At 41.4% G+C, this 144,179-nt stretch overlaps 2 protein-coding genes across 4 annotated transcripts; both read right to left on the minus strand.

Moving 5' to 3' along the window:
- Positions 1-1,446: 1,446 nt before the first annotated feature.
- TDRD7 (tudor domain containing 7) lies at positions 1,447-89,503 on the minus strand. 2 transcript variants are annotated; one of them, XM_087419443.1, is made up of 17 exons: positions 89,364-89,503; positions 72,697-72,909; positions 70,043-70,184; positions 68,854-69,067; positions 58,072-58,145; positions 55,554-55,771; positions 34,549-35,135; positions 30,961-31,147; positions 25,801-25,912; positions 23,210-23,412; positions 22,068-22,202; positions 20,498-20,584; positions 14,264-14,398; positions 11,252-11,362; positions 8,889-9,391; positions 4,706-4,866; positions 1,447-1,912 (listed from the first exon to the last, which is right to left on the minus strand). In XM_087419443.1, the coding sequence occupies exons 2-17, from the start codon at positions 72,901-72,903 to the stop codon at positions 1,692-1,694; spliced, it is 3,297 nt and encodes a 1,098-aa protein (XP_087275569.1). In that variant the 5' UTR covers positions 72,904-72,909; positions 89,364-89,503; the 3' UTR covers positions 1,447-1,691. The 2 variants fall into 2 exon arrangements, with proteins under 2 accessions (XP_087275569.1, XP_087275570.1); XM_087419444.1 differs by lacking the exons at positions 68,854-69,067; positions 72,697-72,909; positions 89,364-89,503 and having other exon boundaries at positions 70,043-70,099.
- Positions 89,504-115,901: 26,398 nt separating this feature from the next.
- On the minus strand, positions 115,902-122,045 carry LOC147913259 (coiled-coil domain-containing protein 180-like). 2 transcript variants are annotated; one of them, XM_087419448.1, is made up of 4 exons: positions 120,838-122,045; positions 118,179-118,284; positions 117,248-117,383; positions 115,902-116,054 (listed from the first exon to the last, which is right to left on the minus strand). In XM_087419448.1, the coding sequence occupies exons 2-4, from the start codon at positions 118,280-118,282 to the stop codon at positions 115,923-115,925; spliced, it is 372 nt and encodes a 123-aa protein (XP_087275574.1). In that variant the 5' UTR covers positions 118,283-118,284; positions 120,838-122,045; the 3' UTR covers positions 115,902-115,922. The 2 variants fall into 2 exon arrangements, with proteins under 2 accessions (XP_087275574.1, XP_087275575.1); XM_087419449.1 differs by lacking the exon at positions 120,838-122,045 and adding an exon at positions 118,566-119,010.
- Positions 122,046-144,179: the final 22,134 nt, after the last annotated feature.

The following is a 144,179-nucleotide window of genomic DNA, read 5'->3' on the forward strand; positions in this document are numbered from 1 at the left end:
GAAAAAATTAAAACATCTTGTCTTTACCTTCTTTCTGTTCTCACTTTTCCTATATTTTCTCAAATAAAAATAATGACTTTAAGAATTTTTATCTCTAGCCTAGTCTTCTCCCCTGAAATCCACTCCATATTTCCAATAGTTTATGCGTATCTTCACACAGAGGTCTATTAGTTTAAACTCAGTATGTTCAAAATTTTAAGCTTCCCAGTCAAAACCTGAGTAAGGGTCATCATCCTAAGGCCCTCTCAGACCTTAAGACTTGGCTTCACTCCTCGACACCTCCTTTTCCCTATCTTCTGTATCTAAGATGTCAGCTCTAATAATTCTAATTAAAAACTTCAAAAAGCCTTTAATGTTTTTCCTCATTCCCATTGCTCCACTCTTCGTCCAGGGCCTCCCGCCTCATCTTTGGATCCCTGCTAATGCCTCCAACCCATCCTGCTGTCGCTCCAGCCTGCCCATCAATTAGCAAGCACATAATGGGTGCCTGACTTGTGCAAGAAATCATTCTGTGTATTGGGGAGGATACAGAGGGTGGCGTTGGAGTCCATTGTACAGGCTCACAAGAGCCGCTTGGGTGCCTCTCTTCCCAACTCCACAGAGATGTCACATTGTTGGAACTCAACAATAGTGGGAGTATTTACAAATTGGGAATCGTCAGACGCTACAAATCAAGGTTCACTCCCCCACCACACCCACCAGACCCAGTTGTCAAACATCCACCAGTACCTCACTGGCTAGAGAGATGACTAAGACCTCTTCCTCCCTCAAGGAGCTCACAATCTAGTTGGGGTGGTTGGTGCAGAGGCAACCAGTTATATACTAGAAAGCTCAGTGAGATCTGGGCACCAAGAGAGGCATACTTAAAGTACAGTGGAGTAGGACAGACACCAGGAAGGCTTCATGGCCAGTCCAGGAGGTCAGCGAGGATGCTGACAAACAAAAGTGGATGGGGGAGAAAGATTTGCAGGTTGAGGGAATAGAACAAGCATAGTTTGGAGCGGAGCAAGGCTTGCTTTAGAATATCAGTTGTCCTGGGTGAACATGCCTGGGGCTCAGGGACCAGGTAAGGGTCCAGTGTAGCTGGTGCAGGGAGTGGTGGACATTGAAGTTGGATAAGGAGACGGGGGAAGGCTGGGTCTTTGGTCTGGACTCTCTGGGCGATGAGAAGCCACTCAAGATTTGGGGTGAGGGGCATGCTGGTTTGCCTGGGCTGCTCCTCTAGCAGCACCATTAGCAATGCTCATGTGTTCAAGACTCAGGATAGTCTTCATATGGTTTGGGGACCACTTGCTCTGGGACACACCACTACACCAGAGTAGAGTTAAGTCATGAAATTCTCGATTTAACTGGAGAAGAACCCAGCACTGGAAGGAAGACAACATGAATAGAGACGGAAACTCTTCATCTTAAGATCATAAAGCCTAAAAATTATAAGGTAGTCAGTTTTTATATTGATAAACATTTTAATTCTAATATTATAGTAATAATTCAAGTGCAATTTTCTTTGAAAAGTCAACTCTGTTAAAATAAAACTTGTTAAATATCTTTCATCAAACATAAGCATATTCTTTTCAATCCCTCACAGCAGTCAGAGCCATGTAGCAGAGATAAGATTTTTTTTTAAAGCCTACTACATTTTGTTATTGCTAAAAAATCTGAATTAGTTGTCAAGGTCTCAGAAGCAGTGATTAATTAACTTTTGAAAGCTCTACCAGATATTCTGACATAAAATCATGAATCCAGATATCTGTGTCTGGCAGCGATGTGTCCACTAAATAGACCACCACTTTCCGGTCCCAAGGGTTAGCATTTTCTATAACTGTCTGCACCAATGCCACCAGAGGTTTCTTCTCCACATGATTTCGAAACACCATCGAAGCCTCCTCAGACCACTGGTTGCACTTCACTCCTATGAGAAAGACAAGGAGTAGTGAGGGGTCAAATGAGCTTTTCTTTGATCCATTATAATGGAAAACTATTTAGTCAATTCCAAAGTAGCTTAAACATAGCAGATTAGACTTGCCTAACTGAAAAACAGTTGCTGAATAATCTTACAGCAGTCCAGCTTATAGTTTTTTCTATTCTGAACAGGGATACTTCTGTAAGCCTTTACCTATAGACACAAGTTTCATTTGAGATTTAATGCTGTGTTATAAAATGAAGTTATAATAACTACTGCCCATTCCCCTACATAAAGTATACGCAGATTTAAACTGATAATGGAGATAACTAGGGGGAATAAAATATCACTATATCAATAACACTTCTTTTACAGATTTTTTTTCCTGATGAACCAGGTATAGTAAAAAAAAAAAAATTGATATACTTCCAGTATACTAATTTTTCAAAATTATATACAACATCATGGTAAAGCACTATACTGAAAGTCTGGAGACTCAGTTACTATTCCCTGCTCTTCCTCTATCAAGTGGTGTGATCTTGGGCAAATCAGTTGATCTCTCAGGCCTCGGTTTAATTATCGTTTATTTTAAGTCCCATGCATTTCTAAATCCCCATGACTTTTCAACTTAAGAGCTCAAGTTAAAGAATTTAGATTTTAAAACAAAATTGAGACGAAAATATGTATTCTTCAAGAAATACTACTAAACTAACATAAATTAAGTCCACATACACTAGATCAGATACACTAAATTATGCCCCATAGTGATGAAGGTCTGAGAGTTTCACATATAATTTAAAAGACCTATTATCTATATAGTGAGTGGGCTAAGTTCTTCCATTATTAAGAATTTCCCACAAGAGAGGCCTAGAATAGTCTCTAAGCCGCTGTTTCCTGATCTGTATGACAGCGACAGCCTAAACCTCCTCGTGTGGGGTGGTCGATCCCTCACACACAGTAAGCACCAGTGACTGTCAGCCATGATGCTGGTGCCAGACACCCATTCCTCACAGAGACTCCTTCTCTGGGGTGTTTGATGGTCATGTTTAACAAAATGTGTTGTTAGCAAAACCGGAATATTAAAAAGAAAAAAGGTAACCATTAAATCTGAAGAAACCATTTAGAGGTTTGAGTTCAAAGCAGATCAATGGCAGCCATGCCATGTGCAAAATGCCATTTTTGGTTCATATTCAAGTATCAAGGGAGTTTGCTTTGAATTCTAGTAGGAGACACAAAGAAACTGGCAAATGCTTCAAAAAAAGGCAATAAATCTTTCTCCAATAAAAGCTGGTCAATAATTAAAAGGAGAATCTATATACACAGTTTCCTTCATTTCTGAGATCAATCACTCTGCCACTGTGCTACTTGTACGGAGTGAGCGAGGGTGAGCAATCAGGGTCGCACCACGTGGTCACAACTCCCCATATCCCAGCGTGGAGGCACGCAAAGAGTGTGGGTGACTGGAGCTGCCTGCACCCTCAGCCCCTTTGGCCTCCACACCCTCTGCTGATGCTGACAGGCCTCTGGGTGGAGCTTCATCTAACTGCTCATGCTCCCTGCTAGTAGAGTGCACACAGAGGAGCCACCAACGTTTGCACTGCTTTCACAAATGACAAAACAGAAATCTCAATAGACCAGGCTATGAAGAAGTACCACTGCACATCTATTAACTTAGCTCCTCTAATTGTAATGACTGTCAACAGGCTGGTGTGAACGCGGTGACAACACACTTGCATGCTATTCGTTGCAATGCAACTGGAAACTTGGCCATGAAAATGGTCACATTCTTTTTTTTTTTTAATTGTGGTAACAGTGGTTTATAACATTACACAAATTTCAGGGGAATATCATTATATTTCAATTTCTGTGTAGATTACACCATGTTCACCACTCAAAGACTAATTACAATTGATCACCATACACACGTGCCTAATCACCCCTTTTGCCCTCCTTCTTCCCACTTCCCCTCTGGTAACCACCAATCCAATCTCTGTCTCTATGTGTTTGTTTGCTGTTGTTTACCTTCTTTTTATGAGTGAGATCATATGGTATTTTACTTTCTCCCTCTGACTTATTTTGCTTAGCATAGTACTCTCAACGTCCATCCATGTTGTCACAAATGGCAAAATTTAATCCTTTTTTATGGCTGAGTAGTATTCCATTGGGTATATATAGAAAATGGTTATAGTCTATGACCTAGGAATGTTTTACAGTCATGAAAATCTATTATGTAGATGTATTATAATTTACGCAACAAATTATGAAATATTAATTGTGCAATGTTCTCTTGTTGGTTATTTAGGTTGTTTCATTGTTTGTTTGTTTGTTTTGGCTAGTATACATAGCTGCAGGTTTTTTCCTTAATACCACAATAAAAGTGTAAACAACCTAAAAGTTCAATAGGGAAAATGATTGAACAGCATATTTTGCAGCTATTAAAAATCACTATCAAAACCATCAAACAACCACCCAAAAACTAACTAGAAAAAAAAATGCTTAATGAAGAAAGCAAAATGCAATATTGTACCTGCACTAAGATTACAGCTTTAGAAATATACTCATACCTGAAACCAGAGAGAGAAAGGAATACAGAAAAATAGAAACAGCAGGTATAGTGCGAGGGCATGACTATGAGAGATCATTAAAATTATTTCCATTAGGCTTGGGAAGTTTGTGCCAAAAAACAAAACAAAACAGAAAAGTGAACTCAATAGGCCAATGACTCAGTACTCCCTAAGTACCCAGGACAAAAGGACAATATAAACTATGTTGAGGCATGAGTTCAGATTCCACGGAAGTTACCTGCTAGCTGAGCTGTGACTGCCTGGAATGGCAGCTTCCGGAACATGTCCACTAGAGGCTGCACTTTTCTTATGTTGACTAACTCGTGCTTGCCATAGTCCAGCTCATACACGGATACCAATCCATTGGTCAGGATTCCTTTTAAAAGCACCCTGTGCCACCTAGATGTGCATTGGATTAGAAAGGAAGAAAAAACACACAAAGTTAACACCTGCTTTCATGGTAACATTTTATGATAAAAAGAAAAATTAATACGAATGATGTTCATCAAAATATAAAACTATACTGTCATAGTAGTTTCTTAAAGAGATTGCTTCTTCTTTTTCCAAGTGTTATGATCCTCTGCTTTGCCACCGGCTCATTTGACGGAATTTGTTCACTCAATACCCTTTTACGGGCCTTATGGAGCCAGTAAAGGAGAATGACACAAAATCTACCAACCATCACTAAGCAGAATAAAACCAATGCCATAGAGGATAATCAGGACAAGGCTAGTGGATCCCTTCAGTCTGATGGGGAGACAGCAGATGGCTACATGTTTGGGACGAGGTATACATGAGGAAGATGGAAAGAGGGAGGCAAGAAGGACCAGGCCAGACGGAAGACACGCATGAGAAGAAAAGCAGAGAAGACTCGACAGGGCATGGTGGTTTGGAGCAGAACAAACACTTCTATGTAGCTAGAAGGTGGAATGTGTGGAGGAATGGAAGAGAAAGTCAGACTAGGAAGGTAGGTTAGGAAAAGATGACAAAAAGTTTTGAATGCAAAGTTGATAATTTTAATTATGCCAAATGAGATTAAAAAACAAAATAAAACAAAACACAAAATCCAATCCACCACCTAAAATAAAGAACCTGGAAAGGGTAGGAAAATATGGGGAAGAAGAATAGCATGGTTTCAGATGTCTAGTTCAAGGTGTGAGAAAGAAATTCACATGAATATACTCCCCCTTCTGAGCCTACATCATCATCATTAAAATGAGGAAAACCTAGACTTCCAAGTTCAGGTATGAAGGACCATTTTCAAGTCCTATGGTCTTGAGTACATGACTAAAGAGTCTTATTACACTAAGGAAAGGAAGATTGGTCATAATACCTAACAGGAAAGTGTTTCTGCTCCTGAGTGGGGTGAGTCGGGCTCTGCCACAGACGGCAGACCCAGCCCCACTCCAAGCAGGCCTATGAGCCACGAGCCCAGTGGAACAGCAGGCCCTCCACTGCGACGCACTGCTGGGCTGAGGCTGGGGTGGCCTGCCTGGCTCATTCTCCAGCCAAGACACGCCAACGGAGAATGGGCGCAGAAAACCCACACAGCTGCCATAGGGTGAACTACAGTAAGAAATCTTCAAAAAGGCCAACTTCAACACTGTCTGTGAGTGGGGCTCCTGGGCGAACTCCAGAAGCCTTCAGATAAGCCCAAAGTGCAGCAGGCCATAATCCATGAGTGACAGAGACGACGGGGACACAGAAAGGTAGCATAAGCACGTGAGCTCCGTGGGCCGAACAGACGCGAGCTGGAGTCCCACTTGGGCCGCTTTTCAGTTGCGTCACCCTGTGCTCTTTCTTTCATTTCTCTGAGCCTCAGTTATCTCATGTGTCAGATTTAATTTTAACTTACTTGCAGAAATAATACATACACAGTCATGCGTCGCTTAATGATGGGGATACATTCTGAGAAATGCGCCATTAGGTGATTTCATTGTTGTGTGAACATCACAGAGTGCGCTTACACAAACCTAGACAGTATAGCCGACTGCACACCTCGGTTCTATGGTACCAATCTTACGGGACCACTGTTGAATATGTGGTCCCTCGTTGACCAACACCTCATTATGCGGGGCATGACTGTAAAGTGCCTAGCACATTACTTTGGCATATAACAGGCACTTGGCAAATGATCGCCATCATCATTATCGTAATTATTAAAATGAAGATAAGCTATGTAAATAAGAACTTCAGATCAAACTGAAGAGAAATTTTCATATGTGGAAATGCCAGTTTGGTGCAGGTTGCTAATTTGTGTAAGTGCAAAAGGAGATGAAAACATTTGGTTTAGGAAATAGTCCTGGGTTGTAAGCAAGATAGAAGCTCTAAACACTTTACACTGATTCAGTTCATAAAGTTTAAAAAAAATCAGATAATCTGTTCTTATACATAAGACATCCCTTGATTATCTGGGGACAAATAAACTGGTTAAAGCCCAAGAGTCCTGGGGCAAAACTGTTTGACCCATTGTGGGGGTGGAGTCTGAAGTCCCAGACTACAGGTCTCCAGTTTATGGGTTCTTCGCCCCCACACAACCCCTGCCTCCAAGTAGGACCTCTCCACCACTAATCATCATTAATCTGCCCCTCAGATAATAGTTAATATTAGTTTGGTTTTAACTGTAATTAAATTATCCTGCAAAGAGTTCTGATGAGGCAAATTTACACAAATAACGTTCCCATGCTGAATTAAACCCATTTATGCTTACAGTTGTAAATAACATGACTGTAAAAATGTTTGTTTGAAGATGAAAAGCTTGCGACTTTTAGGTTGAATCCTTTCCAGAATGAGAGCTACTTTTCACTTTTAAGAGTTGAAAATTGGGGTTTTTTCCTCCCATGAAAGTAACAAAATTTTATAAATGCCTATGCTTGCTATCTTAAGAAAGAATGAAAGCATTTTATAGAAAAAATAAGCAGTTTGACCCTTTAAACTGAGTTTTGTGTGTGTCTGTGTCTGTGTCTGTGTGCGCGCGTGCGCATGCACGCGCGCACTTGCGCAGGGGGAAGGGAGACAGTTCTTTCGTGTTCAGCATCATCAGATCAACTTGTTCATCTCCCCTAAGAAAGCTGGAAAAGGGGACAGGCCGGGGCAGCTGCGCCATTCTCCGGGGCTTCTGTGGAACGAGGGCAGAGGGGAGCATGTAGTGCTTCGGCTTCACGGGGTTGGAACCAGCACATACTGGGGGCTTCAGGAAAGGAGGGTGTGGATCCAAATGTGAAAACATGAGAAAACAGACTGAAGTGCTAAACAAGTGTAGGGAATCATGGTTCTCACTGTCCAAAGGCCAAAGAGCAGTGCAATATATGCACTCCTGCACCTTATAAAAGGTGGCAGCAGCTCTCTAGGAAGCAACTGACAACGTATATCAAGAATCTTTTAATCTTTAAACAAGTTATTTCTCCTCTAGGAATCTATCCCATAAATAAATAATCAGAGATGCAAACAAAGATTTATGCTCAATAGTATTTATAATAGTGAAAAATCTAGGAGCAAAAAACCTACATGACAAGGGAGAATGATAAGTAAACTATGATCTCTCTATATGATGGACTATTCAGCCATTAAAAATGTTTCTGAAGAAATTTTAGGGTTGGCCCCGTGGCTTAGCGGTTAAGTGCATGCACTCCGCTACTGGCGGCCCAGGTTCAGATCCTAGGCGCGCACTGACACACCGCTTCTTCTGCCATGCTGAGGCTGCATCCCACATACAGCAACTAGAAGGATGTGCAACTATGACATACAGCTATCTACTGGGGCTTTGGGGGAAAAAGAAGGAGGAGGATTGGCAATAGATGTTAGCTCAGAGCCGGTCTTCCTCAGCAAAAAGAGGAGGATTAGCACAGATGTTAGCTCAGGGCTGATCTTCCTCACAAAAAAAAAGACAAAAAAAAAAAAGAAATTTCATCACATGGAAAACTGTTCACAGGATTATGTTAGGTGAAAAAAGTAGGCACAAAATTATATATAACAGTAATATATCAATTGTATAAATATGTATAGAAAAAAACTAGAAGAAATACATAAGTAGTTTAACAAGGGTTATGTTGGTGGGCTGATTTTAATTTCTTATACTTTTTGTATTTTATAAATTTTCTACAATAAAAATTTTATTTTTAAAATTAAAAGGTCATTAAACATTATTTTCTGAATAAAATAATTTTTTTCTAATAGAAAAATGCAAAACACATCTAAACCTTCACTTTAGATATAATTAGGTTTTAACAGGAATACAGTCACTAGATTTTTAGATAAATGACATCATTTTAAATATTAGAAAAGTGCACATTCATTAGTCTCAATTCACATTCAAAATTCCCATTCGTGCAGTTCAGTGTCCCCCCCACAGGGACTAAGGACTCTGGGTATCTACACATTTTTCTTAGGAGTAGAATAAAATGCTTTATACAAGGACCTACTTATTTTCCACTTTTGCAGCATACACTTGGTCTTTTTCCACCGCTATGTGGCGCTCCTCAGACACACTGTAATACAGAATCATCTCTTCCATCAGAACTTCCAACTTATGTATCTCTTGCCATGGCTGTATGACAAAGTAGCCAGGGTGACAGGCCACAGGCACGTACACATCCATATGTTCCCCTGGCTTTGACAAGTGGATAGGAGGTGGCAATTCCTCCATGGAGAAAGATCTGGTGTGGTCCACCACAGACTTTCTGAAGACATCTGTGAGGCTCTTTCTGAAATTCTCTCCAGTGTTGCCCAAAATGGGGGTGTTACCACTTTTGCTGTTGGGAGAGCTAGCTCCAACAGATATGGCACTCAAAAACACATCCTTCTGATGCTTCCACAAGTCTGCATTTGTAATCTGGCGGTTAATACTGCGATGAGGATCAGGGAAGTTCTTAGGAGTAAATAAATAAACATGTGCGATCCCTCTGGTTTCATCCACTTTTGTAACCTTTGGAAAACACAAAAAAACAATTCAAGAAATCCAAGTTCACACTGAATTCTGAGAGGCAGTTATAACATTAGCCTTACACAGTATTTTACAAAAAAACCCAACTTGCTAACATGCATTTTATTTAAGGTGAGATGAATTATCTATCACAGCTATAGCAATGAGTATGCTCTTAAGTCAAAATAGTCTAGAAACCAGGAGCAAGCTTACAGAAATGAAAAATTTACTAACTTCTAAAGACTCTTGAGAATAACCTATAACCTGCCGGAGATCATTATCACTGAGAGAAAGGGATTCTATATATCATGATTAAAAATTTTTTTTCATTAATGACATTTTAAAACACTCAAAGTAGAAAGAATAGTATGATGAATCCCCCTGTGTTCATCAGTCAGCTTCGACAATAAGAAATAATCATGACAACGGCAGACTGTCCTCTAGGCATCCTGCTAAGGCTGGTGCACTCTCAGACAGGGAGGGAAGGAAGAAGCTTTGACATTCACCATACCCTTCAGGACCTCTGGTCCAAATTCCTTGTTTGGTCCTAATATGTGCCCTCACCCCTCACCCTCTCCCGGAGTTACATGGGAAGAGAGGGACCTGGGGCAAAAAACAGAAGAAAGCTCCACTGAATAGGTCAAAACTACAGTTTTGCACCTTTTGCCTAGGAGACCTTTGACTACCCAGCTACCTCTGCTGTTTCTGGCAGAGGGGTGAGTGTTTCTACAGGAGTACCACACATTGATAACTGGGACCCCACTGCTGTGTGTCCCAAAGGGCTGGTGACTTAACTCTTCTCATCAGCTCCTCTGGTTTATCTTAGGAATGACAAAAAGAAGACCCATCTGTCTTTTGTCAAACAGGGCTGGGAATGAAAGGCAGGAATGCAGGCATGAAGACAGCACGACACCAGCAAGGCAAGCCTTCTACAGTAATTTACTTTTTAAATTTTTTTCTAGCAAGATGAATCTATATAAATTCATCCTTTAGAGTGCTAATGAAGTACTGATTGCTAATTCATTTCGATACATACTACACAGAAGTACCATTTCAAAAATCAACCATTAAAAAATATTTTTGTTGAGTACCCTGGCTTTAGGCACTTAACAAGTAGCTGAGAAAACAATATTACCATGTGGCAATTGAGGAATATAAAATGGCACATAATTGTGTAACTGTACATTATAAAGCCTACAGGAGTATGAAGATAGGAAAATCAGTGTGAGCCAGAATAATTTAGAGATCTTCATGAAGATCTAACATTCCATTGTTAAATGCTTATATAAATAAAATAATACTATTTGCATCAGTTAAAACAGAAATATCATCTTACATTTATATTCTTGGAAATATGAGCAATGTTTTTGACATGAAGATGCAAAAGTGCAGAAAGAGAAATGAGCTAGTGAAATAAACAAAGCAGTGTAAATAAACTTTAGGAAAAGAGGCAAAAACCAAGATTATAAGCAAACGATTTGTTTATAATCTATTCTACTTCAGATAAAAAAGAAATAGAGGACTTATTTAAATGATCTTCAGAAACATTTATCAAGAGATATACAGTGCCTTTGTTGGGGACTTAATTCCTTACCACGGAGAATTATCTCTGCTACCTTATTAATAATGGAAAAATTACATAAAGTGTTTAAAATAATACTGGAGATATAGGATAAATTCTTAAATAAAAATTAAACCATGAATATCTTATAGCTACACATATAACCAATCTCTTGACTATAAAAATGCATCAGATGTGAAAGCATCAGTTTATAGTAAGAAAAAATTCTCACAAAAACCAAATGAGCCCTTCTGGCTGACAGCTCCCTTTCTAAATATATCAAGACCAATAAGATAACTAACCTTAATGCTACAGTCTGAGCAATTCAAAACAGAATCTCTTAACCAAAGCACAGCATCTGGTGTCCACATGCCAATAGATTGTGGAAGATCTGCTAAACAGCACTTTATAGCCTGAAAAGAAAACACGATGAAAAAACAAACTCACCAACTTAAAATAGGTACTTATGAGTAATATCAGTATTATTTTCCTACGAGTCAGATATTGCCAAGATAGAAAGCAAGCAACAGCAACAGCTAATAATGACAATTACAGCTCTAGGCTAGAGCATCTGCTATGTTCTTGGCTCTATTTATATCACTACTATTGTCTTTACTTCTATTACGAGCCAGGGCTTACACCAGGCACTTCACGTACTTCTCCCCCTACAATACTTCTGCATGACAGGCCAACGTTGTGACCCCATTCTACAGATGGTGAAACAGACTGGGAGAGACTAACTTGTGTAAGATCACAAAGTTGTGAAGACAGGATTGGGACTTATATCTAGGTCTTCCCTCTAAATCCAACTAAAAAGAAATGAAGTGTCATTTGGATGAAATCTGACTCCTGTTGCAAAAATCTTTTTGGAGGCTTAGTGCTTCATTCAGGATTTCCTGAGTACCTCGTGGGCACCAGGCCTTTGCGCTCACCTTTTGAAGGAGGTTGTAATGAGAATTAAGGAGGGCAAGAAAACCTGAAATCCATAGATACCTAAAGGCCTCATTTTCCCTGGTGCTTTTTACCTCCCACCATCACTGCACCAGCTTTTGCATGATGGCTACAGCAGAAGGTAAAAGGTGACCTCAGGGACTCCCTTCAGTCTCCTGGTAGCCTTTGAATTGATGGAGACAATTTTGTGAAGAGGAAAAAAACCTACTTCCAGGATTCCTGGATTCTTTCTTCCCTCTCTGAGCCTCACCCTCCCTGTCATACCCTCCTCCCTCGAGGGCTCCAAGTCTCTCACTGTGCCCCCTGGAGGAGACCTTTTCTTGGGGGAGAGGAGGTCCCTTTTGTTTTTTGTGAGGAACAGCCCTGAGCTAACACCCGATGCCAATCCTCCTCTTTTCTGCTGAAGAAGACTGGCCCTGGGCTAATATCCGTGCCCATCTTCCTCTACTTTATATTGGACGCCGCCACAGCATGGCTTAACAAGCAGTGCATCGGTCTGTGCCTGGGATCTGAACCGGTGAACCCTGGGCTGCTGCAGCGGAGCACGCGCACTTAACCACTGCGCCACCGGGCTGGCCACGAGAGGAGGTCCCTTAGAGCAGAGAGAGCACACTGGAATACCTGCAGGGGCCAGGCAGGCAATGAGGGAGTAAAGCGGGCCAGATGGGGCCAGCGCACTGGAGAGCACGGCCCTACAGAGGAGAATGCCACTTTCCAAGCTCCCACAGAGCACTGTCCCACTAAGGAGAGTGCTCAACATAGTCAGATTTTCTAGTTTGTCAAGAGCAGCTAGAAGTAGGGATTTGTTGTGTGAAATTATCTGATTTTTAAATCTTGGCAGCCAATTCACATTTTTAAACGCTGTAAGAGCCAAGAGCCCAAACCCAATATGCATAGGTCAGCTTTGGCTGACAGGCCATCCGTTTGCTACTCTGACTTAGACCTCTTGGAGAGATGCTGTTAGCCAGAGGCTGGGCCTAGCTAGCTTTCAAGGTTCCCACAACTTCACGTCTACGAAATAATGAATCTAGATAAGATTAATAGAAAAAATTTGTAGTGGCTATTAATTCTGTAGCACAAAGAAGGTACTATTGTGTAACTTTCAGACAGTGAAGGTCAGTGGGGTGGATCCCCCCTTCCCCTCCAGTCCAGGGAACCTTTTCTGGGTAAGGCTGGCCCCGGATAGATGTTCTAGCAGAGGGTACAGAGGCCAGAGGCGTTATCAAGTGAAAGTACCACTTAAAGGTCTAATAATTTTCAATATTATGGCTGCGAACAATAAAAGTGATTTTGAAAATTGGCTTGAATACAAGTTAAACAGCTTCTCTGTAGTAGTCATTTTGGAAAAGGCAATGATGACCGGAGTGAGAGAAATTATAAAAGTCATGCTAATCATGGTCAAGTACTTTTTATTCACTGAGTTTTGATGGCATAAGATACCATCTGGCAAATATGAAGCAAGTGGCCTTTTGAAATCACAGAATGTTGAACAATTTTATTTTCAAAAAAACGACTGATTTCTGTATAAAATCCTCTACTTCTCCTAATGGTAGGAAATAGTTCTTAATTTTAATTAAGTCAAAATAATTAAAAATTCTTATCATCTGAATTTTTACCAATAGAGAAAGGAGAGACTGAAGTTAATCTTTTTACTAAAATCTATGGGGAAAAGGTCATATAAGAAAATGATTAAATATAAACAGATTTCTGAAGAGAATAGTTACCTAATTAAACTAAGAACCCTGGAAGTAAATATTTACATACAATATCCTAAAACTGTGTAGAAGTAGCCAATGACATCTAATTATTAAAATGGAACCTCTGGGGCCGGCCCTGTGGCTTGGTGGTTAAGTGCGCGCGCTGCGATGCTGGCGGCCCGGGTTCGGATCCCGGGTGCGCATCGAGGCACCACTTGTCCGTTCATCCTGAGGCCGAGTCCCACATACAGCAACTAGAAGGATGTGCAGCTACGACACACAACTATCCACTGGGGCTTTGGTGGGAAAAAATAAAATAAATAAAATCTTTAAAAAAAATAAAATAAATAAATAAAATTCTAAATTAAAAAAAAAAAAAAAAAAATGGAACCTCTGACTGGACAACATAGCCTAATGACCATACATACTTAATTACACACATTTATCAAACAATATTCTCTAAGTTGGACTCATCTTCTTGTCTATGTCAGCCAGATTTTACCTCTGAAAACCAGTGAACAACCACATTTGGACCATTTCCAATTTTGTTACAAACTTGGACTTCGGTCATTATTAAGGTAAAAACTGAGAGAGCATCTCACAACATGATTACGAATGCATCCAAATCTCTTCCAGAAAATCACTCAGGCCTGTAATGTACAGTACCTGAGGTGGTATCACGATCATCTCTTGTAGAAACCGAGGGGGAATTTCCCTGAGCTCGGACACCTTTACCGATGCCACAGTGCCGGAATCCAGGAATTGAACATCAAGAGCCCGGCTGCTGTGAACGTTCGCGATCTGCAACGAGACAAGTGTTAGGCTAATTTATTAGCATATCCAAAAGGCCCAAACGCTTCTGTGCAATTACATTTGTACATCTCTAAATTGCATATAAAAGGCAATAAAGACTATCAGTGTTAATTTTCTCTCTCTTTTTTTTTTCCTGAGGAAGATCGGCCCTGAGCTAACATCTGCCAATCCTCTTTTTGCTGAGGAAGACTAGCCCTGGGCTAACATCCATGCCCATCCTCCTTCACTTTATATGGGACAATGCCACAGCATGGCTTGACAAGTGGTGCCTCGGTGCGCGCCCAGGATCCAAACCGGCGAACCCCGGGCGGCCGCAGCGGAGCGTGCGTACTTAACTGCTTGCGCCACGGGCCAGCCCCCAATTTTCTCTTATTTTAAAATGTACTTATTTACCAAATAAGTATTCTTTTAGAGTAGAACTGATTTTAACATCTAGTTGTTAATTCATTTAATCAGTAATAATCACTAAACTAATAATCAGGAAAATTAATAAATATAGTAATATTTACTATGTTCTCAATTCTAGGACACTACTGATTATAAAACAATTTGATACATTATTATATATTGCTGATTATAAGATGCAGTCTGTTCTCCAAAATATTAAAATGTGAGAAAAAAAACTACTGTGTCTTAGCAGTGAGGAAATAGAAAATAGAGTGAACTTAGAGACAGAATTTTTCTGGTAGTAGGTAAATACTATGTATTTCTAAATCATAACATATTTTGGTTTTCTATAGCTTCATCAGAAAACCCAATGATAATTTTTATCATTTGCCCTATAACTAAAAAATCGAAACTCAGCAAGTCATAGAGAGGTAAAATAAGCTCAAATTAATAATTCAAAAATTGGGAAATTACACACTGAGTAAAGCAATAATTACCTATCTGTGATCAAATGGCAACATTAAAACATGAGATTCTGGGTGCACCTCTAAATGCCCATAACTTCTCTTACTAAGCCATTATATCTGCCATCATTGAATATAGTTACACTGGCCAAATACAGCCCCGTTGGGATGGTTATCTGGGCAGGAACTTCATGCCTACAACTGCACTAACTGCCACCTTAAGAATGATTGGTGGTGCTTTCAATATGCTGACTGTCAAGAACTGGACCACTCTTGGCAGAGAAGTCTGATATACCAAAGGATGCTTTATTAAATTTTATAAATTTTTTAATCTCTTAAGACATGATAAACACAAACAGTACTACAGGGCAATATTTTAAAATGCATTTATTTATTCAAATATATATGCTGAACATATATATTGGTATGGATGGTATATTTTGTTTTTTTTGTTTTTTTTTTTTTTTATAATTTTATTTATTTATTTATTCCCCCAAAGCCCCAGTAGACAGTTGTATGTCATAGCTGCACATCCTTCTAGTTGCTGTATGTGGGACGCGGCCTCAGCATGGTGGGAGAAGCAGTGCGTCGGTGCGCGCCCGGGATCCGAACCCGGGCCGCCAGCAGCGGAGTGCGCGCACTTAACCTCCAAGCCACGGGGCCGGCCCTGGATGGTATATTTTGAATGCTTATTATATCCAAGTATAACTGGGCCACAGAGACATACTTCCCCATCTCAAAGAACTCCTGGTCTCATAAGAGATGACACAAATATATAATCATAATACAATGTAGCAAGGGCAATAATAAAGTTACGCATGGGGTACTATGAGAACATAGAGGATGGATACCAACCTAGCCAGGAAGTAGATGTTAGGGCAAGCTTTCAGGAGGAGGGAATGCCTACAATAGGTACTTTTCTTTAAAATTTACTTTTTTTCTTATTTTAGTAAAATGCCTCCATAGTAGAAAATTTAGATACTTAAAAGAATGATATAAACATCAATTGTAATCTACTATAGATTACAATTATCCTTCTAGTCTTTTATCCATGCATTTACAAAAAATTAGATTTACAAAAATTAGAACGTTTGTATATACTATAATCTGTTTGTATACACTATAACCTAATTGACTACTTTTCACTCAACGTCTCATAAAACTATTTCATCTTATTAACCTCTTACATCATTTTAATGTTACAGAAGTCTATCATATGGCTATACTGTGACTTATCTAACAAACCCTTTGGCTGGATCATTTAAACTGTGTAAATTTTTGTTTCTTTAAGAAATAATCATATTTATTGGATATTTGTATTTCTTTTTTCACAAATTGCAATTTCATAAATTTCACAAATTTATCTCCTTTCAGAGCTGGATTATAAATGATGAATGGGAGTAAAGCAGGTTGGTAGGAGTCTAGTTAGGGTCTAATCTGAACACTTCAAACAGAGAGGAGAGGATGAGCAAAGACATGTATTTCTTACATGTGGAGTCTACAAGCATTTCGGTTGTGTTGAAGCATTTGGTTGGCTGGAGGGGCAGGGCAAGGCAAGAGATGAGGCCAGGAGATGGGCAAAGGCAAGGATTTGGACAGCCAGAGAGTATGTCTTAAAGAAGCTGGACAGAACCTGTAGATGAGAAGAGGCCAATGTCAAGTCTTCAGCAGAAGAATGAGATGAGAGGCCATGTATTGTTGGTGGTAAGACTGGGTGAGGGTTTTGGAATCAGATAGATTTGCTTTCAAACCTCAGCTCTCCTACTTTCTAGCTGAAAAACTTTCCTCATCAATAAGATTGGGGATAATAGGATTTTATAAAGATTAAATAAGAGCAATCATGTTTTAAAAAAAACAACATTTAGTGTCTAGGAAACTAAGTCTCATTAAAAGTTGGATGTATTATTATTTGCATTTTGGGTTGCTCACTCTAGTGATAGGGAGCTCGACTGGAGGAAGACAAGTGCAAAGGCAGAGGAACCAGCTGGCATGGTATTGCAATGATCTAGGCAAGAAATGACAAAGACATAAAACAGGCAGAGTTTGGTGACTGGCTGCACCGGGGACTGAGGAAGATGTGGGAGTCAAAGATAACTCTTAAGGAACAGCTTCAATGGCTGCATGAATGGAGGCACCATCAAAATATAGAGGAAGAAGACAAGAATAGGGAAAGATGATTTTGGTTTTAGACATGTAGAGCTTGAGTGGTTTGTGAGATGGACACCTAGCCTGTCTTTTTGCTCAAATCTGAAGCTCACCACGTGCTGGGAAACAAATTAGGGAGCTATTAGAAGCGAGATAACTGAAACTATGAGGTGGGATTGCCTGGAAGGATGCAGAAGCTGAGAAGAGTGGTAAGCAGGGATAGAACTTGGGGACACTGACACTGGCACTTCAGAGGTGGGGTAGGGTTGAGGTTTGAGGCAGAAGAAATCATTAGAACATCATGAGGAAAATTAGGAGGATTTGATAACATGGTAGCCTAATAAGAGAATTTCAAGCTTTGACACTGTTGGATGCAGCAAAGAGGTCTGTAAGATAAGACCTGGAAGATACTAATTGAATTGTGCAATTAAGGTTCTGTTGCAAGAACAGGCTCTCTGATGGAGTGTGGGTAGAAGTCAACCGGCAGTGGCTGAGGACTGACTGGGAAGGTGGTGTAGAAAGTGAACACAGACCACTCAGGATGTGTTTGGAGGAAACAGGGAGAGTGATGGCCACTGAGTAGAGTTGGCTGGATGTACAGAATAAGTTCAGAATATATTCGCAGTAAATAAAGCTTAGACAAGTTACAATGTCAAGAACAAATATATCATTTTTCCTTCCCTAATTTTCTACACATCACTAAGAGAATGAACACTTTTGCTACCTCAAAGGTAGACAGTACACAATTTGATAGTAATAAAAATAATACTATACATTTATCTAAAGTATTTCAGCATATAATGAAAAGGTATTTTTGCCCAAGAGGCATAACCTGATCTACAGGTGAAGAAACTCAAGTTGAGAGATAATCTACAAAATACTGCTGCTCTTCAAAAGGCCATGAACAACACAGAAAGACAGAGCAACTGCCAGGTTCGAGGAAACTAAGAAGACATGACAACTAAATACAACTTGGGATCCTAGACTAAAAAAAGAACATTTGTGGGACAATCTGGGAAACGTCAGTAAGTTCTGCAGATTGGTTAACAGTATTGTATCAGTGTAAATTTCTTGATTTTGATCATTGTTATGCAAGATGTTAACAACTGGAGATGGTGGGTAAAGAGCATATGGGAACTCTGTGAACTATTTTTGCAACTTTCTAAAAGTCTGAAATTATTTCAAAACTTAAGGGTTAAAAAAACTAGGTATTTGTGCATTTGGATATTACACACTAAACAGCATAGAACTTTAAAATTTGAATAATGCTGTGTTCCTTTTCAATGAGTCATGTTTTTGAAGTTTACAGTTATGCACACAACTCTTGGTCATATAACTCCAAATCTCAGCCTTCTGGCCCACATTCACATTAATGACAATAATTACTCCAAAATTGCTGCTTTCATTAAAGTAGATGACCAAATTTTACATAAATAAAGGAAAATCAATATAATTAAGTTATTGAAATGTTGCTATGCAGTATTTAAAAATCAATAAAGCAATGGTTCTTACTTTGTTAGGGTTGTTTCCTTTGAGAATCTCATGAAAATTATGGATACTTCCACCCCAAAAATATAATACACACATGCAAACAATATTTGCATATAATTCCAGGGGATTCAAGAACTCCCCTGAAAGTAGAGGTCCCTGAATCTAGATTAAGAACCTCTGTAACAAAGGAAAAACAGAAAAAAAAAAAAAAAAAAAGCCCAAATTTGCAATTTTAGCAATTGGGCAAACTAGATATCACAAAAAGGAGGAAAGAAAAACGAAAGAAACAGGAACCACAAAAATCCAAAATCTGTCTTTGAAAAACATACAGAAATATATGATAAAATATAACAAACCTCCTTTCAAATTCATAATCAAGCTGGCAAGAAAATAAGACAAATGTTAGAGAGTGGAAATAGAGGAGTATGTGAACACTGAAGCCAAAGCCATCCTGGGCAGGAGGAAAGGAGGATCTGAGGCTCCCCCAAGAAGCCAGAACTCTCACAGGGCCACACCCTCAACAGAAGGGTGACTCTGGAGAGCACTTAGGAATATCTACTGAAGTTGAGGATACACATTCCCTATACCCAGAAATTCCACTCCTACATATGTACCCTGGGAAATGTGCACAGGAAGGTTCATGGTAGCGTTGTTCATGACAAAAAATTAGAGGCAATCTAAATATCCATCATCAGGAGAACCAAGTGATAATGTTGGCACAGTCATACACTGTAACATCACACAGCAGTGAAAACAAACAAACAAGAGCCTCACGATGAAATCCAGCCATTTGTGACAACATGGATGGACATTGAGGGTATTATGCAAAGCGAAATAAGTCAGAGGGAGAAGGTCAAATACCGTATGATTTCCTTCATTAAGTAGTAGATAATAACAAGAATAAACAAACACATAGAGACAGAGATTGGATTGGTGGTTACCAGAGGGGAAGAGGGGAGGGGGGAGGGCGAAAGGGATAATTCGGCACATGTGAGTGGTGATGGGTTGTCATTAGTATTTTAGTGGTGAACATGATGTAATCTATGCAGAAATAGAAGTACAATGATGTACACCTGAAATTTATACAATGTTATAAACCAATGTTACTGCAATAAATAAAAAACTTAAAAAAAAAAAAGAGCCGCACACATCAACAGGATGAATCTCACAAACACGAAGAATGAAAAAGCATGTTTCAGAAGAATCAACACATTTTACTATATACACAAATTTTAAAAACATTTGTCCATTTAGTTATACTTTATTCATTTATTTTTTATTATAAATATTCTATATACATATGCATTTCTATATTTCCACTACCTATATATCAAAATATATAGATAGCAAAAGTGTGTGTGTATAGACACAAATATAGTGAAAGTATAAGGAAATGAATAGGAATAAGAAACACCAAATTCGGGGGGGGCAGGAGAAGAGAGGGGATGCAGACAGGGAGAGTCAATCAGACTGGTTGTGTTTTATTTCTCAAACTGGTGATGGGCACGTGGGTGCTTATTCCATTTTTAAAAAAACTTGTTTGTAATATCTGAAATGTTTCATAATAAGTTTAAAAAAAAGGTCAAGTGACTGATATTACCTCTACTCGGTGCCATTTTCCTTTGCAATGGAAGAGGCAGATTTTCCCACAGAAGGGTAATGAGACGAAGTACTCGGAGGTCATGTGCTACAAAACAGAAATGCATGATACTTTTATTACTTTTAGCAAAGAACACATTGCCACACCATTAGCAAAACATCACTGGGGCACTGGCTGACTGTTCCACCGTCTGTAACCTCAGACTTGCCGAGAATGCGCTGCAGTGGATGCAGCACATGTACAGGGTGTCGTAGACCTTCTGCCTTGTTTCTCACACATTTGTTGATGGCAGTCATCTACTCTCCTTCCCTGTACATGGCTCATAAATCAGCCTGGTTAAAATGCCTAAAAACGTTAGCGTGGAGGTCAGCATGATTCATCCAGGCTCTGGCACCATCAGTTAAACACGAAGAGGGAGGATGAATCTGACAAAGAGGAGAACAGCCTGGATGAAAGTGAGGAAGTTGGCCTTGCTGTCCATACGGCCCCTTCCTTTCATCTTTTAAAATTTAGATTCAAAGATAAGATTTTAATTCCAAAACAAATGTTATCAACACAAATATGGGTATCAGTGTCAGTGATACTGCTGTAGCTTGAAGCTGGAGACCTGCCACGGTCTCTCTCATTCGGGGTGAATGTTTGTACTCTCCCCACAGGCAATGTCTCCACTCGGGTACCAGAGCACTAGGGACTACCAAGAGTGCTTTCCACCACCACAGGTTATAAGCACATGCATGCAAATGATCACTCTGATGAATTAAGTACTTACCAGGACCTGGTAAGGCTTGGTCTCTGCCCTCCAGAAGCCTACCCTCTAGCAAGGCAAACAAATACCCAAATAGCTACCATACAACACTGCCTAGGAATGCCATGAGGAGCTAGGTGTGATTTGTAGGTTAGAGGGAAGGGTTCACTTACAGGGGCAGGGGGTCAGGGCTGAAGTGGCATTAGGGTTTGGTCACTTGAAAACCACAGCCTATTCTGGATTATGATTATCATGTCCTAATGAAGGTAAGGAAATCACCTCAGAACCTTAAAAAATAAAACCTCTACATGTCCTGATTCAGAAAAGAATACTAGAATTAAAGGGCAAAGAGCTTACTAATAAATTTAAACTGCAGAACTACATTTACCGAGGTGGTAGGTTCTCAGGGACCACAAGGAGCTCAGGGAGTGATGCCTAGAAGTTTATTCCTCCTAAATTCCCTGGTTTCATCTTCGCCCAAGGCAGAGGAGCCAGCTGGCTCTGGCAGACAGTCACAGGTAGCTGCCCTGCAGGATCATCAAGTGCACCTTGTAAATAACAAACCTACCAGGTGTTGAGACTTACCATGTGCCAGGCACTGTGCTCAGCAGTCTTGCGACTAGTCCTCATGACAATCCTATGAGTACACTATTATTATCCTCATTTTACAATGCAGAAACCTGTGTGTGTTTTTTTTTAAAATTCTGAGTCTGGGGCTCTGACCAACTATTCTAGAGATCTTATCTCACATTTACACAATTTAGTGACCACTCTTGTTTGCAACTTTAGGACTAATTTTAGAGGTGGATGATGCTGTTGCCATACCTTGCAATGGAAGTAGTCCTCTATCTTACGCAGAAGGTCGTTAAGCTTGTTCAGACCCTTACACGGCACCTGGCAGTAGAGTGTGCCATCAGAGCAAATATTAGTCACTCTGACATTTGTGTACATGGCATCAACCTGGAACAAAGGACACAACAAGGATGCTTGAGAACAGAGCACAGCTCTGCTCTACCTCAGGAGGAGCTACCCAAACATCTCATTAAGTCTTTGCATTTTAAAATCTTCTAAGTAAGCTGGAGGATAGAACAGAATGAGATTCATAACTTAAACGTGAAAAACTAATTTGGATACCTCACTTTCCAAAAGGAATACCTGATATCATTTGTGTTGGGTACCATGTAGACATTTTGCATACATTAACTTATTACCACTTTCCATTGTCCATCTTTAACTTTGGTTTATTTTCTTTCAATTAATTTAGAAAAAGAATTATTAAATAAAACATATTTTTTCAACATTAACAGAAATGAAAATAAAAACTCTCACAAAATCAATCCCATTACCAACCTACTTTCTAATCTATGTCCATGGGCCACATAAATTTTAGTAATGTTTAAAAATTATAATCACAGTAAAGGTTTAATTTTAGCCATTTTAGTCAAATCATAAAATAAAGACAATTCACTGTTGTTTTATTAAATATTTTCCCAGTGTTGCTATGAAGGCTTTAAAATGATCATTTTTAACATCTCATCCTATTCTTTAGAGTGACTGTTCTATAATTTAAAGGTTTCCTTCTTTGCAGACAGTCTAAATGCAGAACATTTAAAATGTTCTTCACATTTTAGCATTTAAAAAATGCTAAAACTAATAATTTAATAAACACATTCAGTGATACAACTTTCCCTTCTTTTGTATTATCCTCCCCTATTATCTTTGCAAAATAATTTCATAAAAAATTAACACACGCTCATTGTAGAAACTGGAATATAAAACAAAAGTCTACTTCCTAATAATTACTATTTATGTTCTGGCATTTTTCCCCCTTCCACTTCCCTTTCTTTTTTTCTCAATACATATGTAATATGTCTCTATCCAGTGTTAGCCTAAAATTTATAACATTCTTTTCTAACTCTCTTCTCTATGATATGTGTAACAGACGACGACAGTGGTCACAGTGGTACCTGAAGGTGAACCTCGAGTGACTTATCACATATGGCCTTTAAGCAGGTGGCATTGATATTGATATCATCTTCTCCTGAGGTATCGTACAGGACAACAAGTGGAATATCAGCTTTTTCAAGTATTTCCACTGCAAAGATCTTTCCACAAGTCAAAGATTCAACCACTTTCACTAACCCAGGATCATCACTTAGAACCTCCAACCCTGAAAAATATTGAATATTTTAATTTCTAGTTAATTAGCATAATCATTTTAAGATGGATAAAGTTTGTTTTGGCTACTTATTACAATTATGAATCTATTACAAAATTCTTAAATTTTATAGGAAAGCTTTGCTTTAAAATCTTCTTTACATTATCTACCCTTAAGTTTTAAAACATATATCATAATGTGAATGCCCTTTTGAATGATTACACTAAGGCAGGCAATCTTAAAACAAGACGAAAACTTGATGAGCAATCAGAATTTCTACCTTAGGAGAAAGAGCCTTCACTTATACACAAACACACATTTAAAACAAAAAGACTAATACGGTAGTCCCCCCTTATCTGAGGGGGATACATTCCAAGACCCCCAGTGGATGCCTGAAACCCTGAATAATACTGAACCCTGTATATACTACATTTTTTCCTATATGTACATACCTATGATAAAGTTTAAATTATAAATTAGGCACAGTAAGAGATTAGCAACAATAATAATAAAATAGAATAATTATAACAATATACTGTAATAAAAATTACTGTAGATCTTAGCAACTTTGGTATTGATTTCTTTTCTTTCCTTATTAAGCTGAGAACTTTCACCTTTTCACTTAAAGGAAGCACTTGATGGCTTCTCTTTGGCATACCTGATTTGCCAGCATCACTACTCTTGCACCTTGGGGCCACTATTAAGTAAAATAAGGCTTACTTGAACACAAGCACTGCGATACCGCGACAGTCAATCTGATAATCACGACGGCTACTAAGTGACTAATGGATGGGTAGTGTATACAGAGTGGATCCGCTGGACAAAGAGATGATTCACATCTCGGGTGGAACGGAGAGGGATGATGCAAGATTTCATCACACTACTCAGAACAGCATGCAATTTAAAACTTAAGAATTGTTTACTTCTGGAATTTTTCATTTAATATATTCTGACTGTGGTTGACTTCAGATAACTGAAACTGTGGAAAGTGAAACTGCAGATAAGGGGACTACTGTACACATAAGAAGCTATCAATTAATTATGTCCGCCAATCATGTATTTGTAATGTTCTTCCTAAAAATGTATCCTTGACTTTTTTCATTTCCTAATTAAATATACACAATTATTTTTCTTATAAGATGAACACACATTTATTGGAAATTTAGACAACCACTTTTTCTGTCTTTCCCTCTTTTTAAGTACACCATGATGACCCAGAGAGTACCAAAGAGCTTTCTGATTTATCAAAGAAAGATTAAATAGTGTTTAACATAAAATGGGTATTAGGTGAATTTTATTGTAGTCTAATTACTCTTTAAATTCTTTGAAAGTTGTAATTCTGTGTATCATATATATGACAACTCTAAGTTAATCTATTAAACTAATTAAAACTAGCTCATCATTTCCCCAATGGTACTATAATGTCTATTCTATATTTTTCCCCTTTAAATGCATGAGCAAAAGTTCATAGACTCCCTCTGAGCAACTTTTCTCTTGTTCTTAATCTGTTCTCAAGACACACAACTTCATAGCTTTTATCAAATCTTTCATTTCAGCAACCTAAATCTTGTCCTGTGCTCTTGTTCTTTTCAAGACTAACTCCCACAGGTTTTGCTTTTAAAATTACTTGAGATTTATCTCACAGATAGAGCCAAACCCAGCTCCTCTGACATAAACACTTATCCTTGCAGGGAAGGAGGTATTTCTTTGCAGGGCTAATTTTCATGACAGAATTTTGATCATTTTCTGAATTTAGCTCAGGCTCTCTTGGCATGATGCAGGCATATTTCAATGTCTTTCCTCATCACTAACATGGCCACTGTATCCTCCATACTTTCAGGTTACCCCTACAGTGTCACTCTCACACTGTGCATTCCTCTGTGCTTCCTTGAAGAAGAAAGAAAAGAACCGTGATACAGCGACCATGCCAGAGACTGCATATGACCTACATCCGAACGCGTGCTTGGGCACACGAGGGTGTGTTACTTGGTGATGAGCAGCAACCACCGAGTCCAACTTAGTGGGAAAGAGGCTGAGAGTCACTTCCCAACAGGTGGAACAACATGATTTACACTGATCAAATCCCGTGATACAGGGCCTCTAGCAGTTGTTACTAGAGCAGTTAGAACAACAATAAAAACCCTTTAAAACAGCCAATAGACATTTCTGTAATAAAATATATGTTATATATAACTAAAATATAATAAAAACATCATAACATTTTCATAATGATCACATCTTACAAAGACCACATTAAACATGAATTTATTTACACCTTTCAAGATATAACACATTACAACATCTTGAGATACTAAGTACATTTTAGGATTTAACCACTCAAAAGTACAATGGTAATAATGCATCAAGATGGAGAGAGCTGCAAAAAAAGTTTCCTCTTACCTGCTAGCTTACACTTTGTAGCTTGGAATGAGAGTGAACAGAACTTTGGGTTCAATTTGTATGCTTTGCTTTTTTCAACATTTTCACTAAAACCATAGTCAACATAGCATACCTAATGATAAAAACAACAATTTTAAGTTCAAATAAAATTCTTTATCCTTACATCTTAAAAAGTCACTTGATGCATTTCTGGCCTCCATTTTATTCCATATCAGCATGTTAAGTGGCACCACACTGCCTGGAAAACGCCAAGGGAGGTACCCCTGACTTAGCCAAGAAGAGAAAGCCTCAGGCTGAGACCAGGGAAGCCAGGGGTCCCGACTTCCAGGCCCCACTCCTCTGCTGCGCCTTTGCCAACGGGGAGAACAAGGGAAGACTGCTGACCTCTGATGCCTGGCTTTTGCCAGCTTCTCAGCAGCATGGCTATCTGGTTCCGCCAGCCTTGACTGTCCCCGCCCTTTCATTAGTATCATAATGCCTGCATCACCTTATTCTTTCTTGATTTACACACTTCCACTAAGGATTTGCATCCTTAGGCAGCAGTACTTGTTTCCAGAGAGGGAATCACTCTGGTGGTATTTATCAGATTCTAAATCCCCAAACAGCTTCTTTGAGGCCCACTCCCAGCTATTGTGCTCTCAGGGACCAAGATGCTTTCTGTCAATGACCACAATGATGTCATGGATAACATGGAATTGTACACTGTAAAAATTGATACTTCTGTTTTTTTTCAGGGGTGTGAAGCTGAGTTAGGCCTTCATCCAGCTCAGCCAAAGACCCCAAATCTGCGAGACAGAGTTTTGTGTTTGCAGAAACCTGCCCGACGCTTCCTTACCATTAGCACAGATCATTAAGAGTCTGGATATTATTTTTAGAATATTAATAAAGCCTTCAGTTGAAAATGACTATATAAGAAAAGCCTTTTTTTGGAGAAAAATAAAATCTAGAAACATTAGGCTGTGGTTTAGAATGATAACTAGGAATCTGAGGGAGAGTGCTGAAAATCTAGTATGCTTCTCTAATTAAAGCAGATGATGGTTATTACAGAAACAAAATAAAACCACCACAAAACCCAGGGCAAAGAAATACCAAGTAATACAGAGTTTTTACTTTCTGCAGAAAAATAAAGTCCACAACTTCTTGGTACCTACATTATGGTACTAAACATACAAAACAAAAGTTCTCCCCAGTGGTCTTTCCCTGACCACCTGATAACAGGGTCTGTGGGGCCTGTTTATCCCATACCACAAAGGACCATCTCTCAGAGTTCGTATCTTGACCCTATGCTTCCCTAGGCCTAGATCACCAGCAGGGTCTCCACATCAGGCAGGCAGCCAGCCATTTAAGTGTACAGGTTCATTTCTCCAATCCTAAATTAGCACCTGTTCTTCCTTCTCATAGGCCTCAGGATTCAGGCAGTTTTTGTTTCCTTTAATATCTATCACTATCTACAACTTGGATTCTGCTCTTCTGAAAACATGACATAATATATGAAATCATGATTCCTGGGAAACTCGGAATGTATTCCTAGTGCCAACAGACTAAAGCATAACTGCTCTAAAATCTTCAAAGACTTTCTGTAATATTTGTAGCTTGTTTTCTTTCCTTTCTTTCTTTTTTTGAATCATGATACCATGTATTTGTATGGCAGCTGCAGTTTACAGAACATTCGCCCATGGAGTACCCAGTGTGACTCTCACCACACTCTGCCCTATGTCCTTTGCGCTGTGAGGGCTGAGTAAAATTTCCCTCTCTGATGCCCTGGGATCAGCACAAGCAGGCTCATAATCCTGGCATCAGGCCCCAGTCCATTCCTGGTTCTCTGGCACCATCAAGTGGCCACAGGTCTCACAGAGCCACCTGAGTGTCCACCAGCAGACACCCCTGGGATGTGGGTCTGGGTCAGGCCAAACTGGCACCAACGTCTGGGGGTGACCACATGTTCCTGCTTCTCATACTCACCAAGGTCTGTGGAAAACAAGAAGGGATTTAGCACTCGCTGTCAGGCAAAGCACAGTTCAAGAAAAACAAGACTTGTAAGTAGCTGGGGTTTCTCCAGATAAAGAGAAAAATTCATCTCTGTCTGGTTCATGGAGATGTGGAAAAGAAGATCAGGTGAGAATCACTACAACTACTGCTATCTTAAGAGCTTACTACTGTACAGTATACCAAGCGACCCTTTTCATTCCTCATACCAGCCCACAGCTCTCAGCAGCAACAAACACAGCTGGTTGCTCCATCCTTTACGATCACTTTCTTGATCTGGCTTCCACCACACTGCCCTCTTGGTTTCCTTCTTCTTTGGCCACCCTTACTGTCTTCTTTGCTCCTCTTATGCCCACCATCTGAATGCTGAAGTGTTTCAGAGCCTGGTTCTGGGTCTCTTCCCTTCTCTGTGGGTGTCCTTTCTCTAGGTGATCTTACCTAGTCCCAAGACTTCAAGGAGCACCACTACCCACCCAGTTGCTGAAGTCCCAAACCCAGCAGCCATCCTGAATCTTCTCTTTTCTAACCTTCCACATCCAATGAATTAGTGTCCTGTCAGTTCTGCTTCCAAATATATCCCAAATCTGTCCTATTACCTCTGTCTCCACTATTGCCACCCTAATTTAGGTTACACGTTGCTGGCTATTGCAATAGCCAACTAACCGGTCTTACTTTCTTCTTTGCCCCACTACAATCCATTCCCACAGTGGAACAATCTTTGGTACCAGAACAACCTTTGAAGCAAATAAACCAGATCACATCTCCCTGCTTATCCCTTCCTTCACAGTAATTTTCTATCCCAGCACCCTCGTTATTTCCTTCACTGCACTTAAACTGTCTTGTTTATTTATTGTATACTTTTTCATTATTGGTCTTTTTTCACTAGAATATAAGCTTTTTGAGAACAAGGACTTGTAGTCTTGTCCCCTGCCGTAGGACAGTGAAAAAAATGAATGAAAAGCCTATCAAGCAGATACTAGCATGATGATAGTATCTGGTTTTACAGGTAAGGAATCAGAGAAGTTAAATAACTTTCCCAAGGCCACACAGCTGGACATGGCAGAGCTGGGACTCAAACTAAGGTCTAATTGACTTGAGAGCTTAAACTCCTAAAGCAGAGGTCAGGAAGGAAGGAAGACCCACATGATTTTTGCCCTACAGATTTCAGACTGAGAGATATCCTTGTGGAGTATGTGCATTATTTATTGTAAACACTGTTGCACTGTTGATGTGTCACTAGGGTTTGTGTATGGTTCTTCTCTTCATAACCTACCTCTACGCCTTCAAATAGCTTAAGTTTTTTTGAACTTCCTAAGGGCAGGGAAATGGTCAGAAGTAAACAGAAGTTTATCTAGGAACGTTGGGGCAGTTATCCCCTATCAACTAGAGGCCACTCAGGCTTCTCACTGAGCAGAAAGCAGTGATGGGGCCACACTGACTGGGGTCGTGATCACTGGGACTTCCCGCCCCCTGCTGTGCTAAAGATTCTGAGATGTGCTAACTCTCCCCACCACCCCCAGCACCATCTCTCCTCCTGGGGTCCTGGCCTGCCACTGAGGGGCGCTCTGACTGTGGTTCTGGTACCCTCTTCCAAGGAGTCACCCCTAAACACACACCTGTGTTAAAAGTTGATCCCTCTGTGGCTTTCTTTCACAGAGGAGGTTCCAGTGAAGACGGGGTCTCCCGATTGGAGTGTTTTCACACATGTGATTACCCCAGGGAAGGCATTCCAGATACAGATAAGTGACAGCTAAGGAGAGACCTTGGGGACCAAGACCTCAGACTCCAAATCATTTAGTCCAATGCCTTCACTCTGCTGGCCCAGGGGAATGGAGGGACTTGACCAAAGGCACACAACCAGTATCAGGCAGAGTCTCGGACTAGTGCCCAGTGCTAATCACACTGCGCTCTCCACCAGTCCAGTTATCAACTTAGTCCTTAGCTTTTTCCAGATGTTTTCAAACTTTATCCAAGTATAATTTACATTGAAGAAAAAATGCCCATTTAAAGTACAGTTTGATGGGTTTTGACAAATGAGGATACCCATGTAATCACCACCATAATCAAGATAACAGACCACATCTGCCGCTCCAAAAAGTTCCTCTTGCCCCTTTGCAATTAAGCTCTCTCCACCTCCTGTCCTAGGCAACCACTGATCTGATTTCTATCACAACAGATGAGTTTTACCTGTTCTTAGACATCATTTACACGGACTCAGTCAGTATAACTCTTTCGTGTCCGGCTTCTTTCACTTGCATGGTAAGTTTTATCCATGTGACTGTGTTTTCAGTAGTTCATTCCTTTTTATTGTTGAATAGTATTCCATTATCTGGATAAACTTGTTTATAATGTATAAATGTATAAATTTGTTTATACATTCACCTGTTGGTGAACATTTGGGTTGTTTCCAGTTTGGGACTATTAATAATAAAGCTGCTACAAACACATGTACAAGCCTTTTTGGGGACTTACATTTTCTCTTGTGTAAATACTTAGGGGTCACATGGTAAATATTTAACTTTTATAAGAAACTGTCAAACTATTTTCCAATTTTCAGATTTTTAAAGTCAGGTCAAATTGCTTAAAAGTTGTGCCTGTAGATTTGGTTAAGGAATCTCCTAAATTTCTCTGTGAATGGCAAAGGGTAGCTGGGTGGTTAGGGTGAACTTACTTCTAGAGAGGGTCAAGGCCTCTCCTATGGAACAAACTGTAAGAAACAGCAAGCATCCCTTTCTGACTCCCTGACATTGTGCTTCAGGGAAGGGGTTCTCCTCAGCTGGCTGCTGCAGAGGAAAAAGGAAGAATGTCATCTCCTATAATCTGTAGTGCTTCCCTGACTCCGATGTACTGAACCTGATAAGAAGCCCACAGAGCTCTGATCAGTATTTAGTATGTATCTCTGGGGAATGGGAATGAAGGGCTTTTCCTGATTACATTACAGGTTATGTAGACTCCCACGCAGAAGAATTTCTTTTTCTTTTTTTTAACTAAAACTCTGAGATAATTACCACTGACTTAAAAACTGACATGGATAATCTCTTACACATATTATCTTCTCAACTTCTGGAGAAAACTAAATACAGTTAGAAAGGACACAAGATTAGAAGCAACATTTTCATTTGAAAAATAATGTGCTTGTCTTCATAATGCTATGACAAAGTAAAGAGCGCTTGCCTTTATTTTGTTCTCTTCTGTTGAGATGATCTGCGCCCGTAACCAAGCGTCCTCCTCAGCATTTACGGCCAGCAGCTGCCCAACATGCACAGCCTGGACTGGTGTGACCTCAGGGTTCTTACTGTAATACTCCTTCATCTCATCTTCCATTAATTCCTGAGCAACAGAATAGTCTTTGCCCACATACCTGAAGTAGTTAATAGAAAAGAACACAAATGAATCAACCCATAGAAGGAAGAGATCTATAGGAATTCATTAATATTACTCTGTTTTTCTATTGCCACCTTTGGTTCCAGTCTCAGACTTGCTTACAACAGGGAGGAGAACATGTATTGAGTAAACCTTTCTATCTTGATAAAGCAAAATATAATATTGTGGAGCTCATGCAAAACAAGACAAAGGTCCAACACGTCACACAACAGAGCAAATGCTTGACAACAATCCAGAGAATCAGAGGATGTAACAGTAAGCAGTCAGGGAGTCTTCGGGGAGGAGGAAACTGAGAAAAGACTCAAGGGAAGGGAAGAGAGGAAGACATGGTGGAAAGTGGAGACACCAATGGAGGCCACATAAGCAAGAGTGGACTTCAGATTTTGACTAAGGCTGCTGGAGATCTTTGTAGATTACTGGGAAGAGAAGCTAGCTGATAGTTTTGCCCTAACTAAGGCTGGGTCTGAACAAGCCTCAAGCTCTGAAAACCAATGAAATTTTACTAGAGAAAAACAAAGCCTTAAACACACTAAACACAACCATGTGACAACACATCCCCCACAACTTACTGAACAAATGTGAACAAATTACAACAAAATGTTGAGTTCTGATACCCTTAAAAGAGATGACATGTTCTAGCTAAATGCCTCTTAAATTGTTTGCTTTCTGAGAAGTATTTTTCTCAGGATATGCTCCTATCCCTTTCTACAATTTTCTGCTGTTGACAACTGCAACAGCAACTGTCCCAGTTCATGTTATCAAAACATACTATTTTCCTTTCTGCCACAAATAGGTTGTTGTTTTCTTGCCCTTTAATCCTCAGAGATAATTCCATCAAAGGCCTCCTTCCAGGATGTAAAACCTGGCAAACCAAGTTTGGCTCCTGTAACATCCTATGTCTCAGCTATAGGACGAAGACTTTTAAGCTAGAAGGCTATGCCATAACAGCACCAGAACCACCTGGCCAGGGAGATGGGAGATATGCTACAACAACATTGTTCTCTGTATTGTTCTAGCTTTCACCCAGGGCCCAAGTGGTCCTATATAGCTTTAAGAAACTATTTCTTTAGGAGTGTTTTCATGTATTCTTGGTAACTATCAGCAGGGCAGAAGACACGATAGTCAACTTTTTTGTTATTAGAGGAAAAGAAGCTTTTAAAAGTCCTACAAAAGATGAAAAGAATGCCTCTTTTGAGGCAATGGCTATTTTAAAGCCAAATATGACATGCCTATTATTCACTCCAGAAACAGCGGCAGAAGCTTTGTCATAGCCTATCACTTAAGTTTATTGAGCTTTACAAATGTTAAGGCGCTGCCTGGAATGCAGTTGCACTCCTGGCTCTGAAGTCTCCTAGGAGATCTGCAACTCTGCCCGTCTCCTGGGACCTGGAGTCTCGTGGGGCCTCCTTGTGTTGCTGCTACAGCCCTGGGAGCTCAACTGGCAGAGGCCTGGGCTGTAGCCCGTTGTTTGGTAGTCTGTGTAGTGCACAGACTCCAGCTAGGAAGGAGGAAAGTGGTGAGAAGCAGCATGAGCCCTGCAGGCAGCTTCTGCTCTCTGCAGAGAAGGATGGCTACCTGGCTTGGGTGGGGTAGGGAGGTGACGTTACAGTTGGTATGACAGTGGGTAGTGGCAAGAATGAAGTCATACATGGTCCCCAAATCACCTGAGCAAGTGGGCACAGAATGATATGTAGACCAATTTAGGTATGACATAAATACAAAGTTTTAGAAAGTTAATTTTTGAGACTAGAGATGACAGATTCCCATACTTGACCTGAGGGTTCTGCCACAGCACCTCTCCAGACCCTTTATGAGTCACAGGCCTAGTTTCCAGAGCCTACTGCCTGCCTGGGTAAAGACATGGGTTTAGAACAGGGTTCAGCCCAGCTGGGATCTGCTAAGTCTTCAGGGAGGTGGGGGGTCACCAATGACCTAGGGTCAACCTAATGGCAGTCTTTACCCATCAGGCTTGCTGGTCACCAGCCACCCTGCTGAACATGTAGAATCCTGACTCCAGGATTCAAATTTATTTTACTTTTACTGGAAACAGTGATCCAAATAATCTGAGGAGCCTGAACCTAATCATCCTGGAATAGATCAGAAGCCTCCTACTAAAGTCCTGGAACACAGCCAGATTCCTGCCAACTCTTGGTAGGAACATCAGAAATCACACGATTGATCCAGCCCAGTGCTGGGTGACTGGTCTCTAACAATGGCACCAATGACTACTGGTAACAGATATCAAAGGATTCAGCCAAGGAGGCAAATTTAGATTTTCTTTATAATGTCAAATGGTATAAGTTAGCAATGTGCTCCTCAAGATCGTTCCTTAATCTCAATGTATGACAGAACCATAGTGGGACTCCTAACTCTTGGCAACCTATTTATATCTTCAGGCCACACCACATTTTAGAATAAAAGCTTTATCAATTTACTACCCCTATATAAAACAAGACCTCTCCAAAGCTCCTGTATGTTCCTCCAGTTTAAACATCCCAAGATACTTGATTCTCACTTCATTATCCACTCAGACTTAGTTTGCTCAAATGGAAGAGCTTTGATATTTTTGATCTATTCTTTCATTAAAGGACTTTGATTATGTTTTTGTGGTCTTTCTTCGGGCCTTCCCAGCTCAGCTATGATTCTCTGGAGGAATAACAGCCCAAACCATAGGAACATTTGGGTTCCAGGAGCCTGGCTTCTGTTCTGCTTCAGCCTCTTTCCATTCTGTCCAGCCACAGCCACACCCTGGGTTGGTGCCTCCCAAGATCCAGCTACATCGGTTCCCATTCTTTTATCTTGAGTCAGAAACTGCAAATTATAGTCTTTCAATACTTTCTATATGTTCTCCAAAAGTCCATTTCAAGTGCTTGGAGCTGGACTGTTTTTTGTAACCCACTTATCATTAGCCACTTAGGCAATGACTCTTCCTCCCAGGTAATGCTATCAAAAGGCTCAAGTAACCAGAGGGCTAATCTGATGCATTATACTAGGAAGGTGGTGCTTAGCTATTCTGACTTTTAGGAAATGCTACATATTCGCAGATTAAATAGTATTACCTATGTAGTGGGCAACTTCCTTTTCTGTGGACTAAGTATTGCTTTTGACATATACAGTTACCATTATGCTTTCAACACAGGTTTTTTTCACGTTCAGACAATATCATTTTAATTTTTAAAGCTGTTAGTAATCTTTTCTCACAAGAATAGTTGTATATTTTTAACATTTAACAAATATTAAGAACTTATTACTATACTTCATTATAACTCTATAGAACCAAGAATATATTATTCTTCCTCAACCCCCAGCATCCCTATGAAGAATAGCCAAACAACAACACTACCCCAAGATCCTAAATAATTAGAAAATAAAACTTGCCTGATGACCACTTCATTTGTGTTGCTCAGTTCAACCACCAACACAGATGGGGATGCCTCAGTCGGAATGACTAATGGAGGAACTGTTACATTCTCAATATAGGTATCAACAATTTTGGCAATGTTTTCTTCTATCTGCAAATATTCTTGTTCAATCATAGACTTGATATCGTAATCGCCATGTGCTTGCCCTGCATCCTTTTGGATTTTTTCAGTGGGCAATGGAAGTTTAGCATAGAGAATGGCCTTCTGGGGATTTCCAGAAATGTAGTCTACGGTGCATACATCAGAAAGCGAGGCAAGATTTTTTAAGGCATCCTCAGGGAATTTCACTTTGTACGTGTCCTCAAATGCTTTTGGGAGTGCACTGGCCCAGAGACCACTTGAGTATTTCACCAGCAGCTCCGCAACTTTCTCTTTAAAGTCTCCTGGCATAACTGCTGGACATCCTTTTAATAGTGGTATTTGTTTTGGAGCAGGCAGTGGAGATGGAGGCACTTTTTCAGCATTCAGTTCACTTCTCAAAAGCTGCTTTCTCTTAGCTGGATAAAGAAGTAAATCTTGACCACCACTGCAAGGTTTTTCCACCTGAAATTTTTAAATAAAGCAAATGATAGATATTTCAATGGCTATAAACAACCTGAAAACACATTAATGCATTTTAAATTTGAGAGCAATACTGTTTTCAAATTAATCAAGAGAACACAAAAGTGTACATTTTACTTTTCTTGATTACTAAGACTTTAATGCATTGCCTTCACCTGCAAATAACATCATAAGCCACATTCCAGAAATAAACAGGGAAATAAAATAGCATTAGTTTCCCTTGTGAAGCACCTGACCTCCAACCACCCTAGGAAATCATGAGTGTTTCTGCCCTGTACACCACACATCTCATTTAGTTCTCTCTGCCTGTAAGAGAGATTAATTCTGTAAGCAAGAGCTTACAAAACTGACTGAATACAAGGTAGAATGAAACTGTGAAAAGGTATGAGAACTGTCAGGAACAAACCACTGGGAAAAAAACTAGGAAATATTTAGATAAGACTAAAATGCTGTCTCTCTTCTTCCTGCAATAGCCTGAGAAAACCCTCAGCTTTTCATTATTTAGAAAAAGACACTCCAAAGGTAAAGTCCAGTTTTTACAACCACCACAGCTGAAAGTGTTGCCCCACCAATGAACAAGAGTTAAAAATGCCTGGCATTTGTAAATCCTCCAATCTCTAATTTTATTTGCATAACAATCCTGAGAGGCAGGGCTTGATGGCATCTCTTTATATAAAAGACACTGATGGTATGGCACCATTTTTTCCAAATTCTAAGCCTATCTACTACTAGACCATCCACTAAACCAGAGGTTGCAAACTACAGGCTGTAGCCCAATGCAGCTCACCACCTGTTTTTGCATGAGTTAAGAATGATTTTCATATTTTTAAATGGTTGAAAAAAAATTAAAAGAACTACTTCCTGACATGAAAATCATATGGAATTCAGTGTACATGAAGTTGCAGTGAATCACAGCCATGTTCATTTGCTTATGTATTGTGTGCAGCTGCTTTTGCACTACAATGGCAGAGTCGAGTAGCTGTGCCAGACTGTGGGTCATAGTCACACAGCTCTTGGCCTGCAAAGCCTAAAATATTTACTATCTGGCCCTTTACAAAAAAAGTTTCTCAATCTTTAATTATTCAGAAATTGTATTCATAGCCCTTTGAAGTGTTTCTATTTTGTCAGATTCCTATTCAGCTACTTCTTAGCTGAAATTTAAGCCCTTAGGAGGGTATTCTAGACCACTAAGGTGATAATACAAGCTTACAAGAAGTACCTCTTCCCCCAAGAAAAATAGAATAGTAAAGTATGCTGGGTGGGTGGCTTGTTAGTAAAGAACATTGACTTCATTTACCTCATTTTCTATATAATGCTTAGGAAGAAAGAACATAAATATGTATACATAAAGAAGGTATTGTCTTCTTACCACAGAAGAGCTTTAATAAGTCAAAAAATATAGTCAATTTAACATTAAAATAGATTCCTTTTAGTCTGACTATATATTCCAGATGATACATAAGAGGAGAATGAATATTAACACAGGTATAAAATGTAAAGTTTTCCTCCTCATAGTTTTCTGCCAATGTGTGCTTAAGTTTTGAGGTGTGGGGAAAAATTACATGCCTGAAACACCTAAAACATCAGTGAAAGTAGAGGCAATTTAGTCCATGTGTAGCTTCTGCAGGCATTCCCTGTATCATTGGTGGGCTCGTGTTGACACCTTGTGACACTCTGGATGGTATGTTATATGACATTCAAAATTTGTGTCCCTAATTTTAAGCCTTAGGGACACAAGTATTTGGAACACTCCTCATTCTGCTCTCAACAGTTAGTCCACCTCTCTAGAGACTCATGTTTTTAAACATGGAATCTTAGAATGCCAATTTTCACCGTGCTTTAAGATACTTAATAAGATACAAGAATACAGATTGGGTATCCAGAGGTTCAAGAAATAGACTTTTTTGAGCAAATGGAAAAATAAAAAAGAATTCTATTTATATGTGAGTTGTTCACTTGTCATATAGAATCTCAATTAGTGTAATTTTAAGTTTAGACAGTCTTCCACATCCAAAGCCAGCTGAGCCTTCTGGGCACATCTTAAAACTCTTCTTCAGTCTTCACCTAATAACATCTTTTCAACTCTTTGCAACACCTTTTCTGAGGTGGATGGTAGAGGCTAATTTCAGTGGAATATAGTCTGTCTCATTTATCTAAAATAATTCTCACAAGCCCCTAACTGTCCACATGGCTTCTTCTAACCCAAAAAAGGATAAGAAGGGATCTCCAGCTTTATGATCCTCTTCTTTCCAATGAGTGAACTGGGAATATGGGATACTTCAATGTTTGCTGAATAGTCTCCCCCATTCCCAGTCCTAAAGCTTCCATTCCCATCTGTGCTTTAGATGCAATCAGGACCAATTACCTAACAATGCACTTGATCAAACACTTAAACATGACCTCTGAACATAACTAGCACATTGAGTTTCTCTAACTAGGGATTACTATCTTAACAGAAGTTATGAACATTAGGTCCACTTAATGTGAATTTGTTTAGGGCAAGAGCAGAATTCCCATTTTTCTGGCCTTCATTCTAGGATAATGCTTAAAGATCATGTGGAAGTAGTAAGCTTCCAGGGCTGTGTCTGCAGTATTTAAGTGAAGCTTTGCCAGTCAGTCTATAAAGCAGATTTTTGACCAATAAGCCTGAGTTTATCAAAAGTCCAAACAATGGCCAAATAATCACCTGGTCTAGGAAACAGATTTGTTTCCTCAGCAGCTTTATTTTAGTTTTATTGTCAAAGTAGCTAACCCCCTCCCCCCCAATCCCCAAATGATTAGTTCCTTGAATTGTAGGCACTTTCCAATTTTCACTGGATTCTTCTTGATCCCAAGAGGTTTGGTTACGTGCCTAAATTCCACTTTGTTCTTTAGTGATTTGGCCTCTTTAAATTCAAATTAGCATTTACTAAGGTTAAACATAGGCCTGACTTTAGGAACTGAACCTGACACTAACTGGACTTGCTTCAGATGTCATTCAATATGTTAGACAAATATTCATGGATAAATTTAGTGATATGGAAAATATACCTGGTCCACACACTTTATTAACCAATCTTTGGAGAATGGTTGAAGGGTTACTCAATTCAAAGGGAAAATCATGAAACTCATATTGTTTAGAGTTAAAAAAATATAATTTAAAAGAAATGTAATTTTTTTCAACTTAAACTGTTTTAAAATTTTCATATGAGTGAAAATCTGCTTTTCCCTGGCATTCTAATGTGATCACCATCTGTCCTCCACAAAGTGAGTCTTGTCTTTTTTTAACTTTCTGCTAAATGGGCTTAGCAAAGAGACCTACTTCTATATCTATCCCTAGCCTATGAGAATCTCCCCAAAAGTAAAGAACTGCTATAATTTGGGTTACAGCTTGGTGTCCGTTATTCACTGTGCTCTGGTGCATCTGACCAGATTTACATGTTGATCTCCTGTAGAACAGCTGTTTTCTGGCTTTCACAAATGACCAAGGTAAGTCAATAGCTCCTTGAAACATGGTTTTTATTATTTCCTTAGTGTAATCAGCTGCTAGTCATTTCAGTTGGATCTGTCAAGAGGGTGCTTTTATAGTTTCTAGTTCCTTTACTCTACCTGATTCAGGTACATGCCTGACGAAGGGGTCAAAAGGCTTCCGGTTCAGTAGGAGAAGACTCAGGATCATAATCCTGCCCCTTTTCTCCATGTTTTCTTTGTTCTGTGGCTCTACATTTTTTCTTTGGTTTGGGATATCCACCCAAAAAATCACCAGTCCAATGATTTGGAACTGGCATAACCTGGAACCCACATATTTGTGTATGGCCCCTCACCTACACCTCCCAACAGGAGAGACAGGTAGGTAACATAAAAGATTAACTCCCTACACCACGGAGTTCAAGCTGTCTCCTTCGGTGATCGTCAGAAGATTCTGGTACCTAATATGTCTTAAACTTTCTAACCCCACAAGTTCATTATGTTTAGCTTGATTTCTGCCTTATTTGGAATCACAACTTGAATGAGAGACTTCTTTTACCCACTCTGGGGTTCTGTAAGTTTGCAGCAGACACATTAGGTTTGGTAGATGTGAGACCCAAGGACTTAAAACACCAACTTCTTCAGGACCCGTGTATGTCCGCACAAATAAAAGTCTTCATTCTATATGCCTAGAAACTTTCTTCTCCTTAATTCTAGGAGGTCTTTACTTCTTCCTTTCTAACTTACCTGTGCTATAAACTTAAAGTTCTTGAAGCCAAACTCCTCTGAGTCTATGAAGGCTCACCTGCTAACTCTGCAGCATGGGTTACTAAGGTAAACTTGCTGTCTCTTACAGAATTAGAATTTTCTTTGGGATTCTATAACAGAATTGGTATTGTCCAATTAAATCAAAAATCTTTCCATAGCAGTTTTATGGGTCTCAGCCAGCCATTTAAAAAAATTTTTTTATTGATGTCTTAATAGTTTATAACATTGTGGAATTTTAGTTATACATTATTATTTGTCCATTGCCATATAAATGCCTCCCTTCACCCCTTGTGCCCCAGCCCCCAATCCCCCTGCTCCTGGTAACCACCAAACAGTTCTGTCTGTGTGTTGGTTTCTATTCCACATGAGTGAAATCATGTGGTATTCGTCTTTCTCTCTGCCTTATTTCGCTTAATACCCTCCAGGTCCATCCATGTTGTTGCAAATGTGACAATTTTGTCTTTTTTTATGGCTGAGTAGTATTCCATTGTGTATATATACCACATCTTCTGTATCCAATCATCAGTCGAGGAACATTTGGGTTGCTTCCACTTCTTAGCTATAGCGAATAATGCTGTGAAGAACATAGTGGTGCATAAGCCTCTTTGGATTATTGATTTCAAGTTCTTTGGATAAATACCCAGAAGTGGGATAACTGGATCATAAGGTATTTCTATTTTTAATTTTTTGAGGAATCTCCATACTGTTTTCCATAGAGGCTGCACCAGTGTGCGTTCCCACCAGCTGTGTATGAGGATTCCTATTTCTCCACAACCTCTCCAACATTTGTTGCTTTTTGTCTTGGTGATTATAGCCATTCTAACGGTTGTAAGGTGATATCTTAGTGTAGTTTTGATTTGCATTTCCCTGGTGATTACTGATGTTGACCATCTTTTCATGTGCCTATTGGCCATCTGTATATCTTCCTTGGGAAAGTACCTGTTCATATCCTCTGCCCATTTTTTGATCGGGTTGTTTTTTTGTTGTTCAGTTGTGTGAGTTCTTTATATATTATGGAGATTAACCCCTTGACAGATATATGATTTGCAAGTATTTTCTCCCAGCTGGTGGGTTGTTTATTCATTTTGATCCTGGTTTCATTTGCCTTCTAGAAGCTCTTTAATCTGAGGAAGTCCCACTTGGGACTTATTTTTTCTTTTGTTTATTTCTTTCGTTTCTTTTGTTTCCCTTGTCTGAGTAGACATGGAATCCGAAAAGATCCCTTTATGACCGATGTCAAATAGTGTACTGCCTATATTTTCTTCCAGGAGTTTTATCGTTTGAGGTCTCACCTTCAGGTCTTTGATCCATTTTGAGTTAATTTTTGTGTATGGTGAAAGCAGATGGTCCGTTTTTATTCTTTTCCATGTGGCTGTCCAGTCTTCTTGGCACCATTTATTGACGAGACTTTCCTTTCTCCACTGTATGTTCTTAGCTCCTTTGTCAAAGATTAGTTGTCCGCAGATGTGTGGTTTTATTTCTGGGCTTTCAATTCTGTTCCATTGATCTGTGTATCTGTTTTTGTACCAGTACCATGCTGTTTTAATTACTATCACTTTGCAGTTTATTTTGAAGTCAGGGATTGTGATGCCTCCCACTTTGTTCTTTTTTCTCAGGACTGCTTTAGCAATTTGGGGTCTTTTGTTGCCCCACATAAATTTTAGGATTCTTTGTACTATTTCCGTGAAGAATGTCATTGGGATTCTGATTGGGATTGCATTGAATCTGTAGATTGATTTAGGTAATACGGACATTTTAACTATGCTTATTCTTCTAATCCATGTGCATGGGATATTTTTCCATCTCTTCATGTCATCATGGATTTCTTTCAATAATGTCTTATAATTTTCATTGTATAGGTCTTTCACTTCCTTGGTTAAATATACTCCTAGATATTTTATTCTCTTTGTTGTGACTGTAGATGGGATTATCTTTTTGAGTTTTCTTTCTGTTAGTTCGTTATTAGCATATAGAAATGCAACTGATTTTTGTAAGCTGATTTTGTACCCTGCAACTTTGCCGTAGTTGATTATTTCCAATAGTTTTCCAATGGATTCTTTAGGGTTTTCTATATATAAAATCATGTCACCTGCAAATAGTGCGAGTTTCATTTCCTCATTGCCTATCTGGATTCCCTTTATTTCTTTTTCTTGCCTGACTGCTCTGGCAATCAAAACCTCCAGTACTACGTTGAATAAGAGTGGGAGGAGTGGGCACCCTTGTCTTGTTCCTGTTCTCAGAGGACTGGATTTCAGTTTTTCCCCATTGAGTATGATGTTGTCAGCCAGCCACAGTTTTGTTTCCACTCAGTAGTGGTTCTTTCTGTTGAAGCTTTAAATTAACTTCTAAATTTCATTTTATATGGTCACCATATAAACCAATCACCCAATACAAACCTTAGACAGTACAATAAAACCACATTTACCTGAAGACCTGCTTTCTAGGACTCTAAGCATTAACAAAGGTTTTGAACTCAAAAACAAACCAATTTAGACAGAGGATGTCAGCATCATGGCGAAGTCATTCTCTTTGTCTCTTCCCTCTAAGTTACAACCAGTGGGACATGGAGTGACCAATAAAGGACTCCCTGCACAGCACATCAGAATGCTTGAAAGGTCCATGCATCTGTACATCTGAAGGTGGGTGGACTGGACCTCTAGGAGGCAGTGGAACTAGGGGAGTAGTCCCCTCCCTCTTCCCTGGCAGCAGCGATACAAAATGCAGATCCTGATGCTGGGGTGCCAACCAGCGACACAGGCTGTAAGGGCAAACACAGCTCTTGCAACTTGGCCCCTGCCCACCCCCAAGTGGTGGTGGGTGGTGCACACATCCTGAGGCTCCAGGACACGGTGGAGTTGGCGACCCAGCTGTCTCACCATCCCCCGGCAGTGGCTGGTCTTTCCAGCAGTGAGGACCACATCCAAGGTGTGAATTTCCCTGGCAGGGGTGGGGTACCCTAATCCGAGGTGGACTACCAACATGCACGCACCAGCGCTGCTGAAGAGAGGCTGTGGCCCCTGCCCCTCTCACTGGTGGCAGGTGGCGCATATGTCCTGAAGCTTTAGAACACAGGGCAGTGCCAGTGACCTAGCCCCCTCCTTCTCCCCTGGGAGTGGTGCTGGTCTCTCCAGCAGTGGGGACAGCAACCAAAACACGGATTTCACTGGCAGGAGCAGGATGCCCTGACCTGGGGTCTCAAAAAAGCACACCACCAGGCACCAGTGACCAGAGACTGCAGGGCCAGCAACAACACTTGCGGCTTAGCCCCTACTCCTCCCTCAGCAGTGACAGGTGGCACTCGTGACCTGAGGCTGCAGGAACCAGCAGAACCTGGGATGCAGCCTCCAGTGGCGACACTCCTGACACTGGCTCTACCAGCAGCAGGAGCTTCATACAAGAACCTGGGCCCCCAACAGCAACAGACACCTGTGAATCCAGCATCCCTGGCAGCAGTACTGCCAGCACCCCCAGATAACCCAGGAGGAGCTGCACAGGTGGTACACGGGGAAGCCCATGGAGAGCCCACAGAGAGAAAATGGGGGAACATGAGATCTGGAGGAACATGAGACCCAGATGATCCCAGAAGCAGCAGAAGTGCTCACAGCCTGGTGACAACACCTGAATCTGCAGTGACATTGAAAGCAGCAAGTCACCAGCAACCTTAGAGGCACAGGCACCACAAAGAGGGCACTGAAGACGTCTCTGGCAAAGGCAGTGGAAGGTGGAAAGTGCAGGCTCTCGAATACAACCAGACGCAGCTCAGAACCAAAGTAACCAAAGCCGTACCCAAATAAAAAGGTGATTACTACCACAAATGCACTGGCAGAGGATCAATTCATCCAACACCATGAAGAACTACAGTAACATGGCAGAACATAAGGAAAATGACAGCTCTCCAAAAACCAAATTTGAAGTCACAGAAGATTACAATCTGACTGACAGAGAATTCAAAATAGCTGTCAGAAAGAAACTCAACGAATTACAAGGAAACTCAGAAAGACAGTTCAATGAGATCAGGAATAAAATCAATGAACAGAAGAAATACTTTACCAAAAAGATTGAAGCTCTAAAAAAAAAAACCCAACAGAAATTCTGGATATGAAGAACACAATTAATGAGATAAAGAATAATGTAGAAAACATAAAAATAGAGCAAACCTTATGGAGGAGAAAATCAGTGAGGTCGAAGATAGAAACCTAGAAATGACTCAGGTGGAGGAGGAGAGAGAACACATATTTTAAAAACATGAGGAGATTCTTCAAAAAATATCTGACTCAATCAGGAAAAGTAACATAAGGATTATAGGTATCCCAGAGGGAGAAGGTAGGGAGAAAGAAGCTGAGAGCTTATTCAAAGAAATAATAGCTGAGAACTTCCCAAACCTGGGGAAGGAACTGGACATGCAAGTACATGAAGCTAAGAGAACTCCTAATTATCTCAACACAAAAATATCTTCTCCAAGGCATATAATATTAAAACTATCAACAGTCAATGACAAAGAAAATATATTAAGGGCAGCAAGAGAGAAGAAAATAACCTACAAAGGAACTCCCATCAGGCTTTCAGCAGATTTCTCAGCAGAAACCTTACAGGCTAGGAGAAAGTGGAAGGATATATTCAAAATACTGAAAGACAAAACCTATCAGCCAAAAAAACTCTATCCAGCAAAACTATCCTTCAGATATGACAGAGAAACAAAAGCTTTCCCAGATAAACAAAAGCTAAAGGAGTTCATTGCCACTAGACCTGCCTTACAAGAAATGATGAAGGGAGCCCTCCTACTGGAAACAAAAAGGCAAAGGCTTACAAAGCTTTGAGCAAGGAGATAGACAAAAATCAGAAAATTGCACCTCTATATGAAAATAGGTTAGCAAACACTTAAATATAAAATAAAGGATAAAGGGAAAGAAAAATTCAAAAATAACGATAAACACTTTGATTTGGTCACAAACTCACAACACAAAAAAGAATAATTTGTGACAACAAAAACATAGAAGGGGAAGAGAAAAGGGTTGGAACCTGCATAGGATAATGGAGATAAGAGGCTATCAGAAAACGGACTATCTCATCTATGAGATGCTTTATACAAACCTCATGGTAACCACAAAACAAAAAATCAGAGCAGGTCACACATCATAAATACAGAGAAAACTGACAAAACCATCACAGAAAACCACCTAACTGAAATGTCAGACAGAAACACAAGGGAAAAGAAACAATGGAAATGTAGAACCACTAGAAAACAAAAGATAAAATAGCAGTATTAAGTCCTCATATATCAATAATCACTCTAAAAGTAAATGGATTGAATTCACCAATCAAAAGACACAGAGTGGCTAGATGGATTAAAAGACAAGACCCAACAATATGGTGCCTCCAGAAAACCCATCTCAGCTCTAACGACAAACAGGCTCAGAGTGAAGGGATGCAAGATGATACTCCAGGCAAATGACAAGCAAAAGAAAGCGGGTGTAGCCATACTTATATCAGACAATGCAGACTTCAAGATAAAAAAGATAGACAAAGATGGCCATTATATAATGATAAAGGTGGCATTCTAACAAGAAGACATAACACTTATTAATATATATACACAACACAGGAACACCAGGTACATAAAGCAACTATTAACAGACCTAAAAGGAGAAACTGACAGCAATACAATAATAGTAGGGGAGCTTAACACCTGACTTACATCAATGGATAGACCATCCAGACAGAAAGTCAACAAGGAAACAGTGGCCTTAAATGAAACACTAGACCAGATGGACTTAATAGATATATATAGAACATTCCATACAAAAAGAGCAGAATACACATTCTTCTTAAGCGCACATGGAACATTCTCAAAGACAGGCCATATGGTGCGAAACAAAGCAAGCCTCACTAAATTCAAGAAGATTGAAATCATATCAAGCATCTTTTCCAACCTCAGTGCTATGAAACTAGAAATCAACTACAAGAAAAAAGCTAAGAAAGTTACAAATATGTGAAGACTAGGCAACATGCTACTGAAAAACTACTGGACCAATGAAGAAATCAAAGGAGAAATAAAAAAAATACCTAGAGACAAATGAAAATGAAAACACTACATACCAAAACTTACGAGACGCAGCAAAAGCAGTAATAAGAGGGAAATCTACAGCAATACAGGCCTACTTCAAGAAACAAGAAAAATCTCAAATAAACAAGTTTTCCCTGTATCTAAAATAACTACAAAAAGAAGAACAAACAAAGCCTAAAGTCAGTAGAAGGAAGGAAATAAAAATCAGAGCAGAAATAAACGAAACAGAGACTAAAAAAACAATAGAAAGGATCAATGAAACTAAGAGCTGGTTCTAAACAAAACTGACAAACCCTTAGCCAGACTCACTAAGAAAAAAAGAGAGAAGACTCAAATAAGTAAAATCAGAAATGAAAGAGCAGAAATTACAACAGACACCACAGAAATACAAAGGATTATAGAAGAATACTATGAAAAGCTATATGCCAACAAACTGGATAACCTAGGAGAAATGGATAAATTCTTTGGATCATACAACCTCCGAAAACTGAATCAAGAAGAAATAGAGAATCTGAATAGGCCAACTACAAGCAAAGAGATTGAAAAAGTAATCAAAAACCTCCCAAAAAACAAAAGTCCAGGACCAGATGGATTCTCTGGTGAATTCTACCAAACATTCAAAAAAGATTTAATTCCTATCCTTCTCAAACTAGTCCAAAAAACTGAAGAGGATGGGACACTTTCTAACTCATTCTACAAGGCAAACACTACCCTGATACCAAAATCAGACAAGGACAACATAAAAAAGGTAAATTACAGGCCAATGTTGCTGATAAACATAGATGCAAAAATCCTCAACAAAATATTAGCAAATACATTATTTGCTAATGTAAATATAATATATGCAATATATTGCATATATATTTGCATGTAATAACGCAAATATAACAATACATTAAAAGGATCATACACCACGATCAAGTGGGATTTATTCCAGGAATGCAGGGATGGTTCAACATCCCCAAATCAATCAATGTGATAAACCACATTAAAAAAATGAAGAATAAAAATCACATGATCATGGAGCCAGCCCGGTGGCACAGCAGTTAAGTTCACATGCTCCGCTTCAGCAACCCAGGGTTTGAAGGTTCGGTCCCGGGCGCAGGCCTACGCACTGCTTATCAAGCCATGCTGTGGCAGCATCCCATATAAAGTAAAGGAAGATGGGCACAGATGTTAGCCCAGGGACAATCTTCCTCAGCAAAAAAGAAGACGATTGGCAACAGATGTTAGCTCAGAGCTAATCTTCCTCAAAAAAAAAAAGGTCACATGATCATCTCAATAGATGCAGAGAAAGCATTTGACAAGATCCAACATCCATTTATAATAAAAACTCTCAATAAAATGGGTATAGAAGGAAAGTACCTTAACCAAATAAAGGTCATATATGACAAACCCATAGCCAACAGTATACTCAATGAAGAAAAACTGAAAGCCATCCCTCTAAGAACAGGAACAAGACAAGGACGCCCACTCTCACCACTCTTATTCAACATAGTACTGGAAGTTTTAGGTAGAGCAATCAGGCAAGAAAAAGAAATAAAAGGGATCCAAATTGGAAAGGAAGAAGTGAAACTCTATTCGCAGATGACATGATTCTATATAGAGAAAACCCTAAAGAATCCACCAAAAAATTATTAGAAATAATTAACAAACACAGTCAAGTTGCAGGGTACAATATCAACACACAAAAATCTGTTGCATTTCTACATACTAATAACGAACTAGCAAAAAGAGAAGTCAAGAAAACAATCCCATTTACAATCACAACAAAAAGAATAAAATACTTAGGAATAAATTTAACCAAGGAGATGAAAGACTTATACACTGCAAACTATAAGACACTATTGAAAGAAATCGAATAAGGCATACATAAATGGAAAGACAGTCCATAGTCATGGACTGGAAGAATAAACACAGTTAAAATGTCCATATAACCTAAGGCAATCTACAGATTCAACGCAATCCCAATCAGAATCCCAATGACATTCTTCACAGAAATAGAACAAAGAATCCTAAAATTTATATGGAACAACAAAAGACCCCAAGCAGCCAAAGCAACCCCGAGAAAAAAGAACAAAGTTGGAGGTATCACAATCCCTGAATTCAAATTATATACAAAGCTACAGTAATCAAAACAGCATGGTACTGGCAGAAAAACAGACACACAGATCAATAGAACAGAACTGAAAGGCCAAAAATAAAAACACACATCTACGGACAGCTAATCTTTGACAAAGGAGCCTCCATACAATGGAGAAAGGAAAGTCTCTTCAATAAATGGTGTTGGGAAAACTGGATAGCCACATGCAAAAGAATGAAAGTAGACCACTATCTTACACCATACACAAAAATTAACTCAAAATGGATTAAAGACTTGAATGTAAGACCTGAAACCATAAAACTCTTAGAGGAAAATATAGGCAGTACATTCTTTAACATCAGTCTTAGCAGTATCTTTTTGAATACCATGTCTACTCAGGCAAGGGAAACAAAAGAAAAAATAAATAAATGGGACTACATCAGATTAAAACGCTTCTGCAAAGCAAAGGAAACCATCAACAAAACGAAAAGACAACCCACCAACTGGGAGAAAATACTTGAAAATCATATATCCAACAAGGGGTTAATTCCCAAAATATATAAAGAACTCAAACAACTCAACAACAAAAAAGGAACAACCTGATCAAAAACTGGTCAGAGTACATGAACAGATATTTTTTCCAAAGAAGATATACAGATGGCCAACAGGCACATGAAAAGATGTTCAACATCACCAATTATTAGGGTTTGCCAATCGAAACTACAATGAGATATCATCTCACACCTGTTAGAATGGCTATAATTAACAAGACAAGAAATAACAAGTGTTGGAGAGGATGTGGAGAAACGGGAACCCTCATACACTGCTGGTGGGAATGCAAACTTGTGCAGCCACTATGAAAAACAGTAAGGAGATTTCTCAAAAAACTAAAAATAGAAATACCATAAGATCCAGCTATCCTACTACTGGGTATTTATCCAAAGAATATGAAAGCAAGAATTCAAAAAGATTTATACACTCCTATGTTCATCGCAGCATTACTCACAATAGCCAAGATGTGGAAGCAACCCAAGTGCCCATCAACAGATGAATGGATAAAGAAGATGTGGTATATATACACAATGGAATACTCAGCCACAAAAAAAGAAAAAATCATGCCGTTTGTGACAACATGGATGGACCTTGAGGGTATTATGTTAACCAAAATAAGTCAGACAGACAAAGAAAAATAACATACGATTTCACACATATGTGGAAGATAAACACACAGAGAACAGATTAGTGGTTACCAAAGGAAAAGGGGGTGGAGGGAGGGCAAAAGGGGTAAAGGGGCACATGTGTATGGTGACAGATATGTGTATGGTGGTGAATATGATGCAATCTATACAGAAACTGAGATATAATAACATACATCTGAAATTTACACAACGTTAAAAGCCAATATGACCTTAATAAAATAAAACAAAAAAACAGAAAACAAAAACAGGCAGAGGCAGGGCCGGCCCCGTGGCTTAGCGGTTAAGTGCGCGTGCTCCGCTACTGGCGGCCTGGGTTCGGATCCCGGGCATGCACCGACGCACCGCTTTTCTGGCCATGCTGAGGCTACATCCCACATACAGCAACTAGAAGGATGTACAACTATGACATACGACTATCTACTGGAGCTTTGGGGAAAAAAAGGAGGAGGATTGGCAATAGATGTTAGCTCAGAGCCGGTCTTCCTCAGCAAAAAGAGGAGGATTAGCATCGATGTTAGTTCAGGGCTGATCTTCCTCTCACACACACACAAAAGGACATTTCAGTATTTAATAAAGCTATTAAAAAAAAAAAAAACAGGCAGAGGCGTAGTTTGCCCACTTTGGTATGGAATAAAGAGGAAACTCTTGAACTTGAAATAAAAGCCACTTTTAGGAAAAAAAAATACAGGAAAAAAAACCCAAATCAATTTAAAAACTCAACTTCAGCAGTGAATACAGACCCCTGGGTACCTAGCAACAACGAAAACATCAAAGAACCATTGACCAGAAGCTTGCACATTATGATTAGCCAGTTCACAGAAAAAGACTGCTTGATGACCTCCTTCAGAGCTTAGTCTTTTTGTGCTAAAGCTGAGAAGTGCTGGAAAAGTTAAGACAATTGAGAAAAAGATGAGGAAACGGTCCCCAATGGCATCACTGGGCCTCAATGAAGACAAACTGATAGGTTCAGATCTCAAGCCTGTAAGGGCAGTGGGTGGGGCATATACTGCTCGCACAAAATACACTGAGAGGAGCTAAGCCCATCCAACTCAGAGTTCCATACCACCTACATCCGCCACTTCTCTGCAGCAGTTCATTGATGCTAGTGATGCTAAGCCCAAGATATTCAGAAAGGTTATAATTTTTTGGTCATTTCTGTTTAAGAAAGTACAAGTGTTTGTGGCATATTCCACAGAAATTTAATCAAAGGTAAAGGCAAGAAGTTCCTTGTAGAGGGGAACCCCTGACTGTTCACAAGCCATCTACCCAGAAAGAGAAACTCTTTCTCCACCATCTTAGATGAGTAGTTTATGGACCGTAAATATTTCAAGGCTAATACTCTCTTTCACTCCCTTTTCCTAGTAAGGGCTTTTAATTGATGCTGACTGCAACTATTGATATTATTAGGACAAACTTCAAGTCGTTTTCCTTCAGCGTGGCCCAAGGTATAGGCCCTTACTCACAGGTTCCTTTAGGAAGACAATGGAGTCTGGTCCTGGTTAAATGGGTGCAGGGCTTTTGGGGATATCTTGGCAGACAGCTTTCACTGTGCATCCTAGGCTGGGTAGGTACTGCAGGCACGCTCTCATCACCTTTGGGGGTGTGGGTGGACTGTTCCTCTAAGATGACAGAGACTCACCTCATCTTGGACTTTCAGTTCTTTGACTTCAGTCATCCACTGCTCCTTATTTTTTCTCAATTTAAACCTTATTCTTCCCTCTTTAGTTTTCCTCTGTTTTCACTGAGATGAATTCCTTTGTGGAGCTTGCTGGACATGTCTCTGGTTTACCAGTGGGTTTTAACTGGCTTTCATCTAAGCTGGGCTGCCCCTCAAAAAATAACAGCTGCCTTTTCCTAAACACCTATTATGTTTCTGATACTGTACTGGCAGCAGCTGCTTCTTATAGTTTATGTCATAATTCTAACAACCCTATGAGATGTGGAGAAATCACATTTTAGAGCAAAGTGAGGCCCTGAGAGGATGATCTGTATGCTGAAAATAATACAGCTGAGAAACGGCAAGGCAAAATTCTAACTCCAGAGCCCAAACTCTTTCTACTGCACTACAGGGCCCTACGGGTAGTTTCTGTTTCAGGTTCCAGATGGCAACATCACATTACTCCTTAACTTCTCTATTCTGAGTTCACCAGTGCTATTCTATCTTTCTCCTATTCAGGTGTTAGCTGAAATTAAACTTAAAAACTGTTTCAACATGTTCATTGCATATTTCTTGTTGGTGGAACATCAGAAATGAAACTGGATTCCAATTAGATATCATGGCTATACTTTCAAGTCCTCAGTTTCCTTTTCACTGCTGCTTCTGCTGGCATTGCCATATACAGAGACTGTATCCATACCACTAAGCCTGAGGATACACCACTGCTCTTCATGCTCACCTTCCTAGAAACCCAAGCGGTTTGTTTTTAATTCAGAAACATCCAGGCCTTAAAAAAAGGGAATTCATGTTGCATGGGCTGACAGGTGCTTTCTTATCTTATACAATTAATTACCACAATTAAAGTTAAGACAAATTCCTGAACATCCAAAAATATAAAAACATATCTCTATGTAAGTGGCAGAATTGTTGTCTCTTTTGATATTACAGAAATTGCCATATTGTTGCAATTCAGAACTTAAAAAATTTTTAAAAGTCTGAGGTAATAGTCAACAACTTAAAGCATAGTGATTTCTAATAGGTGGAAAATGACGTAAAATACAGATTAATAGTAAAACCTTCTTGTAAAAGCATGAATAATTAGCTCAATTAGGCATTTTTTCTCCTCCACTACATTTTATGTTCTCATTCACAGAATGTTATGTTCTGTGATTAAGGCCTGGTGTGCCTCCAGCCCAACTCAGCATGTTTCCCCTGCTGTCCTAAAGTTGCCTCCCAATGCTCCTACCCTGGGTCTTCAAGGCTCCTGGCAGAAATTCTTCTCAGCTGAATGCATCTAGTCCTGCCTGGCTATAAAACAAGCCTCCCAGCTCTCTACGCAGCTTCAGGTAAGGCACTAAAGACCATATTCCGGCTCATGTAGGAATGCAGAGGTTTCTCTCTCCACCCATGTTTCAGAGAGTGGAGAATTTCAACAAAACCTCTGGTGTTCAACAATCGTTGTTACAAGACTTGGAATTTTCCTAGAAATCAAAGTCAGCCAGAGGCTCTGGATCCTGGATGACCTCATGGCAGGGACCTGCTAAGTTTCTACCAAATGATGACTCTTCAATGAAGCAACTTGGCCTCTACTTGCCTCTTGAGTTTCTTCTTGAGCCACTCTCTTCTTACTGAATTTCTTTCAGTTTCCTGAAAAAGCCATGTTTTTCTATCTCAAGGCTTTGGCACAAGCTGTTTCTTTTGTCTGAGGTGCCTGTTCCTCTGATCCCTTCCTTTGCCTAACTTACTTCAACTCATCTGTCAGGTTTTAGTGTAACAACCACCTCCTCTGGGCAGCTTTCCTTGACTCATCAGACTCAGTCGGGCCCCCCTATTTACATGTTTCCTTAGCACCGTGCACTTCTTTGTAACAACTGAAGGCTTATCATTATTTGCTCAATGTTTATTTTCCCTATTGTGCAGTAAATTCCACAAAGGCAAGGACCATGTCTGTCTTGTTTACTGTTATCCCTAACACCTAGGTCAGTGGCTGGCTCATAGAAGCATTTTATAAATACTGAACCCAATGGGCATTCTTAGATTCCAGTATCCTTGGTCTACAGGCTTACCATCTTGGGCTCTTTGCCTTTCCAAGACAACTTCTGTACAATTTCCATTTCCCTCACAAGTTGCCTAGGAACACTATGGAACTGGTTCATTGTTGTTAATATGACTTGATATTCTCTTTAGCATTCAAAACTCTCAGTCCACATTTTGTTGTTGAAGAGATCCAAAAGATTAAGAACAGATTCAAAGCATCCTTCTGCCTGCATCAAAATGTCATCCAACATCCTTGTGAAGTGGCCTATAGCAGGCAGCTGATTAGAACCTCCATGGAGGTAAAATTTCAGAGCTGCTATTTGGTCCCTGAAGCTGATGCTGTTCATTCTGATACTCCAATGGAAATCTCTGCAAGTGGTTATCTCTGGGTGATAGTATGATGGGTGATTTTTACAACTTTATTTTTCAATCTTTTTTTTTTATAGAATGTTTTCCATGATTGTGGAAGAAAGCTTTGTGTGTGTGTGTGTGTGTGTGTGTGTGTGTGTGTGTGTGAAGAAGATTAGCCCTGAGCTAACATATGATGCCAATCCTCCTCTTTTTGCTGAGGAAGACTGGCCCTGGGCTAACATCCGTGTCCATCTTCCTCTACTTTATACGAGAGGCCGCCACAGCATAGCTTGACAGGCAGTGCCTCGGTCCACGCCCGGGATCCAAACCTGTGAACCCTAGGCCACCGAAGTGGAGCGTGCAGTTAACCTCTACGCCACCAGGCCAGCCACAGCTTTTTTTTAAAGAAAGAAACACACTGCACTTGGATTTCTTCTTCAGTTACACAACAAGCCATACAGACAGATACACATTACCAAGTCTTTCTTACCCTAAATTTTCTGTACTGTGTTTGAGACTATCTCACCCTGCTTGTAGTAGTATCAGCCCTGGGCACGCTATCAGTGTTTCTGCTTTTCAGCAAGGCAAAAGGCAAGAAGTAAGAAGAAAGGGAAAATAATCATGGTGTAACTGTTAAAAACTGTTTACCAGTAGGCTGTTAAAAAAACATTCAAGAGTTATTAAAAAAATAGTCTTGAAAAATATTAATAGACGTTAATAAGACTGGCAGTTTTTGGCATCCTAGATACAATGTTCACTAAGCAAATTCTCATACCTAATAATTGATAGTGACTGCATCTAAACATTCCTATTCAAAGTTGAGAGACACAGCATATAGATAAGAAAGGTATTATTATATTTTTGTTTCATGTTCCACCTTCACTGCCTGGACAGAAAATAATTATGCAACAAAGATGAATTTGAGCAACCAGAAAATAAAAAGTCAGTTGTTTCAGCACCTGAAATTTAGTAGGAAACCACTCATTTTAGGTAAAGTTTTAACATCAAAGAAAGAGACACTCTCTCACCTACAATCCTAGCAAGAGAAATCTGGGGGCTTTGCAGACACGTAGAGTAGCAAGGATGAAAATTTCTCCCCGCCAAAAGCCATAAACTAAGCTACAAATACTAGTAATTACCATCCTACCATGCTATTTAGTATAAAATACTAAAGTAACCAAAAACATAATACATTAAGAATATGGGAAGTTAATTTTAAAACATTTACTCCAAAGATGACTTATTAAAGTTAACAGTGAGTTATATATAGTGTACCTTGACAATCAAAAAAGGCTCTAAGTTAGTGAAGTTCACTGAAGATATGCTATTAGTTCATGAATGTCTACGATTTAAAAAATAAAAGAACCATATGCATTCCAAGAAGGAGCTCCAGGCCCTGAACCTTCAAACTGAGTGACCTGATGAAACCTCGGAAGTCCCCTCAAGACTAGCGAAGTCTGAAGGGGTCCTCATCGACATCAACACTGCTAAACCTGCATCTAGTGAGAAAATTCTTCCCAGAAAGGAGTAAAAATGGAATGAATTGAATAGCAACCTTAGAATCCCCATTATAAGAACAAACCCCACATTCCACATAAATCAGAGGTAACATTCCTGTGACCATTAAACATTCCTGACTTTATAAGTAGGGAAACAGCCATATTTCCAGAGTTGGATATTTCTTCTTGTTTTCCCACTTCACACTGTATAATCTAACACGTCACATAGCCCTAGATGTTCTTAGCAGCTAAGGCAGTGACTGGTACCTGCAGGTGCATAGTGAATGTTGCATGAATAAGTAGGATGGATGGATGAATGAATGACTCTTATCGGGAAAGTGCACGGGGCTTGAGTGTCAGTGGTCTGGATGAAAAAGTGGTTACAAAAATAGAAGCTGTCTTTGGGCCAGGTGCTCATACAAAGGGAGTGGCCTACGCTTTGCCCAACACGGTTGGGGGCCAAAACATATATTAAGTTAAAGAAATAAAAGCCCTCTACCAAACAATGATCATCATGCACATTTAATTCTACAAGCTTAGAAGCACCAAGAGCTGCTAATGCCACCATTTAAAATAGTTACATTGTTGAATATATTCTACGGAAATAAAAACATTAAGAAACATCTAAAAGTTAGTTAGTTTGGTTGAAGAATCTAGTTGTCTCTATCTCTACCTGAACTAAAATTTCTAATAAACTATTCTGACCCATCATTTTCTTATAATAATAGACTCTCAAGTAGGAACAGATATGGAAATTGATGTCAGCTCACTTTTCAATTTTTTTCTTCCAAAGAAGTTCGTAAAAATTTTAAATCTGAACACTATATTCATTTTAAAACAAAAATCAGGTACTCTATAAATAATTAGCCAAAATAACTAAACTTTGATCAACTGAACGTCTTTAAAAACTCTCAGGAACAAGCACATAAAATTTGAGACTAAAAAAAAGAGTTTCATTACCAGTAAGTTCAAGTCATTAAAATGGCAAAGCTATCACTATCTGTTGGTAGCAGCTTAATACAAAATGGTATATATATCATCACATATTAAATGCATTTAAAAAGTAATTTAAATTATATAAAAACAGCAATTACAACACACACAGCCCTCAACCCTGACATGCTGCTCCTATTAATAAGAACTGGTATCTGTTAATCTTAGAGATAAGATTAATGCAGCAATATTACAGAAAGTGCTTCATGCTCCTTGGATAAAAAGTGATATGACTAATAACTCAAAATCTGAAAGTGGGGCAAGGAGGAGGCAGCAGGAGGGAGGAATAAGGAGAAACGTACCGTGCAAATATGAGGCCAGTGTTCAAACTGCTGTAAAATTCCTTGATTAAGTTCTTCTTTATATAACTCTTTGTAAAGATGTGGAAGCTTAGATATCCAAATGCCATTGTTATGCTTGTTTAGTATTTCTTTTATGCGGTTTTGAACCTCATCCATTTTATAAGTGTAAGAGGCAGGAGGCGTGATATTTGGTTTTTCAACAGTCTGATTTAAATTATCTTTAAATTAAAAAAATGATAGAATTAACCAAAATGCTTAACATTTTAGATTATCCCCATTACCTGGTATTTGTGTCTTTAGGTTTTGTTATACTTCAGGCTTGTGGGGGGTCAAGGGACTTAGAAGGAGCACGATTAGGCAAAGCAGGACCGTGACAGCTTCAGTCTAAGTTTTAACCCTGAAATACCCAGCAGGGTCAACAGCCACAGCAGAGGAAACCTAGCCCCTTTATTTTGCAAGGTGCTTCATAGTTTAATTTAAACATCAGGATGATCTTGCTTCGTAAAGAATAATGCAACTTATTATTTAAACAATCATTGTCTAACTGCTACAAAGAAAGGTTAAATTTTAGACAATAATGGCATATATGCAATGCTGAATTTGAAGCTATATTCCACAGAGCATAAAGAAAATGCCTCAATAGTAAGATCAAAGAACATTTTATACAAAATAAAAAATTGTCCAGGTTTTAAAATATAATCAATTTGCCCTTTATTAATGAGAAAAAATAATTTAACAATATACAGAAATTAAAAAATTGAACCACCTACTACAATCATCCTAGCCTCGGTTTATAAACATAAATAAAAGGTTTGGTGCTCAGAGATTAATGATTTGTTTTTATTTCCCCAATCCAAATCATTTATCTTTCATAAGCGAATATTGATAAAGTTTTGGCTAGCTCTCTTACTCATGTTTATTTTTCATTTAAAACTTAGAATGCCTGAGTTATCCTAAGACAATAAAGAAATGTGAGTGTCCATTATAGATGACAGTTGTTATTTTAAGAACTATGAAATTCATTCCAAATCTCTTCTAAATTTCAATGGGATACGGATCAGAGTACATTAAAAAGTACCATCTACAAGTAATATATGCCCATATTGTAATTAGATGGTATTTCTGCTGGGATTCAACAACTTTATTTTATTTTAAACTGGCTGGTAGAGACACACAGGCTGGTTTGGGGACGCTGGCCTCTGAGGATGCCAGGAAGCCAAAGGGTGAGCTTCCTTGAGGATGGCTGGATGCTGACTCTGCTTTACCCTCCACAGAGAATGAGACCTGGCCTTGCTAAGACTTAGTTTGGCTCAGAGAACAGAAGGGTCCAGGATGTCCATATATATTTCCTATTAAAGGCAACAGCTAATTTATTTAAGTTCTTCCCAAATAATGATATAAAAGGACCAGGCAGAAGGAAAAAACGAGTTTCTCAGAACTGGCCAGACCCCCCCTTAAAGAGCGTGTCAGCAGTAGATGCATAGTCTTTGCAAACACACCTGCTCCATGGGGCCACTGGAGTCACCTAAGCTTCTGTACCTTTTGTTAAACAAACAAAGGAAGTAATCTAGGCTGCCAGCAGGTAGGGGAGGTTGTGTATAAGTGTGTGCATATCAGCCGCCAGGTGAATCGCAATCCTCCCGAAACAAGTCCTCTTGGTTCTGCAGAAAAAGCTTATTCTAATTTAAAAGGATCTATGACCTCTTAAGGGTATACAACTTTACTGAGTAGTCACGTTTCAGAAATAGCGTATGTAAAAGTAATTAATATAAACAAAAATCATATTGTTTAATTTCCATAAGCAATACTGGAGATATGTTCTTACAGAAAAAATGATTTCAACTCAGTAAGAAGCACATTTAAAGCAGCAAATATTTAAAATCACATTTAAATTTCATGCAACATAAGTACTAATTCTGAAAACACTGTATCCCTCAGTGGGTCTATGAGCAGGGGATTTACACTTTGGTTGGAGAGACAAGATGACGAGTGTGTGCATTTCTAATCTTCAGACTCCTTGACTTTATTATGTCTCCCGTTATTTTCTTAACAGCTCTTTGGGATTTTATAACCTGAGGAATCACTTGCATTCACACTTAGATGTTTCGTGGTCACTGCACAGTTTAGGGTCCCAGCTTTTAAATGCAGGAGTATCTGAACCTATTTTATGAGTTGAAGTCCCATATTTATGTACTTTAAATCCTACCCTCTAATGAGTGAGAAGGTGACAAGGGACACAAGTATCTCCGCAAGCGACACATGGAAATAAAACAGAATAGGTTTGGTGTGAGGAAGGCCTCAAGTCAGGATATAATAATGATATCCTTGGAGGTATTATTTTCTCTTTAGTCACTTCAATTCAAAATTTAAAGAAATTAGGAAAGAGAGGAGGAGAGAGATATTCCAAGTAGGAGAAGGTGATAGCAAATATCAAAAGTCACCAGCAGACATTTTTCTTAGGGTTCTGAGGCTCCAGAAGCCAAAATGTTATCATGAAGATAATGTTTAGAAAACATACCACTCATTTCCTTAGTACAGCTTCTTGAGAGATGCATCTGAAAAGGTGGTGGGAGGGACACCTTTGGGCTAAACCTAAGGTACAAAAAAAAAAAACTAAATTAAAATTCAAATAGCATGTGTGGTGATGGATTCTAATTAGTATTTGGGCGGTGAACATGATGCAATCTATGCAGAAAGAGAAGTAGGATGAAGTACACCTGAAATTTATACAATGTTATAAACCAATGTTACTGCAATAAAAAAAGAAATTAAAAAATTTCAAATAGCCAAGTCTATACCAAGTTTTAAACACCATACTTTTCATTTAAAGTCTTGGTGGCATTGAACAACAAAAGAAGTCATTAAAATATTTCAAAATGAGCAAAAATGAAAACGATACCTGGTATTAGCTTTCATGTTTCATATTCACCCAGAGAAAAGTGTATTAAAAGCTAAATTTAAACTAGGACTTTAAACAACTTGGAAGTCAGATTTCCAATTAATCACCTTTAAGGGACTAGCAACACAAAATAAAGAAAAGCATGCAAAGAATAAACAGTTGAACAGAAGGAAATTTTGGAACATAACTAAAAAATGAAGGACTTGCATCACTAGGTATTGAAATGTGTTATAAAGTTACAACATTAAAATAGTTGGACAGATAAGTAAAATGGTAGAGAGCTTAGAAACACTCAATTTACATTATATCTTAGCACATGATAAAAGTGGCATTTCAAATCAGAGGGGATTGCTCAAATAACTACTTAGAAAAGAAGAAACATAGATTCCTCACCTCACCCCCCCCACCAAAATAATTTTCATATGAATTATATTGGTTGTATGTAGGAAGATTTTTCCAATATGAGGACAAAGAAATAAAACACACACACACACACACACACACACACACACACACAAAACCTTTGCGTTCATGCCTGTCTCCCTCACTAGACTCCAAGTATGTTAATTACCTGTGTTCCCAGTGCCTGGTACACGAAGGGAGAGTGAATGTTGTACGAATAAATAGGATGACTGAATGAATAAATGACTACGTCTTGCCTGGCAGTGGGTATGGGACAAGAGTGGGTGATAGTGACACAGTACACACATTTCCCAATTTTTGTATGGTACGGAATACTCTAAAAATTAGATCAATTCTTTAAAATGAAGCACATCTCATAATATTTTAATTCTAAAAGAAATGATTAGATTGTAGGCTACCAATAAAAGCTTACTTAGTGTATGATGCTATGCAATTATAAGGGCATCACATTTGTGTACAATGCATCTGGGAAATAACAGAAGATGCCGAAACATATCAACTCCTGTTTTCACTAAACTGACAGGGAGACAGCACTCCTTTCCCTTGCACCAGAGCCCTAAAACTGTAAACTGAAACCTTCCCCTGCTTTGAGGCAGCTTTGAGGGCTCTAGTAGAAGCAGAGGGTTATGAGCAAAGAGTGAAAGTACAGGGAGACTATGGCAGGGACAGCTATGGTTCAAGCACTGGTAGGTCTAACGGAAAGGAAAGAAAACCACTAACAGAGCAAGAGAAAGATATTCAAGGGAAAGCACAGGGACACAAAAAACAAATGTGATAATATGACAGAGGTCCAACCAATTTTATAACAGTAAGTATAAAAGATTTATTATTTTGTTTCTTAAAAGACAAATACTTAGACTGGTCCAAAAAAACCCCCAAATCTAAACACATGTCATTTATTAGAGACACACTCTTATCCCACAAACATTTATTTAAGGACCTACTATGCGTCAGGCACCGTGTCCAACAGTAATGATCAATGACAAGCTAGAAACATACCCCTACTCTCATGGACTATACATATAGTCGAGAAAACTGACTGTGGTAAGCAGCTATTAGATGGCCCCCAAAGATTCTTGCCTCCTGATAGTCACAGTCTGTGTAATGCTCTCCCCTTGAGTAACTTGCTTCTAACCAACAGAATACTTCAAGGTTGAGGGGATTACAAATAATTAGATTACAAAAGACTCTAATTTCCACTTTTTTAGCATAATCTCTCCCTTGCTGGCTTTGATGAAGCAAGTGGCCATGCTGGGGAGGCCTATGTGGCAAGAAACTGAAGGTGGTCTTTGGCCAACAGCCAGACAGAACTAAGGAACAACTCAAAAGGAAGTGAAGCAGAGGACCTAGCTAGGTGTTGCCTAGATTCCTGACCCACAGAAATCAGGAGATGATAAATATGTGTTGTAAGCGGCGAAATTTATGGTAATCTGTTACACAGCAATAGATAATGAATGCACCCACAAAATCTCTGTGTAAGAACAAAGTCTACCAAGTGCTATGATAGCGGCAGTAGGTGCAATAACAGCACTGACAGAACCAGCAAACCAAACTAGGAAGTAGAGAGAGGAGGAAGGAGAGAGTAGAGAGAGGAGGAAGGAGAGAGTAGAGGTTATCAACACTTATTATAAAGTTCTAATAATCTGAATAGGTTGGCTCTGCAAAAGAACAGACAGGTAATCAACGATTCCCAATGGAAAGCCCAGAAACTGAGTCAAATATTTATAAACAACTTCGTATGGGTAAATACAGCATTTCAAACCAGCAGAGAAAGAAGGATTATGTAATAACTGATATTAGGACATCTGGCTAACAAGAAGATTCCTACTATCACATTGCACGACAAAATAAATTCTGGATGAATTAAAGATTAAATGTAAAAAATGAAACCATAAAAATTCTAAAAGAGAACAGAAGACATATTATATAATATTGAGGTAGAAATGCTTTTCTAAGCATAAGACCTAAAGGCAGAAGCCAGAAAGGAAGAGATTGATAGATGTAACTATATAAAATTTTAAAGCTTTTGTACACCAAAAATACCACAATTAAACTGAGGAAATACTGCCAACATATTATAGACAAAGAGTCAACATCCTTAATTTATAAATCACTTTTACAAATTAGGAAGAAAAAATACAACAGAAAAATTGCGCAAAGGACAAAGACGTAATTTATAAAAGAACTATAAATGGGCTAAAAAACATGACAAAAATATAACTTCCATAAGAATCAAAATGAAAGAAATAGAAATTAAAACACAGGTACATTTTTTCACCTTTTGGAGTACCAAATAAAAAACTGATGCCCAATGTTAGCACAGGTACAAGAAAACGACCACTCTCATATGCTTCTAGAAGATTATAATTGGTATAACCTGTTTAGAGCACAAATTTGTAATAGTCTTAGTGTGTATACCCTTTTACCCAGATATTCTATTTCTACCAATATATTCTAAGGAACTAGTTATCAATATATATAAGGATTGTTCTACAAATACGTTCATTGTAGAATTGCTTACAATAGTGGCAATCATTTATATTCAACAATAGGTGATTGGACAATGGACTACCCTGACATTCAAAATGATAATGTTATTTCTATTTTTAGTTTTTTGAGAAATGTCATACTGTTTTCCATAGTGGCTGCACCAGTTTGCAATCCCACGAGCAGTGTGTGAGGGTTCCCTTTTCTCCACATCTTCTCAATCATTTGTTATTTCTTGTCTTGTTAATTATAGTCATTCTGATGGGTATAAGGTGACATTTCATTGTAGTTTTGATTTGCACTTCCCTAATAATTAGTGATGTTGAATATATTTTCATGTGCCTGTTGGCCATCTATATATCTTCTTTGGAAAAATGTCTGTTCATATCCTCTGCCCAGTTTTTGATCAGGTTGTTCTTTTTTTGTTGTTGAGTTGTATGAGTTCTTTACATATTTTGGAAATTAACCCCTTGTTGGATATATGATTTGCAAATATTTTCTCCCAGTTGGTGGGTTGTCTTTTCATTTTGTTCCTGGTTTCCTTTGCCTTGCAGAAGCTTTTTAGTCTGATGTAGTCCCATTTGTTTATTTTTTCTTTTGTTTCCTTTGCCTGAGTAAACACGGTATTCCATATGATCCAGATATCCCACTACTGGGTATTTATCCAAAGAACATGAAATCAACAATTCAAAGAGATTTATGCATCCCTATGTTCTAGTCACAATGGCCAAGACATGGAAGCAACCCAAGCACCCATCAATAGATGAATGGATAAAAAAGATGTGGTGTATATATATAATGGAATACTATTTAGCCATAAATAAATACAAAATCGTGCCATTTGCAACAACATGGATGGACCTTGAGGGTATTATGCTAAACAAAATAATCCAGACAGAGAAAGACAAAAACCATATGATTTCACTCATATGTGGAAGATAAACATATGGATAAGGAGAACAGATTAGTGTTTACCAGAGGGGGAGGGGGTGAGGGGAGGGTAAAAGGGGTAAAGGGGCACGTGTATGGTGATGGGTAGAAACTAGACTATTAGTGGTGAACACGATCCAGTCTACACAGAAACTGAAATATAATAATGTACACCTGAAATTTACACAATGTTATAAGCCAATATGACTTCAGTAAAATAATTTTTAAAAAAATGATAGAGCCAGCCCTGATGGCCTAGGGGTTAAAGTTCTGCTCGCTCCGCTTCGGCAGCCCAGGTTCAGTTCTTGGGCACAGAATCACACCACTCATCTGTCACTAGCCGTGCTGTGGCAGCAGCTCACATAGAAGAATTAGAAGGACTACAACTAGAATATACAACTATGTACCGGGGCTTTGGGGAGAAAAAAAAAGAGAGAGGAAGATTGGCAACAGATGTCAGCTCAGGGGGAAACTTTCAAAAAAAAAGATAATGTAGAAGTATACTTAATGATATGGAAAACATTCACAATATATCGCCTTTTAAACAGATTATAAAATAGTGACATATAGCATGACCCAATTTGTATTTTAAAAAACTTATATATACATAAATAAAAATAATGGATATTTTAAAATGTTTACATTTATGTCTAGACTAGAGGTGTTTTTCTTTTACTTCCTTTTACTTTTACTTTGCAAATTTTCTATACAGTACAAATAGTACTGTTGTAATCAGAACAAATCAATAAATATATTTTAGAAAGTGCTTCCTACAAATATTTAGTACATGTTTTAATCACATAAAAACTCAGAAATCAACAATAAATTGACATTCATTTACTTATCTTAATACTTCAAAGGTGTCTTTTCAATCATGTGACTGTTGGCTAATGCCAGACAGTCACTCCTATCCAAAGTCCACGATCTTACTCACTACAATGAACATACAGCAATTTCTTCTCTTTTACTAGGCCTAATAGGGGAACCTGGGCCTCCAGCTCCATACTCATCTATATTTTATACATAAATATATTAAATACCTCATTTAGTAATCTTAACACTTTAACAAAATACAATGGTCATGAACTGTATTACTTTAAAGATAAACATTTCCTTCCTTCATACAGACTAGAGAAACCACAAACCAATTACATATCCTCACTCTTGACCCCTCTTTCTATTTTACTGAAGATACATGGTAACTCAGATTGACCTACAATATCAGAGAATATCAGTTATGTTATTTTTCTAGAATCTTCCAGTTTGTTAACTGGTAGCCATGAGCTCTTAACCAGAGTTCTTGAGAACGGGCTTCTGGGGCCCATAAATCTCCTGAATTAGTATATAAAGATGTATGTATATGTGCACACGTTTTCTGGGAAGATCATTTTTAGCTTCTATCCTTCTCAAAAGATTTGGGGACCCCAAAAAGCTTAAGCTCATATTAGCTTCTACTACTTAATATTACTGCTTAATATTTCACAAGTAGAAATAAAATCTTTTGCTATTGTTCTATTTTGATAAGAGTAACTTTTTTTGATTTCATAACTAGAAAGGCTGCCCATAACATCTGTCACCAGGTGGTATTCAGATTTCTCTTAAAAGGTATCTTTCAATTTGTATTATGCTCTTTAAAAAAAGATTTGATGAAGATGTTTTATAATATCTTTAATAGTCTATAATTAAAATAGTCTGGGGGCTAGCCCCATGGCCTAGTGGTTAAGTTCAGCGCGGTCCGCTTCGGCAGCCCAGGTTTGGTTCCTGGGTGTGGACCTACACCATCCGTCGGCGGCCATGCCATGGCGGCAACCCACATACAAAGTAGAGGAACGACTGGTAACAGATGTTAGCCTAGGGCTAATTTTCCTCAAACAAAAAAGAAAAAAAAGAGGAAGACTGGTGACAGATGTTACTCCAGGGCAAATCATCCTCAGCAAAAAAAAAAAAAAAAAAAAAAGCCTATAATATAATCCATATAAAGAAAGAGAGCTAGGTCTGTAGCTCTAGAAATTACACAAGACATTCTACCATATGGAATCCAAAATTCTTGCAGTGAAAGGCAAAAGACAAAAGCATCTATTACACTAATCCTCAAAAATCTTCAAAACTAAAACCATATATAAGGGTTTTGCTACCAATTTTTAATTTTTTTATTTGAAATACTTATAAATTCATCGGAAGTTGCAAAAAATGTACAAAGAGGTCCTATGGCCCCTTCAGCTAGTTTCCCCCAATGGTAACGTCTTGCATAGTACCATATTAAAACCAGGCAACAGACACTGGTACCATCCAGAGCTTATTCAGATTTCACTAGTTTTACATGTACGTGTGTGTGTTTGTGTAGCTCTGTGCCATGTGACCACACATACAAATCCATGTAATCACCACGACAATCAACATCCAGAAGTGTCTCATCACTTCAAGGCTCCCTCTTGCTACCCCTTTATAGCCACACCCATCCCCCTTCCCCCACCCCTAACTCTTGGCAACCACTTATCTGTTCTCCATCTCTATAATTTTGTCATTTCAAGAACATCATATAAACAGAATCGGAGAGTACGTAACTTTTGAGATTGGCTTCTTTCACTCAGCATAATTTCCTTGAGATCCATCAAAGTTGTTGTGTGTATTAGTAGTTCACTCCTTTTTATTGCTGAGAGTATTCTGTGGTAGGATGTATTACAGTTTGTTGAACCATTCACCTACCAAAGGACGTCTGGGTTGTTTCTAGTTTTTGGCTATTATGAATAAAGTTAATATGAACATTTGTGTACAGGTTTTGTGTGAACATAAGTTTTCATTTCTCTGGGATAAATGCCCAGGAGTGCAAATGCTAGGTCATACAGTAGTTGCATGTTTAGCACTTTTTTTTTTTTTAAGAAACTCCCAACCTGTTTTCTCGAGTGGCTATTCAATTTTACATTTCCAACAGCAATGTATGAGTGATTCAGTTTCTGTGCATCCTTGCCAGCACTCAGGATTATCACTATTTTTTATTTTAGCCATTCTGATAGGTATGTTACAGTGATACCTCACTGTAGTTTTAGTCTTCATTTCCCTAATGACTAATGCAGTTGAACATCTTTTCAAGTGTTTTTACATTTAAAGTAACCATTGTTATGTTATGGTTTATGCCTGCCATTTTATTATTTGTTTTCTGTTTGTTTCCTGTTTTTCATTCCCCTATTTCTCTTTTCTTGCATTCTTGTGGGTTACTTAAACTTTTTTGAGAATTCCATTCTGATTTACAGTGTTTTTTAGTATATCACTTTGTACAGTTTTCCTATTGGTTGCTCTACGCATTCAATATCATATATAGTAACATGAATTCTACTGGTATCAGTGTTTTACCACTTCCGGTGAGTGTAGAAACGTTACTTTCACTTAGGTCTCCTTGCCCTCCCCACTTTATAAATATAATTGTCTTAAGTTCTTTCTCTACATACGTTGAACACCCCACAGATGGTGTTATAATTTTTGCTTCAACCAAACATGATTTAACAAACTCGTGAGAAGGATAATCTATTATATTTTCACCTTTTTTTTTCCCATTCTGCTCTTTTCTTTCTGAAGTTGCAAGCCATCTTATATTATTTCTTTTCTGTTGAGAGAACTTCCTTTAGCCACTCTTTAAAAGTAGGTCAGCTAGTGACAAATTCTCTTAGTTTTCCTTCATCTGAGAATGTCTTTATTTCCCTTTCATTCCTGAAATACATTTCTGCTGGATATAGAATTTGTGGTCAATAATTTTCTTCTTCCAGCACTAGAAAAATGTGCCATTTCCTTCCTCCATGGATACTCCATGGTCATGGATGAGAAATCTACTGTCATTAAAACCAGTGTTCCCCTACAGGTGATGTGTCACTTCTCTCTGGCTGTTTTCAAGACTTTTTGTCTTTAGTTTTCAGAAGTTTAATTATGATTTGTCTTGGTGTGGGTTTCTTTAGATTCATCCTCTTTGGGAATCTCTCAGCTTCCTGAATTTGTAGCTTTATGTCCTTAACCAAATTTGAGAACTTTTCAGCCATCATGCCTTCAAATATTCTTTCAGCCTCAATCTTTCTCTTCTCCTTCTGAAATTCTGACAATAGAAATATTAGATCTTTTCATGTTTTCCCCAAAAGTCCCTAAGGCTCTGCTGGTTGCTTTGTTTTGTTTTTCTGAAGTCTATTTACTCTGTTGTTCAGATTGGATTATTTCTATTGGTCTATCTTCAAGTTCAGTGATTCTTTCCTCTGTCATAGTCATTTTGTTATTGAGCCCATCTGGTGCATTTTTTATTTGGTTGTTACATTTTTCAGGACTGTAGTCTCCACTTGGTTCTTTTTTGTATCTTCTATTTCTTTGGTGAATTTTCTATTTTTTAATTTTTTCAAAAAGTATTTGCAATTGCTCATTGCCATTTTTTTTTTTTTTTGGTGAGGAGGACCAGCCATGAGCTAACGTCCAATGCCAATCCTCCTCTTTTTTGCTGAAGAAGACTGGCCCTGGGCTAACATCCGTGCCTATCTTCCTCTACTTTATATGGGATGCCACCACAGCATGGCTTAACAAGCGATGTGTCAGTGCACGCCTGGGATCCGAACCGGCGAACCCCAGGCTGCCGCAGCAGAGCATGCACACTTAACCGCTTGTGCCCCCAGGCCGGCCCCTCATTGTCTTTTTTTTTTGACAGCTGCTTTAAAAATCCTTGTCAGATAATTCCAACATCTGATTCATCTTGGTGTTGGCATCTGTTGATTGTCTGTCTTCATTTAAGTTGTCATCTTCCTGGTGCTTAGTATAACAAGTGATTATTTTTATTGTATCCTGGACATTTGGACATAGTTAGGAGACCCTGGATCCTATATAAATTTCCTATTTTAGCAGGCAGTTACCCTGTTTACGTTTAGCTCGTAGCTTCTGGACCACTTTTGTAGGCTGTGGTTCCAATGATAATTTAGTTTTCAGAGCCCTTACACTGTTATTCTGGTTTGGCACATTCACCTATTGCTGCTGGGGCTACTGCTTGATCTCTGCGGGTGCTGCCCACAGGAGCAGAATGCACTTCCCTGGGCCTGGTGCTGCTTGGTGCGAGGTGGAAACACACTAGGCTCAGGTCAGAGAGCATCACCTTGCACCTGCTCTTTGGGCTACTTGGTGCTGGCAGGGCCCCCGCTCAGTCCCTGTTGGTGCTGCCTGCAGGGATGTTAGGCACTTACCTGGGCCACCCAGTGCTACTAGGTGAGAGGGAGGAGACATCAGACTGCAGGGTGGAGAATGCTCCCCTGGGCCCACAATCCAGGATGGCTGATTTTGCTGTCATTTTATAGATTCAGTTCAAAATGAGATCTTGAAGTTTTGGCACACAATCAGGGAAGATAATGGCACCTCAGTCACATACTGGACCCAACTAGTGCTCTGGGTCAAAATCCAAGTTTTAACTATGTATTTTCTAGACCTTATCAAAATTATAATAACTAACCATAAACCACATTAAATATATACCATCATGAAGAATATTTTAGGGTTACTTTATAAAAAATGTCAAAATATAAAAAATTGGTACTCTTTTACCTAAATTTTTAAAAAAATTAATTCTTTCTAAATATTCTAGTATTGGGAGAAACTATCTTTTACACAAAATGGAATTTTTGAACACTGATTTAAAGGGATATGACATAAGAAAATTTATTGTAAAAGCACAAATAGGATGGAAGAATGTGATACTAGTCTTCTATATCAGGACTCAGCAAATCTTTTTCGTAAAGGGTTCAATAGTACCTTTAGGCTTTACAGGCCATACGGTCTCTGCACAACTACTCAACTCTGCAGTTGTTGTGCAAAAGCAGCCACAGACAACACATAAACAAAGGGGTGTGGCTGTGTTCTAATAAAACTTTATTTACAAAAAACAGGCAATGGGCCAGATTTGGCCCATGGGTCACAGTTTGCTGACAGAAGTTACCTTATAAAACCATAAATTTAGAGCCAGAAAGGAACTTTGAGATCACCTAGTTTAACATTTTCATTGGACAAATGAGGAAACTACAGCCCCAAAAGATTAAATAATTTCACTTATTTCACCGGGCTAGTGAATGGCAGCACCCAAACTAAGACTTTAAGGCTGTGTTATTACTGCGAGTCCAGTATTCTGATGCATGGATGTATCATGCTACTGTATAATTATGAATAAGATCATTGGAGCATAGTGGAATATGCAAATTAATCAGATTTTACTTAAAACTTACAAAATTAATTATAAGAAAGGTTTTCAGAAAAAGTAATGTTATGTTGAAATAGCATCTTACTACAACCTGTGAGAGCTTTTAAAATGAATTTTATAAGGAGAGACTGCTAACAATTCAGAGAAAATATAAAATGGAGATACATTCAGAGAACGCCATCCAGGCACCTAGGAAAAGAGGACTTACTAGTTGCAATGATGCATTTCTCTACTACATGTGAACTTACATTAGACAAAACAGAAAGTACTTCCTTCTTACCCTGAACATGCATTTTTAACATTTATTATCCTAGGTTCACCAAACTTCTCCTTTTAGCCAGACAAAGCCCAAGTACCTGTTGTTGGCAGACATGGTCACATGCCTCGGCACTGGAGCATCTTTGAATACTTCACTTCCAGCAGTTGTGTGTAATGCGTAAGGCGGCATTTCAGCATCAGACTTAACTCCAAGAGAGTTTCCTTTGTCTCTTAACAGTGTTGGATTAGGTTTTTTGCTGATAGAAAAGTCTGAAGAAAATCCTGGTTGTCTGAGGGTTGCTTTTGGTTTTCCTATGAAGTTAGGCATACATAATGGAATCAATTAACCTCCCAAAACCCTAGTTTCACTACGTCACTCCCCTGTCCAGATGTTTTCTGTGGGTCTCTATTCTCAGAACAGTTTCTAAGAACATGAGGAGGCTGCCACTAGAGGGTTGGTCAATAGGGAGAGAGTAGATTGGTGAGTATTTAGCAGATGAGGTTCTTCAAGAGGTGGGCTTCATCTGCCGGACTAGCCAGTTACCTTCCCTCTACTCACCAACTAACACTTCAGTGGCAGCCACCTTCCATTCTTACAAATGCAGCACACACAGCCACATCTCGGTCCTCCCATGTCTTCTCCATCCATTTAAATTCTTCCCATTGTTTGAGTTCTGGGTTCAAGTCTCCCCTTCGCCATAAAGTTCTCCATTGCCATTCTCACTCACAATCATTGCTCCCTTGTCTAAAATGCTCACTGTGGCATTTAGGCACCTGCTCTTATATTATCATTAAACTATTTCTTGAGAATTTAGTTTTAGAACTGATTACAAGCTCCTTGAGATAAGCGTTTAGTAAACACAGGCTGAGTTGTCTATAACAACTTTGTGTACTATATAATTCATGTTTTCCTGAAAATAAAGGATTTATACTAAAAGACATGATTTGCTAAATAAGACATTAAATCATAGCTTTTTGGTTTATCCCACATTCTGGATGAGGCTTTCCCCCAAATAACCTACAAGAATAAATCCACACTTCACCATAATAAGTTTAATTAAAATCCACTCTGAGTTATTTCACACTGTAATTACTTCACTCAGTAAGTCATACTCATCATGTTCACTTAATTTCAAACGGAAATACTAGCTTCAAGATTTCTCCCTGGATAAATGAATGTTAATAAATATAGGTGTTTATGATGAATATAAGCAATATATCCATAATTCCATAAGACGATGTATTCACAGACAGGCTTAAAAACTTCAGCATGTGAAAAGACTTTACCTTCTAGAGAAAATGGCATGGTTTTCTTAACTCTCATCTGACAATTAACTTGCCGCCCAGTTTTCCTTTTAGAACTCCTCTGACGAGCCACAAGCTGAGCAATTCTTGCAGTTTCTGTGCAGGCCACAGCATAGCAGGTAATCTATTCATGAGAGGAAGGTGAGAGGAGAAACACTTCTCAGATTCACCGGTGCCTAGAGGCTGAATTTTATGTTAGAGCAAAATTATATTTTCTACAAGAGAAATCGAGCATAGTGTAGCACACTGAATAATCTTCTTTCCTCAAATTAAAAATTTCATTTACTCCTTGAACAGGTATTTATTAAGCAACTCCAATGTGCTAGGTGCTATGGGATTAACAAATGAACCAAAAGAAACCTGTGATATGCATATATTATCTCACACAATCTGTGAGATACGTTTTATTCCCATTTTATACATGGGAAAACAGAGGTTCAGGAAAGTTAAGCAACCTTCCTAAGTCACACAGCTAGGCTCTCTCTCTGAATCCAAAGTATGTACCTGTAACTGCTACTTGTATTACCTCTCAAAGACCAAGAAATCCTAGTGTTGCTACTGCAACAGATTAGCTGGGTGACTTGGGGCAAATCAGTTTATTCTCAGCTGTAAAACATGGGTGGGCCTAGATCTGAGGTTTTCAAACTTCAATGGAGCCACAGGATTCCACAGAGGTGCCTCGGGGTCCTCACAGTGGCAGGGGTGTCAGGGTGAGGCAGGACAAGCAGAGGCCCTGGACCCTCCAGCACCTGCTTAAAACACAGCAGCTCAGCTTTTTATCTTTTAAAAAATTGGTGTGATATATAGGATATTTGAAAAAAGTATGCAGACTATTGGGACTAGATGATCTCTAAAGCCCCATCTCGAGTTAAAGCCTTTGATTCTAAGTTGAAATCAAGAACAGGAAAGCAATAAGGCTTTACACCACAAGCCAAAACATGTTCCTACTCTTTGGGCCAGTATTTCTATTCCTGAAAATATATTACAAGAATATAATTCAAAGAAGAAAAAGTTACATACCCAAATATTTGCAATAAGGGTTATTTTAATAGTTAAAACCTAGAAACATTAAAAATGTCCAAAAGAGGGGAATAAAGAGTTGAGTAAATTATAGCATAGTAACTCTATGAGGCATTAATTTATCAACTAATTCAGACATTTGATCATTCACACATTCACCACATATTTATTAAGCACCAACTATTAGAGGTGAAAAAACAATCTCTCATCCTCCAGAAACCTATGAAGGAAAAAGAGAGAGGCAAAGAGACTAAATGGAAAACACTGTGTCACGTGTTATGTTAGACGTATTACAAGGTGCCAAGTAGACAGAAAGGAGTGCTTACATCTGTCTGGGAGAATCAAGGATGCTGAAGCAAGTTTTATTATTCATATAATACTTAGTTAATTTACACCTGCTTCTTATAAAATGACCACAGACGAGGTGAGCTTCCCCTCTGACCACTCTTCCAGTCCTGGCTCCTTCTTCCTCCTCCTGCCTCCCCAACCCCCCCGCAAACAGAGGAATGACTATTACAAGTTTCGGTGAGAAATACTCCAGACCTGTTCTATGTATTTACATATGTAGAAATGTACCCAGAAAAACGTGCTGTTGGGGGGTGGGTGCTTTCTTGTCTCTTGGATGGTGGTTTTTCCATCTCTTTCACACTGTACACTGGGCAGATACCAAGAAGAGAAACTGCTGGGTCACAGGGTATGTGCAATAAAAGATTTATTTGCTACCACCAAATTGCCCATGTTATCCATAAAATATTCTTCCAGAGAAATGAACGGATTTAAAAGTGTAGAATAATATGATCACATTGCTGTGAGGGTGGGAACAGGCTAGAGAGAAGGGACTAAAGACAAGGAGGCAGGGAGAGCCCCGTAATAATCAAAAGTGCTGAACGTCAATTAGGGACTGAACCAGGGTCCAGATAGTAGGACTAGACAGGAGTGAGGGCAAACAACGAGAAGTTACCAGTATCTATTAGATTTGGCAATCAGGAGGTCATTAGTGACCCGGGCAAAAACAGCTATAGTAGGTTTTTAATGGACGGGTATGACATTTAGGCAGTTAAGGTCTCCAGTACTGTTACTCTGTTTGGACATGGAGACTGGGTAAACTTTAACTTTAAAATTTTTTATTTAATGTGGTTAAAATCTTATTTTTACAGGGGGCCGGGCCTGTGGCGCAAGCGGTTAAGTGCGCCTGCTCTGCTGCGGCAGCCCAGGGTTCACCAGTTCGGATCCCAGGCATGCACCGACGCACCTCTTGTCAAGCCATGCTGTGGTGGCGTCCCATATAAAGTGGAGGAAGATGGGCATGGAGTTAGCCCAGGACCAGTCTTCCTCAGTAAAAAGAGGAGGATTGGCAGATGTTAGCTCAGGGCCGATCTTCCTCACATACACACAAAAAAATCTTATTTTTACAATGGAAAGAATTTGAGGGATGAAACAAAAGATACTAGACTCTGGGTTGTGCTTTGGATGCTGTTCTCTCCATCACCACCGATCCCAAACCACTTAGTTAATACTCTTCACTTGGACTTCTACCCTGGCTGTGAGACCGGAAGTGCCAGACGGGCAATGAAGAATTGGTCTGACTTCTCCGACACGCACAGTTACCTCCTTACCTCTCCAGATCTACTAGTCTCTATCCTGACAACTCCGGGCACACTTCTCAGATAGGCTTCTAGTGTAGGGGAGCCTAACTGCTTGAAGGGGATCCAGTCTCCAGTCAAGGATCTGTACTCTCCTTGGAGCCGGGGTAATGCTATTCCGTTTTTATGAGACTGTAGAACAGCTCGCAGCATTTTTGAAACCAGATCTGCTTCCAGCATCTTCACCTATAAGAACACAGTAGAAGGTTACTATAATATGATTCATTAGTCTGTGAATTCAAGTAGATTTTCAGAATTTACATTTAGATTATTCATAAATTGTTACGGAAAACGTTCTGTGCTATTACAATAGAGGGAAATAACTGCTGTGGTAGAGAAAAGCACAGAATACTATGAGAACACAGGGGAAGTCAGAAGGGCACAGATGAGCCTGGGGAGGGAAGACATCAGGGGATGTTTCCCAGATGAAGGGAGGCCTGACGGAGAGGGGATGTTTCCCAGATGAAGAGAGGCCTGAACGGAGTCCTGAAGGGCAAGATGGAATCAGCCAGGCAAGGAGGAAAAGGGTGTGTGGCGGGTGGGGATGGGGAGAGGTATCAGCTCCAAGTAAAGGGAACACAGAGTTCACAAGGCATAGAGGTGAGAGAGAAGTACATGGTTGGTTCTGAGAATTCCAGGCAGTTAAGTGGCTGGACCTGACTGAACAGAGACTCCAACCTGAGGACTGAAAGACGAGGATGGGAGAGGTGAGAAGAGGCAGACCCAGAAGAGACACTACATTATGCTAACATGTTTGCATTTTTGCCAAACATAATGTGGGACCTTAGAGGGATTTTAAATAGGGGAATGAAGTGGTCAACTCTGCATTTCAGAGAGATTCCCCACTACTCAGCAGTGGGGAAGATAAATGGGAAGGAGAAAGATTAATACGTTGTAAGAACACCGGGAAATGTGGAGGACCTGAAAACAGGGCCTTGGGAATAAACAAAAAAATCAACTTGAGAGGTAATTAGGAGGTGAATCAATAGGGATTGATTAGCTGGTGTGGATGATGAGGGAGGTTCCCAAGTTTCTAGAAGCACAGTGGATAGTAATGACCCCCACTGAGGTGGGGTAGAGGCAGGTCTGCAAGAGAGGAAGAGCGTGAATTCATCCTGGACATATGGAGGTTGGGATGCTCGTAGGGCAGCCCTGTAGATATATTCACTAGGAACTTAGGTTAGAGGTCTGAGCTGGTTACGGACTTGTTGGTCTTCAGCATATATGTGGTATTTGGTGTCCAGGGAGGCAAAAACAAGGTTAAGGATGGACCTCTGTGGAAAGCTGTCATTTAAGGCATGGGCAGAGAAAGAAGAGCCTTTAAAAGGCTAAGAAAAAGCAACCAGAGAGACAGAAGTAGAAAAGGCAGAGTCAGCATCATATAAACAAAAAGAAGAAAGAACCACGAAGAATGGCCTATTCAAAGGTGTCATACACAGCGGACAGGTCAAGTGAGAGAAAAACTGAAAAATGACTACTGAATATTTGCTACCTAGGAAACCCATGGGGACCCTGGGTAAGGATTTTCATCGGTCAGCAACAGGTATTTTTCAAGATTAACCACTCATATTTTCTTTGGATTAATGGTAAATAGAACAGAGGTACATTCAGAGAATGACATTCAAGCAGCCAGAAAAAGTGGACTTAGCCTTTCATTAAAGGAAGGAAAAAGGCAAGCCTTGTTAATTTTTCCTTCAACAGTGCTATCCAATAGAACCTTCTGTGCTATGGACATATTTTATATCTGCACTGTCCAATACTATAGCCACTAGCCACATGTGGCCACTAAGCACTTGAAAGGTGGCAGCATGACTGAGGACCTGAATTTTTAATTTAATTTAAATTAAAGGGGCCGGCCCCGTGGCTTAGTGGTTAAGTGCGTGCGCTCTGCTGCTGGCAGCCCGAGTTCGGATCCCGGGCGCGCACTGACACACCGCTTCTCTGGCCACGCTGAGGCCGCGTCCCACATACAGCAACTAGAAGAATGTGCAGCTATGACATACAACTATCTACTGGGGATTTGGGGGGAAAAATAAATAAATAAAATCTTTAAAAAAAAAATAATAAATTAAACATGGCTAGTGGATACTATATGGGACAGCATAGAATGCTAGACAGTCTTGTTCTTTCTCTGGTTTAGAAAACAGAAAGGAGGAATAGCATACAATTCTAGCAATTTCCTCATTTGTCCCTTTTAAAAAAGAGACAAAGTATCAGCTCACTTGTGGGTGCTTTTAATTATAAATATGATACTCAAATGACAGCAAGGTTTAAAGGCAAATAACCTAAGTATTCATTATGCACTTCTCTCTACTAAATATTAATTCTTTTCAAATTGTCACCACCAGCACCAACATTTAATTAATACTATTAATTAAATAGTACATAGTCTAGGAAAGTCCTATACTAGGTCCATATTCTCATTCTTCCTATAGATAGATAGATAGATGGATAGACAGACACACACACACATATAATTATATATTAAAATCCTGATTTAGGTATAATTTATATACAATAAAACTCCCTCATCTTCTGTGTAGTGTATACTGAGTTTTGAAAAAATATATACACCCAGATAATGATCATCACAATCAAGATACAGACTTTTCCATCACCAAAAAAGTTCCCTCATGTGGGGTGCATAAGATATGAAAAAGTAAAATGCACAACAAAAACAGCATGAAGAATGAGAGAGAAGAACTGGAAGTACACCATTGGAAGGTTCCTATACTATACACGAAGTAGTATAGCATTATTTGAAAGGGGAATATGATAAAGACATATATTGTAAACCTAATGGCAACCACTATTTTTTTAAAGAGGTACAATAAGCCAGTAGTAAAGACAAAACAGAATAAAAGATTCAATCAAAAGGCAAATAGAAATAAAAAAAAAATTAGGGGGCTGGCCCCATGGCTTAGCGGTTAAGTGCACGTGCTCCGCTACTGGCAGCCAGGGTTCGGATTCCGGGCGCGCACCGACGCACGGCTTCTCCCGCCATGCTGAGGCCGTGTCCCACGTACAGCAAGTAGAAGGATGTGCGACTATGACATACAACTACCTACGGGGGCTTTGGGGGAAAAAAAGGAGGAGGATTGGCAATAGATGTTAGCTCAGAGCTGGTCTTTCTCAGCAAAAAGAGGAGGATTAGCATGGATGTTAGCTCAGGGCTGATCTTCCTCACAAAAAAAAAAAATTAGGCAGGGAAAACAACAACAACAAAGAACAGATAGGGCAAATAGAAAACATCCAGCAAAATGGTAGATTTAGAGCCAACCATACCAAAAATTACATTAAATGTAAATGATGGAAATATCCCAATATTCCATATGGATATAAAAGCAAGACTTACCTATGTACTATCTACAAGAAACTTATTTTAAATATAAATACACAGGTTAAAAGCAAAAAGATATGCCATGCAAATACATGACTATATTAATATCAGAACAAGGAATATTACCAAGGATTAAGAGGGACATTACATAATTAAGGAGTTAATTCATCAGGAAGATATACCAATCCTAAGTGTGACTGCATCTAACATCAGAGCTTTAAAACACATGAAGCAAAACCCAACAGAGCTGAAAGAATAAACAGATTCACAATATGGTTGGAGACTTCAGAATTCCCTTCTCAGTAATTGGTGGAACCAGTGAACAAAAAATCAGTACAGATATAGGAGAGCTGAACAACAATTTCAACCAAACTGATCTAATTGATATTTATAGAACACTTCACCCCAATATAGCAGAATATACATTCTTTTCAAGAGCACATGGGACATTCATCAAGATAGAATATATTCTGGGACTCAAAACAATCCTCAACCAATTTAGAATAACTGAAATCATACAGAGCATTCTGTGACCAGAACAAAATTAAATTAGGTATTAGTAACAGAAATATATGCGAACAATCCCCATGTATTTGCAAATTTAATGACATACTTCTAAATAACCGAGGGTCAAACAAGGCCTCCCCTCCAAAAAATCAGAAAATATTTTAAATAAATGAAAATATAACACACAAAAATTTGCTGGATGCAGTTAAAGCAATATTTAGAGGGAAATTACAACATTATACACGTATGTGGGAAAAGAAAGGTCCCCAATCAGTAATCTAATCTACTACCTTGAGGAAAAAAGAGAGCAAATTATACCAAAAGCAAGTAGAAGGATGGAAGTAATAAAGATGAAAGCAAAATCAATATTCAAATGATGAAATAGATCAGTTATGTAATAGGAAAAAAAGTAGAGAAAAAAATCATGAAATGAAAACTAGTTTTTCAAAAACATCAATAAAATTGATAAATTTCCAGGTAGATTAACCAAGGAAAAAAAGAGAACACACAAAATCTTAATAATGGGATTGAAAAAGGGGCCATCAATACAGATCCTACAGACATTACATAGATGTTATTATGAACAACTTATGCCAATAAATTTGGTAAACCAGATGAAATGGATAAATTCATTGAAAGACACAAATTCCAAAGATTGCTCAAGAATAAACAGATAACCTTAATATCCCTATATCTATTAAGGAAATTGAATTTGTAGTTAAAAACCTTCACACAAGAAAAACTCAAACCCAGAGGGCTTTATTGGCAAATTCTACCAAACACTTAAAGAAGAATTAATACCACTTCTATATAAACTCTTCCAGAACACAGAGGGGAAGGGAACACTTCTGAAGTCATCTTATGAGGCCAGCATTATGCTGATACCAAAACCAGACAAAGACATTACAAGAAAAGAAAAGCACAGACCAATATCCCTCATAAACATAAATGCAAAAATTCCTAATATCAAATCAAATCCAACAATATGTAAGAAGGATAATACATCACAATCAACTATGGCTTACTTTAGGAATGCAAGGTGGGTTCAACATTCCTAAGTCAATCAAGGTAACTGACTGTATCAACAGACTAAATGAGAAAAACCACATGATATCAACAGGTGAAGAAAAGACATTTTAAAAAGTTCAAAACCATTTATGATAAAACCTCGCAGAGAATAAGAACAGAAGGGAACCTCCTTAACCTGATAAAGAGTATCTGTGAAAAACCCACAGCTAACATCATATGTATCAGTGAAAGAGTGAATGCTCTCTTCCTAAGACTGGGAACAGGGCAGGAATGTCCACTCTCTTCATTCCTATTCATTATCACACTGGATGTCCTAGCCAATGCAATAAAGCTGATTTCAAGACTTACTATAAAAGCATATTAGGGGCTGGTAGTGTAGTGGTGAAGTTTGTGTGCTCCGCTTTGGTGGCCTGGGGTTCATGGGTTTCAGATCCCAGGCATGGACCTACACACCGCTCATTAAGCCATGCTGTGGCAGCATCCCACATACAAAATAGAGGAACACTGGCACAGATGTTAGCCCAGGGTGGATCTTGCTTAAACAAAAGAGGAAGATTGGCAACAGATGTCAGCCCAGAGTAGATTTTCCTCACCAAAAAAAAAAAAAAAGAAAAAAACAACAAATTCAACTATGAGTTACTTCACAAATAAGTATACCATGAAGCGATTTAAAAAAAAAGTATATTAATCAAAATAATGTGGTATTGTCAAAAGGATAGTCAAATCAATGGAACAGAAATATAATCCAGAAACAGACCCAAATACACACGGTTAACTGATTTTCGACAAAGATACAAATGAAATTCAATGGAGAAAGTTCAACAAATAGTGCTGGAACACTACTCATCCATATGCAAAAAATGAACCTCATATCATATACAAAAATTAACTCAAAACAGTTCATTTAGGTCCTAAATGAAAAAGTTAATACTGTAAAATTTCTAGAACAAACAAAGGAGTAAATCTTTGTGACCTTGGGTTAGGCAAAGACTTTTTGAATCATAGAAGGAAAAAACTGACAAATTGGATCTCATCGAAATTTAAAATTTCTGCTCTCCTAAAGGCTGTTAAGAAAATGAAAAGACAAGCCACCGACTGAGAGAAAATATTTCCTTAACACATCTGGTAAACGGCTGGTAACCAGCATATATAAAAACACTCAAAACTCAATAATAAGAAAACAAAGAGCCCAATTAAAAATGTGCAAAAGATCTGAACACATACTTCACTAAAGTAGAGAGGCAGATGGCCAAAAAACCCACAAGATGCCCAACAGCATTATTCACTAGGGAAATGCAAATTAAATCCACAATGAGATATCACTACACATCTACTAGAACAGCTTAAATTTTTTAAAAGCTGACAATATGAAGTGTTGATGAGAATGCAGAGCAACTGGAATTCTCATACATTTCCAGTAGGCATGCAAAATGCTACTCTGAAAAATAGTTTGATGGTTTCTTAAGAAGTAAAGCATACACTTATCATACAATCCAGCAAACCCACTCCTAGGTAATTACCCAAGAGAAATGATGACATATGTCCACACAAAAACCTGTTCTTGAAATGTTTACAGTAGCTTTATTCATAATTGCCCCCAAATTGGAAACAATCCAAATGTCTATCAACAGGTGAATGAATAAATAAATGTCATATATCCATACAGTGGAGTACTACTCGGCAACAAAAAAGAACAAACTATTGAATCATAAAACCATATGGATGACTCAAAAGACTATATGATTCTATTTATGTATGATTCTATTCATGTAACATTCTGGAAAAGGCAAAACTATGGCCACTGGAATTAGATCAGTGGTTGCCAAGGGCTGGGAGTGTGGGGAGGAGACTGACTCCTTACCTCATAAAGAGGGCACAAGGCAATTCTAGGGTGAAGGAAATATTCTATATCTTGATTGTGGTTATAGTTACACTATTACATAGTTTGTCAAAATTTATAGAACTGTAAACCAAAAAAGGGTGACTTGTACTATATGTAAAATATATCTCAATAAAACTGCAAAAAAAAAGTTCCTTCAAGTTGTGCTCCTTTGCAGTCAACTGTCTCCCCCTCATATACTACACTGTCCTGGCTCCTGGCAACCACTGATCTACTTCCTGTCACTATAAATCAGTTTGCCTAGCATTCATGAGTTTCATCCATGTTATTGCATTTATCAGCAGTTCACTCCCTTTTATTGATGAGTAGTATTCCACTGTATGGATATACCACAATTTGTTTATCCATTCAAATGCTGATAGGCATTTGGGTTGCTTCCAGTTTGGGGGTATTATAAATAAAGCTGCTTTGAACAGTACAAGTCTTTCAGTAGTCATATTTTTCTTTCTCTTTTGTAAATTCTGAGAATTGGATTTTCTAAAAATTTAATATCCATAATAATTCTGAAAAGAAAGTATTATTCTCATTCTATATATGAGAAAACCAAGGCTCAGAGAAGTTAAATAACCAAGGTATCACAGGATGTATGGAAGCCAGGATTTTAGTCCTGGTCTGTTTGATGCCAAAGCCCACATTCTTTCTATCATATCACCCTGCCTACTCGTACTGAAAAAAACAAAAACAAAAGACAAAAGCTGAAGAATTGGCAACAGGAGACAAGACTGTCAAGAAAGACAGTAAGCAAAGCAAACAGAAAAAAACCGTGATGTGAAATCAACAGCAGACTCCGCCTACTCACAGGGATGGTATGGGTGCCAAGGCAAAGGGACAGCTGGAGACAGGCACCCGAAAGACTCAAGAGAAAATTCATGGCAGAGAAAGATGAAAGCTCTAAGTCAGAGCACCTCCATTATCCCTGATGTCCAGCCACACTTTGAGTATGCCCGGGAGAAGGAAAGAGAGGATGGCTTGGGATCTATATTTCAAGGTTGTCAGATGTTAAATCTGAAGTATGAATTCTGGCTCTTAAATAGCAATTCCTGATTACAAGAGAAATGCTTTGCTCTGCAATGGTTCATGACTGAAAGGTCAAAGACCACTGAACTTGCACTACATCGTTATTTCCTCAAGTGGGAAAAACCATAACGGAGGCTGGCCAAGTTTAACTTGCAAGAGGAGAAACCAAAGGATCACTTACTAACCTCCCAGTGCCAGGCCTCCCCAACTTTCTCTCTTTGACCTCCACCTTCCCACCTTCTTTCCTTCAAAACCCACTGCCTCCCACCTATTCATCTAGAGCTCTTCTGAATAAAACTGGACTTCGCATCTTTGTACATCTGCATATCTGGATGGGCCTTGACAATGAATTACATACCCATCATGAGAAGATATAATGCCAGGTGGTACATTACGTACACATGTAGGAATATACCCACTTGGCTGTGAGCAGGGTACCTGGGTCAACTAGACTGTTTAGTCTGTCTGGCTCCTCCCCAGTCAGAACCACTTTAAACTCCCCTGCCAGAGTTTCAGTCTGAAGGACTCACCCTTTACCTTGAGAAGGGAGTTTCTAAAGCCTCCTTCTTCCCCTCTTTGTGGAACAAGCATCTTTTCCATTACTACCTCTCCACTGTGGTCTACTTTTCCACAACTACATCAGGGGGTGAACAGCAATCACTAATTTAAGGGGGGAAAAAAATCTCTGATAAATGCATTCTACTCACCAATGGAAATTCTATGACTAACACATAACAGAACCCCAATATGATGCTAGTTTGAAAGGACAGGTCTAAGCCCATCTGAGACGCTAATCACAGGCTTGTTCCACAGACCGCCCTATAGGAAAGCCTTCTACTCCTTCCACCCTCAGGAGACCAATTTCAGACCTCTTTTTCTGAACTGTCCTCCTCTATCTTCCTAAGTTCTGCTCTGAAGTAGCTGCCAGCAGGGATCCCCCAAACAGAACACTTAACAACTGGGGGGCGGGGGGGGCACACACCCACACACAAAACCTAACTGCCACAGAGTTCAGTAAAAACTGGAAAGCTTTGCCCAATGCTTGCTTCCTTAATCTCACCTTCTTTAAGTGTGTCTTCTTCTTTTGGGACCTCCTAGACTCTGCCAAGATACAGCAGATGCCTTATGGCCTCTATCCTAATTATCCTACCCTCCTGCCCCAAGACTCGCACATACGTTTCATGTCAATACAAGGTGTGTATTTACAGCACGCAACTGCTAATAAAATTAAATAAAACCCCAGTGCTAATCAGTGTGGCACAGAAGTGCTCATCCTCCCCCCTACCCCCTTGCTAACCTCATGTTTGCCTATCTTCATTTCTTGGTAATTAGACTTTTTTTTCTAATTTAGACTTCCCAACCTGACCTGAGAAAGGCTCATGCCACACACACATCTCCTAGTTCCACTTTTTCTTTAAAGCACATATTATCATAGTTAAAACCCAAAGCAGCTGAATGTTTCTTTCAACAGTAAAGTTGCTGACAACTAGTAGTCGATATATTGATTTGATTTGATTTGGAGGGAGAGGCAGGGGTTTGCAGAAGGCTGTGCCTGTGTTTCCTCTTGCTCGTGTCCCCAAGTTCAATATCACTACGAAAGAACACTTATCTTCCTAGGACAAATCCCTTCTCCCGGGCCTCGATTTCCTTATCTGTAAGATGAAGGAGTTCCATATTAGTGTTCGCAACTCCCTGCCACCAGCACCAAGTGATACCTGAAGATGGAGAGGCCGACGTCCACAATCTCCCGCCCCTCACCACCTCCATGGCGATGGCCCTAGTCCACGCCAATGGATTGGGGCAACTGCCTCCCAGCTGGTCCCTCTGCTTCCACTCCTCCTCCTAGAACCTCTTCTCCACATAACAGCTCGAGTGATCCTTTTATATCATAGTATAGTAATATAACATCCTTTTGTATTTATAGATCCATAGTATAATATCCTTTTATAGCATAAATTGTATCACGTCATTCCCCTGCTCAAAACCCTCTCAAAGCTTCCTGTCTTGCTCAGACAAAAGGCCAAAGTCTTCACAGAAGTCAAAGGGCCCTAGACAATCTGCATCCACCCTGCTTCTCTGACCTCAATTCCTCCTTCCCTGTTCTTTCTCTCCCTCCACTCCACCCAGGCCGGCTGCCCTGCTTTTCCTTGAACACGTCTGGGACAGCCTCACATCAGGCCTTGCGCACTTGCCATTCCCTGTCTGGGAAGCCCCTGCCCCAGGGGTCCACCTGGCTCACTGCCTCACCTCCTTCAGGTATTTGCTCAAATGTCACCTTCTCAGTAAGGCCTTCCCTGGCCACCCTATCCAAAATCAGAACTGTTATGCCAGCTGCCCAGTACACCCCATACCCCTTCCCTGCCTCATTTTACTCCTGAGCACTTATCACCACCCAATATTCTTCTTTATTTAATTTTACTGTCTGTTCCCTTGACTTGAATGTAAGCTCCATGAAAGCAGGGATTTGTAAGGTTTTGTTCACTGCTGAATCCCTAGTGCCCACAAGAGCTCAACAAATATTGAATCAATGAATGAGAAATTCTCCAGCTGGCTAACACCACTCCTCTTCTCTCCTACTCACTAAAATATAGCACAATGCATGTGAGCTATTAAAGGAATAATCTTTAATTTATTAAAAAATTATTTGCAAATTTTAATGATTGTTATAAACTGACTGAGACAGTCAATTGTATCACCAAGCTGTGGTTGAGAACCGTCAGGTAGATTATTCCTGGGCCTTTCCACTCTGAGCCAGCGAGTGTTCTCAACGGGCAGGCCCAGGGCAGGGCCACAGTGTTACTGCAAGAAGTCCACACGCCCTGAAGGGCAGCAGGCACTGCCTGTAGTGGCGGGTGTCTCAGCGTGCAGACACTGCCGGGATTCACAGACACAACTGACACTGAATCCACAGCAGCTTCTGGCAGCTATATACTTCATCACCCAGTGGACGACAGAAATGCAACTACCAGTGTGTGAGGTTTCACTAAGTTTTTTAAAAAGCTAAATGAAAAGGACTTTATACTTGAGAGGACTGGGAAGCAGTGCTCGAGCACATGGCTGCAACAGGAATTAAGTATCCCTCCCCTCCTCCCCCGCCTTTTTTTAAGTCTGCTATTTTCATGGAATACTATAATTCTCTATTTGCGAAAAACTTGTTGGAGGGAAGAGCAGTCCCCTGGACTATAAGACTGAGGATCACAAAGCTGGCGAGAAGCAGTTAAGTGCAGTATAACCTGGAAGGGTAAATGCGATTGTACATCTTGTTCAGACTCATGTCTTATGCTCATACTTGGCAATTTCTTCCAGTCTGGCTTGCAATTCCTACATTAGCCATATCACTTTAGGCACCAAACAAAAAGAAAGTTGCAACTAAAGCTTAAAAAAATCATCATTATTTTCTAATCTACTATATTGCTTTAAAATGTTCTAAATTTTAATTCCTTGGTTATCATGGCATTTTTCAAGACTTCCTGAAGATGGCAATTACACCCCAGAACTTTTGTAGCAAGTATATAAGAATACTTTCCTCTGACTATAAAAATCAAGTCTATCATCTTGGACGCCATCCTTAGAAGCACAAAAGGAAGCTTATGGGAATTTCAATTAGTGTCTCAACGGCAAACCTTTAGGCAATCCCCCCAAAGAAATTAAGTTTGGAAGTTTCTCTAAAGCGGGAATTCTCCCCAAATTTTTAAACTTACCATTCTGATCGTTCAACTCTCTTCCCTCATTTCTACTCTCTACAAGTGTTATCATAAATATAATTTTAGAGTTTAGAGAACTCAAATTACTTTTATTTTGAGAATGTTATGCAAGCCCTGGTGACCTTATATAAGTTAGGCTAGGTTGGAAGAAATGAGGTCGGCCATCTCTGTTTCAGACCACAGGCTCTCAGGTAAAATTCTTAAGGGTCTCCCTAGACAATATGGGGCCTGCTTGAGCTGAATGAGAATCCTAAACAGCAGAGTAATGTGGAGGAGGGTCTGGGGAATTACTTAATCACAATGGTTTTGATTTCAAAAACTGACCAAGGTAAGCTAGCGAAGACCTTAGTCAGGGAGAAAGACACTGGCCACCACAGCTCACAACAAATTGCACTTGACTTTCACTTCCTCCCTCTCACTCTTTTTCCTCCTCCTTTCCTTTCCTCTCTATCTGAATGACAAGTCTTAAGAGTTCTATGTGCTTACCACAATACCTGGCATTCAGTAGTTACTTAATAAAAATCATTTTCCTAGAAGCATGGGAAACTATGGGAGGGAATAGTGGGAGGGAAACTACCTATGAATACATACATTAAATAGCTAAGAGTACAATGATATACTCATTGAAATACTGGAGAGATTTTTAGTTCGGCATTAAATTTGAAATATCAGAATTTTCCCAGATTTTCTTACTTGCCTCATTAACATAATTATGAACTGGAGAGCTTGGTAAGAAAGCCACTGGATCTCCTCCAAGATCTCTCACCTAACTAGTGGGCAAAAAGTCACTTCCTGCGTTGGCAAAGGGTCTCACAGCAGAGATTCCCTGCTGGACTGCAATCCCACAATGTTCCCGGACCCTGCCTGGCTTAAGAAAGCAGCATAGGAGGGTGGGTTCCCCTCAGAGTGAGGCGCTGAGAGCAGCATGGAATGCTAGCGGGCACCTTCAAACCATCCCCTCCAAACTCTTCAGTGTAAAATGAGGAAACTGAGGCCCAGGGTAAATATTCCAGGCCTCACATATTTTTATGGCCAGAACCACAACAAGAACCCCAGTCTTCTGGCTCCCAAACTTAGGGCTTCCTTTCAGACAGCTGCTCCAAAAGTAGAGTTGGCTTCCGAAAGTACATTTGACTTAGGGAACACTGACAGGAACCCCGGGGCATGCTTATCGACTAGCCCTTAACGTGCCGTGAAACAGGGCTCTGCCATAGTTCAAGTTCACGGTGTGGCATCCAAATCCAAAAGAACTGCCAACTGCTGCAAAAATTCAATGGTGGCAACTGACATCTCCTTTTATCCTTTCATTCTATCCCTTTTCTCCTTGCTACACAATTAATCATGAGTACTCCAGGTGCTCACAATGCACAAGAAGTGGGGCAAGGAGTAGGGGGAAGTAATGACAACCTTTAGGAAAGCAAGATTCAAACAATTTCAATAGCCTAAAATAATTCTCACACTCAAAACTGTAGTGTTTTGGAAATTCATAGCTTTTCTCTTTAACACCTGAAAATGGTCCTGAGAAAGTCTTATTCTGAAGAACCTGCTTTTGGTGTACTCTGAATACTTGCCTTTACCACTGGCTGCTCCTCCCCGGCTCGGTCATTTGCATGTATCTGCTTCCTATAGCTTGAGTTTCCTCACTACTGGTGCCCGAAGACCTTTAGCCGAGCTGGTCTCGCTCTCGTCTATGCTCTCTCTTCTCTAAGTCTCTCTTTTCTCAACTATTTCCAACTGTACTATTTGGCTCATCTTCCTCACTGTATTTTTCATGTCAGAAATTTAAGTCGTACGGATGAATGAATAAAGATGTGGTATATATACAACAGAATGCTACTCAGCCATAAAAACAGATAAAATTGTGCCATATGCAACAACATGGATGGACTTTGTGGGTCCATCCACTTTGCTAAGCAAAATAAGTCAGAAAAGAAAGACAAATACCGTATGATTTCACTAATATGTGGAAGATAAACAAACAAACAGATAAGGAGAACAGGTTGGTGGTTACCAGAGGGGATGGGGAGGAGGGAAGGCAAAAGGGGTAAAGGGGCACATGTGTATGGTGACGGATGGAAACTAGACTTTTGGGGTGAACATGATTCAGTCTATACAGAAGCTGAAGTATAATGATATACACCTGAAATTCACACAATGTTATAAACCAATGTGACCTCAATAAAATTTTTTTTAAAAGTCTCAAAAATAGAAAGAAAGAAGGAAATTTGAGTTGTAGAGTAGCACTAAACCCCAAAATAAATCTGAAGAATTACTGGGATAAATTGAAATCATCAAGTAACCTCTTACCTTCTTTAGTCAGCTACTCAATTTTTAGTATCTCCTTAGGCATATACTTCTGGTAACTAGCTGCCCTTCTCCTTGAAGACACTATTCTAGCAACGAGCTGGGCCCCTAAAGTCCAGAATGTCTGTGCTGAAAAGATTTGACTTCATCTAGTCTATATCAAACTCCTCATCTTGCAAATCAATAAACTGAGCCTAAGAGAGGGAAGGTTTTTGTCTAAGACAAAATTTCCAGTCCATTTCTCATCTTGCCACAGTCTAACACGCTCTTTTCTTTCCAATTAGAGTCTACTTATTACCGCCTGAATTACTCCACCAACTGTTTTTAAAAGGAAAGACAGTAATTAATGCCCTCAGGTGGTAATATACTTCCTTAGGGTTTCCTTAGGGAGCACTTTTCTTTTTTATTACCGTAATTTCAAGCTCCAAATTATGCATGCATTACTAACTACATACTATGGATATGTAACTAAGAGTTTCCCACAAATCCACATACTAGAGAAAAAACTCTGAGATGATAAAGTGGCTTAGGAGTGTGCATCTTAATCCTAGTTCTGCTGCTAATTAGCTGTGACCTCTTGAGCAAGTCACTTGAGGTCTCTTTTTTCACATGGAAGATGAGGGTGGACAAGATCTGCGTTTCTCAACTTTCCTTGGAGTCCTTCAAGTTCTGAAATGGGGTCCAAAGATCTAACGGAAACCATGGGTTCGCTTCCTCCTGACAAAGCTGCACGGCTCAAATACTGAGTTTGCTCTAGGGTCACACTGGGTATCTTGTGCTGATCAGAAGCTCTAACTGGCATATATATTTACTTCTTCAGCTAAAAATGGCTAAATAAATTACTTTTAAATAGTTTGTTTGAAAGACAAAATCAACAACAACAAAAAAACCATTTGGCCCAATGGAGAAATAATGAAAAGAATGAAGCTTTCAAAAGCACAAAGGTGGGAGGAGGAGGAGGAGAAAGTAGGTTTTGCATAGAGAGAGAAAAATCAACTCACATACACATGAAATTAGATTTCACTCCAAGCACCGAGGAACTTCTGTCCTTCCTGTGTTTGTCTGCTGACCCTGCAAGTGCCCAGATGCACAGCACTCTCTCTCTACGCCAATCTCAGTTCTTGAAAACAGCACTTGATCAAGCAGAGTAGGCACTTAGAGTTGGATGATAAAGTATTTTTCTCTTACATTCATATTAAGTCTCCAACTAGATTATATCGCACAGAGAACTTAGAGAGAGGTCTTTCAAGGAGTTTAAATCTCTTAGTACAAAATACAGTACTTCATTCAGCCACATTCAACCAATACACTTAAAAGGGCTTGAGCAGGGATTACATTTCATTTCCACTCTACAGGGACTGAAATCCGAAGGTACCGCCACCTGCTGCCTCAGTCTCACCTGTTTAACTCGCAAAGAGGGAGGCTGTGTGCCATCATGTGGCCCTGGGCTGGGGCAAGGAGATGTGGGTTCCAAACCAGCTGGCCCCAGGAGCAAGTCCCTGCACACAGCACAGTACTTTGCAGGTAACTGAAGCTCAATGAATGTCAGTTGGGTGGAACTGCGAAAATCTCCCCACAAGCCAATTTATATTATATACAGAGCTTAAAGATGTGTCCCTCCAAGAAAATGAAATCCAATTATGTAAAACATGGGAAGTCTGGTGGAAGGAAGAGAGTTAACATTTCTGGACTCTTATTATAAGCCAAAGGATTTACAGTACTTGTCTCACAAAAGCCTTGCAGAGTAAGTTAAGTATTTCCATTTGATACACAGAAAACCAGACTCAAAGAAAGTACTATCTAATTCGTTCACGATCACACAATGAGTAAGAGAAGCCCAGATTCCAACTCAGGTCTGTAAAGCCCACACTATTTGCAGAATGCAACACCCACAGGTGGAGGCAGCCCAGGATGAGTTGGGGACTCGAGTCTAAGGTTCACTTCTGTCATTAAGTTGTTGCATACTAGGCAGCACACTTTTCTGCAATTTTTCCACCTGCATGAACGGGGCAGTGGGAGGGGAGGATGACCAAGATCAGTGGTTTGTTTTGTTTTGCCGGGCAGTTATCCGAATGGTTTTGGGCCAGGGCTTTTTTTTTTAACATATGTATTTCCCTTTCCTGCTCTTTGAAATTCATTTGGTGGTGTCTTCGGTTATTAATGGAAACGTATGACACCTCTCAAGTGGACTGGAGCAGAAAAGTGGTGCGGGCTTCAAGCCCCCTCCCACTGCGTTGAGGCCGAGACCCTGCCCCTGTTGGGGGATCGTGGGGAAGGTTAGGAAACAACTCACTCAGGGATCCACGTTTCCTTCCCGGCCTGGGGCTCTCTACCCACCCAGCGCCCACGGCTCGGGAGGAAGGGCTGGTATCTGTGCCCTGCAATACTTGAGTGGCCTGCGGGGGTGGTCCGTGCAGAGGCCGTGCCTCTAAGGACTGTGGTTCACGTGTAAAACCCGGGAGCTCGGAGCCCGGCGCTCGGGCAGCCCCTGCTCCGGTCGCGCCGGTCCGGAACCACTTCCCGGTCGGCACCTCCCGCCCCGGCCCGCACCCGCCGCGGCGTTTCCCCCTCTGCACGGAGCTGCCCGGGCGGCGGGGGGTCCGTCCGGCTCCGGGTGACGCCCAGCGCGGCCGAGCGGCCGGGAGGGGCCCCGCCGAGATTTAAAGCGCACCGCTCTGGAACCCCGGCTCGGCCCGGGCCATCCCCGCGGCGCGGGGCAGAGGCCCCGGCCCGCCCGAGTCCCGCCGGCCCTGCCCGCCGGGCCCAGGCGCCGCGCCGCCCGAGCCTCGTCCCGCGGCGGCCGCACCTGTCGAGCCGCGGCGGCGGGCCCTGCGCTCACCTCGCTCCGGGGGGCCCCGGCCCGTCCCCGCGCCTCCGGGCCCAGCTCCCGCCGCCGTCTCCGCCAGCGCCCCAGCTGCGGCCGCCGCCCACTTTCGGTTTCCCCGCACGGCCCGGGCCGCCGCCGCGGCTCGGGAATCACCTCAGGCCCCCGCCCCGCGCGGCCCCGCCCCGAGGGCAGCCCGGCCTCGCTTCTGCGCACGCGCGGGCCCCCAGCCGCGGCGCTCCTCGCCGGCGCCCGCGCGTGGGAAGGGAAACCGACGCCGCCTAGCGGTTTCTGCGCGTGCCCACGCACGGGCCGACGGCGGAGGGCGACTGCGGGGGTCGCGCAGCAGCGCCTCCTCGTGGACACCGCGAGTACCGCCGGGCCCGGGGGCCGGCAGGGCCGGGGACCCAGCTGATGTTCTCCGTCCGTCAGACGTTTCATTCAACTTTTGCTCATTCTTTTCTTCTGTTCTGGAACAGGTGCTTTTTATTCTCCGAGACGTCTACCTCCTGGTCCGCTCGTTTCCTCTGTCTTTTCTCAAGCGTCATCCTTTCAAGGGTGGCCACACTCTCAAAAGTGTCCGTCCCTCCCTGGCATTCCGGTCTCGCTTCTCAGCCTCACCTCTCCGTGCTCCCGTCTAGCTCGCTACGTGTGTGCGTTTTACTTATCTTTTCACGGCCTGCTGGCCTCCTCAAACTAAAGCTCTATGAGCACAGGGATCTTGGTTCTGTTCCCTAATCTATTCCCAGAGCCTGGGACAGTGCCTGGCATGTGATGAGCGTGACATAAATATTTGTCAGATTCATTCATTCATTACAAAATTATTGAACTCCTAATATTTATTCACTTATTTTTTCTGCGTATTAATTCTACCAACATTTATTGAGCATCCGCTTTGTATTCCTTAAACCAACTTTGAACACTTCTCTGCGTTCACTCTGTATGCATTTACTGAGGGCCCGCTGTTTGTTCAACCAGGTTTTTTTTTTTACAGCCTGATTGAGGTATAATTGACATACTATAAGCTGCACATTTAAAATGTACCAGTTGATAAGTTTTGACATATGTATACAGCTGTGAAACTATCACTGCCATAAAAATAATGAACATATCCATCACCCCAAAAAGTTTCCTCATACCCCTTTATGACCCTCACCTCTTGTGCCTCCCAGTCCCTTGCTCCCTCAACCACTGATCTGCTTTCTCTTATGAATTAGTTTGCTTTTTCGTGAATTTTATAGAAATGGAATCACACAGTATGCGCTGTCTGTTTTTGGCAGGGGGCGGGGTCCAGCTTCTTTCACTCATCATGTCTGTTGAGATTCATCCATGTTGTTGTGTGGACCAATAGTCCATGGCTTTTTATTGCTGAATAGTAGTCCATTGTACGGATGTACTAAACCTACCATATGGCCCAGTGATTCCATTCCCAGGGTTTTCCCGGGAGAAATGAAAGCACATGTCGACACAAAGACCTGGACAAGAATATTCATAGCAGCTTTGTAATAGCCAAAAACGGAAACAACACAAATGTTCGTCGGTAGGTGAATCCACCCGTGTATAATGAACACCTGCTGTTGAACAACAAACCTGTAGGGAGAGCCTACTACGTTAAGGCACAAGCCTGTGCCTGAGGAGCCTTGATTCAGAGAAAAGATGTAGTGGGCGCTGAAAAGGTGGATTGGAAGTAGACCATGGAAGGCCTGATCGCCCGTGCTCGGGAGGTTAGGCTTTTCCCCAAAGGCGATGGGGACTGTTGAAAGTCGTCTTTGAACACTGTTCTCTTTTATGCTCCCACACCTAGTCCCTGACCAAGTCTGCCCAAATGTCTCTCCCTGGCACTTCTCTCCATGCCTGCTGCTGTGTTTCAGTCTATTTCAGATCTCCTTCTCCCTTCTCTCCCCTCCAGTCTGCTCCAAACACTGCAGTGGATTTAATAGACCTAGAACACAGCTAGACCCGGTCTGGACGCTGCCGTGCTCGTAACATCCTCTGGCTCCACATTTAAGATGGGAAAGATATAAAAAGCAGCTCCCAATTAAAAGAACGCCAGTTGGAGTAGGAAATTAGGAAAAACTCCACAGTCCACTATGCAAAATAAATCATAAGACGATGTGAGTCGACCCCGAGTCTGAGATCCTTCATCCTTGCAAAGGGGTTCCGTGTTTGGACTGTCCTGTGTATAAAGAAAAATGATGCTCTGCAGCTAGTTTTTATAAGCCAGCTTTAGTGATGAATAGTTTACATATAATACATATTTTAAATGTACGGTTTGATGAATTTTGACAAATGGATTCAATCATGTGTCCACCGCCACAATCAAGATATAAAACTAGTTTATCATTCCAAATTGTTCCCCTGTGCCCTTTTATAGTCCATTTCCTCCCCCTACCTCCAGCCCCTGGCAGCCACTGATCTGATTTCTGTCTACAGATTTGCCTTTTCTAGAATGTCATATAAGTGGAATCATACAGTGTGTAGTCTTTTGGTTCTGCTTCTTTCACTCTGCACAATGCTTTTGAAAGTCAGCCATGTTGTTGTATATATCAGTAGTCTGTTTCTTTTTGTTGCCACCATATGTGTGGATATGTCACAATTTGTTTATCCATTCACATTTGATACACATTTGTGTGGTTTCCAGTTTGGGTCTATTATGAATAAAGCTGCTGTAAACAATTACATGCAGGTCTTTGTATGGTCATATGTTTTTCTTGCATAAAGATTTAGGAGTAGAATTGCTGGGTGTAGGATAGGTATATGTCTACACTTACACTTTTTTTTTTTTAAACAGAAAACTGTCAAACTGTTTATTGTAAAGTGGCTGCACCATTTTGGACTCGTCTGCCCCCACCCCCCAGCAATGTATGAGAGTTCCAGTTTCTCCAAATCCTCTCTAATACTTAGTATTGTCAGTCTTTTTAATTTCAGCCATTCCAGTGGCTATATAGAGATATCACATTGAGGTTTTAATTTGCATTTCCCCATGACTAATGATGTTGAGCATCTTTTCATGTGTTCATTGGCCCTTCATATATGTTCTTGGGTAAAGTGTCCATTCTACAGGTAGATTTTTGGCTAAGACATATCAGAAGGGTCTCAGAAATCCCTGGGTAGCTGACATGGCAATGACAGGTTAGGAAGTTGTGTTTATTTTCTTTTGGAATGGTCCAAGGCCCAAGGGAGTTCAAGAATTAACCTTATGCCTTGGGTATAATTGGATTTCAGGGGAATTAAGGGACGTCAGAGATGATACAAATTGGTTACTCTTTAGGCACAATAGTTCTTGCCTTTTTTGGGGGAAGGAGGTCAGAATATGTGAAAGCAACACATAGATACAAAATCTGGCATACGATTTCAGAGAAGATTTTGGGGTCCCGGAAACTCGCCTATGAGCCTGTGTTAAAAGCTGCTTTAGATGAAAGCATATATCCTGAGGCCAAAGAGCAGCGTTTTCAGAATGGACAAGACTCAGGTGGAAGGCATTCTCTCTCTCCAACCCAAGCTCATCTTTGGATGATGGGATGGGGCCCGGAGAATCTGGGTCTCTGTTTCAGGAGAGGCAGGCACATTTCCCATCCCCAAGGGCTGTGGAGAGGTCCTTGGCACTCTGCTCAGGTGGCTTTTGGGGGTAGGCAAGGTGGATGGCGGGGGATCGGGAACAGCTGGCCAACAGGCAGCAGCCTGGCAGGGACACTGTGCCTGTCCAGATCCTTCACAGGAGAGAGGTTCCCGTGGAAAGGGAGTGCCAGTCAAGGCCCAGGTATGAGGAAGATGGATTTGTTTATCCTGGGCTGAGAAAGGTGGAAATATTTCCAGTGGGAAACCTCCATCTAAGGCCCTTCCTGCATTTTTGTCCACACCTGGGGAGCCTGTGTGTTTGGAGAGAGCCACATTGGACACAAACACCAAAACTCCTGTACAAGGCAGACAGGACCAAAGCTATTGGTCGAGTTGAGTCTCTGTCCCTCTGTCCCTCCCTTCTCTCAGTTCAGCAAGCACCATTTAGAACGAAGGGGAGACAGCAACCGTGTTCCAAGAACGTGTTTGTAGCTCAGTTTGTTTTTATCGCACCTGATGGGTTTTTTGGTGTTTGCGATACAGCCCAAGAAAGAGACACTCCTCATCCTCCCTCTCAGAGCCTCTCCCACTTCACAGCTGCCATAGGCAGCTTTACAAACATCTCCTCCACCCTCCAAAATCAAGAGAGGCAACTTTAGGGACCTCTGGTTGCTCTCATCTCACGTCCCATCCGAACTTGTCTGTTTCTTCTCTATATTGTCTCCAAACATAAAACCAAAACCAAAATTCTCATTTCATGGCAGCTTCCTTCTAGTCCCACCTGAAAGTGATTGCTCCTTCAGCCGAGCTCCTAGACAATGATTTGTTCCTCAACAATGTTTACAGAGGAAGAGAAGGTAGGAGGTGATTCTACGTCTCATCTCCCTTGTGAACAACTTGAAAAGAGTTTAGATCCCATTCATCTTTTTTCTCAGAGTTATTTAATTGCAAATAATTTTATCAACAATAATTTTACTCCTTTTTGAAGCCAAACAACATGTTCAAAGTTACATGTGTGGATGCAGCCCAGCCTCGTGAGTACTTTCTGCTAAGGTCAGGAAAAACAGATCCAGGACAAGAGGAATCTTTGGACAGATCTACTTTTGGTTAATCATTAACATCATGATCACTCCCTCTCCCATCAGCTATTGCCTCATGAACAAACGCAGAGAAATTTCTAGACAACTGCATTTGTTTTAACTGAGTAAGGAGAAAAAAACCAAAACAAAAAATAGAAGGGAGAGCTTGCCGGAGCCCTGCTAAATCCAGGCCATGGTGCAGCTAAGGATGTGCTGATGAAGCAAAACTCCCTAATCTGCCCACAAAGGCCTCCAAGGTGAGTCAGCTGAAAGGGGCTAATCCCCAGAAGAGACTGATCCCTAAAGCTGGTGAGGCCACACAGCCACAGGACACTGGAAAACAGGGGATAACAAAAGCTTGAAGCAACGTCGTGTAGAGAAAGGTCATAGAACCAACAGCAGGGGGTCTTGGCTATCTAAGAGATCGCCTCTGCCCCCTCTCGAGTTGTGGGTTGTTCACACAGCTCAGCCTTGGACAAGGCCCAGATAGAAGGACGATTTCCAGGATGTAAATATTGAGTTGTCGGCTGGCTCAGGGGCCCAGTCGTGGGATGGCGCATGGAGGGGGGGTAACTAATACTTTAGGCAGAGCAACCCACTACAATATTACTGAGTCTGTAACAGTCAATAAACCAGCTGGTGCAAAAATTATGCTGCACTAGGTGCTGGGGTGAGGAAGGGCGGAGGCAGTGAGAAGGAACCACATAAGTATATAGGAGGTGCTAGGTGTAGGTTAGCGGACCCTGAAATCAAAGACACAGACAGAGTTCAAAAAGCGGGGTTTCAGATTCAAAGTGTACTATTCAGGGAGGATCATTGCCCCTTAGTTGTCTGGGTTTGGATGAACATTTGGAGCTTGATCTTTTGTTAAATTAGGAGCGCTTTGTTCTGGTTCTAGCCTTGAATTCCCTTATGTGGCAGAGTTAACGCAATAAGTAGCAACAGAGCCTTCTTCTGGGGCTGTTTGGTCAATTCCCATTCATCAGTGGTTCTCCATGGGAGCAATACCTCCCCCCAGGGTTACTTGGGACATTCACGAGGTTATTTTTGGTTGTCACAATGGTCAGGGGCACCTCTGGCATTTAGTGGGTCTGGCTGGATGCTCGTTGTCCTGCCATGTACAGAACAGTCCCCCACATCAGAGAAATTTCCTTTGGTCGCAACCAACCTGGGAATGTTTTGCCGGTCACTCATGTAGATGACAAGCCTCTGCTTTATGTACAAACAAATAACTTTTTCAATTTTTATTATACAAGGAATTTTCCAGGTTATTTTATCTGTGAATTTCTCATTAGGAGAGTAAAAGAGGAGATTACAAAATATTGTTATAAAAGAGGGGTGCTGGGTCAGACAGGGCTGAGTACTGCTGCTAGAAATCTCCCAACAGCCAATCCCACCCAGAGAGAAGCTGAGCAGGACATTCCTGTTTACTCCAACAGCCATGGGGATGGAAATGTGTATTTATCTTGATGAGAATTCCGCATCACCCCATTACCAAGTCACCTGATTTTCCCCAGCACTCACCACCAGTTGAGGAAATTAAAACCCCTCTTTTTGGGGTTCTTCCTGGAGTTCACTTAGCCCAAAGTCAGATCTCTCCACTCCAAGTAGAAGAGAGGGTCTTCCTCCCAATTCTCTTCTCAGCCCCTCCCACCTAGTCTTTTTCGTTTAAAACTGGAGCCCTTGCTCTCAGCAGCTTTCTTAAAATAGGATGTTTTATATTTGCGATTAGAAAATTACAACACCCGGGGCTAGCTATTAGCTAAGAAAGGAGCTAGCAAACTGCTGGCCAGAGTAAGCCACTAGCAGAGATTTTCTCGAGGAAAGTAGTTCTTAATCTGAAAGCGATATGATATGTGAACACTAACATGACATTTCCCTCCCTTTGGACAGTGCATGTTCCTGAAAATGTGTTTGAAGGTTGAACTATAAATCCGCTTGTAAATATCACTGTAATTATGGGCACTCTATTTACAAAATATGTATATAATCCCTCATCGTGATGACTGCAGTGTTCCAGTGCTTGGCACATATAGGCTTGTAATAAATGTTTATTCAATGAATGAATAAATGAGAGAAGGGCTCAAGTCCATCCTCTTTCTACAATGCCATGCTGCCTCTTTGGATACCTGATGAACGAAATAAGGACTTAAGAAGCAAACAAAGGAAAATGTATAAAAAGCATAAAGACAGAGTAAAATTTCTTTCTGCTATCAAAACGTCTATGGAGAGCCATAGACCTACATAACATAGGTTAGCAAATAGCTTGTACCAAATCCAGGTACCACTTTGTGGGCTGACAAATGTTCGGAAAGAGCCTTGATCTTTACTTTGTCACTCTGAATCCAGAGAATTTCCCTTTTCAGATAGATCTCCAAAAGTTCCTGGTCAGTTCTTTCTGTTTCTTCTATGCACCATTTCCTTCCTGGGGAAGGTGGACAGGAACTCTGTGTACCTCCAAGCGTAGTGGATCCTGGGTGGTAAGGTGGACAGCAGGCTGGAGGAGTGCGACCTTTCTTTCTCTCAATCAACTAGACAGAGAGCCCTTCTGGACTATTTCCAGTATGTCGCTCCTCTGCATGGACCGCCTCTGCGTAAGTGGAGATCTTCCTCTGGTGTGTGAGTCCAGTGCTTATTGGGCAGGCAGCTCTGAATGTCAAAATGCCATTTTGATGTAAAAGCTCCCTCTCTAGAGTGTCTACCATGGGCCCTAGTTCTACCTACTGGCTAAAGGGAAAGAGTGGAATCCTCACTATGGAGGGAGGCTTGTTTGATGTTTGGAGAATGCTGTCACAACCTTCCAAATGTCTTCTCTTGGCGAAATGTCACCCTTTCCTCCTCTAAGCAAGCTTTGATTACTCAAAGTTTTTCTTGAAAGTGGCACCCAGAACAAAGTTCTAAATTCCAGCTGGTCATTTCCTTGCAAATAAACAAGACCCATTTGGAAGGTATTTGTAACTCAGCCAGACAATGGCTGGATGTTCTAAACAGCAGAATTAGTAACTCTTTGGTCAAGATCTTTCCCCAGGGTTATTTGGAGCCTATACATGCTTCTGGAGAAAAGCATGGCTGAGTGATTCCCAGTTGTCCTCTCTCAATCCTGAGCTGCTAATGTGTCTGGGAAGGCCAAGGTGTCTTTATTTGAAACTCCAAGACTTGTGGCCAGGGGTTATGGCGTGTTGCATAAACCCTATTGCTGGGAAGCTGATTTCATAACTTGTGTGCAATGTTCACAACATCACTAGCAACCTATTTAGGACTGTGGTACTCATGGGATACAGGTGAAGTAGAGTCTAGGCCAGTTTTGCACAAACTGGTGTCCTTGGGTGTATTCTTAGGGGTCTGAGAGTTCTCAACAAGAATGTAAAATATTTGGGTTTTCATTTAGGCGATCATCTAAATAAACACAACCACATTTTGCATCTTCTTGACGACTATAACAAAGTATCGCCATGCTAGTTCAGTGCTGGAATTTGCTTTATGTTTGTGATGGCAAAGCTCCAAATATTTATCTAAAGTGATAGTGTTTAAATTTTAATATGCTGGTAAGCAGTCTGGCTGTCCTTGGTTTGGTGTGCCCTCGTGCCAAAATTACAGTAGTCTCTCAGCAACAGACTTTTTGCTTATGATGAAATATTTTATCAGTGATGAAGAGAAAATCTCCTCTTTGCAGAAATAATTCATAATTGAAGGCATATACACAGAAAAAGTCCTATACTTTTAAAGTTAACCAATTAAATATCATCATAAATATATCATAAAATGATACACAGCAAGGGAGTAACATACTAATTTATCATGGGCTAATGACAGAGGCAGAATATATTTTTTAAAAAGAATTAATACATTAATGATGCATTTATACCAAATGAAGCCCAAATAGTGACTTGGGGTATATAGTATAAGTGAAAGTTTTATGGTAGCTAGAATAGAAATATGCTGAAAAAATTAGGTAACTACATGGCCCTATGATAACATAAACACAAATGGTTCAAATGAACACTGTCAATAGTAGTAAATCTATGCTCATTTTTGCAAGTGGCTGTATTACACCGATTCTGCCCTCCATGTATCAATTATAAATAGTTAATTAACAGCAAATAGGTATTAAATAGTCAGTGAAGAATTTTAATGGTATTTTTGTTCAATGCTATATTTTGGGGTTTGTTATGAAGTAGATCAATCCATCAAAATAATATGTCAGTTGTCAAAAAGGGTCTTATTATTCAAGGAGAAAAATAATGAAAGTTGTAATGACAGTGACTCAAAGAAGGCTCACCAAGAGCAAAATCAAATCAGGCCAACTATAAGTGAAAAAGTAGATAATTTTACTTGTTTTGTAGATTTATTTTTCTAACAAACTATTACTCCTATAGTTCAATTTTCTGGCTCATCCTCAGCCCTGTGAGGATCATCGTATCTACACACATACATCTAGTCAATCTGTATCCCATTTCCCATGTTGTTTTCTTTTTTTTTTTTTAATAATTTTATTTATTTATTTTTCCCCCAAAGCCCCAGTAGATAGTTGTATGTCATAGCTGCACATCCTTCTAGTTGCTGTATGTGGGACGCGGCCTCAGCATGGCCGGAGAAGTGGTGCTTTGGTGCGCGCCCGGGATCCGAACCCGGGCTGCCAGTAGCAGAGCACGCGCACTTAACCGCTAAGCCACGGGGCCAGCCCTCCCATGTTGTTTTCTTGTTAGCATATCATCACCTAAAGGTACCCATTTGTTTACTTGTTTACTGATTGTCCCAACCCCCACCCCCAATGCAAGCCAGGAGAGGGCAGAAACCTTGTCTATTCTTGTACAATGCTGAATCCCCAGGGCATAGAATACACAATAAATAATAAATACTTGTTGAATGAAATAATAAATTTAATTTGTAAACTTATTTTGTTTTTTAGGGTTGTATAAGGAACATTCACATAGGGCTTTTTGTTTGTAAAAGTTTGAGTAATATGATAAAAACAAGTTAAGTCTTTCACATGAACACTTGTACGTGAATATTCATAGTAACATTATTTGTAATAGCCAACAAGAGCAAACAAACCAAATGTACATCATCTGATGAATGGATAAACAAAATGTGGTTTATCCATACAATGGAATATCATCAGCCACAAAAAGTAACAAGAGTGATGTCATGGAAGACGGTGGAGTAGGAAGCTCCAGGAGCCCATCCACCTAAACAAGTGTTGAACTGGCAGTAACTGTCTGAAGTAGCTATTTTGGAAGGCTGGAGTCCAGTCCAACAACACTTGCAGAATTCATGGGACAGCTTGATGAAAAGGTTTGTAAATTTTGGTGAATTTTAGCAAACTTTGCATAGTATAGCTACAATTCCCCACCCGCCATCCCTGTGACAGGTAGCCTTAGGGATGATGACCCTTGTTCCTGGTGTGACTTGCTGGAGCCAACATGGGCAATAAGGACCTTGGTCTTCCAAATATTGGGTTATGTGTTCTTAGTGTTGATTGCCTGATTGTTGCTTTTGGTTGCTGAAGGGCCAGCACAGAGGTTGGCAGCCATTGTTTCAATCCCCATAGCTGACACAACTTCCAGGGGATTTAAAGAACAATATTTCCCCCCTTTCATGAGCCAGATATTTCAGAATCTTTGTCACATCACTGGCTGACTGCAGAGACAATGGAATAGAAACTTCAGTGACCACAGATAATAAAGAAAGTACACCTTGCAAAAATAGTTTGTAAAGTCACAAATGGATGGCTCTACCTCTCAAAAAGTAAGAATCAGAAATCCCTGAGGAGTGGGAGAGTAAGATTTACTCAAAATATCCAGTTCTCAACAAAGAATTACAAAACATACAGAGTAACGGGAAACTATGGCCCATTCACGGGAAAAAAGGAATTTGACAGAAATCATTTCTGGGAAAGCCCAGACATTGGAATTATTAGTCAAAGATTCATCAACTGTCTTAAATATGTTCAGTGATATAAAGGAAACCATTGACCAAGAACTAAAGGAAGTCAGGAAAATGATATATGAACAATGTGAGAATATTAATAAAGAGATAGAAATTATAAAAAAGAACCAAACTGAAATTCTGGAGCTAAGAAGCATAAATGAAATGATAAACTCATTGGAGGGGTCACAGCAGATATGAGCAGGTGGAAGAAAGGATCAGTGAACTTGAAGATAGGATAACTGAAATTATTCAGTCTGAGGAGGAGAAAGAAAAGAGAATGAAGAAAAGTGAACAGGGCCTAAAGGACCTGTGGGATGCCATTAAGTGGATCAACACACATTATTAGCATTTCAGAAGGAGAAGAGAGAGAGAAAGGGGCAAAAAGAATATTTTAAGAATAATGGCTGAAAACTTTGCAAATTTGATTAAAGTAATGAATCTATAGATCCAAAAAGCTCAACAAACTCCAACTACTGTAAATTCAAAGAGATCCACACCTAGGCACATAATAATCAAACTGTCAAAAGCCAAAGACAGAGAGAGAATCTTTAAGGTAGGAAGAGAGAAGTGATTCATCACATAAAAGGGCTCCTCAGTAAGATTAACAGCTGATTTCTCATCAGAAATCATGGATGCCAGACAGCAGTGGGAAAACATATTTAAAATGCTGAAAGAAAAAGAAGACTCAAGCAAAAATTCTCTATCTGGCAAAACTATGTTTCAAAAATAAAGGAGAAATTAAGACATTTCCAGGTAAACAAAAGCTGAGGAAGTTTGTTGCCAGTAGACTTGCCCTACAAGAAATGCTAAAGGGTGTGCTTCAGATTGAAATGAGAGGACACTAGACAGCAACCCGAAGCCATATGAAGAAATAAAGATTTCCAGTAAAGGTAACTACATAGGTTAATATAACAGCCAGTATTATTGTATTTTTGATTTGTAACTCTTCTTTTTATTTCCTACATGGTTTAATAGACAAATACATGAAAAATAATTATAAATCTATGTAAATGGCCACACAACATAAAAGGTGTAATTTGTGACAACAACAACGTAAAGGTTGGGGAGTGGTGAGCTGTATAGGAGCAGAGTTTTGTATGCTGTTGAAGCTATATTCATATCAATTCAAATTAGATGGTTATAAGTTTAGGATGCCCAGCGCTTGGAATATCTCCAGGCTCTGGTTGTGGGTGACAGGCAACACCAACTTGTACATGATCATCATGCCACACAGACTCACATCTGAGGTAGCCTGCAGGTAGAAGTAGCTGGTGCCCACCCAAGGACCTTCATGATCTAGCCCCACATACCCCTCCCTAGAGTCCACCCTTTAACATCCCCACCCAAAGGCCATGCAATCTCCTGACTTGGCACATTTACTTGTGCTTTTTCTTCTGCCCCGCATAACTTTATCTTTCTTCCTGTTGACTTCCTACTTACCCTGCCAGGTCTAGTTGAAATATCAACTCCTCTGGCAAGCAACTGTGCCCTGTCCTGGGCGTGGATAGTTACTTCCTCCTCTGGGTCACTACCACCCTTGGCATATGGCCCTGTGGGCTCAGAACAGGTAAAGATTATGACTTATCTGAGTCTGTGTTTTTCCTTCCATAATGAGGGTTCCTCCAGGGCAGAGGCTAGGGCTGCTTCTGACTCACCTTTTCCCTCCCTACCCACAGCCAGGACTACGCAGGTGCCCAAGGAATGTGTGTTGAATTGAATGGATCAAGAAATGGCATTAACCCCACAGAATATACGCTATTAGCCAGCCAGAGTACCTTGTTATTGCCACCTGAGATTTAAAAAGAAAAAGAGATATAACAAATACGTATACGATCTTTATGAGGAAAACTACAGTTCTGATGAAAGAAACCATAGAAGAGCTAAATAAACGGAGATTTTCATGTTCATGGATAGGAAGACTCAATATTGTCAAGATGTCAGTTCTTCCCAATTTTATCTATAGATACAATGCAATCCCAATCAAAATCCCAGCAAGTTAATTTGTGAATATCAACAAACTGATTCTAAAGTTTATAAGGAAAGGCAAAAAACCCAGAATAGCTAACACAATATTGAAAGATAAGAACAAAGTTGGAGCACTGACACTACCCCATTTCAAGACTTACTGTAAAGACCATAGTAATCAAGACAGGGTGGTATTGGTGAAAGAATAGACAAATAGATCAATGGAACAGAATAGAGAGCCCAGAAATAGACTACACAAATATAGTCAACTGATCTTTAACAAAGAAGCAAGGGCACTTTATTGGAGAAAAGATAGTATTTTCAATAAATGGTCCTGGAACAACTGGACATCCACATGCAAAAAATGAACCTCAATACAGATCTTTCACAAAAACTCAAAATGGTTCATAGAACTAGATGTAAAATGCAAAACTATAAAACTCCTAGGGGAGTGATGTCAGCATCATGGCGGGGTGAACTGTTCCCTTAGTCTCTCCCACTGAAGATACAACCAAAAGGATATTCATTAACCAACAGAGGATACCCACCCAGCACAATAGGATGTTTGAGAGATCCACGCAGCCTTACATCTGAAGGTCAGGGTACAGGATCCCTGGGAAGCAGATGAAGTGAAGGGATCTCCTCCCCCTCCCAGCAGCAGCTATCTAGGTTGCAGGTCCACAAGCAGTGGCTGATGAGTGACTCTAGGAGGGAGTGAGGGAGTAGGCGGGCCTCCACATGAACACTTTTGTCCTTGGGTTGCGTCCTGGCCCGAGGGGGCTGCTCCACACCGAGGCGGCTCCGCCACTGCCTGGGCACCCCCACCAAGCCCAGCAGCGCAGGTGGGCCACCGGTGAGTGCAGAGTGGGCTTGCACGCATGAAAGAGGGCACCCCTCCCCTCCCCTCAGGCCTGGTGCACCACCTCGGCTGGTTGGCCAGGGCAGCGGAACCACGCCAGAATGCCTGTGCCTGAGCAGTGGGTGCCCAGCAGCAGACACAGATGGGCTCTGTGGGCACAGCTTCCAGCGGATTGGCACAACTTCCAGCAGACATGGTGGGTTCAGAAAACACAGCTCTTTATCCCCACCAAGTGGTGGAAGGTGGAATCTACAACCAGATACCAGCACTATGCACCAGCAAAGGTCCACTTCATCAGACACCATGAAGAAATACATTAACACTCCAGATCAGATGGAAAATGACAAATCTCCAGAAACCAATCCAGAAGTCACAGAAATTAAAAATCTAAATGACAGAGAATTCAAAATAGTTATCATAAAGAAACTCAGTGAGTTACAAGAAAACTCAGAAAGACAGGTCAATGAACCTAGGAATAAAATTAATGAGCAGAAGGAATTCGTCACAAAAGAGATTGAAACTTTAAAAAAAAACAAACAGAAATGCTGGAGATGAAGAACACAATGAGTGAGACAAAAAAAAATATAGAAACCTTAAAAAACAGAGCTGACATTATGGAGGACAGAAATATAGAAATGCTTCAGGTGAAGGAGGAGAGAGAACTAAGACTTAAAAGAAATGAAGAAATTCTCCAAGAAATATCTGACTCAATTAGGAAATGCAACATAAGGATTATAGGTATTCCAGAGGGGGAAGAAAGGGAGAGAGGAGCAGAGCTTGTTAAAAGAAACAATAGCTGAGAAATCCCCAAACCTGGGGAAGGAACTGGAATTACAAGTAAACTAAGCCAATAGAACTGCTAATTACATCAATGCAAAAAGAGTTCCCCAAAGCATATATTAGTAAAACTTGCAAAAGTCCATGACAAAGAAAAAATGTTAAGAGCAGTAAAACAGAAGAGAATAATCTACAAAGGAACTTCTGTCAGGTTTTCAGCAGACTTCTCAGCAGAAACTTTACAGGCCAGGAGAGAGTGGAATCATATATTCAAAACTCTGAAAGACAAAAATTTTCAGCCAAGAATACTCTATCCAGCAAAACTATCCTTCAGATATGATGGAGAAATAAAAACTTCCCCAGATAAACAAAAGCTGAGAGAGTTCATAGCCACAAGACCCCCTGACACACAAGAAATGATCAAGAATGCCCTCACACCTGAAACAAAAAGGAAAAGCCTTGAGCAAGGAGATAAATAGATAGACAACATCAGAAAATTGCAGCTCTCTATCAGAATGGGTTCAATTATAACATTAAAGATAAAGGCAAGGAAAGCATCAAAAATAATTATAAACACTTCATTTTAATCAAAACTCACAACACAAAATGGAATAATTTGTGACAACAATAACTTAGATGGAGAGGAGGAAAGGGATGAAACCTGCTTAGGCCAATGGAGATAAGAGGCTATCAGAAAATGGACCATCTCATCTACGAGATCTTTTGTACAAACCTCACGGTAACCACTAAACAAAAAAATCAAAACAGAGACACAAATCATAAATAAAGAGAAAACTGAGAAAACCATCATAGAAAACCACCAAAAGTGAAGTGGCAGTCAGAAATTCATGGGACAAGAAACAAGGGAAATACAGAACAACCGGAAAATAAGAGACAAAATGGCAGAATTAAGCCCTTGTATATCAATAATCATTATAAAAGTAAATGGATTGATTTCTCCAATCAAAAGACATAGAGTGGCTGGATGGATTAAAAAACAAGATCCAACACTATGCTGTCTCCAGGAAACACATCTCAGCTCTAAAGACAAACACAGGCTCAGAGTGAAGGGATGGAAGACGATACTCCAAGCTAATGGCAAACAAAAAGGAGATGTTGCCATATTTATATCAGACAAAGCAGACCTCAAGATAAAACAGGCAATGAGAGACAAAGAGGGGCAGTATGTAATGATAAAAGGGACATTCCACCAAGAGGACATAACACTTATAAATATATATGCACCTAAATACATAAAGCAACTATTAACAGATCTAACGGGAGAAATTAACAGCAACGCAATAATAGTAGGGGACCTCAACACCCCACTTACATCCAGACAGAAAGTCAACAAGGAAATAGTGGAATTAAATGAAAAATTACACCAGATGGACTTAATAGATATATATAGAACATTCCATCCAAAAACAGCACAATACACATTCTTCTCAAGTGCACATGGAACATTCTCAAAGATAGACCATGTGTTGGGAAGCAAGGCAAACCTCAAGAAATTTAAGAAGACTGAAATCATATCAAGTATCTTTTCCTACCATAAGGCCATGAAACTGGGAATTAACTACAAGAAAAAAGCTGGGAAAGTCAAAAATATGTGGAGACTAAACAACATGCTACTCACAACCATTGGATCAATGAAGAAATCAAAGGAGAAATCAAAAAATATCTGGAGACAAATGAAAATGAAAATACATCATACCAGTTCGTAGGGGATGCACCAAAAGCAGTTCTAAGAGAGAAATTCATAGCATTACAAGCCAAGCTCAACAAAGAAGAATCTCAAATAAGCAATCTTAAACTACACCTAAAAGGATTAGAAAAAGAAGAACAAAGCCCAAAATCATCAGAAGCAGGGAAATAATAAAAATTAGAGCAGAAATAAATGAAATTGAAACCAAAAAATAATAGAAAAGATCAATGAAACTAAGAGCTGGGTCTTTGAGAAGATAAACAAAATTGACAAACCCTTAGCCAGACTCACTAAGAAAAAAAGAGAGAAGTCTCAAATAAATAGAATTAGAAATGAAAGAGGAGAAATTACAACAGATACCACAGAAATACAAAGGATTATAGGAGAATAGTATGAAAAACTGTATGCCCACAAATTGGATAACCCAGAAGAAATGGATAAATTCTTAGACTCATACAAAACTGAATCAAGAAAAAAGAGAGAATCTGAGTAGACAAATCACAAGTAAAGAGATTGAAACAGTAAGCAAAAACTTCCTAAAAAACAAAGTCCAGGACCAGATGGTTTCTCTGGAGAATTCTACCGAACATTCTAAGATTTAATACCTATCCTTCTCAAGCTATTCCAAAAAATTGAGGAAGATGGAATGCTTCCTAACTCATTCTATGAGGCCAACATCACCCTGATCCCAAAACCAGACAAGGACAACACAAATAAGGAAAATTACAGGCCAATATCGCTGAAGAACATAGATGCAAAAATCCTCAACAAAATATTGGCAAAAAAAAAATACAGCAATATAGTAAAAGGGTCATACAGCATGACCAAGTGGGATTTATACCAGGGATGCAGGGATGGTTCAACATCCTCAAATCAATCCATGTGACACAGCACATTAACAAAATGAGGAATAAAAACCACAGGATCATCTCAATAGACACAGAGGAAGCATTTGACAAGATCCAACCTCCATTTATGATAAAAACTCTCAATAACATGGGTATAGAAGGAAAGTACCTCAACATAATAAAGGCCGTATATGACAAACCCACAGCCAACATCATACTCAATGGGGAAAAATTGAAAGCCATCCCTCTGAGAACAGGAAGAAGATAAGGGTGCCCACTCTTGCCACTCTTATTCAACATAGTACTGGAGGTTTTGGCCAGAGCAATTAGGCAAGAAAAAGAAATAAAAAGTATCCAAATTGGAAGGGAAGAAGTGAAACTCTTGCTGTTTTCAGACGACATGATTTTACATATAGAAAACCCTAAAGAATCCATCAGAAAACTATTAGAAATAATCAACAACTACAGCAAAGTTGCAGGGTACAAAATCAACTTACAAAAATCAGTTGCATTTCTGTACCTTAATAATGAACTAACAGAAAGAGAACTCAAGAATACAACCCATTTACAATCTCAACAAAAAGAATAAAATATCTAGGAATAAATTTAACCAAGGAGGTGAAAGACCTATACAATGAAAACTATAAGACATTATTGAAAGAAATCAAAGACAACATAAAGAAATGGAAAGATATTCCATGTACATGGATTGGAAGAATAAACATAGTTAAAATGTCCATATTACCTAAAGCAATCTACAGATTCAGTGCAATCCCAATCAGAATCCCAATGACATTCTTCATGGAAATAGAACAAACTAAAATTCATATGGAGCCACAAAAGACCCCGAATAGTGAAGGCAATCCTGAGAAAAAAGAATGAAGCTGGAAGCATCACAATGCCTGACTTAAAAGTATACTACACGGGGCCGGCCTGGTGGCGCAAGCAGTTAAGTGCGTGCGCTCTGCTGTGGCAGCCCGGCGTTCGCCGGTTCGGATCACGGGCGCGCACCAACGCACCGCTTGTCAAGCCATGCTGTGGCGGCGTCCCACGTAAAGTGGAGGAAGATGGGCACGGATGTTAGCCCAGGGCCAATCTTCCTCAGCAAAAAGAAGAGGATTGGCAGATGTTAGCTCAGGGCCGATCTTCCTCACACACACAAAAATATATATATACTACAAAGCTATAGTAATCAAAACAGTATGGTACTGGCACAAAACAGACACACAGATCAATGGAACAGAATTGAAAGCCTAGAAATAAAACCACACATCTATGGACAGCTAAACTTCAACTAAGGAGCCAAGAACATACAATGGAGAAAGGAAAGTCTCTTCAATAAATCGTGTTGGGAAAACTGGACAATGAAACTGCAAAAGAATGAAAGTAGACCACTATCTTACACCATACACAAAAATTAACTCAAAATGGATCAAAGATTGAAGGTAAGACCTAAAACCATAAAACTCCTAGAAGAATGTATAGGCAGTACACTGTTTGACATCCATTTTAGCAGCATCTTTTTGAATACTATGTCTACTCAGGCACGGGAAACAAAAGAAAAAATAAACAAATGAGACTACATCAGACTAAAGAGCTTCTGCAAGGCAAAGGAAACCAGGAACAAAATGAAAAGACAATCCAGCAACTGGGAGAAAATATTTGCAAATCACATATCTGACAAGAGGTTAATTTCCAAAATATATAAAGAACTCATGCACTCAACAACAAAAAAACAAACAACCCAATCAAATACTGGGCAGACGATATGAACAGATAATTTTTCGTTTCTTTTTTACTTTTTTTTTGTGAGGAAGATCAGCCCTGAGCTAACATCCATGCTAATCCTCCTCTTTTTGCTGAGGAAGACTGGCCCTGAGCTAACATCTATTGCCAATCCTCCTCATTTTTTTTTCCCCAATGCCCCAGTACATAGTTGTATGTCATAGTTGCACATCCTTCTAGTTGCTGTATGTGGGACGCCACCTCAGCATGGCCAGACAAGCAGTGTGTCCAGTGCACACCCAGGATCCAAACCCAGGCCGCCAGTAGCGGAGAGCGTGTACTTAACCGCTAAGCCACGGGGCTGGCCCCCAGACATTTTTCCAAAGAAGATATACAGATGGTCAACAGGCACATGAAAAGTCTTTGTTCAACATCGCTAATCATTAGGGAAATGTAAATCAAAACTACAATGAAATATCACTTTACACCTGTTAGAATGGCTATAATCACCAAGACAAAAAATGACAAATGTTACATTGCTGGTGGGAATGCAAACTGGTGCAGCCACTATTGAAAACAGTATGGAGATTTCTCAAAAAATTAAAAATAGAAATACCATATGATCCAGCTATCCCACTATTGTGTATTTATCCAAAGAACTTGAAATCAACAATTCAAAGTTACTTACGCACCCCTATGTTCATTGCAGCATATTTCACAATAACCAAGACGTGGAAGCAACCCAAGTGCCCATCAACTGATGAATGGATAAAAAAGATGTGGTATATATACAATGGAATACTACTCAGCCATAAAAAAGATGAAATTGTCCCATTCGCAGCAAAATGGATGGACCTTGAGGGCATTATGTTAAGTGAAATAAGCCAGGCAGAGAAAGACAAACACCACGTGATTTCCCTCACATGTGGAGGATAAACAAACACAGGGACAATAGAACAGATTAGTGGTTGCCAGAGGGGAAGCGGGTTGGGGGTGGGTGAAAGGGTAAAAGAGGCACATATATATGATTACAGATAAAAATTAGACTATTGGTGGTGTTGGGCTGGCCCTGTGGCCAAGTGGTTAAAGTTCTGCATGTTTCGCTTCGGTGGCCTGGATCCACGGGTTTGAATCCTGGTTGTGGACCTACTCCACTCATCAGCCATGCTGTGGAGGCATCCCACATACAAAGTGGAGGAGGATTGGCTCAGATGTTAGCTCGGGGCTAATCTTCCTCAAACAAAAAAAAAAAGAAAGAGGAAAATTTGTCAACAGATGTTAGCTCAGGGTGAATCTTCCTCCCCCCCCCCAAAAAAATTAGACTATTAGTGGTGAGCATAATGCAGTCTATACAGAAACTGATAAATAATAATGTACATCTGAAAGTTCACAATGTTATAAACCTTTATGACCTCAATAAAATAATTTTTAAAAAAATTTTTAAGAAACTTCTAGAAGATAACATGGAAGAAAATCTAGGTGACCTTGGGTTTGTCAGTCACTTTTTAGATAAAACACCAAAAGCATGATCCATGAAAAAAAGAATTTATAAACTGAACTTTGTTGAAATTAAAAACTTCTGCTCTGCAAAAGATATTGTCAGGAGAATGAAAAGAAAAGCCACAGACCAGGAGAAGATATTTGCAAAACACTTATCTGATAAAGTACTGATATCCAAAATATAGAAAGAACTCTTCAAACTCAACAATAAGAAAACAAGAAATTAATCATCCAATTTAAAAATGGGCAAAAGATCTGAACAGACACTTCAGCAAAGAAGGTATAAAGACGGCACATAAGCATATCCAGAACATACAAAGAATTCCTAAAACTCAACAATATCTCAACAAACAAGTTCTCACAAACAAAACACTCTCACAAACTCGAGAAACAAAAACTCAAACAAACAATTAAAAAATGAGCAATATATTCCTTAGGCTTAGATTGGGTAAAACTTTGAGTAACTACAAAATAATACATGAATAGTTAATTGTGTGAAAGCGCAAGCAGTAAAGACAACACAGAGTTTGTAAAGTTAAAAAAAATGAGCAAAAGATCTGAACAGTTATCTCATCTAAGAAGATAAGCAGATGGCAATAAGCAGATGAAAAGATGTTCAACATCATATGTCATCAGGGAATTGCAAAAAAAAACAACGAGCTCCCCCCATGCACCTAACAGGAGGGCTAAATGCACAAAGCTGACAACTTCAAATGCTGACGGGGGTGTAGAACAACATGGCTGGGGAGAACACAAAAATGGTATAGCCATTTTGGAAGACAGTTTGGCAGTTTCTTACAAAGCTTAGTCCTTGAAGTTCTGTGTAGGGAAAGAACACTGGTGGTTTCCACAGTTTTCGTTCTCCCTTTGCTTAAAAACAGAGACAGTTTTAATTAAGGCAACAATTCACCAAACTGAAAGACGAGAGTTCCTAACCTCTCTTGCAGCTAAGAATGACCAGAGAAAGTTCAGGCCAGTGACGTGTGACCAGTCCCATGGTGTGGGACTTTGGGGAGGCTGGTCAGATGGAACCCACACAGCTGGGAGGGCCCGCTTTGCCCTCATTGTTTTTTCCTGCCTGCCATCTGAAATGCAGACATGCGGGCTGGTCCAGGCCAGAGCCCCAGCAGCCATCCTGGACCACGGACAGCCTTGATGATGGAAACCGCACACTAAGCTGCTGGGGCAGAAGGACAGATGATCCACGATCTTCTGTGATGAGCAGTCCAGGATTAGTAAGGCCCGCCTGCCTCTAGGGTTCTTTTATATGAGAAAGATATAAATCTCTCTCTTGTTTATGCCACCATTATTTGGGGGTTTCTACTATGTGTAGCCAAATTTAATCCAGACCAAAGTGTGAGCTTTGCCATTGAATCACTCTGTGACCTTGGATGACTGTTCTGAACAGAGTGTCTGTTCACCTTGGTTCTCCATCGATGACAGATTGGATGAGACAGATCCCTTCTCTGGGACATATCCCTTTGTGCACAGTGGTGGAGGCAGGTGTGGAGGTGGCTTGTGTGACTCTGAGATCTGGTGCTTTTGCCTGGTCGCCATCCATGCCCTCTTCTATTGGGAACAGTACATCAGTTTTCCTTTGGGGAACTGCCCCTTCCCCACCCTCAATCCTAGTGGTTAAATGAGACTGACACCACTTCCTGGGTTTAGGGGTGAACATGTGACCCAATCCCCAGCAGCTGTGGGGCTCATGGAGCTGGTTGCAGGAGACTAACCTCATGTGCGGAGCTGCTGGTGCGTTGCACGCGCATACACAGCAACATGAGGGCTCACGTATATGCACTCTTCTTGGGTCTCCCACAGGACCCCTCGTGTGCACCTGGCCATGGACACGAAGCCTGGCTGTCGCGCATGGTGTCCCCCAGTGCCTGCCTGTGTTAGGGAGCCTTCTGCACCCAGGCACACCTAAGACACTCCACTCCGACACCCCAACTTGTTTTGATGGAGCTTGCAGGCTGGGGTGGATGAGGACTTGTGATCAGGAAGAACATGCCAGAGCATTGTACACCGAGTCCAGGGTCCAGTGACAAGACCACCTCTTGTTAGATCCTCAGGGTCCTCATTTGGAAGTAGGGGGCATCACTGTCCTGGCTGAGGTGACGATGCCTCACGAATGAAGAGGACACCCCAGGGTGGACAGAAAGAGGGGGGCAAGAGAGGCTTCCAAGGTCCCTCACACAGCCCTGGAAGCCTGCAGGTCCTGCTCCTTTGCTCATCTGGGACTCTGGACAGCCACTGCCTTGAGGTCACACAAATGAAGGTGGCTGTGTTGTTTGTGGTGTTCCTGCCTGGGCTGCAGTGCTAGTCCTGGCCACCAGGGGGCGGCAGTCTCTAGTGTCGGCGGGGCCCCCTGAGCTTGGGTGGAGCGCCTGGGGCAGGAGAGTCGTGCGGAGGTCGTTCTGGCTGTCCCCGCCTCGGAACCAACCTGTGCCTCCTGTTACTGGCGTTCGTCTCCGCAGACTGAGCTGGTCAGAATCGGGAAAGGGGCTCTGAGGTCCTCCCATTTATTCACTCACCAGCTATGCGCCAAGCACTCGCCTGAGCCAGTGCCCTGGCGGCCAAGTGCGGGGCTGAACAGGACGGAGCGGCCCCTGCCCGCCAGGAGCTCACGGTCTGGACGGCAGATGGACGAAAGCACGGGCGCAAAGACGGGAAAGAAAAGAGCAAGTGCTGTGCCTAAAATAAAGAAGAGGGCTGTGGGGGAGGGCTGGGCTGAAAGCCTCACTGAGTGACATTTGCTGGGATGATGAGCCCTGCACCAGCCTGGGAACGGTGTGTCGGGAGAAGCCACCACTGGTGCAGAGACTGGCAGGCAGAAGTGAGTTTGGCCAGAGGAGGGTGGCTGTGTGGCTGGAGGGAGCCTGGGAGAAGGGAGGAGGACCAGATCCTGGGGACTAGCAGACCAAGTTAGTTATCTGTTCCTCTCTGACAACATCGCGCCAAAATTTAGCACCTTCGTAGGAGTACAAATATTGAATCTCACAGTTTGTGTAGACCAGGAGTCTGGGCACAGCTTAGCTGGGGGCCTCTGCCTCAAGGTCTCGCTGAAGCTGGGGCTGCGGTCTCCACTGAGGCTCAACTGTGGGAGTATCTGCTCCCAAGCTCCCTCACGTGGGTGTTGTCAAGATTCAGTTTGGACTCAGAGCCCGAGTTCCTTTCTGTCTGTTGGCCTGGACACTCCCTCAGTTCTCTCCTCTGTGGGCCTCTACATAGGGCAGCTCAAAACACGCGTGCTTGCTTCCCCAGATCCAGAGGTAAGACAGAGAAAAGAAAGAGAGAAAAGCTAACCCAGCAGGGCCTCACTGGGTGCAGCGGCCAGCAGAGTGGGGTTTGCATCCTCACTGGACAGCTGAGGGAATGGGCTCAGAGGGTCACATGGCACTGAAGGGATGGCCCAGGCCTCCCAATTCTGCGGCTCCTTCTGTTCCCTGGCACTGCCACCATTTGTAGGCTCTGTCTGGACTGTGGTGGGCCCCCAGTATCTACCTGTCCCAGTCCTTACGTCCCCCTCAGCCTCAAGGGGGGCCCGGAAGGCAGGTACCAAACCACCTTAAGATGTGGAGCAGTGAGCTGCGCTGGAGTCAAAGGGGCGCAGGCCAGGGGACAGGTCAGGGAACAGAAGATGGAACAGGCCAGGGGGCAGGTCAGGGACAGGCCAGGGGGCAGGCGATGCAGGGTGGGGCCCAGGGAAGGAGGACAGGATGTGCCTGGCGTGGGGCAGAGAGGCCAGGAGGGAGAGTAAGGTCTCCCAGGGCAACTGTGCAGGTGCCTCCTGGGCCCCTGACGTCTGCGCATGGGGCTCCGTGCCCCTAGCGGGGAGGCTGCGCCAGCCGAGGGGAGGGGAAGGTGCAGGACACGGGGAAAAGCCTTGTGCCTTTGGACCAGACACACGTGGCTTTAACCCCAGCTCTGCTGCTTACTGGCCAAGAGGGATCTTGGTGCCTTGATTTCCCCTCTGAAACATGGGGGAACCATCTCCTGAGGCTCCTGACGAAGTGAGCTTTGCCCACAAGCCCCCGGCCCACACTAATGGCAGTTAGTGGATGACTCCTACCCCGTTCTCAGGGTCTGGCCACGCCAGCTGGTGACCCCACCACAGCCAGCTGCTCTGAGCTGGGCCAGGCTCTCAGGTGATCTCACCAGGTGCCCCCTCACTGGAAGCCTGCTTCCTCCAGCCTCCCGCACCCACTAGGACTTTGTCCAGACGGAGGTGGAGAGTGACTGACCACAGGCTGTCCTGCGCCCAGGTCTGCATCCTGCTGTCTGTGCTGCCCAGTGCCTGGCAGGAGGGTGTGACAGGTGCAGAGACTCCAGGGGTGGCAGAGGGGAGAGGTAGCACCCCTTGTTCTGTTGGGTGCTTTCCTACTTACAAAGTACCTGCGTGCACTTACTCCAGGCGGAGTTTCGGGGGCAGACGCACCGACGGGGCAGCCAGAGCTGGGCAGGAACCACGGCTGCATCACTGTCCCACTGACTGACTTTGGAGATTTCTTCATTTCTGTGAGTTTCGGCTTCCTTATTTACAGAAGAGGTGACCACCACCCCCTCCCCGGCGGGACTGGATTAGATCGCGTACCTGCAGAGCTCGCTGCAAGCTGGGAGGGGCCGTGCAGATGTGACTTGCTGCGTTGAGGAGAGAGGGCGGCACGGCAGAGTGGCGTGGCAAGGGCCCGCCTTTGGATTCGGGAAACCCGGGGTGGTGACGCTGCTGATGCTGCGCTCATATCCCCTCGGCCACCCGTGTTCACCGGCAGCTGGGGAGCTGGTCTCCAGCAGGCCGACAGCATCCCCTGGGAACGCCCCTGCCTGAGGGCTCTCCCTGGCACCACGGGAGGTCCCGTCCTGCAAGCTGGCACAAGCGGGCAGTGTGGGAGTGTTAATGCCGGGGCAACCTCCTCCAGCACAGACAGGGTCGGGCCAGGCGGGAGGCCGTTTTCCAGCGGGACTGAGCCTGGTCACCCACGGCAGCGGCCACTCCTCACAGCCCCTTCAGCGGCTCCTCTCCTTCCAGGTTCCCTTTCCCCACGTCCTCACTGGTGCTTCTTGGGATCACCTCCAAAACAAGCGACTCGCCCCCAAGCCCTTGTCTGACTTCGGGGAACCTGAAACTCTGCTGAGGTTCTACACCGGCTGTGTGATTTGAGCAGGTGGTCTCAACTCTCTGGACTTGAGTTTCCACACCTGTAAAGTGGGGGCAAAAGCCTACCTCACTGAGTCACGGCAAGAGGTAAAGCATGTGAAAGTGGAAACTGATGCAAAGTCAAAAAGCAAAGCATGTTCACGAGTCCAGGAAGGAAGGTAAGCAGCCTCTCCAAGTGACACAGAAAGCGACTGACAAGAGAGACCTGGCATGGTCAGGCCACCTAATCAAAGAAGAGACAACTGACAAGGAAGACGGCAAGACGGAGTTTTCCAAAGAGAATGAGCTGAGCCTCACAGTATTAAAGAGGCCCTTAGGAAAATTAAGGACGCCTAGAAGGTTTTTGCCAAAATGCTATAATTTGCTCAGGCAAATTGCCAGACAGATAGCCAATCAACACTGGATTAATTCTTTATTGGTTCTAGGAACTAGCGCATAGCTGCAATTATAAACCACATTTTGTGAAATGTAAAATACACTCTTTCTTTGGGGGCCAGCCCGGTGGCGCAAGCAGTTAAGTGCTCGTGCTCCACTTCGGTGGCCTGGGGTTCGCAGGTTCAGATCCTGGGGCGCACCGACGCATCACTTGTCTAAGCCATGCTGTGGCGGCGTCCCATATAAAGTAGAGGAAGATGGGCATGGATGTTAGCCCGGGGCAAGTCTTCCTCAGCAAAAAGAGGAGGATTGGCAGATGTTAGCTCAGGTCTAGTCTTCCTCACAAAAAAAGAAAAAAATAAATAAATAAAAAATAAAATACACTCTTTCCCATAAGTTTTAATTACTTCACTTCCCAAGATGATGTGCCAAGCGTGCCTTCTGGAAGTTACTTCTTTTGAAGTACCAATCTCTATTTTAAGTGACTCATCCCTGTTCCCCACTGTCCCTCCTAACGACGTGGGACTCCCCTTTCACCTCAGTCTCCCTCACTGACAGTGATCGACACCTGGGGAAGGACCACATCGCGTCCTGGTCAGTGATGAAGCTACCATGCTGGGCACAGAGCAGGGACGGATGGATGGACAGATGGATGGATGGGTGGGTGGACAGACGGATGGGTGGGTGTGTGGGTGGATGGATGGACAGACGGATGGGTGGGTGGGTGGGTGTGTGGATCGGTGGACAGATGGGTGGATGGGTGGATGGGTGGGTGGGTGCATGGGTGGATGGGTGGACAGACGGATGGATGGGTGGGTGGGTGGATGGACAGACGGATGGATGGGTGGGTGGACAGACGGGTGGGTGGGTGGATGGATGTACAGATGGAGGGTGGGTGTGTGGGTGGGTGGATGGCTGGATGGACACATGGATGGGTGGGTGGGTGGATGGATGGACGGATGAGTGGGTGGGTGGGTGGATGGGTGGACAGATGGAGGGATGGGTGGGTGGGTGGGTGGGTGGATGGAGGGATGGATGAACAGAGAAGGAGTCCATACGAAATGAGCCTTTATTGGGGTGAGTGGAGGGTGTCACAAGTACAGGCCCTGGACAGTGTGCACGGAGCTCTTCCAGCTGTCCTTCCAGCGCTGAGCCTCCTTCACCTGCGACGTGTGGTCGTCCTGGATCTTCTTCAGCTCCTCTTCAAATAACGCTAAATATTTCTGGGAGCAAGGCAGCAGGAGGAGGCCCCATGAGGAGGGATTTCTGGACTCTGTGCCCTGGAGGAATGCTGTAACCTGCTGGCAGGTAGCCTTTAATCTACTGCAGGCCCGGGCAAGAGTTCCACAAGTCATTTCTCATGGAATTTGCCCAAGAACTGATCAGGCAGGTCCGATTGTTTGCTTATTTTATAGATGGAGAAACTGAGGCTCAGAGCCTTGCCTGGGGTCACCCAGCTAGAAAGAGGCTGAGCAGGGACTAGGACCCTGGTCTACCGGACTCTGGACTCTGCACTCCTCCCTAATCGCCGTCCCGCATTGCGGGCTCGCGGAGCTCAGAGCTCCTGGCTTGCTTGGAGGCTGAGCCCTCCAAGCCTCGAGCCCTCACTGAACTCAGCAGGCAGAGCCGCCCCCTCTGCCTGGGGCTTGGCATGGTGGCCGGGGAAGGGCCGGCCCTGGGCACTGTGGGCTCTCCTGATACCGCGGTCAGCCTACCTCTGGGCAGGACAAGGTTTCTCTCTGGGCACCAGGACCAAAGGTCCACATATCTTCAGAGCTGCGAGGTCCCACAGGCGGCACCTGGGTGCAGCCTTCTCTTCAGGCGGGCCCCATGGGGGTCTAACAGGCACCGGGTTCAAATCTTGGCTCTGCCACTCTGTAGTGGCATAGAGGAGGGCACATTTCTTTAAACCTCAGCGTCCTCATCAGTGACACGGGGACAACTCTATCTTCCCCATGGGGTTGTCAGGAGGATTCAGTGGGATGCCTCATGTTGAGAAGAGCAGCAGCAGGTGCTCGTAACTGTCAATTGTCCCACCGACTGCTCCCATGGCCTCCGCCGTCTGACCACTCTGTCCCCTCACTCTGACTCAGCTCTTCCTCCAGAAAGCCTACCTGCACCCCCAGCCTCAGTGGGGTGTCCCTCAGGTGGGTTCCCCCAGCTCTAGGGCTCACGCCATCAGCCCCACGCTATCACTGGGACTGGACGTGACCCTCGGCTCACGTCCTTGTGCCCGAGAACACTGACTGTCCTGAGTGTGACACTGCGCCCTGGGGCACCCTGACGTGTGTCGTCTGCTCCATGGGCCAAACATCAGGGCACCCTGTGATGGGAAGTCCCCTCCTCCCCAAGGCAGCCAAACCGAGCGGCCCTGCGCTCCCCGGAACGCACCCACCCTGCCTGTCTCTCCACTCACCAGGTAGATAGCGTCTCGGGCTTCCACGGCCGCCTGGTGGCCCAGGGTGGTTCTGATGGTGGTGACCGATGACGTTTTCTGGAGGAGAATCTTGTTTTGGATGGTGACTTTGGTGGGTGTGATTCCTGGCCACTTCCTATAAATGAACATGTGTGTAAAAGTCCTGCAGGCTTGTCCCCATCATTCACAGTCACCCTCCAAGCCTGGTGGCAAAGCTCAGCATTTCTTTAAAAAAACAGGTCACGCTTTAAGCGTCTTCATTAAAGAGAAACCCTGGTGAGCTTTAGCGTTAAGCTTCTTCAGGTTCCTTTTCGCGTGTTCACACCGTTCAAACCCACGCGCATACACGGTCTCGGGCTCTGCGTGGGGAGGGGAGGCCACAGCTCTGGTCGCTTCCCTCCTCTGGCCTCAGTTTCCTCATCGGTCGGCCAGTCAGGCGGCAGTCACCGGTCCTGGCCCGTTTTTCCTGCTGTGCCATAAAGCCACGGCTGAGAACTCAGCCGGGCAAATCCCGGCCTTGCTGCTTCTCCCAGTCACACTTGGGGCACAGGGGACAGGCACTTTGATGGCTCTCCTTACACGTGACGGACGCTGGTGGTCCACAGTGCCACCGGCGACCTGAGAACGTGCCCCCCTTTCTTTGTGGGCCCCTTCATGAGTCCTCAGCACGTGCACTGATGCCTGCTGAGTTCTTAGTTTGTGCCAGGGCCACGCCAAGTACAGTGTCATCTAACTTTCTCTTCATAACACCGTGGAAGGTAAGCAGCCATGCCCATTTCACAGATGAGGAAACTGAGGCTTAGAACATCATGCCTTTCCAAGGTTCACCGGTCTGTCTGACTTCACAGTTCGTGGCCCCTAACCATTGCACTGCACAGCCCCCAAGCAAATACAGCCATTCACGGTCTTCCTCGCTGCTCCTGGCTCGCACCTGCTCCCCCGTTCAATCAGGGGCGTCTCACTCTCTTCCTCCGAGGAGAGCCCGGCGAGTTTCCTCCGGATGAGGATTGACGTTTTCTGTCTGAGGGGCTCCATCCCTGGCAGGCAAGAGACAGGTTACTGACCGTGGCCTCATCCGCAGCCTGAGATCAAGGGGACCTCCCCCTGACCTTACATTGAGAGAAATGAGGGCTCGCTCCCCTAATCTCCACTTGGAGTCTCCACTGGGAGGCAGGGCCCCATCCCCCATGCAGAGAAGCGGCATGCACCAGATGTGTGGGCTGGGGGCAGTGCGGGGGCAGGGGGTCATTGCTGGAGGATGTGAGGTGTGGTTTGGGTGCTGTTCCCAGCGCCAAAGCCCAAAGCATCGTGCTCTCACCTCACAGCTTCCATGAGCCCCCGAATACGCTTTGTGGAGGCTTCTTTGGCTTATTCCAGCTCCAATGGGTTCTGAACTAATTACCCCTGGAACGAACACATTCGAGGCTGTCCCTCTGACGCGCAGCTCGCTGGCCTGTCCTTCGATGTGACTGGGCTCCATCCGGGCAGCGAGCGAGCACGCAGGAGTGGCCCTGCCCTGCACCTGGTCTGCGTGGACGGCAGGGCCAGGCTGCTTGGCTCAGAAGCCCAGGTTATAGAGCAGGAGACGCCTCCTTGGGCCTGGTGCAGGGGGTCTTCCCGGCTCGGCGGTTCCCTCCAAGATACTGAGATTGCCTCCCCCGCCCGCTCCTCTGCCTGTTCTCCCTCGAGTCTCAACCCCAGTGTCTCCGTGGACCCCACTTTCCCAAACAAGGCTCACATTTGACAGAGACCTCCAACCTTGGAAAGTCAGCAGAACCTCAAAACGCATACACATTTTGACCCAGAAAGTCCACTTCTAGGAGTCTGTCGCCCCAAAACAGAGACATGTGGATGCAGAGGTTCCCTTCAGCACAATCACAGGAGAGAAAAACTGGAAATGGCCCAACACTCAACAGCAGGGGACTAATTAGCAAATTACAATGCTTAGTAAACCACGGTGCCCAGTAACTGAAAATCCTCAAGAGGATGATGGACTGGTGTGGCCAACGTCCACCCAGGGGTAAATCAGGTTATAAAAGAGCACACGCTCTATAACTGCCCCCTCAGACACACACGGCCCTGAGTCCAAAGCGAACGGACTGGGAGGATGGACAGTAAATGCTAAGGGCACTTATTTCTGGGTAGAAGAACTGTGTTCCTCACTTTCTTCATAATTTATATTGAATTTCTTGTTTTACTATAATAAATATTTATTGCCTTGTAATAAAAACTTTTAAAAATAAAACTAATATATTTTAATTACTTAATAGATTAGCAACAAATGGATAACATTTAATACATGATTGGAATCTTTGTATAGTTTTAAAAGTAATGTGCACATTATAAAAAGTTTAAACATCACCTACCAGGGGAAAAGAAAAGATTTTAGAATCTCTCACAGTCCCACTCCACCAGAGGGGAGCATCGTCAAGTCTCGTCCCTGTCTCTCAGGCTCTGTCTCTCTCATTCTCTCTGTCTCTCTCTGTCTGTCTCTCACACAGATTCATTTACATATATGTGAGTACACATGTTTATACATGGGTTTTAAAACAATGCTGTCATGGATAAGCACTGACTATGGACTTGTTTCTTCACGTAGTGGTATTCCCTCACGCCTCTCCATGTTGGCACATGTGGACCTACTTCTCCCACTTTAACAGCTGCGCAGTGTTCACCTGTACCCCTGGACCATAATCTATTTATCCAATCCCCAACACATGGATATTACAGTTGTTTCCAATTCTTTGCCACTTCCAACAGTGCTGTGAATATGCTTGAAAATCGACCTGTGAAAAATGGTGCAGGTATTTCTGTCTGATACACTCTAGGTTAGAACCCAGGTCAGAGGTGCACACACTCAGGATCCTGACAGGTCCTGACAGCGGGGTCTCCAGGAGACGCTATCACGTGCACTTCTCCAAGGGTCTCCGCCACACCTGGGCCTCCTCACCAGCGCTGGTTGTCACTAAACTTAGAAGCCTTGCAAGGCTGTTGGTGAAAAACTACATCTGAGCGTTTACCTTCGCCTTTTCCACCATCAGTGAAGTGGAGCATCTTTGACATCTACTGGCCACGTGCACGGCTTCTCTTTCGTGCACGTGTTTGTCCTCTGTCTCCTTTTACAAATCTGACCTGTTAGAGTTCTCTGTACCACAGGGACCTTAGGCCTTTCTCTGACCTAGAGGTTAATAGGAATATTGTTCCAGTTTGTGGTTTGACTCTCCATCTTTTGACACGTTTCCTTGTTTTTGTTTTGGCCACAGAGAAGCGCCAGCTGTTTCCTTTACGGCTTCTGGCTCTCATCTCATAATTGGGAAAGCTGTCCCTCCCCCACGATTATGAAAATACGGACTATTAAGGTTTCACTTTTTACAAATAATCTTTGACCCATTTGGGATTTGCTTTTTTACTAAAAAAAAGAGTTACTTTTAATGAAAATGAACAAAAAATCATCCATCCCCTCAGTGGAGAATTTGTTCTCACTCCGGTGGAGTTGGGCAGTTGGGGAAAAGCAGACCCCCCCCAGGCCCATCACCCTGTGCCTCACCAACCCCCTGGGGCCAGGGCACAAGGCCACTGGTGCCACTTACTTGCAGCCTGGACATCGTCGATGGTCAGCACTTCATCCAACTGCAGCAGGAACTTCTCGGTGAAGGTGGCCAGGCTGGCTATGAAAAACTGACTGGACTTCCTGGTGAACTCCTGGAGGAAACAGGAGGAGCCTGGTGCTGGAAGGGGAGGAAGCGGCCTCCAAAGGCAGGCTGAGGGAGGATCTGCGGAGCCAGCAGGGGAGAGAGGACCAAAGCCGTGTGCCAACTGTGTCCCAGTTAACTGGCATCTGGTCCTCGGCCGGAGGCCTCTCCCAAGAGGTAACTTGGCCTGAAGGAAATGATTCAGAAATGGCCAAGGGATGCACCTAGACAACTCACTCAAGACGAAATAAAACCACTGTGGATCTTAAAAAAAAAGCTCTCATTAGTAATTCTGTAATCAATTCATTTAGAAATGAAAAACTGCAAGTTAAGACAGCCAATAATGACCATCTCCACTATAAAGCCTGTCTGCTTTCCTGCCCTGCTTTGGGCAGGGTGCCGGCAGAGGGCGTGCTCAGCGCTGCTGGTGGGCTGTCAATGGGGGCATCTCCCTGGCGGGCAGTGCAGCCCTCAGCACCTGCACGTGGGGGTCAATGGCGCCACTGACCTCCAGCTTCTCCCTGGCTGTTGTGATCACGGTGTCCAAATCTTCCTGCCTTTCCTCTTCCCCCTGACATAGAGACTCCATTTCTTGGACATGTGCAGGGTGTCCGAGATTTGGATGAAGCTTCTGGGCATTTTCATCCTTCAATCAAACAATCCAGAAATCAGTGTGGATTTTGACCTGGTCTTGAATTCAGGACCAGAAAGTCACTGGCCTATGATATCCTCTGCTAATTACGGCCATGGCCAGACTGATGTGTGCTCTGACCTGGGTGTGTGAAGGGCCATGGATGGGCAGAGGAGTGGCAGAGAAGGCAAGAGAGGGGCCTGACTGGAGCCGACTCTGAGGGTTAGGAGAGGGCGAGCTGAGCATTTGCCCCAGCACAATCAGGGCTTTAGTCCAATAAAATCAACAACACCCACATCCCACGTCTCCAAGGACCAGGTGGAGAATCATTGTTCATCGCAATGACCACGGCCCCACAGAAACCAGCTGACCCACCCATTAAATCCAACGAGGAGTTACTGAACGCCTTCCCTGAAGGAGCAGATGGCTCCGTTCTCATTTCTCCAATGCCTTCTGTCCCTCAGCCCCCATCCAATAACCACAAGCCTGGCCCACCTCCTTCCCTGGGATTCAGTTCTCCCTATGCCCTGCTCCCACTTCTGAACTTCCAGGGCCCCTAGTCCTGGAGAGGAAGGGGGATCTTGGGCCCCCCACCTTCCTTTTCTCCAGCTGCTTCTGATATTCCCAGAACTGTCCCCTGATCTCTTTGGTGGAGTCAAAAAGTCATCTGTAGTGGTGCTCCTTGAAATTCTCCATCACCAGCCAACACACCTGGGGCAAGAGCTCCTCAAATCTCCTTATCTGGGCCCGTAATTCTATAGGAATTGGGGGTGGGGGCCCAGGGGAGAAGACAGAGTGGAGCCAAGTTGCTGTGGTGATCTCTACAACAAAGGCCCAAAGAAGTTTCCCAAAGAGAAAGACTTGGTCTACAAGGTGCTAATAGCTATTTCATCTAAAGTGGTCCCGTGGTCAAACCAGTATAGGAAATACCGGATTAAACAAGTTCAAAGGACTTCTCTTCTATACTCTGCAGGACTTTTCAGCCCCTTTAAAATGCATGTGTCTTTCAGCAGTTCTGTCTCATCCATTATCTCTTCAAACATTGCCTTGACTCTAGTCTTCTTCCTCTCCCTCTGAACCTCTAAAGAGCTATGTGTTAGACCCACTCTTTCATCAATATCTCTTCACCTGTCTTGATATTTTCATCTCTTTGTTTTTCTCTGTTGCATCTTGCCTATTTTTTTGGCTCTACCTTCCAGTTCACTGATTTCACCTCCAGCTGTGAATAATAATCTGGTAGTAAAGCCATAAGTTTTAAATTTCAACTATTTATTTTCCCAATATAGAAGTTCTATTTTGTTCTCTTTCATATCTACTTGGTGATTTTAATAGTCCCTTGCTCCTTACTCATGTTTCCAATTTCCTCTTTTATTTAACTCTAACAAATACAGCATTTTATATTCTGTGTCTCATTCGTTCAATATCTGAAGTATTTACTGGTCTCATTCTGCTGCTTCATGCTTAAGATGCCTTTTTTCCTTGTGTTTGTGTGTGTGCTTTGCTTGTTGTTTTTTACTGGGAGCACTTATTCTGGGCATTTTATTTGTGGGATTCCTTGGAGGCCTGAATTGAAAGTGGGTTTTTCTAGAGAGAATTTGTAGTGTCTCTACTAAACACACATCTGGGCATGACTAACTCAAGATCATTTTAAGCCAAAGTATCAGCTAAAGGTCTTTTGGATGATCCACGAAAACAAAGTTGAATTCAGGTTTATCTAAGTGTGAGTTCAGCTTTAAAACCCACATAAAGGATGGAGATGTCAGCATCACGGCAGAGTGAGCTCTTCCCTTAGACTCTCCTCCCTAAGATACAATGAAAAGAACATTCATAAACTAACAGAGGACATTCACACAACACAAAAGACATCTGAGAGACACATGCAGCCATACATCTGAAGGTGTAGGTGCTGGACCCCCAGGAGGAAGTGGTAGGAGGAAGGGGATCTCCTTTCCCTCCTTGGCAGTGACCCAGGGCACAGGACTACACACAGCTCTGAGAAAAGAGAGGAGAGGGGCAGCTCTCTGCAGGAACGCCTTCACTCTCCAAGCTGTTTCCCAGATGTGGGAACCCCACACAGAGGAGGCTAAGCTATTGTGGGGGTGTCTTCATCAAGCCAGCACCCCAGGAGAGCAGATAGCCCCCAGGATCGGCCATGTGAAAGAGAGCACCCCTCCCGTGCCATTGCTCCAGCTCAATTGGTCGGCCAGAAAGTCCGTGCATACGTTAGAAAAGCAGAAGCTGCAAGTGAGTGAGCAAGCTGGCAATCGCAGATGGGCCCTGTCAGCATAGATTCCAAAGGACAGGCACAGACACCAGGGATCGCGGCAGGCTCAGAATACACAGCTCCTGATCCCCACCCCAGTTGTGGCAGGTGGAATCTGTGACTAAATACTGTCACTATGCAAAGACACAAATCCATGCCATCAAGTAGTATCAAGAAATATATTAATACTCCAGACCTCAAGGAAATGACAAGCACCCAGAAATCAATCCTGAAGGCATAGAAATTTACAATCTAAATGACAGAGAATGCAAAATAGCTATCATAAAAACACTCAACAAGTTGCAAGAAAATACAGATAGAGCATTCAATGAAATCAGGAACAAAATTCATGAATAGAGGAAATTCTTCACAAAGGAGATTGAAACTATAAAGAAAAAGCAATCAGAAATGTTGGAGATTAAAAACACAGTGGATGAGATAAAGAAAAATCTGGAGTCCCTGAATAACAGAGCTGATATTATGGAGGACATAATTAGCAATCTGGAAGACAGAAATATAGAAATGCTTCAGATGGACGAGGAGAGACAACTACGACTAAAAAGAAATGAAGAAATTCTCTGAGAAATACCCAACTCAATTAGGAAATGCAACATATGCAAGGAAATGAAGAGGCAGGCAAAATCAGAAAATTGTAGCTCTCTATCAGAACAGGTTAGCAAACAGTTAATTATTAAAGATAAGGGGAAGGAAAACATCAAAAATTAAATATAATCTTGTCATTTTAACCACTAACTCACAACACAACAACATTAACCCTCATATATCGTTAATCACTCTAAATTTAAATGGATTGAATACTACAATCAAATGACATAGAGTGGCGGGATGGATTAAAAAACAAGACCCAACAATATGCTGCCTCCAGGAAACACATCTCAGCTCTAAAGATAAACACAGGCTCAGAGTGAAGGGATGGAAGATGAGATACTCCAAGCTAATGGCAAACAAAAGAAAGCAGGTGTTGTCATACTTATATCAGACAAAGTAGATTTTGACATAAAACAGGCAATAAGAGACAAAGAGGGGCAGTATATAATGATAAAAGGGATACTCCACCAAGAAGACACATCACTTATAAATATATATGCACCCAACACAGGAGCACCAAAGTACATAACGCAACTATTAACAGACCTAAAAGGAGATATTAACAACAACACAATAATAGTAGAGGACCTCAACACCCCACTTACATCAATGGATAGATCATCCAGACAGAAAGTCAACAAGGAAATAGTGGAATTAAATGAAAAATTACACCAGATGGACTTGATAGATATATATAGAACACTCCATCCAAAAACAGCAGAATACATTCTTCTCAAGTGCACATGGAACATTCTCAAGTATAGACTATATGTTGGGGAACAAGGCAAGATTCAATAAATTTAAAAATATTGAAATCATATCAAGCATTTTTTCTGACCATAATTCTATGAAAGTAGAAATTAACTATAACAAAAAAGCTGGAAAAGTGATAAATATGTGGAAACTAAACAAAGTGCTACTGAACAGCCAAAGAATCATTGAAGAAATTAAGGAAGAAATCAAAAAATGTCTGGAGACAAATGAGAATGAAAATACACCATGAAAATACACCAATGAAAATACACCAACTCATATGGGATGCAGCAAAAGCATTCCTAGGAGGGAAATTCATAGCATTACAGGCCCAACTCAACAAACAAGAAAAAGCCCAAATAAGCAACCTCAAACTACACCTAACAGAATTAGAAAAATAACAAACAAAGCCCAAAGTCAGCAGAAGGAGGAAAATAATAAAAATTAGAGCAGAAATAAATGAAATTGAAACAAAAAAATAGTAGAAAAGATCAATGAAACTAAGAGCTGGTTCTTTGAGAAGATAAACAAAAATGACAAACCCTTAGCCAGACTTACTAAGAAAAAAAGAGAGAAGGCTCAAATACATAAAATCAGAACTGAAAGAGGAGAAATTATAACAGATGCCACAGAAATAAAAAGGATTATAAGAGAATACTATGAAAAACTACATGCCAACAAATAGGATAACCTAGAAGAAATGGATAAATTCTTAGATTCATACAACCTCCCAAAACTGAATCAATAAGAAATAGAGAATCTAGATTGACCAATCACAAGTGAAGAGATTGAAACAGTAATCAAAAACCTCCAAAAAAATAAAAGTCCAGGACCAGATGGCTTCTCTGAGAATTCTACCAAACATTCAAAGATTTAATACCTATTCTTCTCAAACTACTCCAAAAAATTGAAGAAGATGGAATGCTTCCTAACTCATTCCATGAGGTCAACATCACCCTGATACCCAAACCAGACAAGGACAACACAAAGAAGGAAAATTACAAGCCAATAGCATTGATGATCATAGATACAAAAATCCTCAACAAAATACTGGCAAACTGAATACAGTAATATATTAAAGGGATCATACACCATGATCAAATGGCATTTATACCAGGGACGCAGGGATGGTTCAACATCCTCAAATCAATCAATCTGATACACAACATTAACAAATGAAGAGTAAGAATCATATGATCATCTCAATAGATGCAGAGGAAGCATTTGACAAGATCCAACATCCATTTATGATAAAAATTCTCAATAAAATGTCTATAGAAGGAAAGTACCTCAATGGGGAAAAACTGAAAGCCATCCCTCTGAGAACAGGAAAAAGACAAGGGTGCCCACTCTTGCCCCTCTTATCCAACATAGTACTGGATAAGTACTGGATAAGTTTTGGCCAGAGCAATTAGGCAAGAAAAAGAAATAAAGGGAATCCAAATAAGCAATGAAGAAGTGAAACTCTCACTGTTTGTAGATGACATGATTTTGTATACAGAAAACCCTAAAGAACCCATCGGAAAACTATTAGAAATAACAAACAACTAGAGCAAAGTTGCTAGGTACAAAATCAACTTACAAAAATCAGTTGCATTTCTATACTCTAATAATAACTAACAGAAAGAGAACTCGAGAATACAACCCCATTTACAATCGCAACAAAAAGAATAAAATATCTAGGAATATATTTAACTAAGGAGGTGAAAGACCTATACAATGAAAAGTATAAGACATTGAAAGAAATCAAGGATGATATAAACAAATGGAAAGATATTCCATGCACATGGATTGGAAGAATAAATATAGTTAAAATGTCCATACTACCTAAAGCAATCTACAGATTCAATGCAATCCCAATCAGAATCCCAAAGACGTTCTTCATGGAAATAGAACAAAGAATCCTAAAATTTATATGAGGCAACAAAAGACCCTGAATATCTAAGCAATCCTGAGAACAAAGAACAAAGCTGGAGGCATCACAATCCCTGACTTCCAAATATACTACAAAGCTACAGTAATCAAAACAGCATAGTACTGGTACAAAAACAGACACACAGATCAATGGAACAGAATTGAAACCCCAGAAATAAAACCACACATCTACGGACAGCTAATCTTAACAAAGGAGCTTGAAACATACAATGGAGAAAGGAGAGTCTCTTCAATAAATGGTGTTGGAAAAATGGGACAGCCACATGCAGAAGAATGAAAGTAAACCATTATCTTTTGCCATACACAACGATTAACTCAAAATGGACCAAAGACTTGAAGGTAAGACCTGAAACCATAAAACTCCTAGAAGAAAATATAGGCAGTACACTCTTTGACATCAGTCTTAGAAGGATCTTTTTGAATACCACGTCTCCTTGGGTAATGGAAACAAAAGAAAAAATAAACAAGTGGGACTTCATCAGATTAAAGAGCTTCTGCAAGGCAAAGGAAACCAGGAACAAAACAAAAAGACAACCCACCAACTGGTAGAAAATATCTGAAAATCATATATCCAAAAAGGGGTTAATCTCTAAAATATATGAAGAGCAAAAAAAACAAACAACCTGATCAAAAAATTGGCAGAGGATATGAACAGATATTTTTTCAAAGAAGACATACAGACGGCCAATAGGCACATGAAAAGATGTTCAACATCACTAATCATCAGGGAAATGCAAATCAAAACTACAATGAGATTTCACCTTACACCTATTAGAATGGCTATAATTAACAAGATAAAAACCAACAAATGTTGGAGAGGATGTGGAGAAAAGGGAACCCTCATTCACTGCTGGTGGGAATGCAAACTCATGCAGCCACTATGGAAAACAGTATGCAGATTTCTCAAAAAATTAAAAATAGAAATACCATATGGCACAGCTATCCCACTACTTGGTCTTTATCCAAAGAACTTGAAATCAACAATTCAAAGACACTTATGCACCCCTATGTTCATTGCAGCATTTTCTCTATAGCCAAGATGTGGAAGCAACTCACGTGCACATCAACTGATGAATGGATAAAGAAGATGTGGTATATATATACAATGGAATATTATGCAACCCTAAAAAAGACAAAATTGTCCCATTCACAACAACATGGATGGACCTTGAGGGTATTACGTTAAGCAACATAAGCCAGACAAAGACAAACACTGCATGATTTCACTCATATGTGGAAGATAAACAAACACATGGACAAAGAGAAAGATAAGTGGTTACCAGAGGGGAAGGGGGTTGGGCGGTGGGCATAAGGGGTAAAGGGCACATATATATTCGGGGACTGACAAATAATAAGGTACAACTGAAATTTCACGGTTATAAACTATTATGACCTCAATAAAAAATAAAAATAAAAAAGTCTAAGTTCTTAGGAGAGCACAGAGCATTGGTGAGGAGAAGGCATTTGTGAGAGTGGGCTGAGCCCTGGGGAGGAGGAGGATGCTGGGGCCAGGACTTTCCCCTCACTCAGTAGACAGGGGCTGGGGGAGGTGTGGACAGAGCAGGATGGCGGGTGCCGGGCAGTGGCAGCCTGGGTCCTGCTTCCTGGTGCCATCGTGGGAGCAGCTGGAAGACCGAGGGCCCTGGAGGGAAACGGCTGCCTGGGCGTGAGGACGCAGGGGCTCAGAGCAGCCTCCTCAAGATGCCCGCGGCCAGTGTCTGGAGGCAGCAGTTGCCCAGCGGCATCTGGGTGGACCAAACACCAACGACCAGACTCCCACCACCAGGCCTGGCGTTGGGTGAGACTCCGTAACTTTCCCTCAACGGATGGGACCCCAAGAAAGGCTGAGTTTTGCCCAGTTTAACGAACAGGGGCTCAGAGTCAGAAATAGGCGGAGTTACAGAAAACAACAAAGCACTTTTCCTGGGTCTGAGGTTTTTATCCACCTTGTTAATTTGACGCCTGCGTGAAAATGTGGCTGCACACGGGGCAGGAGGTGCCCGCCCTGGGGGAGACCGTGTGAGGTTCTAATTGTCATTTATATCCTAGGAGAACTCAGGCTCTGTGGTGGGGAGGCAAGAGACCCTGCACCCCAGGGTTAGCAGGTGGGAGGGACCACCGAGGGCACAGGAGGAGGAGGATTTCCCAGCACGTGCAATGTCTCCACCTTGCAGGACCACGCAGGCTCCGCCCTGCTGCTCAGAGTGCATGCTACAGGCTCCCCGGGCAGTGGGCTTCCAGGTCTAGAACACTCAGTGTGCCCCCCACCAAACAGCTTATTATGGCATCAGAGCTGGGCGGACCGAGGTCTGAGGGGAGTGTCCAGAGCCTCCAACGGGTCCCCTGTCTGATGGCAGCGGCCTCCTCACTGACCTCCAGCCTCCAGCCTCAGACTCCTCAACTCACCCTCCACACTGCACAGCTGGTGGAGCTCCTCTGCTGCCCTCAGGAAGAAGTCCACCCCCTAACCTGGCCCATCCCTCCCCTCCTCCCCCACCCCACCCCTTGCCATCGCCTCCTTCCCAGCTCTTTAGCACAGTCACACCAAACTTCTTTCTATAGCAAACGTGTCATGTTCTTTGTTGTCACTGGGGCTGGAACATCCCAGAACGTGGGCCCAGGCGGCCAGTCCAGGACCAGAGAGCCAGGAGATGGCCTGGTCGGGGGGACACCTCGGGAGAAAGGTCAATGCTGAGGACTGTGCCGCCCCCAGGGGCCCCCAAAGCTGCCCTCCCCAGCGACCCCTCCCGCTGTACCGGATGGTGCAGATGCCCCAGCTGCTGTTGCTGCAGGGCTCTCTGCTTCTCCAGCATGCTCTCCAGCTCCTTCTTCACGGCTGGCGGAGCCTGGACCCTCACACAGGCCATGAACTCACTGGGCAGCCAGACATGTTGGCACCATGGAGACGAGAGGAGGGGCAGGGCGGGTGGGAGAGAGGGGATGAGACCCGTGTAGGAGCACTCAGACCCCAGCACCCTCACACCACTCCCAGCACCCCTCCCCATCCTGGGCCTCTGGGACTCTGAGGAAAGGGGGGAAGAGAGAGAAGGAGGGAGGGGCGGGGAGAGAAGAACGGAGGGACCACCAGGGAGGCTCTGGCGCTAAGAGCATGGGACCTGCAGGCACAGATCCAGGTGTGGGTCCTGACTGCCCCCTGCCAGCTCTGTGACCTTGGGCGAGTCACTCCCTCCTCTGAATCTCAGTTTCCTCTTCTGTAACGGAGCTAAGGATAGTACCTTCCTCACTCGGTACCTGTGAGGACCCAGCAAGATATTACAAGCAAAACCCCGAGCACCGTGCCTGGCTCGTGGGAAACGCCCAGTAAATGCGGCTCCTGCCATCACCGTCGATGATTCCTGACATCTGTGACAACCCCAGGCCCAGGCCCAGACCAGGCACTCTCCATACGGCATCCTGCGGACCATCGCTGAAACCCTATCACGTGTCCATCACGGTGCCTGCTTTGCATTGGGAGAGAAAGGCTCTGAACGTTCGAGCGCTTTATCAGGGTCACAGGGTAAGTACAGGTGGAGCCAGGTCTCCGGACGTTTCCTTCATCCCCAGTGTCAGACTCTGGTGCTCCCCGTCTGGAAACGCAGACGTACAGGTGGGCCTCCACCCCCAGACCCGCAGCACAGATGGAGACACTCTTTAGTGTCCTCAGACATCTTGGTCCAAGGCATCCATTTCTTAGCAAAGCAAAGTCTTACTGGGGGCAGCCCGGTGGCGTAGTGGTTAAGTTTGCACACTCTGCTTCGGCGGCCCGGGGTTCGCAGGTTCAGATCCCCAGTGCGGACTTACCCACCACTTATCAAGCCATGTTATGGCGGTGTCCCACATAAAAAGTAGAGGAAGATGGGCACAGATGTTAGCCCAGGGCCAATCTTCCTCTGCGAAAAGAGGAGGATTGGCAACAGATGTTAGCTCAGGGCTAATCCTCTTCACCAAAAAAAAAAGAAAGAAAGAAAGAAAGTCCTGTTTGTTGGCCAAAAGCTGCAGGACCCTCGTGTCAGTATTAACAAAAGTGCCCCCAGCCAGGAAGCGTGGAGACCGGCATTCTCTTCACCGTCCCTCCCGTGGGTGAAAGTTGCTACCAGAGGGTGGGAAGTATCCACGCCTGAGGGACAGCCATGCTCCTCGGGCCAGCAACACAGGGTTACATGTAATAGTCAAGAGTGGAAAGTGGGCAGATAATCAGACTAATGTTTTTATACAATTTGCACTGTGCTCAGAAAATGCTTATGCGATAATGTTTATGAAGAAAATAAGACACAAACCTACATATGCAGTCTGGGTCTCAGAAAGCCTGGGAGAAAATATACCAAAATATCAGCTGTGCCTCTCACTGTGGCGAGGCATTAGTGGTGACTTTTAATTTCTTCTTTATACTTTTATCTATTCTAACTTTTTAAAACAGAGCACATATTAGTGTTACCACCAGAAAAACAACAGCGTTTCACAGTAACGACAAACAGGGAAGGAGAGGGCCACCCCCCTCGCTGTGGGCAGTGCGGGCAGCCACCGACCTGAAGCCCCGCACCAGGGCCTCCTTCTTGAGTGCCTTCCAGGCACCGACCAGGCCCTGCCAGCGGCGGCGGCTCTCGAGCTCCTGCTGCAGCGTGGCCTCCGCCAGGTGGACAGACAGCTGGGCGACGGCCCTCCGGTTGCCCAGCAGGGCGTGGTTTATGACCTGCGGTCACAGGCGGGCAGGCTCTAGATGGGATGGGGGTTCTCGAAGGTCAGACCAAGGCTCAGGCGGAGCGGGGCGAGGAGAGGCTGGAGAGGGGCCAGGTGAGGTGCAGGCCGAGGGCCTGGGGCCCAGCGGGGCAGTGGCGAGCAGGGCAGTGGCAGCGACTGAGGAGTACTGAGGGGTCACTGGGGCTCAGAGCCATGGATAGTGACAAGTCTTTCCTGAAGGCTTAACCAGGAACCCTGACCACGTGAGCTTCAGCCCAGCTCCACAGCCCCATCAGACTGTGTGTTAGAGAAGGTGATTTTAGTTCACTGGAGTTCAACACTCCAGTGGGCTCTCAGTGTTTAACTGGTTTTTTTTTCTTTGCAGGGGAAGATTTGCCCTAAGCTAACATCTGTTCCCAATCTTCCTCCTTTTTTCTTCTCTTTCCCCCACAAACGCCCAGTACATAGTTGTATATAGGTGTAAGTTCTTCTGTGTGAGCCGCCACAGCATGGCCACTGACAGACAAGTGGTGTGGTTCCGTGCATGGGAACCGAACCTGGGCCGCTGAAGTAGAGCGCACCAAACCTTAACTGCTAGGCCATCAGGGCTAGCTCTGGTTTTTTTAACATGTATAAATTTGTTCCAAAAGCAGAGTGCTCATGCCATCAGGGAGCAGCCACATATGGTTGTGATGAGAACTGGGACCCAATTACCAAATGAGGCCAGAGCTAGAACATTCTTTGGCAGTCCTCCCAGTGGTCCTCTCCTGGGCACCCTTGGCATGGCAGTGGAGTGGGCATTGGCAAGTATTACTATTACTAAAAACAAACAAACAAACAGAACTTGCCCCGAGCTTGCCCATACAAGATAATATTAAGGCATCTTTCTCCTGCTGAAATTTTTGAGTGAGCTCATCTAGCCTGTTTTGGCCTGTTTTAAAGTCGTGTTATCCACACAGTGATGTAAACTAATCTTTCTTTCTGTCAAGTAAATTAGAATTTTTGTCTCCTTATGCTCCCAGCATTGAATTTTCTTTTTGATTTGGTTGACTTCTAAAGTAACCTCACAGTTTGTTTTGGTACTTTGAACATATAGATGTTGTTTCATACATCAGGGCTTATGGCCCCTGAGGGGTTTCTATGATTTTCCCAGGAATCTTAGCAGCAACTTTCCTTCATATTTTTACACCATATTTACTATTATTTCCTAGACTCTGGCTCATTTGACCAATTTGTTGCATTTTCACTGATGTATAAACGCTAATTTCTCCTCTCAGTCTCCCTGTGGAGCACAGAATGACCGTACCCCGCTTCTCACTTTCACAGGGCTGATGCGACTGGACCGGTCCCTACAGCAGACTTCCGGCCTTTCCTGCCTGTTTCCCCTCAGATTCGTCAGTTATAAAAATGTTCACCTTATGGTAGACTTGATGATGAAGTCTAACATAACACTTGTAGCCTCAATAAAGCTGCTTAAAAAAACCCTGTAATTTCCCAGCATTTCATGAAATAAGCAGCTAAACAGTTTTGGAAAATGCTTTCAGTATCATAGGTTGCATCTTGCTTTATTGTGCTACCTGACCGTTACCAGTGTCAGTGTTGTTGTGGTTGTTGTTTTCAACAATGATCAAGAAGAGTATGTAAGCAACTTATGGGACCAAGTTCTTTCTCTCCCGTTTAGCATTTAATCTGGCCATGTACATACACGTAAGAAAAGGCAGTCACAAATGTTATATAACACACTGATCTGCTTCGAAATTCACAGAGCTCTGTTCTTTCATCCCATAACAGGGCTGTTACCGTCTTGTCCAGAGCCAAGTGTTACTTGATAATACACATTACTATCAACGCAGCACCTACGTGGAAATCCCTGAGGATGAAGGTTGGTATAAACCTTCCCAATCCCATGAAAGCAGTATCCACGGTGTTTGATTCATGAACAGCGAGTGTGTGCGGTCAATTGTGATGGAAGCTGGGAGAAGATGTGAAACAGAGTGCAATGGATGGAGCAGCAAATGAAACAAAATGTGACGTTTAATGTAACTACTGGTAGGATCCTGATCTGTGACAGCTGTAGATCAAGGCATACGAGAATTATAACAAAAATGAGTGGTTGTGTTAAGTTCTGTCTTTGAGCCGGTGGAGGAGTTGTCAGGAAGACTCCTGTAATTCTATCATGGAGGCGCCATCCCCACCATGTGGGGCCCACCTCTGTCTTTTCATGTGAGAGAAAAAATAAACCTCTAATAAAAAACACCCTAATTGTTTTGAGGCTACTATATCTTGCAGTTGAATGCAATTTCTAATTAATTCACTCCCATTCTTGCTTCCCTTCCAAGAATAGTTCTTAAGCTTACATAGCAGTTACCGAAAATCTCAGTGTAATTTCGCTATTATTCTTCTTGAGATATGTATAGATAAAACCAATCAGCATTACATTGTATAATTGTGAGGCGATGAAATGCAACTTTATTTATAATAGTCACATGAAGTCATATATTCTATATTCTCATATAAAACATCAATAAAACAAGTACCATGTAATTAAAAGTAAAAAAATATATAAAAAACTAAATAGTCATAGGAGGGTAAGAGGATAGAAGAAATGGGTATACGGCTTTTTTCTTAGTTTAAATAAATTGAATAGAAAAAGGGGAAAATTGCCTTAAAATTGATTATTCCTGTAACTTTTAAATGGCTTTAGTTGTGCTAAATTAAAATATTTTAAAAACTTGGGAATGTCTTGATTAAAGTGTTTTTTGTTTGATTGTAAATAAGTATCTATTTGCTTGTGATTTCCACATCTTGGCAGGTGTGAATTCATTAACTGCAAAAATGCTATTGATCGGGTGTAACCTGAAAATGTTCAAGGAAGAACCACAGCACCTACCAAAAAGGACTTTTCCAAGCAATAGGCTTCATTTTGACCCTTCAAAAGACAATCACTGTGTTGGGGTTTTTTCCCATTATGTGTGGTGATATAATTTCAGCTGGAAAGATATTTTGCAATAAAGATGACAATCTACTCCAATATGCATGACTGAAATAGCAACACAATGTGGGAAATACGTTTCACAATGGAAAAGCTAAGCTTGTTTTACTTTTTTTTTGTTTTTATTGTCACTGCATGGAGTAGAAAGACATTTCAGCACATCTGGCCAAATTCTTTACAATGGAAACGCGAATTAAATTATTTTCAGAATAGTCAGATCACTTAAAATATGGACTGTATACATATTACAGCTTGCAGAAAGAACATGCATCACCTTTAACAATTATACCAATTAGTGTAAGTGAAGGAGCATGGGGCAGAATTATAGCGGATGAAAGATCAGATTTCTTTTTTCTGCCTTTCTCATCCCGCCCCTCCCCCCCAATAGACTTTAATGCACAAAAATCTTTCTATGGATAAAGGGGATTACTACATAACGACAAAGGTTCAATGCACCAGGAAGATCCAACAAGGAACACGTATGCACCTAATATTGTCTCAAAATATGCAAGGCAAAAACTAACAGAAGTACAGGACAAATGGACGAACAAGGATACCCCCTCCTCCCCCCCAAAATGGACAGAGGGTGAACTCCGAATTCTGACAACTCTAATTGAAATACTGTGGGAAAGGAACACTCTCAGAGAAGAAGAGAGTTTTGAAAGCCACAAAGGAAAACCTGTAAAAGGACGCAGAGAAGGTGGCAGAGCAGAGGGGAAGGCCAAGGGATGGTTATAGGAAGAACAGAGTATTAGCAGGGAAACCTTCCTGAGAAGAGGGTGGACTTCAGGATGTGCACAAAGAAAATACCTTAGACGGGCTGCGGGGAGTTGATCCGGGAGGAGGTGGGCGTGTCCTGCAGGGCGTCTCGCCTAAACGCGCTCAATAAAGGTCACGCTCAAACTCCAGGGCAGGAGGGGCGGCGCTTCCCAGGAGAGCGCCACCAGCAGGAGAAACTCAGCAACACACTCTGAAGGATTCAAAACTAAACAGAGCTGGAATTTGTTGACTAGGATTATGGAGGACAAAGACGGAGTGGGGAGAGTTAAGAAGAGGTTTGTGACCCTGAGAATTATAAGAATGAGGACGAGCAAATTCTATCTTGGGAATTAAGACTCTCTGGAAGAGAGGAAACATGAAAGTCTACAAATATGTAAAGAAAAATAAAATACACAGCTGGAAAAAAATACATAGAAAATATATAACAGTGAACTGAGTGAAGTGAGAACAATGACAACTTGAAACTGATGTTCAATATTTGTGGAAATTTAGTTGGCATCAGATTCTTAAGAAATTCTGAAAATGTTAGGGGAAAAAAACTCCCTAACAAATTTATTTCATTCAACAAACATTTATTAAGGTTCTACTGTGTATGTCTGACTTAGTTTTGAGTATAAACCAATGAATAAGGCTGCCTCTCTGTCTAAGGTGGAAGTCAGATATGAAAACACTTCAGGACGATAAAATATTTCATGCTCTGCTGAAAAAAAACATTTATGCCACTGAGGAGAGGTAAGGTTGGGCTGTGGTACGAAAACTCCAAAAATATTAGCAGTGAAAAATGGATCCAGACACAGACATTACACTCTACACAAAAATTAGCTCAAAATGGATCATAGACCTAAATGTAAAACACAAAACCGTAAAACTCCAGAAGATAAAAGATAACATGGGAGATAATCTAGGAGATAGAAGATAACATAGGAGAATCATAGAATCAAGAATCATAGAAGATAACATAGGAGAAAACCTAAATGACCTTGGGTATTGTGATGACTTTTTGTATACAACACCAAAGGTACGATCCATGAAAGAAAGAATTGATAAGCTGGACTTGATTAAAATTAAAAACTTCTGCTCTGTGAAGGACACAGTCAAGAGAACTAGAAGACAAGCCACATACTTGGAGAAAATACTTGCACAAAACATACCTGATAAAGGATTTTTATCCAAAATATACAAAGAACTCCTAAAACTCACAATAAGAAAATGAACAACCTAATCAAAAAATGGGGGAAATATAGGAACAGACACTTTACCAAAAAATATATACAGATGGCAGATAAGGAGAAGAAAAGATGCTCAACATCATAATGTCATCAGGGAAATGCAAATTAAAACAACTGTGAGATGCCACTACACATCTATTAGAATGGCCAAAATCTGGAACACTGACAACTCCAAATGCTGGTGAGGATGTGGAGCAACAGGAACTCTCATTCACTGCTGGTGGGAATTCAAAATGATACAGCCACTTTGGAAGCCAATTGGCTGGTTTCTTACCAAACTAAACACACACACTCCTTGCAATCCAGCAATTGCACCCCTCGGTATTTACAGAAATTAACTGAAAACTTACGTCCACATAACTATCTGAACACAGATCTATAGTAGCTTTATTCATAATTGTCAAAACTTGGAAGCATCCAAGATGTCCTTCAGCAGGTGAATGGTAAGTAAACTGTAGTACATCCAGATAGTGAGTATTATTCATCACTAAAAGTAAATGAGCTATGAAGCCATGAAAAGACATGGAAGAACCTTAAATGCATATTACTAAGGGAAAGAAGCCAATCTGAAAAGGCTATATACCATATGATTCCAACTATGTGACATTCTGGAAATGCAAACCTATAGAGATAGTAAAAGACTAGTGATTGCCAGAGGTTAGGGGACACGGAGAGGTACAGAGGGAGAGCACAGAGGATTTTTGGGTCAGTGAAACTATTCTTTATACTACAATAGTGGATACATGTGATTATATTGTTGTCCAAACCCACAGAATGTACAACACCAAGAGTGTCCTATAACGTAAATTACACACTTGGGTGATAATGATGTGTTGATATAGATTTATCGATTGTAACAAATGTACCATTTGTAGGAGACGTTCACAATGTGGGAGGTTGTATAACTAGGAGGTATATGGGAATTCTCTGTACTTTCCACTCAATTTTGCTGTGAACCTGAAAGTCTCTAAAAATAAAATCACAAAAATAAAAAACACAAGACGTGGTACCCCTGGAGACCACTAGTCTTGAATAACAGGTAAAGAATTCAACAAATCCTCTCCCTAAAGAGCAATTATAAAGCTGGGCAAAATTGTCAAAAACAATAATTTCAGCCCTGTAATAAATGACCAAAAAAACATGATAAATTGAGAAGTGATCATTCATGAAAAATGCTGAACTGCAGGTAAGAACAATTCAATCTGTGGCATTCTTCCCAGGGGCTACTAACAATCCCCCAATCCCAAATTCCATCATTAGGATAGTTCAACCAGGCTGGAGCAAGCAATGAAAACTAGCCACTGTGCTCTCACTAGCAAAGGGACTCACGTAATTTGGAGCATTTTCAGTCAAAGTAGTGATATTTGATGGCAAACCAACAGAATGGAGCAGCAGCTCTGCTAGTCTCAGCAGAGACCAGAGCGTGCCCAAACCACCTACACATCCCTGACTAACGAAAGAGCCCATCACTAGTTCATGTGCAGAAGAAACAGGGAAAGTGGAGGCACCTGGCAGAAAGTAAATACCAGAAAAGTATCAAAAATGATCTGAACTTTGAAGCATGCCCCAGCCCACACACAGATCTATCACCAAACAGTGGACACCTCACCAGCTCAAGGTGTTTCTCAAGGTGTTTGTGTACAACCTCAGACAGCTGGTGGCTGAATACCAAGCATGCAGAAAAAGGGGTGACTCCTGAGAAGCTATGCATAAAAATTTAGAAAAATAAAAAATTAAGCAGAGACATCTATGGCCACACGTTGCTGAGAGAATTCAGATTTAATCCAGGCAAGTTACTAAACAAACAAAACAATAACAACAACAACAACTCTCAGGAGGGAAAAATAAGAATCTAGAGTTGCTACAACATATTATCTAAAATGTCCAGTGTTCAATAAGAAGTTACAAGACATGAAAGAAACAAGAAAGTGTGATGCATACTCAGGTAGAAAAAGACAGTCAATAGAAACTGTCTTTAAGTATCCCCAGATACTGTATTTAGCAAACAAAGATTTCAAAGCAGCTATTTTAAGTATGATGAAAGAACTAAAGGTGGCCTCCTCCACCTTATCCCTCTAACCCGCCCCAACTCACCAGTGTCTCCCTAGAAGAAGCTTGCACACGTCTGTGCCCTAGCTTTAGTGGCTGCTTCCTAAGGGATGGGTCCCCAAATCACCTGGCTCTGACAGCCAACAGGGCTTGCATTCACCAGTCCCAAAGAACAACAGCAAGCATTATGGGCCCAGAGAATCATAAATTGCCTATAGAGATAATCAGGAGGGGCATGTTACTATTCTAGAGTGTAGCTGACTGGAAAAGACACACAGCTGGATTTATCAGGGGCTGTCTAAACTGGCAAGTCAAAAGAGACAAGGAGGGCTGACCCCGTGGCTTAGTGGTTAAGTGTGCGCGCTCTGCTGCTGGCGGCCCGGGTTCAGATCCTGGGTGCGCACCGACTCACTGCTTCTCCGGCCATGCTGAGGCCGCGTCCCACATACAGCAACTAGAAGGATGTGCGGCTATGAAGTACAACTATCTACGGTGGCTTTGGGGGGAAAAAATAAATAAATAAAATCTTTAAAAAAAAAAAAAAAGACGAGATGAAAATATTACATTTCAGGCAGCTAGGTTGATACAATGGTTTAAAATATATATTTGCAACATAATCTTCTCTTCAAATAAATCTATACAATTTCAGTATACAAATTAGATGAAAATAGAGCTCTTTTGATGGAAGGTAGGATTGGTATTGGGCAGAAATGAATGAATAAATAAATGAATAAAGGAAATTCTCTTTCAATCTTATCAACAAGGCTTCGAAGTTCAAAACTGGAACTGTTTCTCCATAAAACAATGACAGTGTATATGATATTATTGGCATATTACTATAGTTTGGTTTCATAAAAGACTATTGTGGAGCTGGCTTTCTAATAGTATTTCTATGGGAAAAGGTGTCTTGAAGTTCTAAACATTTGGCTTAAAAATTCTGAAGAACATATAAAAATTTCAGTAAGTTTCAGAAGGAAAAAGACAGTTCCTTGCTTGCAAGAGTATAGTTACTTTCTGAGAAGCTCTAATTGGAGGGAGGGCCCAATCACTCATGAGGCTTTCTCACAACACTCCTTATCCCCTGCCATGCCACACACCATGTTACCCCAATTTGTAAGATTTTGTTATGTCCCCAGCCTCGTTAGAATGGGGAGAGCAGGCAGAAAAAAAAAAAGAAAGGCACTGTTGTGTGATACTGATGTGCTCTTTTGAAATGTTCTAGAACTTGCCACTTTCTACTATCCTATAACACAAAGGTCATATGGACAGAAAATCTAGCTGTTCATGAGCAAAGATAACTCAGGATAGCATATGGTCCCAACAAACAGAGGCTTAGTGAAAAGTAAACAATCAGGCAGACAAGAGGCTGATTTGGGCCTAGGGATTTTTGAAAAAGAGTTTCTTGGAGCAAAGGTCTATTTAGAATAGAAACATAAAAGATGATGATGCAAATAATTCATAACCAATCCATAAATCAAAATTGGGGTGAGTTTATTATTAGCCAGATCTGAGGACCATATAGCCTGGGAGAGTCCTTTCACAAAGAAATGGAACACTCCAAAGAAGTGGGGGTGTACAGGGTGGTTATATACCGTCAAAGAGCATGTATCACATATGACTGGAATGTCCCTTTTAGAACAGTCACGAGATTGCTTTGCCGGCACAGCATTTCCATGAATGCAGCAGGTCCATGGTCTCGAGGTGGGTGGTCACAGCAGGTCAGCAGTCAATCCCTAGCCTAGGGAGAGACACTTATCCTTAAGGAAATGCTGATGTGGGGGAAGTTACATCCTTATCTTGAAGGGCATTATTCTTGTCTTTGGGACATAGTAAATATTTAAAGCAGATATACAATGCATGCTCGATGGCCATGTCTAGGCCCTTTTGGGAAAACAAGTTCAGGCCGAATTAGTTTTACACCAAATGGCTTACTCATACACTCCAATATATCCTATTGCTTGTCATTTATTTATTAGTGTTATAATTAAAACTCCAATAACAATGGAAGGTTTTATTAAAAATACAAATATAAAAGCCTATTTTTTTTCCTATTTAATGGTGAAGGTAAAATTTATAGTAGAGTGACTCCCAAAGTTAAGTTTTTTAAAAAATTATTTTTATCATTTAGAAACCCCCAAATTTGGAATATAAGAAGAAAAATGATCTAGACTCCTACTGCCCTGCCAGAACCTGTGTTGATATTTTAACATATTTCCTTCTAATCTTTGAAAAAGCCTTCTGATATTTCTGACAAAATGGGATTAAAGAGGGGAGCCTGAAGTCTTCTGGTAATAACTCCCTTCCCCGTCTCAACCAAGCACTCCTCTGCAACAGCACGTCCTCCCTTGAGACGACTGCCACCCTCCATGAACAGGCTGGGGTCCTGTGCTCCATCACATCTTCCACACTCTACTCTTAACCTTAGCCATTATTATATCAGTGTACATTTTTCTTCCTGTGAAACAACAAAAATTCATTAAAATCTTTAACATTGCACATTTTTCAAGAAATAAATGTCTACAAATAGACATCAATTTATATGCCTTCATTAAGAATGGGGGGAAGGGATTAAAATGCAATTACTGTGGCAATTAAAGGTTTTTATCTTTTTTAGAGCTTTTAAAACGGATTAATTGGGTCATTCAACTATTTGAGCGCAAAAAAACTCTCTAAGGCCTAATGTTTTATACAAGAGAAGACAACAAATTCTAGAAATGTTTTGTTTTTATAATTTGATTCTAATCTAATTTCTTGTTCTTCAAGAAAAATAGTTTAAAACTGCTTACTCTCATAAAATGGAATTGAACAGATACTTCAAAATAAAACTTGATATTGACATAATGGAAATAAAAAGCACAGGTGTTATCCTCATTAAAGACATGAGTGTCATATTTTGCATTCTTATTCCAAGAGTCAGTAATTATAAAATTAATAAAAACCAAAAACTGATTACTAAAGGCCATGTATGTCGGGTTTAAGAAGGTATCAGCGTAACCTAGAACTATGCAAGCAAAATTATCCAATAATTAGAACCATGAAGGTTTGGCTGCTGGTTTGGGCCACATGAAAGCAGTAAGGACAGGCAAGTAAGCAGGCAGCACATGCTCCAGCCATAAGGGAAAAGTGCAACTTCTAAGACCAATCAGCATTTAAAAAAACCAATACACACCCTAATCTAAAACTAAAATATTCATATAATTAAAGGATTTTTGAAATTAAAAGGGCTTTTGCCACAGAGGCCTCCCAAAAGCTATAATTCAATTTGGTTAATGAAAAGGCATTCTTGTTTTCTTTTCTAAAGAAATTAAAGATTTCCTCTAATTAATGTCTTTGTAAAGAATTACTAAAACAGAATACATATATGTTATATATATATAATATATCCTACACTATTGAGAAGGAAAAAACTAATCTGAGCTGATATTGGAAAAAGGTCATTCTAAATTAAGAAAAAGATGTTAATAAAAAATCAGATCTTACTTATAATCAAATTTTTATTTTCAAAACAGCCTGTAAATTGAAATTCACTTTAAAAACATTTAAATGACAACTGAAACTTTAACTTATAAATGTATTCTTGCAATTGTCACATATTCCCCTTTAAAAATATACATGGACTAGCATGTGTGTTTGTGTGTAGACATATAAAATATAAAATATATCATCAGCCAAGGAAGAGCCAAACAGTAAAATGATTATCCATATACTCACCACCTGGATTCAACATTGCTAACATCTTGTCAAACAACTTTATCTAATTTTGTTTTTTTTCTGAACCATTTGCAAATTACAGATATCCTTCTCCATTGCTTGTCCCATACTGCACTGCTGCAACAGCCAATTATATTCATTTGATTCTATTACCAATATGACTGCCAGATTAATTATTTTAATAGACCTTTCATGAAGTCACTCTTTTAGTCAAGGGCCTACAATGGCTTCCTGCTATTCCAATTCTAAATTCTCCAAGTCTTCTTCTCACCTTCCGTTCTCTGACCTTCCATTATTTTCTAACAAGGAAAGCCTACATTCACCTTGAACACAGCCTTCTGCCTGGAGGCTTAGTGCCCTCTTCCTGCTGACCTAAATCCCAAACAGCTTTCAAAGCTTAAATCCCATCTCAACTCTTAGGAAGCCTTTCTTCGCCAACAACCCCGAGCCACGTTGTTTTTGCTCTTTAAGGCCCTACTATTCTGGTCAGAACTGGAAACTAACACCTAACTGTTCCCTAATCATGTCATGTGTGTACTTATGGTTTCCCCGGATTGACTATAAACTTCTTGTGCCCATTTAGCACAGTGCTCAGCTCAAAAAATTTTATTTATTGGTTAGCACATAATAATTTCCTAGTTATACAAGGCCTTGTCATATGAAAAAAAGGACAAGAAGTTTTACTGCTCTCACTGTGCCACTTCAGTGCCACATTTCATATGGTGACCAACCCACAATTCAGCAAACATCATGAGTTTTGGGCCTAGGCCAGAAGACAAATAGGACTCAATCACACGCTCAGGCACAGAGCTATGCAGCCAGCTGGTGCTGGGCCCTGCAGCTATAAGGTCAAGACGAGCTGGGGCTGGGGAAGCTGAAGTTTATGGTGGGGCAGAAACCATGAGTTAAGAGGAAGCTGGCTGGTGGAGAGAGATGCACAGAGAGAAGTTATAGGTAGAGAGAGACTGTCTCTAAAAGTTGTCTTGAGTCCTGGCAGCTTTCCAGTTCCCACAGCAGTCCCTGGGCTCGTGCTGTGCTGAATTTCCTACCCTTGGATTTCCATGTGCTTCCCTGTTAGATGCTACGTAACAGCCCCCTAATCCCGAGCTACCTTGGTTTCCGTTCCTTTGGGAGTCAAAAGACTCTGAACGCGGACAGTCATCATTATGAACCAACTGAAGCAAATGACTCTCCAGGCCCTCCTCTCAGATGCTAATAACCAGTATCCTGGGGTAATTCCCTTCCCCACTCTATGCTGCAGGCCTCCCATCTATGAAACAAGATATCTAAAAGTATGAATGTCTGGCTCCCAATGGTAAATTCCATGGTCAGAATGTTTCTCTTAAACTACACTTTTCTTGTAGTACAAGCATCCGTCATATTATGTGCTATATACTTGGCTAAATCATGATTTCTTCCTCAAATATATCCTTCACATTTAGAATATAAATGGATATGTACTAATATAACCACATAATATTAGCAATGTAGCTAGTATACATTTTTTGGTGACATTTAATGTCTGAATTTCCCACTAAACCATAAACTCCATGAAAGCAGGGACCATGTCTGTTTTTGCTTACCACTTTATATCTAGTGCCTATCACGGTG

The sequence above is a fragment of the Ceratotherium simum genome, chromosome 29 (genome assembly GCF_057802395.1).
Source record: "Ceratotherium simum simum isolate JZ-2026a chromosome 29, ASM5780239v1, whole genome shotgun sequence".
NCBI classification, from domain to species: Eukaryota; Metazoa; Chordata; class Mammalia; order Perissodactyla; family Rhinocerotidae; genus Ceratotherium; species Ceratotherium simum.

Bases quoted from the DNA above. Each gene is read 5' to 3' on its own strand.
- TDRD7 (XM_087419443.1), bottom strand. From the start codon at position 72,903: ATGCTGGAAGCAGATCTGGTTTCAAAAATGCTGCGAGCTGTTCTACAG. The intron at 11,363-14,263 runs GTACTGTACATT...TTTTCTTTTCAG, and splicing joins TGATCGTGATACCACCTCAG to GCTATAAAGTGCTGTTTAGC. The intron at 1,913-4,705 runs GTAACTTCCGTG...TCTTTCTCATAG, and splicing joins AGTCACAGCTCAGCTAGCAG to GAGTGAAGTGCAACCAGTGG.
- LOC147913259 (XM_087419448.1), bottom strand. From the start codon at position 118,282: ATGGAGCCCCTCAGACAGAAAACGTCAATCCTCATCCGGAGGAAACTC. The intron at 117,384-118,178 runs GTGCGAGCCAGG...GTTCATTTATAG, and splicing joins CTGATTGAACGGGGGAGCAG to GAAGTGGCCAGGAATCACAC. The intron at 116,055-117,247 runs GTGAGTGGAGAG...CCTTGCTCCCAG, and splicing joins CCCGAGACGCTATCTACCTG to AAATATTTAGCGTTATTTGA.